This window comes from Salvelinus alpinus, chromosome 3 (genome assembly GCF_045679555.1).
Source record: "Salvelinus alpinus chromosome 3, SLU_Salpinus.1, whole genome shotgun sequence".
Lineage (NCBI taxonomy): Eukaryota > Metazoa > Chordata > Actinopteri > Salmoniformes > Salmonidae > Salvelinus > Salvelinus alpinus.
The window spans coordinates 32725034-32840278 of NC_092088.1; the positions used below are offsets into that span (position 1 = coordinate 32725034).

General features: G+C 42.4%; 2 protein-coding genes and 1 long non-coding RNA gene across 7 annotated transcripts; 2 read left to right on the forward strand and 1 right to left on the reverse strand.

Moving 5' to 3' along the window:
• Positions 1-1145: 1145 nt before the first annotated feature.
• LOC139570571 (uncharacterized) lies at positions 1146-12679 on the reverse strand. Its single transcript, XR_011674109.1, has 9 exons — positions 11521-12679; positions 10765-11217; positions 9305-10262; positions 9129-9196; positions 3505-3602; positions 2809-2905; positions 2019-2196; positions 1703-1907; positions 1146-1511 (listed from the first exon to the last, which is right to left on the reverse strand). It is a non-coding gene; the product is annotated as an uncharacterized lncRNA (long non-coding RNA).
• Positions 12680-25698: 13019 nt separating this feature from the next.
• Positions 25699-72841, forward strand: LOC139570572 (proline-rich protein 12-like). 4 transcript variants are annotated; one of them, XM_071392535.1, is made up of 16 exons: positions 25699-26559; positions 39482-39636; positions 48449-48613; positions 48949-53375; positions 53689-53919; positions 54109-54787; positions 55169-55360; positions 55403-55680; positions 55866-55982; positions 56520-56650; positions 57101-57537; positions 58295-58414; positions 63681-63778; positions 70403-70534; positions 70913-71008; positions 71496-72841. In XM_071392535.1, exons 1-16 carry the CDS (start codon positions 26483-26485, stop codon positions 71628-71630), a joined length of 7470 nt encoding a protein of 2489 aa, XP_071248636.1. In that variant the 5' UTR covers positions 25699-26482; the 3' UTR covers positions 71631-72841. The 4 variants fall into 4 exon arrangements, with proteins under 4 accessions (XP_071248636.1, XP_071248634.1, XP_071248635.1 ...); XM_071392533.1 differs by having other exon boundaries at positions 55169-55680; XM_071392534.1 differs by having other exon boundaries at positions 55169-55680; positions 57101-57525.
• A 1552-nt stretch (positions 72842-74393) lies between these two features.
• On the forward strand, positions 74394-85865 carry irf3 (interferon regulatory factor 3). 2 transcript variants are annotated; one of them, XM_071392538.1, is made up of 11 exons: positions 74394-74585; positions 75306-75478; positions 75718-75886; positions 76166-76218; positions 76321-76375; positions 76545-76619; positions 76974-77219; positions 79164-79254; positions 79380-79666; positions 82964-83088; positions 84569-85865. In XM_071392538.1, exons 2-11 carry the CDS (start codon positions 75314-75316, stop codon positions 84692-84694), a joined length of 1392 nt encoding a protein of 463 aa, XP_071248639.1. In that variant the 5' UTR covers positions 74394-74585; positions 75306-75313; the 3' UTR covers positions 84695-85865. The 2 variants fall into 2 exon arrangements, with proteins under 2 accessions (XP_071248639.1, XP_071248640.1); XM_071392539.1 differs by having other exon boundaries at positions 76548-76619.
• The last annotated feature ends 29380 nt before the right edge of the window (positions 85866-115245 follow it).

Consider the following 115245-nt stretch of genomic DNA (forward strand, 5'->3'; position numbering starts at 1 on the left):
GGTGAACAGGGAGTACAGGAGGGGACTGAGCACGCACCCTTGTGGGGCACCAGTGTTGAGGATCAGCAAAGTGGAGATGTTGTTTCCTACCTTCACTTCCTGGGGTGGCACGTCAGGAAGTTCAGGACCCAATTGCACAGGGCGGGGTTCAGACCCAGGGCCTCAAGCTTAATGATACGCTTGGAGGTTACTATGGTGTTGAATGCGGAGCTATAGTCAATGAACAGCATTCTTACATAGGTATTCCTCTTGTCCAGATGGGATAAGACAGTGTGATGGCGATTGCATCGTCTGTGGATCTATTTGGGCGAATAGTCATTTAGTACAGTTACCTTTGCTTTCTTGGGTACAGGAAGAATAGTGGACATCTTGAAGCATGTGGGGACAGTAGACTGAGATAGGGAGAGATTGAATATGTCCGTAAACACTCCAGCCAGCTGGTCTGCGCACTCTCTGAGGATGCAGCTAGGGATGCCATCTGGGCCGGCTGACTTGCGATGGTTAACATGTTTAAATGTCTTATGTTGGCCATGGAGAAGGAGAGCCCACAGTCCTTGGTAGGGGGCTGCGTCGGTGGCGCTGTATTATCCTCAGAGTGAGCGAAGATGTTTAACTTCCCAGAAGCAAGATGTCATTGTCCGCAACATGGCTGGTTTCCCCTTTGTAGTCCATGATTGTCTGAAGAACCTGCCACAAGTTTTGTGTCTGAGCCATTGAATTGAGACTCCACTTCGTCTCTGATGTTTTGCCTGTTTGATTGCCTTACGGCAGGAATAACTACACTTCTTGGATTTGGCCATATTCCCAGTCACCTTGCCATGGTTAAATGCGATGTTTGCGCTTTCAGTTTTGTGTGAATGCTGCCATTTTCATAGTCACAGTGGGTACAACATCTCCTATACACTTCCTGGTAAACTCAGTCACCGTATCAGTATATACACATCGATATTATTCTCGGAGGCTACCCGGAACATATCCCAGTCCAGGTGATCAAAACATTCTTGAAGCGTGGATTCCGATTGGTCAGACCAGCATTGAATAATCCTTAGCACGGGTACTTCCTGAAGTGGGTCTGAACCAACACTTTATTACATCAAAATAACTTCATACTATGTAATTGATTGAAACACACACTCAGTGCTTAATGCATTTATTAAGACCTTTATTTATTTTAGCAGTCCCATTGAGATCAAGGACTCTTTTGCAACTCACAATCACAAAAACCCCAATCATGGCAGCATAGAAAATACTTGAAGTAAATACAAATAAACAATAATGAAGAACCACATTCCTCAGTAAAGAGGTCCTCAACCAACAGTATGAGTTGCAGATGATGTTGCCATAGTCTAGGACCGGAAGAGAGGTGGTGAGGAGAGGAAACATGACACATTCCTTCTCCACTAGCACATCATCAGGCAAATGACATTTCCCTGGATGGGTTCAGAAGGTGAGGGGTCAACGTCAGGAGACCAGGCTGCTCCCAAGGAAGGTGGTTGGTGGCCTTCTCCCTCCTGCGGGAGAAAGCGAGACCGAGAGAAAGAGTCAGGGGTGGTGTATGATTTCAGAAAGCATAGCAGTTGTCATCTGAGCTCTCAGCAATAGGACTTCTATCTTCATCAGAGTTACATTTACATTTACATTTACATTTAAGTCATTTAGCAGACGCTCTTATCCAGAGAGACTTACAAATTGGTGCATTCACCTTATGATATCCAGTGGAACAACCACTTTACAATAGTGCATCTAACTCTTTTAAGGGGGGATATTTGTTTATGACCTACATCAGTCATAAACAAATATCCCCTTCTCCCAGAATCAGCTTGTGGTAGGTATTCCTGGTGTCGACTTGGTCTTCAGGTGGCAGAGAAGGCCATTCTTCCCTCCCTCTGAAAACTCCACTGCATTGCCTAAAAGTCACATGTAAAGCAGTACATTTACAATTACACAAAATAGTGTGGAGGGTATTTGTAAAGCAAGACAAAAAGTTCAGTCCAAAAATAGTATAAACCTCAACTTACTCTGATCTTGCAGCTTAGGGAGAGTGCCGCCACAGTTCCCGCTGCTCTTTGTAGGCTCCCCCAGTGCCTCATCTCCTGCACCAGGATCCTCCCTTTCTCCTGCAGTCTGTTCATCAACATCAGTCTGTCAAGGTTGCCTTTTGATGGCAAGATGGCTGTTGCCTGTGAGCTGTAAACCCTGAGGTATATAACAGAACAGCAATGATTGCAGCCTACGCTGAAGGTAAACATTCAATCACAATAGATACCTTCTGCAATCATTATTTTTACTGGTGCCAAGTCTCTCCCATGGCCACAGTTATCAGTATTGAGCAGCTCATCCACTGTGGGGAGCCTAAACTCTGCCTGCTGCTCGTGAGGTTGAACAATGGCAGCTGTCAAGGCTGCTTTGTCCTCAATTTCTCAGAATCTGATGCCGCCTCTTGTTGCCGTCCAAATAAAAAGGGTGATTAGATGGACTATATATTCAGATATATTACATGACTATAAGAGAGCTACTATAGAGGCACAAACAAAGAGTACAAAGCAAGCAACTCATTTCTAAAGCATTTGTCGTCATGTAGTTAACATTATACAAGGCATGCAGAGGTGTGGCTCACAAGAGGTTTATGGTCACGTAATTTCTCAGTTTAATGAAATGTTTTGCATTAGATCAATTAATAACATAGGTCATACCTACATTTGATCATAAACATGGTCTGATGTGTATGACTAATGCATTTCCTTTCACAACTCACTTTTACTGCTTGATTAATAATGTGTTTGAGGTCATACTGTTGTTGGGGCTTACCTGTCAAATGGTAGAAGTAGTGTTTCCTCTTTCACACTGAGGTAAAGCCCTTCAAGCTTCTTCTGGAGATGCCCCGTCTGACTATCCTGAAGTGTGTCTGTCAAACATGACTCCACTGTCATCAAATCAATTATGAAGTTGAGACAGAAACATTCATGTTTCTACCTGTTGGATTCTGGCTTGAAACATACTTATTCCTCTCATCATGTTAGAACGTATTGATTACTTTACATGTTAGGTGTCAATGAAGGGTGAATAGGAACTTTGGGTATGGAAAGTTACTGAGTGAGACAAGGGGAAGTGCAGAAAGTTCATATTCTTTTCAAACATGTTATTGCTGAATATTAATATTTCTAAGTAAGGAGGCAAAGGGTAGCAGTTTGGTTTCAATTCCTGATAAGGCAGGCCATTTGCTGTGGAATTAGGACAATGGGGGATGTGGAACTCAACCAAAGATAAGGTCAGCAATTGGAGAGAAGACACTGCTGGGAGGGGAGCCATAGGGGGCCCACCCCGAAAACCATCTGACTACAGTCCTATCCCATACACACTTCCACGCCCATGAGTGTCCTAGACTTAGGCAACTCCCACCTAGTCAGAAGGTATAAATATATGCTTGTGGGTAGAATAAACTTGGTTTTAGATTTCTGGTTGTCCGTTTCAGTTTTTACTCTATTTGTTCAGAACCTAACATACCATCAGGCCACTGCTGGACCTCAGCAACCCACTCCTGTAGCACAGCGGTGTTAATATTCTAGCTCTGCCCGGCTGGTCTCCTCCAGTCTTTTGACATTCTGAAAAAATACAATTCAATTAATGAACAACATAGGTGAAGGTTCTACTTTTTCAAGTGAATCACACTAAAAGATTAGACTTTAATTTATACAGTCATCTTGATGTTTTCATACATCAAGATGACTAATAAAATAAAAAGCTGAGCCAGGATTGCAGACAAAAAAAAAAAGATTGAGAAAGCAGATACAGGTAAAACATGCGATCCATGTTGGTGAACTTCATCTTATTCCAGCCCATTGCCGGTAGTGTGATAATGTTTTTCCAACAGTACGGACAGACATCTTCAATCTTCAATTCTAATAATTTACTACTGTGTGCCTAACCAAGCAACATAAAGATTGCAATTACAGTCGTAAGATAAAAAATTAATCATTAACATCACATAATATCATCAGTCAAGCCCAAAAATTAAATGTCCTTCACTGTCAGCTTCTCCCTTCAGCAGTTTTTTATTATTATTATTTTTTTATTTCACCTTTATTTAACCAGGTAGGCTAGTTGAGAACAAGTTCTCATTTGCAACTGCGACCTGGCCAAGATAAAGCATAGCAGTGTGAACAGACAACAACACAGAGTTACACATGGAGTAAACAATAAACAAGTCAATAACATGGTAGAAAAAAAGAGAATCTATATACAATGTGTGCAAAAGGCATGAGGAGGTAGGCAATAAATCGAATAATTACAATTTAGCAGATTAACACTGGAGTGATAAATCATCAGATGATCATGTGCAAGTAGAGATACTGGTGTGCAAAAGAGCAGAAAAGTAAATAAATAAAAGCAGTATGGGGGGTGAGGTAGGTAAATTGGGTGGGCTATATACCGATGGACTATGTACAGCTGCAGCGATCGGTTAGCTGCTCGGATAGCAGATGTTTAAAGTTGTTGAGGGAGATAAAAGTCTCCAACTTCAGAGATTTTTGCAATTCGTTCCAGTCGCAGGCAGCAGAGAACTGGAAGGAAAGGCGTCCAAATGAGGTTTTGGCTTTAGGGATGATCACTGAGATACACCTGCTGGAGCGTGTGCTACGGGTGGGTGTAGCCATCGTGACCAGTGAACTGAGATAAGGCGGCACTTTACCTAGCATAGCCTTGTAGATGACCTGGAGCCAGTGGGTGTGACGACGAACATGTAGCGAGGGCCAGCCGACTAGGGCATACAGGTCGCAGTGGTGGGTCGTATAAGGTGCTTTAGTAACAAAACGGATGGCACTGTGATAAACTGCATCCAGTTTGCTGAGTAGAGTATTGGAAGCAATTTTGTAGATGACATTGCCGAAGTCGAGGATCGGTAGGATAGTCAGTTTTACTAGGGTAAGTTTGGCGGCGTGAGTGAAGGAGGCTTTGTTGCGAAATAGAAAGCCGACTCTAGATTTGATTTTGGATTGGAGATGTTTGATATGAGTCTGGAAGGAGAGTTTGCAGTCTAGCCAGACACCTAGGTACTTATAGATGTCCACATATTCTAGGTCGGAACCGTCCAGGGTGGTGATGCTAGTCGGGCGTGCAGGTGCAGGCAGCGAACGGTTGAAAAGCATGCATTTGGTTTTACTAGCGTTTAAGAGCAGTTGGAGGCCACGGAAGGAGTGTTGTATGGCATTGAAGCTCGTTTGGGGGTTAGATAGCACAGTGTCCAAGGAAGGGCCAGAAGTATACAGAATGGTGTCGTCTGCGTAGAGGTGGATCAGGGAATCGCCCGCAGCAAGAGCAACATAATTGATATATACAGAGAAAAGAGTCGGCCCGAGAATTGAACCCTGTGGTACCCCCATAGAGACTGCCAGAGGACCGGACAACATGCCCTCCGATTTGACACACTGAACTCTGTCTGCAAAGTAGTTGGTGAACCAGGCAAGGCAGTCATTAGAAAAACCGAGGCTACTGAGTCTGCCGATAAGAATATGGTGATTGACAGAGTCGAAAGCCTTGGCCAGGTCGATGAAGACGGCTGCACAGTACTGTCTTTTATCGATGGCGGTTATGATATCGATTAGTACCTTGAGCGTGGCTGAGGTGCACCCGTGACTGGCTCGGAAACCGGATTGCACAGCGGAGAAGGTACGGTGGGATTCGAGATGGTCAGTGATCTGTTTGTTGACTTGGCTTTCGAAGACCTTAGATAGGCAGGGCAGGATGGATATAGGTCTGTAACAGTTTGGGTCCAGGGTGTCTCCCCCTTTGAAGAGGGGGATGACCGCGGCAGCTTTCCAATCCCTGGGGATCTCAGATGATACAAAGGAGAGGTTGAACAGGCTGGTAATAGGGGGTGCGACAATGGCGGCGGACAGTTTCAGAAATAGGGGGTCCAGATTGTCAAGCCCAGCTGATTTGTATGGGTCCAGGATTTGCAGCTCTTTCAGAACATCTGCTATCTGGATTTGGGTAAAGGAGAAGCTGGGGAGGCTTGGGCGAGTAGCAGCGGGGGGGGGCGGGGCTGTTGGCCAAGGTTGGAGTCGCCAGGAGGAAGGCATGGCCAGCCGTTGAGAAATGCTTGTTGAAGTTTTCGATTATCACGGATTTATCGGTGGTGACCGTGTTACCTAGCCTCAGTGCAGTGGGCAGCTGGGAGGAGGTGCTCTTGTTCTCCATGGACTTTACAGTATCCCAGAACTTCTTGGAGTTAGAGCTACAGGATGCAAATTTCTGCTTGAAAAAGCTGGCCTTTGCTTTCCTGACTGACTGCGTGTATTGTTTCCTGACTTCCCTGAACAGTTGCATATCGCGGGGGCTCTTCGATGCTATTGCAGTTCGCCACAGGATGTTTTTGTGCTGGTCGAGGGCAGTCAGGTCTGGAGTGAACCAAGGGCTATATCTGTTCATAGTTCTGCATTTTTTGAACGGAGCATGCTTGTCTAATATGGTGAGGAAGTAACTTTTAAAGAATGACCAGGCATCCTCAACTGACGGGATGAGGTCAATATCCTTCCAGGGTACCCGGGCCAGGTCGATTAGAAAGGCCTGCTCGCAGAAGTGTTTTAGGGAGCGTTTGACAGTGATGAGGGGTGGTCGTTTGACCGCGGACCCGTAGCGGATACAGGCAATGAGGCAGTGATCGCTGAGATCTTGATTGAAGACAGCAGAGGTGTATTTGGAGGGCAAGTTGGTCAGGATAATGTCTATTAGGGTGCCCATGTTTACGGATTTAGGGTTGTACCTGGTGGGTTCCTTGATGATTTGTGTGAGATTGAGGGCATCTAGCTTAGATTGTAGGACTGCCGGGGTGTTAAGCATATCCCAGTTTAGGTCACCTAACAGAACAAACTCTGAAGCTAGATGGGGAGCGATCAATTCACAGATGGTGTCCAGGGCACAGCTGGGAGCTGAGGGGGGTCGGTAGCAGGCGGCAACAGTGAGAGACTTATTTCTGGAGAGATTAATTTTTTTAATTAGAAGTTCGAACTGTTTGGGCATAGACCTGGAAAGTATGACAGAACTTTGCAGGCTATCTCTGCAGTAGATTGCAACTCCTCCCCCTTTGGCAGTTCTATCTTGACGGAAAGTGTTATAGTTGGGTATGGAAATCTCAGAATTTTTGGTGGCCTTCCTAAGCCAGGATTCAGACACGGCAAGGACATCAGGGTTGGCAGAGTGTGCTAAAGCGGTGAGTAAGACAAACTTAGGGAGGAGGCTTCTGATGTTGACATGCATGAGGCCAAGGCTTTTTCGATCACAGAAGTCAACAAATGAGGGTGCCTGGGGACATACAGGGCCTGGGTTTACCTTCACATCACCCGAGGAACAGAGGAGTAGTAGGATGAGGGTGCAGCTAAAGGCTATCAAAACTGGTCGCCTAGAGCGTTGGGGACAAGGAATAAAAGGAGCAGATTTATGATTCTATAGATATAGAATAGATTCTGGGCATAATGTGCAGACAGGGGTATGGTGGGGCACGGGTACAGCGGAGGCAAGCCCAGGCACTGGGTGATGATAAGAGAGGTTGTATCTCTGGACATGCTGGTCTCAATGGGTGAGGTCACCGCATGTGTGGGAGGTGGGACAAAGGAGGTATCAGAGGTACGGAGAGTGGAACTACGGGGTCCATTGCAAACCAAAACAATGATAACTAGCCTGAACAACAGTATACAAGGCATATTGATATTTGAGAGAGACATACAGTAAGGCATAAAGTGATTGCAGGTCTTGATTGGGAGAGCTAGCTAAAACAACAGGTGAGATAACAGCAGCTAGTCAGCTAACACAGCAACAGCAGGTAAAAATGGCGACGACTAGGCAGAGAGGGTCGGATTAACTACACACAGAGCCTGAGTTAAAACACAGAGCCGACAGATAAAACACAAATAAACAGAATGGAGTACCGTGAATTAATGGACAGTCCGGCAGGCATCAGCTATGTAGCCAAGTGATCATAGTGTCCAGGGGGCAGCTGTAGATGGAGCAGGGAAGCCGCCACTAAGCTAGCACGCGGCGTTTAAAGTTAGTAGCCCGGGGGGTGGTCTTCTCAGACGGAGGGGGTCTGCTCAGACGGAGGCCGGTTGAGGGCACAGCGGATGGGGTATTCGTCTGCAGACCAGACGTGGTCGTGTCGACGGAGAATCCAAGCCGGATGGCGATGGCGAAAGAGAGGTTGTGATTGTAGAATTGTGTTTGCTAACTGGTGCTAGCTTCGTGGCAGTGGCGCTAGCTGCGCTAGCTGCAAGCTAGCTGTGAGGATCAGAAGTAGTGGCTCAGGGATTACGGCAGGAATCCGGCGTTGTTGTCGAGAGACAGTCCGATGCTGGTAAATTGGTGAGTAATATCCAGGCTAATAACAGGGCTGGTGTCTGTGCAGAAGGTAAAAGCTGCTAGCAGCGGCTAAAAATGGCTAAATAGCTTGTAGCTGATTAGCTGGTTAGCTACTGGGGGTTCTTGAATGTGTTCCAAAGTTAAAAAATAATAGCGATTCCGTATCACATTGGGTGAGGTAGGTTACCGGAAGGTATAATCGAATTAAAAATGGAAAAGAGATAGATTTTTTTTTAAATTATATACAAGAAATACGAAAAATACAAACGTACACGAGAGGACTAAACAAACACGTCTACACTGCTACGCCATCTTGGATCCTAACAAGTAGTAGGACACAGCAGTAACATGTGTCCAAAAAAATCCTGCTTTGGGACAATTTATTTGGTTTCCATTCGTCAATGTTTCTGTTTTTTTCCGGGGTGATGTAGTTAGCACCACATGGAGGACCATGGACTGCTTCCTACCATTTTACCTGGCTGGCTTGGTTGCACCTGCCGGGACTATAAACCCCCCTCCGGCTTAGCGCTCAGGGTCATTGGAGTATGCACGCCTCTCCACCGTGGCAAGGTGACAGTCCAGGAGGGGCAATTAGGTTTATCTTATTCATTGAAGTGTGCTGGAGCTCAAATATAAAGGACCACTTAATAGTTAAACAAGAAGGGAATTATGTTGCAACCCTAAACCTTATTCAGCATTAGTTATGTTACCATAATACAATTACCAGTCTTGGACATGTAATTTGTCGTGACAGCAGCTCTGGATATAAAACTATTCACCTGCTCGACTTCCTCTCTGGTTGTGTTGCTGGCACCAGGCTGATTGCGGCCTCTCCATTTGTGCTATACTGCCATAATGAACAAATAGAAAAAAGTTATGTATTAATTATATTATTTAAAAAAGCATTACAATATTCTTTCTGCATAACACAAAAACAGTCAAGGAAAACAATTACCTCACAAGACCATTCATGTGCCTTAGCAGGAGAGGGTGCATTTTTAGAAGCTCCTGCAACTCGGTACGCCTGCACAACTTTGTGCAAATATGGCCAGTATTTGCATGTAACAGAGCAGCAGAAAAAGCCCACCGTGCCAGCAGAAGACAGCTTCTTCTGCAAGTACATTGCATAGGCATATATCTCGCCTCTGTACATGTTGAGGGCCTTGAGGATCACGCTGTGTCGGCAAACTGCTATCTCAAGGCCCTCCTCTACTTTGGCAGACGATTTTCCTGACGTCTTTGGCCGCTGTCCACTCTAATGTGCACACACTCCTTTGCCTGGCGTCTACAACATGAAAATCACAGTGAAGTGCAGATATTAACTTTAAAAGAAACAAGCTCTAAACTGGGTGACATTAAGCCGTGTTATAGAAACTGAGAATGATTGGTCTTTGTATGGATATGTTTGATGAAGGATGACACATCATCTTCTTTCTCCAGGAAGACATCATAGAAACCCTTCTCAACATTCACGTAGCCTAGAGAGGTGGGTTGCTGGTTTAAATCCCAAACATCTGACCATGTTGCTCCAACCTCTGTGTGTCTTAGGGATTTGGATAAAGCAAAGAGACAAATCAATGTCCCACAATTTCTCTTCATGGAAAATGACAATTAATCTTCTAAAAAGATGATCAAAGGCAATATAACAAACATATACTTCATAACAAAAAGACCAGCATGCACTTTAAGAAGGTATAATTATACCCTGAACAAAACACATAAGCTAGTACAAACCCTGAGGCTTTCCGGAAGCAGTATTGCTTGCGATTCCCATCCACTGATATAGCATGCATCTCCTGTGAGCAGGCAGGACAATGTAGGAGATCGCTTCCACAAAGCGTGTCTATTTCAAGCCGCCCGTATGTCCACTCGAGGAATGCTTTCTGGAACGTGTCGCCACATATCTTTCCACTCTAACATGCAAAACAGAGGTATAAGTAAGGGGAAATTGTCACGTTCCTGACCTTATTTCCTTTGTTCAGTCTTGTTTTGTTGGTCAGGACGTGAGCTGGGTGAGCATTCTATGTTATGTGTTTCTATGTTGGGTTTATTGTTTGGCCTAATATGGTTCTCAATCAGAGGCAGGTGTTTGTCATTGTCTCTGATTGGGAACCATATTAAGGTTGACTGTTTTCACTGTTTGTTTGTGGGTGATTGTTGCCGTGTCTGTGTTTGTTCGCCACACGGTACTGTTTTCGCTCGTTTGTTCACGTCGTTTATTGTTTTGTCAAGTGTTTTTTTGTCGTCGTTTAATAATTAAAGTATGTATTCAAACCACGCTGCGCTTTGGTCCGATCCTTGCTCCTCCTCAGACGAGGAGGATTACGACGAGCGTTACAGAAATGTTTATATTAGGGACAAATATTAACCACTAATTCATTCAAATTATCATTTGATTAGTATATACACACTTACCCTGTCAAAGTGCTTTGTTCTTCCGTCAAGCATTCCCACAAAGACTTGACGGGAGCATCCTGGGGCCAACACCTTCATGTCTTCAAAGGACTTGAAGTGGTCCACTGTGAAGATGGTCTGGTGAGTCACGGAGCCTGGCCGGTAGCCACTCTTTACAAAATTCATCCAGCCCCACTGTCCAATGTCTCAGACACCCGGTATCACGTTTCAGGAGAAGACCCAGATGCAAACAGTGTCAAAGTAACAAAAGTTTACTAGAACAGGGGGCAGGCAAAACGACAGGTCAAGGGCAGGCAGAGGTCAGTAATCCAGATCAGAGTCCATACGGTACAGAACGGCTGGCAGTCTCGGGGTCAGGGCAGGGAGAGGTCAATAATCCAGGCTGGTGTGACAAGGTACAGAATGGCAGGCAGGCTCAGGGAAGCCAGAATGGTCAAAACCGGGAAACAGGAACTAGAAAAAGACAGGACAAGGGGGAAACCGCTGGTAAGCTTGACGAACAAAACGAACTGGCAACAAACAGAGAACACAGGTATAAATACACTGGGGATAATGGGGAAGATGGGTGACACCTGGAGGGGAGTGGAGACAAGCACAAAGACAGGTGAAACAGATCAGGGTGTGCCACACAGAGCAGTTCAGAGCAGGAAGGGACAGGTTGTAGCACCCTGAGTCAGGAGTAATTATTAGGAAGTAATTAATTACATTCTTAAAAAATGTGAATAGAAGTAAAGTCCTTAAAAACTACACACTTACCATTTATTCCAATCAGGATGACCTGCTTGCCACTCGTCACTGTCAGGGCGCTGCGGGCGCAACCACACAACTGTGGCACAGCCATGGGCAAAAGACAAAGTGGACACCAAATTGTGATGCCAAAGAATCACAAATAAATGGTTCTATATATTTGGACTGTAAATACTTGTGGCGGCAGGATGCCTAGTGGTTAGAGCGTTGGGCCACTAACCAAAAGGTTGCTGGATCGAATCCTCGAGCTGACAAGGTAAAAATCTGTTGTTCTGCCCCTGAACAAGGCAATTAACCCACCGTTCCGGGGTAGGCCGTCATTGTAAATAAGAATTTGTTCTTAACTGACTTGCCTAGTTAAATATGGTTCAATCAATACTGATGCATTGAAAATTGTGCAGCATGACTAAAAAGTTGGTATTGCAGGATGTACTATCTGATTTCATTTGAAACACCAAAACAATAAACACAACGTGCTCCTGGAAGGCAAGGGACCCCTCATCATCTTAATGAGTTACGGTGGTTGGGGACAAGGGGCGATAAAACCCTTCAAACCGAGACTCCCTGTTGTGCAAAACCTTGGTGCTATGGGTGGCCAAGTCACATGTGGCACAGAGAAGATGCCTGGGCAGGCAATCTCTCTGCGCCGCACAACAGCATCCTCACTGTTGCAATACTGACACTGGCCCAACACAGTACCTTCAGCAGAGAGCATGCCTCACTATTTTCAACCCCACTTTTGTGCACACAAGGTCTGCCTTTCTGCCTAAGTCACCTTTGGGGTTACATGACAATCTGGCCCCGTGAAACTCCCCGTCAGCTCCTGTAGGTCCTGCATCACGGAGTCGTGTGGAGATAAAAAAATAATAATAATAAAAAAAACATGACAAAACTCATGAAAATAATAGTTGTATGAACATTTTTTAAGGTTGGCATGGTATTTGTTTGACATTCTAGCATACTGTAGCTGTATCTTGTGGGGATAGGTGCAGGAACACGGGTGCTGCAGGAGGATGGGTACTGGTACTGGAAACTATTACGTAAAAATTGTGTTATATTTCTTCATCAATGCAACTTAAGTATAACTGGGTGAATAGATGAGAATCCACTCTGACAGATATGTGTCATAAAATTATGATATACTGTATGTTATTATATTAGATATATAAGTCAGAAGGTTACATGCCAAATACATTTAAACTCAGTTTTGTACAATTCCTGACATTTAATCCCAGTAAACATTCCCTGTTTTAGGTCAGTTAGGATCACCACTTTGCTCAAACACACTGACCTCAATCCAATAGAAAATTTGTGGGCAGAACTGAAAAAGTGTGTTTGAGCAAGGAGGCCTACAAACCTGACTCAGTTACACCACCTCTGTCAGGAGGAATTGGCCAAAATTCACCCAACTTATTGTGGGAAGCTTGTGGAAGGCCACCCGAAACGTTTGACCCAAGTTAAACAATTTAAAGGCAATGCTACCAAATACTAATTTTGTGTATGTAAACTTCTGACCCACTGGGAATGTGATGAAAGAAATCAAATCTGAAAAAAAACATTCTCTCTACTAGTATTCTGAAATTTCACATTCTTAAAATAAAGTGGTGATCCTAACTGACCTAAGACAGGGAATTTTTACTAGGATTAAATGTCAGGAATTGTACAAAACTGAGTTTAAATGTATTTGGCTAAGGTGTATGTAAACTTCAGACTTCAACTTTATATATAATTAAAAATAACACCACCCTACTCCACTAGGCCATAAATATTTAGGGTTAAAACAATTTAGTTCTACCTCAGGCCAACAACTTGTAAGGATGGAACACCACCACTTAACACACCCTGTAACTCTTCTTGATGTCAAGTCTCGCACACCCAAATACCTCTCTGCAGCTGCCACCACAGCGTCAATTTTCTGCGTCCATCCCTGCAGTACAGTTGATAACCATTGCTCTAAATGCTAAAAATCCAATCTTACTGAAATATCCATCACTTGTTGCCCTACACCTCTGTACTGGTACAGATCTACTACTCACACCACTCCTCTCAGGATCCCTCCCCGTTGACCCATCTTCCTCTAATTTCTTCACTGTCTCAGCATATGACAACATCTGCACTACTCTGACCCTGGAAACCTCAACCTGCCTCTCTCACACGGGACATTTCTGATCCCCAGCCGCATGGGCACCCCTACAATTAACACATACCACTACTTTCCCCAATGCGACACATTTTTTGTCTCATGCCCTTCTGCACAATTCTCACACCTAGGAACCTCCCTCCTGCACACTGCTGCCACATGCCCATAAGCTTGACACCTGTAACAACTTAATGTATTCGGCACAAAAGCTTGTACAGGATAAATTATATATACTAACATCAATTTGTCAGGCAAAGACTCAACATCAAAACTCAAAAGAACAGACAATGACTCTTCTGTTTCACCACTCAAGCCACCCTGTCTGCGTCGCACCAAACGACGAGCATCACAAACACTGGGAATCTTCCCCTTCAGTTGGTCAAATTTAAATGTACTGCTACCCTAGTAATCACTCGTTTCAATGGCGCCCTTTAATTGGGAGCAAACCAATTCACATTTCTTGCCCACCATGCCTTTAGCGCGGAGCGCCTTCTCCCTCTTACCAGCAGAAACACAAACAATTATCACAAGACCACTTCTGGTTACCCTCACCGATTCCACAGCACCCAACTCTGTTTTCACACACCCTGAAACCACAAATGGATCAGCCAAAAGGCAAGGGTCCTCCAAAAACTTCACTCCTACTGTCACAGACTCATCTTCATCCTGACCCTCGGTGCAAGCCTCTGGCTCCAAGAACTTCACTACACCTCCGATACTTCGCCCTCATTCACTTCCATTTCCCCTGCTGTCTTCAGCTTACTCTGTTTACACTTTCTAACATTCTTCTTAAACAAACCGTCTCCCTTTTTCCCAACAATTTTTAACTGACTCAAGCTCACCCTCTTCCTCCCTCTCTCTCTTATACCTCCTCTGCCTCTCCTTTTCCCTCCATTCCTCCTCCGTATTCCAAGTATGCGTCTCCTTATGATAATACTGCACTTCTCCTGACATACATCTTGTTCTTGCCTTCTCAAGGGACGCCATTTAACCGGCTGTCCTGTCACAATATCCGTACAATAAGCACGAACCCCTCGGGATATAGCGCTCAACAGTATATCGAACTTATAAAGCAGCTGCTTTGTCTTGATGTTCCTCTTTATCAAAGGCTACAGCGACACTTTTCCATTTCAAACAAGTGCGCTCTTCCAACCACCACTTCTCGCTAAATGGGCTTGATACGCTTTCACTTTTTCATTGACAGTCCGTCACTCACTGCCAGACACTTTTAAATCATGAAATAAATACCTCAATAATTCACTAAAAAGTATTTCCAAGTGCTTACACGATTGATAAAATATATATTTTTAAACATAATTAATAACGGCGACAAGCTAGCTAAAAAGGCCCAATGTTCACTGGGGTTGCAACCGGCGGGAACCAAAAAGCTAACATTAGCATGCAAGATACTACCAAAGATTAATATAACTAAACCAAGTTACAGGCTGACTACACCGCTCAAGCGTTGAAAATTACATTTAGAAATCTATATTATTCAATTATTGCATCCACACTGCTCGTGCGCGCCGACGAGCATCTGCGTTGCCAAGGGCTAAAATAGAAGTCAGTTCTATTTGTGACGCAGATTGCGCTGCATGTCCTGCCTCCATCTCCTCATTAGTTTATAGAAGTAGGTACCAACGTGTCATCTCCTCATTGGTTATACCCACATGGGTTACTGAAAAAGGAACGAGGTCAGTGGCGGTAATGCACCTAATTTATGAAAGTTGCCAATCTCAATATAAAGTCAAGAGAAGAAAAAGCCTGGAAGGAGGACTGGGATATAAACATTATGTTGTTATTTTACCTGAAATGCACAAGGTCCTCTACTCCGACAATTAATCCACACATAAAAACGTTCAACCAAGTCGTTTCTAGTCATCTCTCCTCCTTCCAGGCCTTTTCATCATTTAACATATATGGTAATTGGCATCTAAACTTTCATAGTATTACCACGACAACCGGCAACAGTTTGTCTGTCAATCACCCACGTGGGTATAACCAATGAGGAGATGGCACGTGGGTACCTGCTTCTATAAACCAATGAGGAGATGGGAGAGGCAGGACTTGCAGCGCGATCTGCGTCAGAAATAGGAATGACTTCTATTTTAGCCTTTGGCAACGCAGACGCTCGTTGGCGCGCACGAGCAGTGTGGGTGCAATAATTAAATAACATAGATTTCTAAATATATTTTGCAACGAGCGGTGTGGGCAGCCTATTAGACCACAGCCTGTCGTTTCCAATGGGAACAGATGAGTCATAGTGGGCAGAACAAGCAAGCTGGGTGGGCAGAGCCAAGCACGAGCTAGCGAGATCCTATTGGTTCGTTCCTGCATACATCTTCATATTTCCGTAACGGAACGCCTTCTCTGTGAAATGAGAGCCTGCAATAACTCAATTCGACTTCGCACTCCTTCTAAACAACGCGATTAAAAAAAAACTTTGGCAAAGGCTAAAGTCTACAAAACTTAGTCCACTCTGTTCATAACAGATTATAGTTTTGGGAACAGAAAACAACTGTATTGAGATCAAATGTATCTTCGATGAGAACATTTACAGAATCATCCATCTTGTTCCATCTTCTCTCCCACTGCCCGCCAGTGGGCTTCCTCTTACTACCATATTTGGTAGTGAGAGGCAACACCAAGAGGATGCTTCATATTTATACATCCAGTGAAATATCTGTCTTGTTGTTCTATCTGTGATAATACTGTTGGCCAGAGCGAAAAATCACTTCCTGTCTGCAAGATTAACCAATATACGTAACTGATTCAAATAAAATACTTTCGAATTATGCTGTCCGAAATACAGAAAATACTAGATTATGTGTCATTTCTTGTCCAATAACGTACCTCATTCTCACTGTAAAATAGCTAGCTAGCTTCAACTAAATAAGCAGTTGTTTATTTGTACTAATAGCACAAACTCAGGGCGCATCGAGTTTAAAGAGATTCAGAATGGGCGTGGCATCAGAGGTATCTGGCGTTATTGAGTATGATTCGCCATACGTTTGTGCTATTAGTACATAAAAACATTGTCCTTATTTGTACATACTTAATGAGAGACTGGGTTGAAAATAAGGACACTTTTTTCGCTATTACTTCAAAACTACGGCAAGCAGCAGGGCATATGGTAACGTTATGAAACTGGGCTTCATGGCGGATGCAATTAACTAGTTTTTAATCAGAAAAAAGCGCTGTTAAAAATGTGATGTGTCCAGCCTACCAAGAGGGCAGATTACAAATACGGTGCTTGGCTAAGTAAGCTATCTTTCCTGCAAGCCACCTAGCTAGCTGACTTTAGTATATCTACTGAAACGTATATTGCTAACATACTGTAACAACCCTGGGTTTATAAGCGCGGAAATCGACTGCTGTTTCATTACAATACTAATGTGTTACAGTGTGGAGGGAAATCGAATAATTGTTCTGTTTGCTAACTTATCTAGCGAACTAAGTTGGCTTAACAAAAGGCCCAACTGAAGGGCGGGACTAATAACAAGATAAACAATGTAGGGCATACGGGATCTGTGAAATGTGTATAGGTGCGGAGCTTTTGTGAAATAGCACAGTTACAAGTGGAAATAAAATTGGATGGACAACAGAAATAGAGGAAGGACTAAGAACAAACAAGAGAGAACTATTATAAAGTAGACTGTGTCTGTAAAATGGGTATAAGATGTATAAATTGAAGGTAAAAGCAGAAGTGTTTATTAGTTTACTCCAATTGGGGGATCGGTGGTAGGGTTGCGGGGAATAATAATAAAGGTATATTCTTTAAAAAAGTATGTATGTCTATATAGGTATGTGTATGTATATATGTGTATATGTATGCATGCGTGTATGGATATATATATTTACCCCAAAAAATATGGGGGATTGGAAATGATGCAGACAATTACATTGGAAGCAACATTCTTTCCGCAATATTAAGCTGATCCACCCCTAAAAAAATAAATAAAAAAACTGTCGTTCAACTGTCGTTCAAACTGTGCAATAGAGTAATATATTCATTTTTTTTTGTCTTACAGATAATAAATACTGTGTGGTACCTTTCTGGAGTGGATTCCAGATACAGAAACAGAATTCCTTTGCCTGCATATGTCATTGTATCCCTGTCAGGAATTAGACATTGTTTGATTTTAAGCAGATGACTCATGAGCTGAATGGCAGTTTGATCATGACAACACTCCTCCCACAGCTTTACAAGTATTCCCTGAACATTACTACACTGACCATACTATATGTTTCTTTGTGAGTGGCATTTTAATCATGACCACCAGTTCTCTTAACTACAGTACAGATTGTTGCCCCAGATAATGTGATTTAACCAAAGATTTTTGGTATCCATTATTGGGAGTTACAGAATAGATCATGTTTGGTGTAGCGCAGAGAATTTGACCAACCTTAGCGAGGCGAGGAAAGAGGAGTCTCAACATGTCTGTCCAGTTGCAAGGGTCCGTTTTTAAATTTAGAAAATGCTCCGTTATTAAAATAAAAACAGTTTTTCCTTCATGAAGTAATTCAACAATATGTATGCCGCCATGTTGTCCATTTCAAGTCTTCTCTCATGGATCGAGACAGTTCTCTATCATCATGACATGCAGCACTTTGGGGTGGAAACCCACCTGTCTTGATCAATGAGAGAAGACTTGAAATAGACAAGATGTTAGCTAAAATCTTTGGGTGAATCACATCTGGTGTATCAATCTGTAGCTACAGTACTCTACACTTGGGTTTACACCTCAGACACACTGAACTTTACTACACTGTTCATGCTATATTTTTTGTATGTTACTTTTACCATAACATTTTTGTTGAACACCCAGTTGTCTTGAACTAGCATTAAATAGTGTAAACACTCCAGTATTTTTGATTTACAAATAAACATTATTTGGATATCTGAATGTCTAGCATCTGTTTGATGCTACAGAGCCCTGTACAGCGTATATAAATATATTCTGTGAATCGCTCAAGGCAGACACATTTAAGATTGATATACACTGCATTCAGAAAGTATTCATACCCCTTGACTTTTTCCACTTTTACGTTACAGCCTTATTCTAAAATGGATTAAACCCCCCCCCCTCCAATCTACACACTACCCAATAAAGACAAAGCAAAAACAGGTTTTAGGAAAATTTAGCAAATTTATTCAAAATAAAAACTGGAAATATTACATTTACATAAGTATTCAGACCCTTTACTCAGTACTTTGTTGAAGCACCTCTGGCAGTGATTACAGCCTTGAGTCTTCTTGGGTATGACGCTACAAGCTTGGCACACCTGTATTTGGGGAGTTTCTCCCATTCTTCTCTGCAGATCCTTTCTGCAGATCCTTTCTGAGACTAGTCAGGATCAAGGGAAAGATGAACGGAGCAAAGTAGAGAGATCCTTGATGAAAACTTGGTCCAAAGTGCTCAGGACTTCAGACTGGGGCAAAGGTTCACCTTCCAACAGGACAATGAACCTAAGCACACAGCAATGACAACGCAGGAGTGGCTTCGGGACAAGTCTCTGAATATTCTTGAGTGGCCCAGCCAGAGCCCAGACTTGAACCCGATCTAAAATCTCTGGAGAGACTTGAAAATAGCTGTGTAGCGACGCTAAGCACACAGTCTCTCCAGAGATTTTAGATCGGGTTCAAGTCTGGGCTCTGGCTGGGCCACTCAGGAACATTCAGAGACTTGTCCTGAAGCCACTCCTGCGTTGTCATGGCTGTGTGCTTAGGTTCATTGTCCTGTTGGAAGGTGAACCTTTGCCCCAGTCTGAAGTCCTGAGCACTTTGGACCAAGTTTTCATCAAGGATCTCTCTACTTTGCTCCGTTCATCTTTCCCTTGATCCTGACTAGTCTCCCAGTTCCTACCGCTGAAAAACATCCCCACAGCAAGATGCTGCCACCACCATGCTTCATCGTAGGAATGGTGCCAGGTTTCTTCCAGGTGTGACGCTTGGCATTCAGGCCAAAGACTTCAGTCTTGGCTTCATCAGACCAGAGGATCTTTTTTCTCATGGTCTGAGAGTACTTTATGTGCCTTTTGGCAAACTCAAAGCGGGCTGTCATGTGCCTTTCACTGAGGAGTGGATTCAATCAGGCCACTCTACAATAAAGGCCTGATTGGTGGAGTGCTGCAGGGATGGTTGTCCTTCTGGAAGGTTCTCCCATATCCACAGAGGAACTCTGGAAATCAGTCAGAGTGACCATCGGGTTCTTGGTCATCTCCCTGACCAAGGCCCTTCTCCCCCGATTGCTCAGTTTGGCTGGGCGGCCAGCTCCAGGAAGAGTCTTGGTGGTTCCAAACTTCTTCCATTGAAGAATGATGGCCAGTGTGTAGTTGGGGACCTTCAATGCTGCAGAATTTGTTTGGTAACCTTCCCCAGATCTTTTTTTTAGTTAACCTTTATTTAACTAGGCAAGTCAGTTAAGAACTAATTCTTATTTTAAAATGAAAGCCTGCCCCGGACAGATTTTTTTTAAATGGATTATCTACACAGGTGTACAAAGGTACAAATGCCCATTATCAGCAACCATCACTCCTGTGTTCCAATGGCACGTTGTGTTAGCTAATCCAAGTATATCATTTAAAAAGGCTAATTGATCATTAGAAAACCCTTTTGCAATTATGTTAGCACAGCTGAAAACTGTTCTGATTAAAGAAGCAATAAAACTGGTATTCTTTAGACTAGTTGAGTATCTGGAGCATCAGCATTTGTGGGTTTGATTACTGGCTCAAAATGGCCAGAAATAAATAACTTATTTTGAAACTCGTCTGTCTATTCTTGTTATGAAAAATGAAGGCTATTCCATGCGAGAAATTGCCAAGAAACTGAACTTGTTCAACGCTGTGTACTACTCCCTTCACAGAAAAGCGCAAACTGGCTCTAACCATAATAGAAAGAGGAGTGGGAGGCCCCGGTACACAACTGAGCAAGAGGACAAGTACATTAGAGTGTCTAGTTTGAGAAACAGATGCCTCTCAAGTCCTCAACAGGCAGCTTCATAAAATAGTACCCGCTAGACACCAGTCTCAACATCAGCAGTGAAGAGGGATTCTGAAAGTGCTTTGTTTCTGGCCATTTTGAGCCTGTAAATGAACCCACAAATTCTTATGCTCCAGATACTCAGCTAGTCTAAAGAAGGCCAGTTTTATTGCTTCTTTAATAAGCACAAATTTCCAGCAGTGCTAACTAAAATGATAAACTTGGATTAGCTAACACAATGTGCCATTGGAACACAGGAATGATAGTTGCTGATAATGGGCCTCTGTACGCCTATGTATATACACTGCTCAAAAAAATAAAGGGAACACTTAAACAACACAATGTAACTCCAAGTCAATCACACTTCTGTGAAATCAAACTGTCCACTTAGGAAGCAACACTGATTGACAATAAATTTCACATGCTGTTGTGCAAATGGAATAGACAACAGGTGGAAATTATAGGCAATTAGCAAGACACCCCCAATAAAGGAGTGGTTCTGCAGGTGGTGACCACAGACCACTTCTCAGTTCCTATGCTTCCTGGCTGATGTTTTGGTCACTTTTGAATGCTGGCGGTGCTTTCACTCTAGTGGTAGCATGAGACGGAGTCTACAACCCACACAAGTGGCTCAGGTAGTGCAGCTCATCCAGGATGGCACATCAATGCGAGCTGTGGCAAGAAGGTTTGCTGTGTTTGTCAGCGTAGTGTCCAGAGCATGGAGGCGCTACCAGGAGACAGGCCAGTATATCAGGAGACGTGGAGGAGGCCGTAGGAGGGCAACAACCCAGCAGCAGGACCGCTACCTCCGCCTTTGTGCAAGGAGGAGCACTGCCAGAGCCCTGCAAAATGACCTCCAGCAGGCCACAAATGTGCATGTGTCTGCTCAAACGGTCAGAAACAGACTCCATGAGGGTGGTATGAGGGCCCGACGTCCACAGGTGGGGGTTGTGCTTACAGCCCAACACCGTGCAGGACGTTTGGCATTTGCCAGAGAACACCAAGATTGGCAAATTCGCCACTGGCGCCCTGTGCTCTTCACAGATGAAAGCAGGTTCACACTGAGCACATGTGACAGACGTGACAGAGTCTGGAGACGCCGTGGAGAACGTTCTGCTGCCTGCAACATCCTCCAGCATGACCGGTTTGGCGGTGGGTCAGTCATGGTGTGGGGTGGCATTTCTTTGGGGGGCCGCACAGCCCTCCATGTGCTCGCCAGAGGTAGCCTGACTGCCATTAGGTACCGAGATGAGATCCTCAGACCATATGCTGGTGCGGTTGGCCCTGGGTTCCTCCTAATGCAAGACAATGCTAGACCTCATGTGGCTGGAGTGTGTCAGCAGTTCCTGCAAGAGGAAGGCATTGATGCTATGGACTGGCCCGCTCGTTCCCCAGACCTGAATCGAATTGAGCACATCTGGGACATCATGTCTCGCTCCATCCACCAACGCCTCGTTGCACCACAGACTGTCCAGGAGTTGGCGGATGCTTTAGTCCAGGTCTGGGAGGAGATCCCTCAGGAGACCATCCGCCACCTCATCAGGAGCATGCCCAGGCGTTGTAGGGAGTTCATACAGGCACGTGGAGGCCACACACACTACTGAGCCTCATTTTGACTTGTTTTAAGGACATTACATCAAAGTTGGATCAGCCTGTAGTGTGGTTTTCCACTTTAATTTTGAGTGTGACTCCAAATCCAGACCTCCATGGGTTGATAAATTTGATTTCCATTGATCATTTTTGTGTGATTTTGTTGTCAGCACATTCAACTATGTAAAGAAAAAAGTATTTAATAAGAATATTTCATTCATTCAGATCTAGGATGTGTTATTTTAGTGTTCCCTTTATTTTTTTGAGCAGTGTATATTCCATTAAAAATAAGCCGTTTCCAGCTACAATAGTCATTTACAACATTAACAATGTCTTTCTGATCAATTGGATGTTGTTTTAATGGTCAATTATTTTTTTTTTCTTTCAAAAACAAGGACATTTTAATGTGACCCCAAACGTTTGAATGGTAGTGTGTGTGTATATGTGTGTATGTATATATATATATATATATATATATACATATATATTTTAAATCTATCTCATGTAGGTTCTACATCAGGGCTCACCAACCCTGTTCCTGGAGAGCTACAGTCCTGTAGGTTTTCACTCCAGCTCTAATCTAGCACGTCTAGTTGTAATAATTAGCTGGTTGATAACCTGGTTCAGTTTATTTACAAAACCCTTGTTCTACATGGTCTTATGCTGAGCTACATTCTGATATTTTTTCCACTACTTGGTCTTAATCACAAGATTTTTTCACATCAGATCTTATTCAGAACTGATCTGATTGGTCAAAAGACCAATTAGTGAAAAAAAGATCAGAATTGGGCTGTCTGTGTAAACACAGCCATAGTCCTTTATCTGGCTTTGGTACACTGGCAATGGTGTTTGGCATGGTGGGCTGGGGAAGCTGAGATTCTTTGTGCTTATGGCGAATGGTCTTGTCCTATCTGATGAACAGCCAGCTGGATAAGACTTTGCCAAAAAAGTGGTGTAGGGCTTCATAACCACCAACAGTTTGGATCTCTTGCAGAAGATTTGCTGGTACTGCATGTCTCCTTGAAAGACATGGTTGTGGTGTTAGCATTTTATACTTTTTGTGGAAGGGATGTAGGGCAGCACGCCTTTGTTGGTAAAGATGTTAACCGAATGGGACAGGCTAGCGTATTGTTTCGGGACAATTTGGGACTTTGGAAGCTGCTTTTGAGAGAAAAGAAGATCAGTAAACAAAGTGAAGGGGGGGGGGGCTCAAGAAGTTGTGAAAAGTCTTAGGAGAGCAGTTCTTACAGAGTATGAATTGCTGTGAATGGGAGATTTAAGAAATGGCACTTCTCAATTGCTCTGATACACAATACATGTACTGTCTAAGCACAACCAAAACCCTCTTCCTCATCTCAAAGTACTGTCTGTAATCCTCCCCAACTCATTGACTTTGACAGATCATTCTTGTCAATAGTAGCCCTTTGCAGGGGATTTTTGTAGACATGTCTTTTGTATTTAGTTTTGAGAATTCAGAGAGAAGAATGAGGTGATTGTGTCATTACTGTTGTAGTCTTGATTTGATTGTCCATTGCTGGTTTCTGTCACACAATCTTGTTGTGCTCCATAACCACAATGTGCGTCCACTCCCTCGTGCTCGTGTACCCAAAATGCTGCCGCTTTGGGGTATTTTTCAGCAGGGCACTACTTTTAGAAATGGAAAGGGTAAAGCCAAAGCAGTGTCTGTATTCTTGGAACTTATATTTGAACATGTTGGGTGGGACAGACATTCAAAAATGAAATGTAGCTATTTATTTCCTACCTATAACATTTATTTACTATTTGGTATTAGAATGGAAGAGGGGCCCAACTCGATGGGAAATATGTCTCCCTCCAGCAGGTGGCGGTTTTTCTTTGTTTTGCCCACCAAGCAAGGAGTTTTTGTATGGAGGTCAATGAGAGTGAATTTGGTCAACAAAAACATATGGCTAATTTTCTGAGTGAGGTTTATTTGATCGATTAGAAGTTTCGTGATGCTACAGTTGTTACGAGTATGCTGATATAAGTAGGCCACGTGACATCTCGGCAACTTTGAGAAAAAACACTTTATATCAACATTGTCTCGAGATGGCTATGCATATTCATGTAATGAAGCAAGTAGCATAGCGTCACTCTCCATTGAATACCGACAGTTGATGTCAACAACCCTTATCGATATTTAAAAAAAAATATTACAATAATTAGATATATTCACTAATCAAAAGAAAGGATAGGCGGAGCTAGACAGCCCGCGGTGCCGCTTTGTGGGCAACTACTACCATTGTTAGGGCACGGTCTTTCGTATCATTGAATCAGTTGTCCTATGTCCCATGGCATTTATGAGTGTGTTTGTAAATTAATTCTGGAGTGCCCCAGTGCGCTCTGGGCGTTTGTAAATTCAGTGTTGTCAGATTGTCGTTTCGCGTTCAGCGCGCACACGCGACACTCTTGCAGAGAGTAGAGTTTATTCGAGCGTTCTGACCTCACGACGACAGTCAAGCACCCAAGCTAATTGGCTAGCTACTTTCAGATACAAAAAGGTCCAACTCACTCTGAACATTTTACTCACTCACCCTGCCTAGTAGAGCTGATTAGGCTGTTTTCATGTTATCCAGAGCGTTGGTGACTGTAACTGTGCTGTTGGCAACAATATAACTACGCTTTTTGTCAACGTTTACTGACACCAGCCATATTCAACTGGTGTTGAGCATTCGTAAATGCAGCAGTTATACTGTGGTCTGGCACACTCAGGCGAGAGTGCTCTGAAATCGGAGTAGATAGCCAGAGTGAACGCAACCTATGTGTCCCATTGTTCCAACCATAGGGTTCCAACACATTTAGAGTACCATCTGCTGGTCTCATGTCAAAATGCAGGGAAGCTGTTGTACAATATTAAAATGGTAAAAAATATTTAAATTTGATTTCCAGGGCTATCTGACATGTAGGCTATTCAATTAATTAAATACGTATCTATTTTCACAGGGGTAGTAGAGGAATTGGACATAACATTTTGCTGACAAGGTACAAATCTGTCATTCTGCCCCTGAACAAGGCAGTTAACCCACTGTTCCTAGGCTGTCATTGAAAATAAGAATTTGTAATTAACTGACTTGCCTAGTTAAATAAAGGTAAAATAAATGTGTAAGTACAACACTGATGAGGCCTGGTAAAAAATTACTTAATACATTTTAAGTTTGAGTAATAACATTATTGTTCACCTACAAAACAAAGGGTTTGAACAATATCTGCCCAACAGCCTGGATGATAGGTATCTGGATTATAGGTATCTGGATTTTTAGACTATACAAATATTAAATTGTAGAGTTTGCATGACAAGTATCAATTTTAAATCTATGAGCTTTGTTTTTTGTTTATTATGATATGTTCATTTGTAACAAACAAAACAAAAACAATATTGTTTGCTAGGCCGAAACAGAACCGGTGAATGGAGGACATAAAAAACTGATTGCGCGTGTGCTTGAGAGATGTGAGTGAGGGGAGGGAGAAAAGAGAGCGAGCCAGCCGCCTTCAAACATGGCGTCTTCATAGGAAAATAACAAAAAATATAAAAAAGAGGCCTACTTCTACCGTCTTCATTGATTTTCGGAATTTAGATTATGGTTTCCAGACCTCGCGATATCGTCGTTATCACTATTTTCTAATGTAAAAAGAGAAGGAAGCGTAGCAGGCTTTATAAATAGTAAATCCGTTTTATTTTGATGCGTCGACAGGGCTAGCTAGCATCTGCTAATGTAGCCCACAACAATTTTAGGGTGGGAAGGTATTTTGCATGCTAAAAAAAATCACGATAATATGATATCTTATCGTTTGATACATTTTGCAACAATCGTGAGATATCGATGGTAATTTTACAAATCTCGGAATTTGTTCAGTTGATCAAATAAAGGGAGTGAGATACGTCAGGAAAGGACGCGTTTGATCAAATGTTTCTCTGCAACTTATCGATGATTGACAAATACAAAAGTGTTATCATGATCATGCATAACTTCGTTGCAAATTGGCAATTGTGGAAATTATATTTGGAGAAAGTGTAGGAAAGGACAGACTGATTTGAGGTGGTTAGAGTACACCCCCAGACCCCCCCCTTTTTTCATCCAGATTTCTTCTCCCCTTCATTTCTCTTTCAATATGCTGTTTTCCATGGCCAAGGACTTGTTTATGACAAGGGGGAAATAGTCTAAAATCGATCACGGGGAAGACTGATACCCCACTTCTGTCATAATTGCTTTCGTCCTTGTCACACACCTCGTAAGTTCAAAATGGATAGAAATTACCCGGGAACAGGGTTCGGTGATTTGGGCGCAGGATGGAGTTACGAAAGATCCGCGAAAGCAAGGTAAGCAACTGATTCAGTCCATATAATGTTTACACACTAGCTAATATATTACATTCTCTTTGCTTTTTTGTAATCGATTGGGTGTTAATTTGATACATTGACGTCGATCTGTATCCTGCTTATTGGCAACATCGCGATGTTGTTACTATTATAAACAGCAGGGAATGGAACAAGCGGGGTGGCAAGCAGAACTCTTGACAATGCGATTGACAGACACGATGCGTGGTTTTAGGTATACAGACAGGGAGGGAACGGGAGTAAAATGGGATGGGTTGGAACTAGCTGCTCTTAGCAACGCAGGTGCATTTACATACACTAGCGTTGCTTTCAATTATATTGGTTTGCACAAAACAGTCCGCGGGAAGGCAGAAATGTAATACAATTCCATTTCAATTTACTGTGCCGGTGGGCAGGACATTTGGTCATTATGACGGGGAAATCTGAGAAAATATCTTTGAAAGTATTATTAAACAGACTTTCCAAACGTGGGTCTGTTGTAGGGTCACTTCCTATCTGATTACCTCATGTCAAAATAAAAGTCCTGTACGTGCGCCATGTTTACAAAAATAATAATAACTTGTGTGGGACGTTTATTTAGAATAGCTTGATACCCAATTTGTATCTGACCAGTTTTCTCCTGTGACATTGCATGATACATTTGTTTCACATAGTAAGAGAGATCCCTCAGCCTGTGAAGTATCAAACGTTTACAATGTAACCTTTTTGAGTGGCAAGTGATTACCATTAGGGAGATTACCTATAAACACACCACTTCGACACAGTTATGACCGGGAAGTGACTTTTTCGTAGCAGGTTAGGAGAATTAGGAAAGGTTAAGGTTAGCAAAAATGCTCTTCTAATCTGCTATGAAAAGTCACTTCTGGTCGTAGCTTGCGTTTAGGGAGTCACAGCACAAGGTGCCAGTGGTTGAATGTTGGCAACTCTTATGCTATGAAGAATGATAATGATAGTCAACACATTGACTCCTTAAATAACACCACAACTTTAGGTTATTGTGGTTAAGTAAATTACAATGCATTACACCCAGTCTTGCTAGTGACCAAAATACGTTACTTAAGTCTTTATTTCAATTTCTCTTATCAGTGTTTTCAACATATTGCCATCAATCCGATAGACCACATGACTGGACACGAAAAGGAAAAAGCATTAACTGAATGTTAAATGTGTTTCCTGTCAGGTATTTTAGTTGTCTGTATTGTCTACTCGTTGAATGTTTGTGAAGACTTGATTTGTGGTTGTTTGTAATGTCTTGTTAATTGGTGTTCGACCCCAGGAAGATTAGCTAGCGTTTCAGCCTTATCTAATGGGGATCCTAATAAAAATCACAAAAAAATTACAATAATCCATAGGGATCTACTATGATTTCGATTGCTAGCTAGGCTACCTAATGACATGGGCTGACCCCATTTAGTGGACGGGTCAATTGTTTGGTCGATAGGTTGTTGGTCAACATCGATTTCTTTAGTCGAGCAGTAGCAAAAAATACACCTGTACAAGACATCTGTCTGATTTGTGCCTGTCTAAGTGGATTGATCCATTGTGGAGACCTTGGGGATGGCATAGTCCATCAGTTTAAGACATGTGCTACTGAAATTGTATATGGTTATATTATGCAAGAACAATGGAGCAACACAAATACAAATATTATTTTATAACAAATGCGCTTTCTCCAGCGTTGGATAGTGGTCGCATTTCTGAAACACATCAATGCGCTGTTGAATTGGTGCCTTTTTCTAGACCATGTTGCTATGTGCAGAATAGCAAAGTTAACCAGCATGTTGGTATTTAGAACAATGTGGTGGAGGCGGCAGCAGCAGAGTTAGGCAATGAGAAAACAGCCCTTTGCTTAATTTTCTAAGAAAAGTGAGAAGAGAGGAAACCACAATTTTTAATTAGGTCTAATCAATAGCCTAACTGTTAAATGTGCCTGACTTTATAAATCATCCATATACACTACCGTTCAAAAGTTTGGGGTCACGTAGAAATGTCCTTGTTTTTTTTAAAGACAAGCAAAACATTTTGTCCATTTAAGAGAAAAGTTGATAGTCATCACGAGGGCTGTTGCGTTGACCAAATTACCGGCAGTCATGACTGCAGTAAAATTTTACATGACCGCTGAGTCATGGTAGTCTCCTCTTATGCACTCTGGACATACATTAGTAGTACCCAACTCGCCTGGTACTCAGGCCTCTTGTCTTTCTAACCAATCTGACATCAATGCAAATGCAATCAAAAATCACGTCAAACACTTATCATCAAAACAGTATGTGTTTTTAAAACTCACCTCACTGTGATTGATCAATTTAAAGAAAGAAGTTAAACAACCGGTTGCATCTGAGTGGGAAACATGGTTGTTATGGATGTTGTTTCAAAGCTTAACACAGGAAATGGACAGCACTTTCTAAGGTGATGGTTAATTCAAAACACCCATATGCATGCATATTAGAGCTGTTCTGAACAAAAAGAGTAAAAACTCAGGGACAACTAGAAAAAGCTCAAACCAAGTTTATTCACCCACTGGGTCATGCAGCTACAAATACCGTTTTACACAAGCACATATATTTATTCCCTCCTACTAGGTGCAGTCAACTCCTTACTAGAGGTCGACCGATTATGATTTATTGGGGGACCAAAAAAGCCGATACCGATTAATCAGCCAATTTTTTAAAATTTTATTATTTGTAATAATGACAATTACAACAATACTGAATGAACACTTATTTTAACTTAATATAATACATCAATAAAATCTATTTAACCTCAAATAAATAATGAAACATGTTTAATTTGGTTTAAATAATGCAAAAACAAAGTGTTGGAGAAGAAAGTAAAAGTAATTATGTGCCATGTAAGAAAGCTAACGTTTAAGTTCCTTGCTCAGAACATGAGAACATATGAAAGCCGGTGGTTCCTTTTAACATGAGTCTTCAATATTCCCAGGTAAGAAGTTTTAGGTTGTTGTTATTATAGGAATTATAGGACTATTTCTCTCTATACGATTTGTATTTCATATACCTTTGACTATTGGATGTTCTTATAGGCACTTTAGTATTGCCAGTGTAACAGTATAGCTTCCATCCCTCTCCTCGCCGCTACCTGGGCTCGAACCAGGAACACATCGACAACAGCCACCCTCGAGGCAGCGTTACCCATGCAGAACAAGGGGAACAACTACTCCAAGTCTCAGAGCAAGTGACGTTTGAAACGCTATTTGCGCGCACCCCGCTAACTAGCTAGCCATTTCACATTGGTTACACCAGCCTAATCTCGGGAGTTGATAGGCTTGAAGTCATAAACAGCGCAATGCTTGAAGCATTGCGAAGAGCTGCTGGCAAAATTCACGAAAGTGCTGTTGTAATGAATGCTTACGAGCCTGCTGATGCCTACCATCGCTCAGTCAGACTGCTCTATCAAATCATAGACTTAATTATAACATAATAACACACAGAAATACGAGCCTTAGGTCATTAATATGGGCGAATCCAGAAACTATCATCTCGAAAACAAAAGATTGATTATTTCAGTGAAATACGGAACCGTTCCGTATTTTATCTAACGGATGGCATCCATAAGTCTAAATATTCCTGTTACATTGCACAACCTTCAATGTTATGTCATAATTATGTAAAATTCTGGCAAATTAGTTCGCAAAGCCAGCCGTCCCAAACTGTTGCATATACCCTGACTCTGCGTGCAATGAACGCAAGAGAAGTGACACCATTTCACCTGGTTAATATTGCCTGCTAACCTGGATATCTTTTAGCTAAATATGCAGGTTTAAAAATATATACCTCTGTGTATTGATTTTAAGAAAGGCATTGATGTTTATGGTTAGGTACACGTTGGAGCAACGACAGTCCTTTTTCGCGAATGCGCACTGCATCGATTATATGCAACGCAGGACACGCTAGATAAACTAATATCATCAACCATAACTAGTGATTATGATTGATTGATTTGTTTTTTTAAGATAAGTTTAATGCTAGCTAGCAACTTACCTTGGCTTCTTACTGCATTTGCGTAACAGGCGGGCTCCTCGTGAGGCAGGTGGTTAGAGCGTTGGACTAGTTAACCGTAAGGTTGCAAGATTGAATCCCTGAGCTGACAAGGTAAAAATCTGTCGTTCTGCCCCTGAACAAGGCAGTTAACCCACCGTTCCTAGGCCGTCATTGAAAATAAGAATGTGTTCTTAACTGACTTGCCTAGTTAAATAAAGTTGTACAAAAAAAAATCGGCAAAATCGGCGTCCAGAATTACTGATTTCCGATTGTTATGAAAACTTGAAATCGGCCCTAATTAATCGGCCATTCCGATGAATCGGTCGACCTCTACTCCTTACACATCTAGACAGCCAATACATCTCTGTTGCTAGTCATGGACTTAATTGGTTCCTCTCACTAGCGACGTTAGTGCTGACTAGTTTCTATGGAGTGAAGCTGGCCCCTTTTCCCAACGAGGTGGATGTTTTTACTGGCCCACATTGGCAAGTGAAATAGTTGCCCTTGACAACAGTTTGCCCCGGCAACAAAACTGCCCACACAGGCTGTGAACAAGCGATTCGGTGGCATTCTCTCTTTGTGTCGCCACCATGCTCGATGCTATGTACAAGGACCGCTACTTCGATGCAGACAAGAAACAGGGTTTATGTGAAATGTTACATGCACAACTGGACAAGATGGAAACGGACACAGCGACAGTGCGCACCGAGGAAGAGGCCACGACATGAGCATGGTGGTGGCAGCATTATGCTGTTGAGATGTTTTTCAGTGGCAGGGACTGGGAGACCAGTCAGGATTAAGGGAAAGATTAACGGAGCAAAGTACAGAGAGATACTTGATAAACATCTGCTCAGGACCTCAGACTGGGGCGAAGGTTCACCTTCCAACAGGACAACGACCCTAAGCACACAGCCAAGACAACACAGGAGTGGCTTCGGGACAATACTCTGAATATCCTTGAGTGGCCCAGCTATAGCTTGGAATTGAACCCGATCAAACATCTCTTGTGAGACCTCAAAATAGCTGTGCGGTGACACTCCACATCCAACCTGACGGAGCTTGAGGATCTGCAGAGAAGAATCGGAGAAACTCCCCAAATACAGGTGTGCAAAGCTTGTAGCGTCATACCCAAGAAGACTCGAGGTTGTAATCGCTGTCAAAGGTTTTTAAACAAAGTACTGAGTAAAAGGTCTGAATACTTATGCAAGTGTGATATTTCAGTTTTATTTTTAATATATTAGCCAAAATGTTTAAAAACCTTTCCCAATGCACTGTAGGTGTTAAGATTACAGGCGATTTGGTATAAAATCTGTTCGCTCCAATGATGTTATCTGTTGAATAATTGTCTCGAAATGTTGGGATAGGAATTTACATAAAATCTTTGTGTCCACATTATTTAAGGATATGGGGCGATAGGAACTACACTCACATGGGTCTTTTTATTTGGTTTTAACAGTAATGAGATGCATGCTTGGTTCATTGATGGAGGAAGTGATTTGATTTCAAAAGATTCGTAGTAAACTGCATGCAAAATAGGAGCGAGTTGGACATCACTTTTTAAGTCAGATTGGAAGCCGTCAGGTCCAGGTGACTTTTTAGTTTGCATTGACTTAATTTTTTTATTTTTATTTCATTGACAGTTAGCTCGTTGTTCAGTACACTACATGACCAAAAGTATGTGGACACCTGCTCGTCAAACATCTCATTCAAAAATCATTGGCATGAATATTTGTGATGCACCGATATGACCTTTTTGGCCAATACCGATATCCGATATTTAACATTTTTGCGGCCTTTTAACCATTCTAGTACAGTTAAATAGTTAACACATACACATGGATGCAGCGGACTAAGGCACTGCATCTCAGTGCAAGAGGCATCACTACAGTCCCTGGTTCGAATCCAGGTTGTATGACATCCGGTCGTGATTGGGAGTCCCATAGGGCAGCGCACAATTGGCCCAGCGTCATCCAGGTTTGGCCGGGGTAGGCCGTCATTGTAAATAAGAAGAATTTGTTCTTATTAACTGACTTGCCTAATTAAATAAAGGTTACACACACTGAGCACAATGTTATTTTGTTGGCATTTACGTATGTCCCCATTACCAGTAAAACATAATCAAAACCTATTTCTTTCACTTTCTTGCTGTACTGTTTCGTAGTTAATTTGTTCAGTCGTTTCATTCTCAACCAGGATTTCTCATACTATGGAACGCCGTTTGGGTCTTTGTGTGTCTAAAAAGATACACGTCAAATAGTGTTATTTGACAAGTATCTTTTTTGATACTCAAATAAGCTTGTTGACCAATCTGGACCTAAATATGATTGCACGTCACATAATTGAACACATTAATACGTTTTTTACGTAGTTATTATACATTGATTACACAATCACTCGTATTTCATATGTCACAACGATTCATCGATACGTATGCTATGACGCTGGTCAGGTTGTCTCGCGCACCTACAGTGCTGGTCATAAAAAAAGCTAGCTAGCTCATGGATGCAAACAATGTTCTTCCCCAAAAACAGCTAAATTATATCTGTTTCACGAGCTATATAGTTAGCAAGCTAATGTGTCATCTAAAATAACCCTAATTTATAAGACAGTTCTTATTTGATTAATCGTGGTCGGAGCCATCTGTGATGCTAGCCACACTAAGGATTAGACAAAATAGAGGACTTTGCAGTTAGCCTTCAAAATAAAAGTATGTCATTGACAGTGATGCAAATTAATACAAATAGTAGAATTATGCCATAATTGAATCGATCATGCTAAACAAGGTTGGAATGTATTATATAAAATCAACAAAATACTATAATTTGTTTATTTGACAATTTGTTAATCATACTGGATGTATTATACTTATTTCACTGTACAGCCTTACCTACGGATTGTGGATCAATGACATGGGTTATCAGTCTACTCAGTGACACCCAGAGAACATTAGCGTCGTAGCTCTTATTGCGGGACTCTGAAACAACTGTAAATTGAGCCACATTTGTCAACCTATATGTATTGAACACTATTCCCGAGGAAAAACAATACTGCGTGGATGTTTTGGAGTCTGATAACTCTGAGGAGGACGTTGGGAAAAAATATATTGTGTATTGATTAGACCGATACCACATTTCCTTGATCCTCAATCCATAGGTAAAGCTGTACAGTGAAATATGAATGTCAATACACACAATAGGCTGACTGGGGAGGTGATTTCACAGTGTCAGTCCCGCGATAAGAGCAACAACTCTAATATTTGTGTAAACTCTTCACAGTTGTGTTCTGTGGGTGTCACCGAGTAGACTGATACCCCATTTCATTGCTTCACATTCTAACCTTGTTTAACATGATCTAGTCTAAATATGGCATGATTTCACCAATTGTAACCTTCTGCATCACTTTTAAAGAGGTACTTTTATTTTGAAGGCAAACCGCAAATTCCACTATTGTGCCTAATCCTTATTGTGGCTAGCTTCACAACACATAACCCGTGAAGCTAGCTGGTTGCTTATAATGTTAGCTTTGGGGAACATCGTTAAGTAGCTGGCTAGCTATTTATTTTCATGAACTGAAGTTAAATTTCAATAGGCGAACAACAAGTGGCTACCTAGCTAATACTTACTCACAAGGATTCCTAAATCATTGCTAAGAATAATGAGAATGACAGCAGTTTCTACTGGTCATTGTTTTCAGGTTCGTTGTATAGGTGCTAACTAGGTACCAAGCTAAAGCTAGCTACCCCAGAAGTTGCGGTCGAACAAATATTGCTATATTACCAATGCATTATTGTAAACACATCGTTCGTGGCCAGTGTTTGCTTGTTTGCAGACTTTTTTTGTACAGCTTTGACAGTGCTACTGATTAGTAGTGGTGGCGCTTGGCTTGCAGGTGCAAATTCAGAACACACAGCATTCTATAATAGAACTGTGTTATTTGATGTGTCAAATTATAAGCTTATTTAACGCATCAAATAGTGTTATTTGACCTGTATCTTTTTTGACACGCAAAGACCCAAACGGTGTTCCATAGTATGTCGTGAAGCTAATAGTAGTAGGGCAACATCTGAAAAATAGCGCACTTGGTAGTGTGTAGCGGTCCTCGATCAGTCGGCGAAAGCCAACATCACCCACGACAGAGAACGGTTGATTGTCAAGGGCAATGAATTCCATTATCTTGGCGTTAATGTATTTCGCCTTCTGAGTTGTCTCGCTGAAATGCTCTTACTCTTTCAAATGACTGCTCGACTTGTTGACTGCTCAATCCACACGGTAGACATTGTGGGATAGGTTAGGGATGCTGTGTTGCACGTGCAGCTCACTTTTACATGGGATCATTACGTCATGTACCTACACTACCGTTCAAAAGTTTGGGGTCAATTTGAAATTTCCTTGTTTTGTCCATTTGAAATAACATCAAATTGATCAGAAATACAGTGTAGACATTGTTAATGTTGTAAATGACTATTGAAGTTGGAGACAGCTTTTTTTTTGTAGAATATATACAGTCGTACAGAGGCCCATTATCAGCAACCATCACTCATGTGTTCCAATGGCACGTTGCGTTAGCTAATCCAAGTTTATCATTTTAAAAGGCTAATTGAAACACTTTAGAAACCCTTTTGCAATTATGTTAGCACAGCTGAAAACTGTTGTTCTGATTAAATAAGCAATTAAACTGGCCTTCTTTCGACTGGTTGAGTATCTGAAGCATCAGCATTTGTGGTTTTGATGGCAGGCTCAAAATGGCCAGAAACAAAGACATTTCTTCTGAAACTCGTCAGTTTATTCTTGTTCTGAGAAATGAAGGCTATTCCATGTGAGAAGTTGCCAAGAAACTGAAGCTCTCGTACAACACTGTGTAGTACTCCCTTCACAGAACAGCGCAAACTGTTTCTAACCAGAATAGAAAGAGGTGCACCGGGGCCTCCCACTCAACTGAGCAAGAGGACAAGGACATTGGAGTGTGTAGTTTGAGAAACAGACTCCTCACAAGTCCTCAACAGGCAGCTTCATTAAATAGTACCTGCAAAACATCAGTCTCAACATCAGCAGTGAAGAGGCGACTCCGGGATGCTGGCCTTCTAGGCAGAGTTGCAAAGAAAAAGCCATATCTCAGACTGGCCAATAAAAGAAAAGATTAAGGTGGGCAAAAGAACACAGACACTGGACAGTGGAAGATTGGAAAAAAAGTGTTATGTACAGACAAATCTAAGTTTGAGGTGTTCGGATCACAAAGAAGAACATTCGTGAGACACAGAACATATTAAAAGATGCTGGAGGAGTGCTTGACGCCATCTGTCCTGCATGGTGGAGGCAATGTAATGGTCTGGGGGTGCTTTGATGGTTGTAAAGTGGGAGATTTGTTCAGGGTAAAAGGGATCTTGAAGAAGGGAGGCTATCACTCCATTTTGCAACACCATGCCATACCCTGTGGACGGCGCTTAATTGCAGCCAATTTCTTCTTACAACAGGACAATGACCCAAATCACAGCTCCAAACTATGCAACAACTCTTTAGGGAAGAAGCAGTCAGCTGGTATTCTGTCTATAATGGAGTGGCCAGCACAGTCACCGAATCTCAACCCTATTGAGCTGTTGTGGGAGCAGCTTGACCGTATGGTAAGATGTGCCCATCAAGCCAATCCAACTTGTGGGAGGTGCTTCAGGAAGCATGGGGTGAAATCTCTTCAGATTACCTCAACAAATTGACAGCTAGAATGCCAAAGGTCTGCAGGGCTGTAATTGCTGCAAATGGACGATTCTTTGACGAAATAAAAGTTTGAAGGACACTTATTTCAGTTAAAAATCATAATTTATAACCTTGTCAACGTCTTGACTATATTTCCTATTGATTTTGCAAATTATTTCATGTATGTTTTCATGGAACCAATGACATTTTTAAGTGACCCCAAACTTTTTAACGATAGTGGGTGTCATTACGTCATGTACCTGCGTTTATATAGGTATGCACGTCAGCTTTGACATTGGTTTTGCACGTAGACATTAAACTAGACATCGGGCCGATACCGATGTTGGTATTTTTAGCTAATATCGTCCGATTCCAATATGTTCACAGATATATTGTGTATCCCTAATTAATATGGAGTTGGTCCCCCCCATTTGCTTCTATAACAGCCTCCACTATTCTTTGAAGACTTTCCACTAGATGTTGGAACATTGCTGAAGGGACTTGCTTCCATTCAGCTACAAGTGCATTAGTGAGGTCGGCCACTGATGTTAGGCGACTTAGGCCTGGCTCGCAGTCGGTGTAACAATTCATCCCAAAGGTGTTTGAAGGGGTAGATGTCAGGGCTCTGTGCAGGCCAGTCAAGATCTTCCACACCGATCCCTACCAACCATTTCTGTATAGACCTCACTTTGTGAACAGGGGCATTATCGTGCTGAAACAGGAAAGGGCCTTGTCCCAACTCTTGCCACAAAGTTGGAAGCACAACATTGTCATTGTATGATGTTGTGTTAATATTTCCCTTCACTGGAACTAAGGGGCCTAGCCCGAACCATGGAAAAACAGCGCAAGACCATTATTCCTCCTCCACCAAACTTTACAGTTGGCACTATGCATTGGGGAAGGTAAAGTTCTCCTGGCATCTGCCAAACCCAGATTCGTCAGTCAGACTGCCAGATGGTGAAGCGTGATTCATCACTCCAGAGAAGGCGTTTCCACTGCTCCAGAGTTCAATGGCGGCAAGCTATACACCACTCCAGCCGACGCTTGGCGTTGCGCATGGTGATCTTAAACTTGTGTGCAGTTGCTCGGCCATGGAAACCCATTTCATGAAGATCCCGACAAACCGTTGTGTTACGTTGCTTCCAGAGGCAGTTTTGAACTCGGTAGTGAGTGTCGCAATCAAAGAGAGACGATTTTTAGGTGCTACACGCATCAGCACTCTGTGATCCCATTCTGTGAGCTTGTGTGTGCCTACCACTTCGTGGCTGAGCCGTTGGTGCTCCAGGAATTTCCACTTCACAATAACAACACTTACAGTTGACCGGGGCAGCTCTAGCAGGGTGGAAATTTGACCAACTGACTTGTTGGAAAGGTGTCATCCTATGATTGTGCCATGTTGAAAGTCACTGATCTCTTCCGTAAAGCCATGGAGATTGCATGGCAGTGTGCTCGATTTTATACACCTGACAGCAACAGGTGTGCTGAAATAGCAAAATCCACTAATTTGAAGGGGTGTCCACATACGTTTGTTTTAATATATAGTGTACATTTTATACACCAGACTCCAATATTGCTTGTTCTAATATTTCTTAATTCCATTATTTTACTTTTAGATTTGTGTGTATTAGATATTACTGCACTGTTGGAGCTTGGAACAAGTGTTTCACCACACCTGTAATAACATCTGCTAAATATGTGTAAGGGTCCAATAAAATTTGATTTGAATGCACAGAGATACCGTGACGTGCCATTCATCACCTCATGTTTCAGCATGACAATGCACAGCCCCATGGCGCAAGGATCTGTATACAATTCCTGTAAGCTGAAAATGTCAAATTCTTCCATGGCTTGCATACTCACCCATTGAGCATGTTTGGGATGCTATGGATCGATGTGTACGATGGCGTGTTCCTGCCAATATCCATCGACTTCACATAGCCATTGAAGAGGAGTGGGCCAACATGCCACAGCCCCCAAGTCCAGAACAGACTATGGGAGGCGCACAGTACTATATAGAGCCATGACTACATGGAACTCTATTCCACATCAGGTAACTGATGCAAGCAGTAGAATCCGAATTTAAAAAGCAGGTAGAAATACACCTTATGGAACAGCGGGGTCTGGGAAGTAACACAAACATAGACACATGCATACACACACATGATAATATGCGTACTATACACACATGGATTTTGTGTTGTAGAGTATGGGCCTAAGTCACACACTTAGTGTGTTGTGAAGTCTGGAATGAATGTATTGTAATGTTTTTGAAATTGTATAACTGGCTTAATTCTGCTGGACCCCAGGAAGAGTAGCTGTTGCCTTGGCAGCAGCTAATGGGGATCCATAACAAATACAAATCAACAGCCTGATCAACTCTATGCGAAGGAGATGTGTCGCACTGCATGAGGCAAATGGTGGTAACACCAGATACCGACTGGTTTAATGATCCACGTGCCTACCTTTTTTTTTAAAGGCATCTTTGACCAACAGATGCATATCTGTATTCCCAGTCGTGAAATCCATAGATTACGGCCTAATGAATTTATTTCAACTGACTGATTTCCTTCTATGAATAGTAACACAGTAAACATTTTGAAATTGTGGCATGTTGCGTTTTTATATTTTTATATGTTTGTTCTAGTTTATAGGCTGGATGTTTTAACAAGAATGCGCCATTCTATCAATCTACTTTAATTCTTGAAATGTGCTTGTTTAGCCCACATTTTAAAATGCGGTAGTATGCATCATAATAATAATTATAACAGCCCTAGGAGGGGGTACAGGCATAAAGTAGTGTTGGTCAAATATCACAGATAGGAATTGTGAAAAAAGAAGTCTACAACAGGCTTTAAGATCTTTTTGTTGTTGTTGAAAATGCTAATTGATTATCGTGTTACTGATTTTGTGTAATCCATAGCCACATTCTTTACAATGTCAAGAATGGTGACCTAAAGTAATTATGCCATATTCCTTTTTATTAGGATGGAGATGCACTCTAAGTTGACTGATGTATCTGAATAACTTTTAATACGATTGCAAAGTTTTCTGAACAGAGTGTTGTACTTTGTCATGACAAACAATCCACTTAGTATTTACATAGTTGTTGAATACATTTGAATTTCACAGCCTCTCCCAAAGGTCACCCATTGGAACATTTTAATATGAAAATGGACTTGAACAGTTAAATGAATTACCTCTTCTCCTCCTCCCCAGTCTCGTCTATGGGAGCTCCAGATCATCACACCCTGAGTCGGAGCTTCTCCATCGACAAGCCTACGGCACTCCTCACCCTCTGCAGGGCTATGCCACCAATCACCACCCGGGCAGCTCTGGCCAAGGAGGTGCTTGGGGAGCAGGACGGAGTTTGGGTGAGAGACATGTCACACACCTTATTATTTTGTCGCCACTTGCCACAGTACAGGGCTTTCGGAATGATATATGACGGGCCATGCTTTTGGTAGTAAGGTTGCCGCCACTGACAAATGCCACGTGTGGGGGGGGGGGGAAACTGTATTTGTTTTTACCGAGTAACATATAGGGCCACATTTTATTTATAACGTCTGTTAGGCCTACGTATGATGGTGTAATGGACACTCCTTGACCTATTCAGTACAGTTATACAATTCTATAACATGGGTATAGCTGTCTTTTGTTAATGCCCGCTTTCCTGATAGAGGTGGAACTTAGGCTTACAAGTGTTTTAACGATGCATTGTTCCTACAATGTCTGAAGATGTAACATGCATTTCCCAAAACACCCCGCAGAGAGAACGTTTGCTAAGTACGTTGCTGGAGCATGTGTCGCTACTGATAGGATCGAAAGAAGGCAGCGCTGCTCTCAGATCAGCTTTTTCCATTCAAATCTTACCTTAAAGTGGCAGTGCATTTAATGAGATTTTCCTGTATTTAAAAAAATAAAAAAAATAAAAAAAAGTATTTCCACACTGAGGTCAAAATAACACTGAAATTGTGAAAACTATGATAATACCCTTTTTGTGTAAGAGCTGTTTGCAAAAATGGCTTGGAATTTCCGTCTGTTCAGGTGGGATGGAGTTTTTGGGCCGCTGCTTAACATCACACAGCGATCTGATTCTAATAGACCAATTCATTTGTTATTTGCATATCCTCCTACACTGCTGTTGGCCCCGCCCGGTCATATTGACATTCCATTCCTCAATGTTGGCAGCGTGCAGAGATAATTCCTACTTCAAAGCAATGAGCAAAAGGAAGAGAAATTGTGCAGTAGCTGGCTGCAAGGCGGCAAATGTTTCTTTGTACTGTCTCCAACCTGAAAAGTCACTTTGTCTGATTTGGCCAGAGAAGTTCAATCCATTGTTATGAGCACACTTTACATTGGACTGCATTGCAAATCAGGCTATGTACAGTGCATTGGGAAAGTATTCAGACCCCATGACTTTTTCCACATTTTGTTACGTTACAGCTGTATTCTAAAATGAATTATATATTTTTTTCTCAGCAATCTCCTCACAATACACCATAATGACAAAACAAATACAGGTTTTTAGAAAATAAATAAAATCACATTTACATAAGTATTCAGACTTGGGGCTCCCGAGTGGCGCAGTGGTTTAAGATATTGCATCTCAGTGCTAGAGGCGTCACTACAGACAACTTGGTTCGAATCCAGGCTGTATCACAACCGGCCGTGACTGGGAGTCTCATAGGGCGGCGCACAATTGGCCCAGCGTCGTCCGAGTTTGGCCCGTGTAGGCCGTCATTTTGTCCTTAACTGACTTACCTAGTTAAAAGAAAGAAGACATTTTACTCTACTTTGTTGAAGCACCTTTGGCAGTGATTACAGCCTCAAGTTTTCTTTGGCACACCTGTATTTAGGGAGTCTCCCATTCTCTGCAGATCCTTTCAAGCTGTCAGGTTGGATGGGGAGCGTCGCTGCACAGCTATTTTTAGGCCTCTCCAGAGATGTTCAACTCCGGGCTCTAGGCCACTCAAGGGCACTCCTGTGTTGTTTTGGCTGTGTGCTTAGGGTCGTTGTCCTGTTGGAAGGTGAACGTTCACCCCAGTCTTAGTTCCTGAGCGCTCCGGAGCAGGTTTTCATGAAGGATCTCTGTACTTTGCTCCGTTCATCTTTGCCTCAATCCTGCCTAGTCCCTGCCGATGAAAACCATCCACACAGCATGATGCTGCTACCACCATGCTTCACCATAGGGATGATGCCAGGTTTCCTCCAGACGCGACACTTGGCATTCAGGCCAAAGAGTTCTATCTTGGATTCATCACACCAGAGAATCTTGTTTCTCATAGTCAGAATCCTTTAGGTGCCTTTTGGCAAACTCCAAGGGGCTGTCATGTGCCTTTTACGGAGGAGTGGCTTCCGTCTGGCCACTTTCCAAATCGTGTCCAATCAATTGAATTTACCACAGGTGGACTCCAATGAAGTTGTAGCAATATCTCAAGGATGATCAATGGAAACCGGATGCACCTGAGCTCAATTTCGAGTCTCATAGCAAAGGGTCTGAATACTTATTTAAATAATGTATTTCTCTCTGCAAAAATGTCAAGCCTGTTTTCGCTTTGTCATTATGAGGTATTGAGTGTAGATTGATGAGGTGAACAATTAATTTAATACATTTTAGAATTATTCTGTAACATAATGTGGGAAAGGTCAAGGGGTCTGAATACTTTTTGATTGCACTGTACACACGTGGATTTGCCAGCAGCTTGTTCCTCCACTCCCATGCATCTTGCACCTGGCAGCGGCAGCAACCATTCAAGAAGTAAGTGTCTAGATAGTCTTCTATCTATTATTAAAAGGACATGCTATTCATGGATTGCATGTTTCGTTTTGAATGTTCTTTTGAAGACTGGTGCCTGACTGAAAGCTAACTATAGGATCACTAACCTCAGCTTTTTTTTGACAAACTTGGCTAGCTAATGTTAACATTGTCATCTCTCTAAAGTACATTTGATGACATCATAATGATGGCATAGTTGTTTCCTATTAATTATTTGACTACTTTAGCAATCTCATCCTGTTTCCAGGTCACTATAGTGTAATTTAAACGAAACAGTCATTGGCTAGCAGCAGCAAAACTGGCTAGTTAGCTAGCTATGTTTTAGCAGCAGCATCATCAATGCTAAATTGATAACTTGATGAAAAGTTAATTTACAGATGCTTTAACTTAGTTATAACTTTACTACTTACAGTACCAGTCAGAAGTTTTTGACATACCTACTCTCAGGGTTTTCAAACTTTTTTTTTTTTTTTTTTTACTGTTTTCTACATTGTAGAATAATAGTGAAGACGTCAAAACTACGAAGTAACACATTGAATCATGTAGTAACCAGAAATGTGTTAAACAAATCAAAATATATTTGAGATTCTTCCAAGTAGCCACCCTTTGCGTTGATGACAGCTTTGCACATTCTTGGCATTCTCTCAACCAGCTTCGTGAGGTAGTCGCCTGGAATGCATTTCAATTAACAGGTGTGCCTTGTTAAAAGTTAATTTGTGGAATTTCTTTCCTTAATGGGTTTGAACCAACCAGTTGTGTTGTGACAAGATAGGGATGGTATACAGACGATAGCCCTATTTGGTAAAAGACGACGTCGATATTTTGGAAAGAACAGCTCAAATACAGTTGAAGTCGGAAGTTTACATACACTTAGGTTGGAGTTATTAAAACTCGTTTTTCAACCACTCCACAAATTTCTTGTTAACAAACTATAGTTTTGGCAAGTCGGTTAGGACATCTACTTTGTGCACGACACAAGTAATGTTTCCAACAATTGTTTACAGGCAGATTATTTAACTTATAATTCACTGTATCACAATTACAGTGGGTCAGAAGTTTACATACACTAAGTTGACTGTGCCTTTAAACAGCTTGGAAAATTCCAGAAAATTATGTCATGGCTTTAGAAGCTTCTGATAGGCTAATTGACATGTCAATTGGAGGTGTACCTGTGGATGTATTTGAAGGCCTACTTTGACCTTGCTTGGCATCATGGGAAATCAAAAGAAATCAGCCAAGAGCTCAGAGAAAAAAAATGTAGCCCTTCACAAGTCTGGTTCATCCTTGGAAGTAATTTCCAAATGCCTGAAGGTACCACGTTCATCTGTACAAACAATATTACGCAAGTATAAACACCATGGGACCACGCAGCCGTCATACCACTCAGGAAGGAGACGTGTTCTGTCTCCTCGAGATGAGCGTTCTTTGGTGGGAAAAGTGCAAATCAATCCCAGAACAACAGCAAAGGACCTTGTGAAGATGCTGGAGGAAACAGGTACAAATATATCTATATCCACAGTAAAATGAGTCCTATATCAACATAACCTGAAAGGCCGCTCAGCAAGGAAGAAGCCACTGCTCCAAAACCGGCATAAAAAAGCCAGACTACGGTTTGCAACTGCACATGGGGAGGAAGATCGTACTTTTTGGAGAAATGTCGTCTGGTCTGATGAAACAAAAATAGAACTGTTTGGCCATAATGACCATCGGTTTGTTTGTAGGAAAAAGGGGGAAGCTTGCAAACCGAAGAACACCATCCCAACCGTGAAGCACGGGGGTGGCAGCATCATGTTGTGGGGGTGCTTTGCTGCAGGATGGACTGGTGCCCTTCACAAAATAGATGGCATCATGAGGTAGGAGAATTATGTGGATATATTTAAGCAACATCTCAAGACATCAGTCAGGAAGTTAAAGCTTGGTCCCAAATGGGTCTTCCAAATGGACAATGACCCCAAGCATACTTCCAAAGTTGTGGCAAAATGGCTTAAGGACAACAAAGTCAAAGTATTGGAGTGGCCATCACAAAGCCCTGACCTCAATTCTATAGAAAATCTGTGGGCAGAACTGAAAAAGTGTGTGCGAGAATGGAGGCCTACAAACCTGACTCAGTTACACCAGCTCTGTCAGGAGGAATGGGCCAAAATTCACCCAACTTATTGTGGGAAGCTTGTGGAAGGCTACCCAAAACATTTGACCCAAGTTAAACAGTTTAAAGGCAATGATACCAAATACTAATTGAGTGTATGTAAACTTCTGACCCACTGGGAATGTGATGAAAGAAATAAAAGCTGAAATAAATCATTTTCTCTACTATTATTCTGACATTTCACATTCTTAGGATCATCACTTTATTTTAATTGACCTAAGACAGAGAATTTTTACCAGGATTAAATGTCAGGAATTGTGAAAAACTGAGTTTAAATGTATATTTAAACTTCTGACTTCAACTATAATAAATGTGAAACGATAGTCAATCATTACTTTAAGACATGAAGGTCAGTCAATACGGAAAATTTCAAGAACTTTGAATGTTTCTTCAAGTGCAGACGCAAAAAACAAGAAGCGCTATGATGAAACTGGCTCTCATGACGACCGCCACAGGAAAGGAATACCCAGAGTTACCTCTGCTGCAGAGGATAAGTTCATTAGACTTACCAACCTCAGAAATTGCAGCCCAAATAAATGCTTCACAGAGTAACAGACACATCTCAACGTCAACTGTTCCGTGGAGACCGTGAATCAGGCCTTCATGGTCGATTTTCTGCAAAGAAACCACTACTAAAGGACACCAATAATTAGAGGAGACTTGCTTTTGCCAAGAAACACGAGCAATGGACATTAGACCTGTGGAAATCTGTCCTTTGGTCTGATGAGTCCAAATTTGAGATTTTTGGTTCCAACAGCTGTGTTTTTGTGAGAAGGTGATCTCCGCTTGTGTCGTTCCCACCGTGAAGCATGGTGGAGGTGCTTTGCTGGTGACACTGTCAGTGTTTTATTTAAAATTCAAGGCACACTTAACCAGCATTGCTACCACATCATTCTGTAGTGATTTGCCATCCCATCTGGTTTGCTCTTACTGGGACTATAAATTGTTTTTCAACAAGACATTGACCCAACACCTCCTGGCTGTGTAAGGGCTATTTGACAAAGAAGGAGAGTGATGGAGTGCTGCATCAGATGACCTGTCCTCCACAATCACCCGACCTCACCCCAGTTGAGATGGTGTGGGATGAGTTGGAGCGCAGAGTGAAGGAAAAGCAGCCAACAAGCTGCTTAGCATATGTGGAAGCTCCTTCAAGACTTGGAAAAGCATTCCAAGTGAAGCTGGTTGAGAGAATGCCAAGAGTGTGCAAAGCTGTCATCAAGGCAAAGGGTGGATACTTTTTTGGGGGTTACTACATGATTCCATATGTGCTTTTTCATAGTTTTGATGTCTTCACTATTATTCTACAATTGACTAAATAACAATTTCTTATTTCTCCACATTCTATAAGTCAAAAGGTGTTGTCTAAGAGGGCAGTGAATATGTAAAAGGTTTGGATTATAACCTTTTATGGATATAAAAGGGATTTGGATGTATTGCATTTCGTTCTGTTTGTCCATTTCTTTCTGCAGTCAATGCACCAAATTCACACTCAAAGTTGGCAACCTCACCATATGATGACACCATTGTCTCTCCCTCCCCCCAGGCATCCAACCATGGCATCATCCTTGATTCCACCTTCTGCTTCGACCACCACATCCGACAGCCTGTCAAAACCTAATTTATTTTTGCTGCTAAAAAACTTCTTCATGCATTCATCTCCTCCCGTCTAGACTACTGTAACTCACTACTCTCTGGCATCAACACAAGGTCCCACATAGTTCAAATCTGCCGCCCGACTTCTCACCCACACCAGGTCATGGCAGCACATCACCCCTGTCTTTTTTCAGAGATGAGTGGTTTTTATCATGCCCTATAACCAATTACTAGGAATTGTCAATGGCTAGGTACTAGGGGTGGGAATTGCTAGGGACCTCACGATATTATCATGATACGTAGGTGCCGATACGATATGTATTGCAATTCGATACTGTGGTTTTATTGCGATTCAATGTTCCGAACATATTGTTCACTAAATGTCTGCTGCAGATACACGAGCCATGAGAAAACTAGTTTTGATAAGTCATGGAAATAAAAGTGCTGAAAACAAATTGGCTCCCTATTTAAAAAGAAGATGAAGAACAAGCTATGAGGGAAAATACTGGAGTTGTTGCAGGTACAGCCAACTAGCACAAAAATAATATTGCGATATTGTCAATATGATATACAGTTGAAGTCGAAGTTTACATAAACTGAGTTTAAATGTATTTTACTAAGGTGTTTCACAATTCCTGATGTTTAATCCTAGTAAAAATTCCCTGTCTTAGGTCAGTTAGGATCACCACTTTATTTTAAGAATTTGAAATGTCAGAATAATAGTAGAGTGATTTATTTCAGCTTTTATTTCTTTCAACACATTCCCATTGGGTCAGAAGTTTACATACACTCAATTAGTATTTGGTAGCATTGCATCCACCCAATAAGTTGGGTGAATTTTGGCCCATTCCTCCTGACAGAGCTGGTGTAACGGAGTCATGTTTGTAGGCCTCCTTGCTCTCACACGCTTTATCAGTTTTGCCCACAAATTATCTATAGGATTGAGGTCAGGGCTTTGTGATGGCCACTCCCAATACCTTGACTTAGTTGTCCTTAAGCCATTTTGCCACAACTTTGGAAGTATGCTTGGAGTCATTGTCCATTTGGAAGACCTGTTTGCGACCAAGCTTTAACTTCCTGACTGATGTCTTGAGATGTTGCTTCAATATATCCACATAATTCTCCTACCTCATGATGCCATCTATTTTGTGAAGTGCACCAGTCCCTCCTGCAGCAAAGCGCCCCCACAACATGATGTTGCCACCCCCGTGCTTCACAGTTGGGATGGTGTTCTTCGGCTTGCAAGCGTCCGCCTTCTTCCTCTAAACATAACAATGGTCATTATGGCCAAACAGTTCTATTTTTGTTTCATCAGACCAGAGGACATTTCTCCAAAAACTACACCATCTCTGCAGCACTCCACCAATCAGGCCTTTTATTGTAGTGGCCAGACTTAAGCCACTCTTCAGTAAAAGGCACATGACTGCCCGCTTGGAGTTTGCCAAAAGGCACCTAAAGGACTCTGACCATGAGAAACAAGATTCTCTGGTCTGATTGAAGATTGAACACTTTGGCCTGAATGCCAAGCATCAAGTCTGGCGGAAACCTGGCACCATCCCTGCGGTGAAGCATGGTGGTGGCCGCATCGTGCTACAGGGATGTTTCAGCGGCATGGACTGGGAGACTAGTCAGGACCGAGGGAAAGATGACTGGAGCAAAGTACAGAGATCCTTCATATGAACCTGCTCCAGAGCGCTCAGGACCTCAGATTGGGGCAAAGGTTCACCTTCCAACAGAACAACGACCCTAAGCACACAGCCAAGACAACGCAGGAGTGGCTTCGGTACAAGTCTTTGAATGTCCTTGCAGAGCCCAGACTTGAATCTGATCAATCTCTGGAGAGACCTGAAAATATCTGTGTAGCGATGCTCCCCATCCAACCTGATAGAGTTTGAGAGGATCTGCAGAGAAAAAATGTGAGAAACTTCCCAAATACAGGTGTGCCAAGCTTGTAGCTACATACCCAAGAATACTTGTGGCTGTAATCATTCCCAAAGGTGCTTCAACAAAGTACTGAGTAAAGGGTCTAAATACTTATGTATATGTGATATTTCATTATTCTTTTTTTAACGAATTTAAGAAAAATACATTTTAGAATAAGGCTATAATGTAACAATGTGGAAAAAGTGAAGGAGCCCGACTACTTTCCAAATGCACTGTATTTTTGGGTAAGAAATTAGACCGTAGCCTACAATTAGCAAAATGGAACATGAAAGTGTTTTTATATGATTTTAAATATATAGGCCTATATGCCTACCATATATATATTTTTAATTATGCAGTCATCTTGTTTTTTATTTGAAGCATGTTTTTATCCTTTAACTTCATGCTCAAGTTATCAGCGGTGACAGAACATGTTGATCCTATGTTTAGCGGAGCTCTTCTTTGTATAAAGTGATGCGGAAGGGTAGTAAAAAGGCATCTAAACGACGCACTTAGCTCTTCTACGAATGGTCTGTGGCAGTCGGTAAATAATAAGCGTTTTCAACTACAACTTCAGTCACAATGGTTTTGGGGAAACAGCTCTGTGATTTAACGATGCTCCTATGACCGTGCTAATGATGAACTTAACCGTAAGATGCTTTTGAGAAAGCAGGTCCTGTTGAGTTTGCTGTCAAATAAGGACATGGTCATCACGGTTTACTCATGGTTGTATTTGTCTCATCAGGTCTCTCTGGACTATTTGACACAGGTCTGCACCACGCCAGCCCCTCTGGCCCAGACGCCTCAGTCATGAATCTGATCTCTGCTCTTGAGTCCCAGCGGGGTCCCCAGCCTCAACCCTCCGCCTCCTCCCTGCTTTCCCAGTTCCGCACTCCGTCCTGGCAGACAGGTAGGCATGTGACCAGACCTGTGTTGTTAATGTGTTGACATTCAAAACGGGGTTGCAAAAGTCAATATGACATTTCCAACGCCATACAATGTCGAATTGTTATTCCTCTCTTATGTCGGCATTGTAGCGCCTCGCCTTATTCTGAACGGTGATTACTGTCAGTGTCAGTGATTTGCATTGAGGTTATGTTGGTGTCATTTGGATATTGGATTGTCTTTTTACATTTTACAGGAGGGGAGTGGGTTACAATTGATTTAGTCATACTTGTCAGTTTTTTTTCTCAGTTGACGGGTGTTGAATAATCGTTCTCTTGTCTCTTTATCTGACCCTGACAGCGATGCACACCCCTGCCCCTTCCGAGCTCTTCATCTCCGGCTCGGGCTCCTTCCCCTCTTCCGCTGCCCTCTCGGCCTATCAGCACCCGGCCTCCTTCTCCAGCCGCTCCTTCCCCACCCTCCAGGACACTCCCACGTTCAGCCCTACCTCCAATGGACTCCTCTCCCCCCACGACTCTCTGCTGCACATCAAGGGTCCCTCCCAGTCCAGCCTGGGCTTCGACCGCCTCCTGGCCTCTCAGGGCCCCGCCGCAGCCTACCGGGGTGCCCAGGACTCCACAGGCGCCGCCTCCTCGGCCCAGGCCTCGTCGGCGCTACACATCCAGTCCCATCAGTTCAACCTGCTGTCCTCCCAGCTGCAAGACCAGTCCTCCCAGTTGTACAACGCTTCAGTGTTCTCCTCAGCCCAAGCTCAGGCTCAGGCTCAGGCCCAAGCTCAGGCCCAATCTAACTCGGTTCAGGAGAGGGCTGTGCCCCGGCAGGACAGCGTAATCAAGCACTACCAGCGGCCCACGCCGTCCCAGTCACAGCTCTCCTCCTCGGCAGCCCACTCCCTGCAGCAGTACCTCAGCTGCGGAGGAGCCGGGTACCAGCAGATAGCCCACCCCCGGCATGCCGGCCTCTCCTGCAGCCCCCTGGGTGACCAGAGTCCCTCCTCGGACCACAAGGCCTCGTCCCGAACAGAACAGGTTTATCGGCCAATCATCCAGCCCCCTTACTCGTCCTCCACCTCCTCCTCTTCAGCAGTGGGGAAGGGCGCCAAGAGCAACTCCAGCAGCGGCTACTCCTCGGCCAGCTCGGTGTCCTCCTCCCGCACCCCTCACACGCCCCCTTCTGCGTCCTCCACTTCTTCGACTTCCTCTTCTTCTTCCTCCTCTGCCTCGGGGGCCCACCCCTCCAACTCCATCCCCCCCTCCAGCTCTAGCTCGGGCCCCTCTAGACAGCAGCCTCCCACCCAGAGCGCTCCCCCAGCTCCCCAGCAGCAACAGCCCCCTCCAACCTCATCCACGTCTGCCCAGCAGCCCTTACCCAAGCACAGGCTCTCGAGCTACAGCTCACCCGCACCCATTGTGAAACCCCCCACCGCTGCCCTCACAGGCCAAACACCGCCGCAACCGCAGACCCAGTCATACTCACCCAGTCAGCCCCCTCTCTCCCACCTCCCCCAGTCCTATGGCGGCTTCAGCTCCCCTCAGGCCCAAGACCTGAGCTCATCCGGGGTAAGAAAAGGCTATGGGAGCCTGGGAGGGCAAAGCCAGTCGTACTCGGCGGATGTGGTATACGGGACTGACTCTGCTTACGGTTCCCTCCCCTCCTCTCTAGGCGGAGAGGGAAGTCCGTCAATAGGTTACGGCCCAGGCCACTCCCCCGCCCTTTTACGGTCGGGTGGGCCATCTGGGGGTGGAACTTCAGGAGGCGGTGGTAGTAGCAGCTCAGGAGGTGGGACTTCCGGCTCAGGAGGTGGAGGTGCCACGAGCAGTATGGCAAATGAGAGAGGAGGTGGCGGAGGAGGGTCTTACCATATCCCTGAGTCGATCCCCTCCCCGTCGGCCAACTCTGGGATCATCCGTCCAGGGTTGCACTCCCCCGCCCCTGCCTGCCCCACCAAGACCCCAGGAGGAACGGGCTCCAACAAATACATCTCCTCTGTCCTTTCCCCCACCTTCATGTCCTCCCCTCAGGGCTACCCTGACACCAGAGGCCCTCGGCCCCAGTCCTACCACCCCAACTCCAACAAGACCAAATCTGACCCCAGCAGCATGCTAGGTGTGGGCTCTCAGAGGTCTCAAGAGGACGTGGATGACGACTTCTTGATCCAGCACCTTTTCCAAGCCCAGGCCAGTCCAGTGCCCCAGGCGTCCCACCACCACTCCCAGCAGCAACAATCTCAACAGACGGCCCAACAGCAGGCACCTCCCCAGCCCGTCTCCTCCACCACAGATGGCGGCAAAGGGCTGTCTTCCTATGAGCTGGGAAAGAGCTCTGAGGAGAGGTGCCACCTCCAGAGCGTTATCCGCACTCACAGCGCCACCTCCAGCACAGAATCTGGCGGGGCGGTTACTGGCCTAGACAGACAGCTGGAGATGTCTCTCAAGAAACAGCAGCAACAACAACAGAGGAATGACAGACGAGGCGGTGGCAGGATTGAAGGAAGAGGAAGTGCTGAGCAAAGCCACCCCCTCCTCCACCACTCTCTGGGATCAGTGGTGCACTACGGCCGGGGCGACCCATACACCCAGCACTCCCTGGGCTCCCAACACTCCTCTCACCCGCAGCAACAGCACACTGCCTCCCATGCCCACCTTCAATCCCTCGCTCACATGGACCCGCAGAAGAAGCCACAAGAGCGCTCGGAGCTGGTGTACCCACGCAAGACCCCCGAGGTCCAGCAGCAACAGCACTCTCAGTCTCAAGCCTCAGCCTCCCTCATGGATTCCCCCACACACCAGTCCCGCCAAACGCCCCACCTGCTCCAGTCTGTGCTGTCCCACACCACCCGCAACAAGATGGAGCCCCATCAGCAGCAGCAGCAGCATTCGGTGAACCAACAACAAGCTATGATGGATGGAGCCGGAGGGCGAATGGGCCCGAATAAACACCAGACTCCTACCCAGCAGGCTTCCCAGCTTCAGCTACAACTCCAGTCCCAGGCTTTGGAGGCCGCAGTGGCGGTCACTCACTACAGCCACGGACCTCCTCAGCAGGACCAGAGCCAGTCCAAGCAACAACAGCAGAGCTCGGTGGTGTCCTCCCTGGACATGCTGGAGTGCTCGCTCTCCCAGACCTCCAGTACGGATGGAGGGGGAGTGGAGGGGAGGAGAGGAGGAGGAGGTGGTGGTGGTGGAGGTGGAGGGAGCGGAGAGTGCCGCATGCAACAAGAGCAGCAGAGGCTCTCGTCCCACCACCCTCAACACTCAGAGGTCCACTCATTACTCTCTGAGCCCGATATGGGCTTATCCGCCTCCTCGCAAGTGCACCACCTCCCCCAGCACCATCAACAACAGCAACACCCCAACTCACACCACCAGCAAAGCCACTCAGGGCACCACTCCCAAGGCCATGCTCACCCCCTGTCCAACCACTTGCCCCCTCCCTCAGCTTCCACCCACTCACAGCAACAGAAGTCCCAGTCCCACCCTTCCCAGCTCACCCTGGGACAGCAGGTACAATTGGACCAGCAACAGCGCTCTGAGCAGCACCCGTTTGACACGGTCAGCCCCGTGGAGAAAAGCGGCGGCCAGAGCCAGAATCACTTCGTCCCGCTCACCTCCATCTGCTTCCCGGACTCGCTCCTGCAAGACGAGGACCGCTCCTTCTTCCCTGGCATGGAGGACATGTTCTGCTCTGACGACTACTCCAAGTCGAGCTGCACCGGAGGAAGCGCAGGCCCAATGCAGGGGGAGATGAACAAGGAGGGACCAGGAGATGGCCATGAGGAGGCCATGAAGGCTAATTCAGGTGGAGGAAGTGGAGGGGGAAGCGGAAGAGCCAGCTACGACATGCATGGCCACCACGGCGGTGACCAGGGCTACGTGCAGTACTGCCACGGTCTCTCCGAGTCAGGCAGCAGCACCATGGACCTGGACTCCCTCAAGACCCACGAGCTGCCCTCCACCGTCAATACGGAGCAGCTGGGCCTGATCCAGTTGCAGGGCCCCGGAGGGATGGGTGTCACTGGCCAGGGGAAATTGTCCTCGAGTCCAGGCGGGGGCGCTGGCAGTACTGGTGTCAGTCCTGGAGGCCTCACCTCACCCATCTTCTGCTCATCGCGCCCCAAGAAGCTACTCAAGTCGAGCTCGTTCCATCTGCTCAAGGAGCGCCGGGACCCCAACACGCTGCCCAAGAAGAGCTACGCGCAAGAGTACGAGTTCGAGGATGACGAGGACAAGGACAACCAGCCGGCAGATATCCGCCTGAACAGCCGCCGGCTCCCCGACCTCCTCCCCGACCTGGTCTCCAGTTGCCGTAAGACAGGAGGTGGGGCTGGAGGAGGAGGCACGCTCAGCCCCCTCATGGGAGACCTTAACTTCTACCACTCGACAGGTTACCCCCCCCTCGGCCCCCCTCCCCAGCTCATGTCGCAGGACATGGTCAAGAAGAGGGGCCGTAAGCCCACCAAGCAAAAGAGAGAGGGGCCTCCCAGGCCCAGGGGTAGGCCTCGCATTCGCCCGCAGCCAGAGCAGCACACGCCCTGCGGAATGTTGACCGGTGAGATGGGAGGAGGAACCGGAGTAGGAGGGGGGAATGGAGGAGGAATGGAGGGTAAACTGGGCAGGGACCGTGGTGGTGGATGCCGGGTGAGGAGAAATGACATGTTTATGGAGATGACTAGGAAGGACCAGATGCAGCAACACCACCTTCAGCAACAACAGCATCAGCTCCACCACCAGGCTCCACAGCATCAGGAGCCCATACCACCTCTCAAGGTGAGTGATTAATCCCCAGGGGAAAATATAGATGTCATAGCAGGCCTATACTTAAAGGGACATTACACTTTCAAATCAAAGTTTGTCAAACGGTTTCAGATCTCTAAAGTAGTCTAATGTCAAGATTTAACCACTTCCCATAAATCTGGATCTACACAACTGATGACATGGGATTCGAACGCATCATGACATCTGACAGCTTTTCATTTTGGAGTGGAATGTTCCTTTAAGGTAGCGGAAATAGCGAAGTTTACTGTACTCTGTACTCTATTAGCGTTTTAACAAAACTTTTCCCGTTTTTATCCTGTCGTAGATCAAACTGCCCATCGGCTCCATGTCCTCTTCCGACGACCTGCTGAGGATAGACTCTCTGTCTGGTACAGACCCCGCTCTGTCGGACGGCTCGGTGGGCTCGGCTCCCTCCCTTGGCCTGAGTCCCGGACCCCCGTGCGGAGGGACAGACTCCAACAGGACCCAGAACAAGAGCAAGCAGAACAGCCAGATGCTGAGTGATGGAGTGGACGGAGAAGGGATGGATGGAAGGGTAAAGGACTTTTAAATTTGTTCTTCCACTGAATCAGTTTAAAATGTTTTATCCTTTGTGTTGTATGTGACAATGTTACCCTTCTCAGTTGGTAAAATGAAGAGTGGAAAGCAGTATTTCCCCTCTAATGAACCTGAATCAATTTTTTCTCTCTATTCCCGACCCCCGCTCCCTCTCTCTCGCCCTCAGGTGGATGAGAAGGATTCGGAATCCAAGGCGGGTTTCATGGCCTCCTTCATGGACTTCCTCAAGTCGGGAAAGAGACCTCAGGGCTTGGAAATGCCTGTGGGAATGGAATCAGGACATGGTGACGCCTCACCGCTCAAATGTGGAGGGCTCTGTGTCTTGTCTCCAGTGCCGCCTCCATTCGGGGAGGGTGAGGGCAACGGCGGCCTGGCCCTGGTTGGCTGCCCCAGCCCCTGCAAGCGCACCCTGGATGACGAGCTGAAGAGGAACCTGGAGACGCTGCCCTCATTCTCCTCTGACGAGGAGGATTCGGTGGGCAAGAACCAGGACCTGCAGAAGAGCATCTCCTCAGCCATCTCGGCTCTCTACGATACACCGCAGCTGGCCTTCCAGCCGCACCCTCCTCCTCCCCCACCCCAGTCCCAACCCCAACCCAGGCAGGCCCAGCACACATCGACCCCTCTGCAGCCCCCCACCCTCAGCCCCCAGACCCCCTCACACACCCCTCACACCCAGCTCCAGGCGGCCGAGCCGGCTGTGCTACTTCGAGAGGACCGGGAGATGGAGGAGAATGATGAGGAGGAGGAGAGGAAGATGGGAGGAGGGGGTAATGAGAGTGAAGTGAAGGTTATGGAAGAGGAGGCGCCAGAGTTTGAAACACTTGGTGCACCCAAATTAGAAGGTAAGGGAATACCGGACCGATACAGATCATATTGATGATATTTTGTCGTCGATGATTGCCAATACCAGTATGGCAAAAGGAGGGAAAAAAACATGTCCTTGCGAGATTGAAAATGAAAACTTTGTCATATTTTAGCCTGTGGCTGTGCTGTTGCTGTAAAATTCTGTCCTTGAATCGATTTCCTATTGCACACAAAGTAAAGAACTGAGTAATAGAAACGATAGTCCCATTGTTATGATGATAGTTCTAAAAGTTTGAACTGAATGATATTAAAGGCCCACAACTGTGATCTTTACAGCTGTTTTGGTTAATTTAAATGATACCTTATATACCTATTGATTCTTGAAGGAAATTACATTAGCACTTCTCTCCATTTTCCAGCTTCCCTCCCAGAGTCCCAGGAGGCACCAGTCACACCCCCACCTCCCTCCGCCTCCCCCGCTCAATCCTTCTCTCCCTCTCCCCCGCCTTCCCCCTTACCTCCCCTCTCTCTCCCTTCATCACCCCTGCCACCACAAGAAGCAGCACAACAGCAGAAGTCCCAACCTCTGAGCCCCCTCCCTCCTTTCAATTCCTCCCCTCTTCATCCTGCTCCCGCAACCCTCCCTCTCTATCCCTCCCCTCTTCATCCTGCTTCTGCCACTCTCCCTCTCTCCTCCCCGCTTCCTCAGTCATCCCCGGCCACGGATTTCCCCAAGTACTCACCGGAGCCCCGCGCATCCCCGGAAGAAGCCCCTGCCTCTCAGGTCACCTCACTGCACGTGGCTCAAAAGCAGGAGGATGCCGCCATCGCCGGAGAGAGCGAGGAGGACGAGAGCGAGAGCGGAGGTGAAGGCATTTTCCGAGAGAGGGACGAGTTTGTGGTGCGTGTGGAAGACATTGCAACTATGAAGGTATTTGTGTGTTTGCGTGTATGTGTGAGTAAAAAATACATCACTGTTCAACAGTCGCTACGTTTGATGGTTTGTCAAAATAGTCCATCTGTTCCGTTAAGTGTGTGAGAGTATGTGTGTGTTCATATATGGTAGGTGTGTGTTCAGGATGTGATGTATTGACTCCCTCACCCTTCAAACCCTAGCTGGCCCTGAAGACCGGTCGAGAGCCTCCCCCCATCTGGAGGGTGCAGAAAGCCCTGCTGCAGAAGTTCAGCCCTGAGATCAAGGACGGAGAGAGGCAGTTCTGTGCCACCAGCAACGTGAGTCAGTCCGTCTGTCCACCAAACACATGACTGTCACTGCTCAATGTCAACACAGAATGCATGTTTCTGTCTATCAACAGGGCATGCAACGGAAACATTTTGTAAAATTAAATTAAAATTCTCTACCTGATTCAGTATATTTTCCTCCATTTAGTGCCTAATGAACACGACCCTGATGTCTATGTGTGGTTGTTTGTTGCGTTACAGGTCGTCTTAGTTCTCAGAAGAGTGCTTATATCATATTAATGTGATTCCTGAGATCTAAAATGCCCAAACTGTTTCTAGATCAGCACTCGTACTATTTTGCCTTTTTAGATTCTAACAAATGGACAGTGTGGTCCTGGTTCTAGATCAACACTCCTACTCGGAGACACTTTATGACTGCGGAACCTGATAAACTGTGCAGCACAACTGCAATAAAGATGACCTGGAACAGGCCCATTTGATTTGTGTGGATCCCAAGATAGGTACTTATTGAACAGCTACTCATCCGGTATCCAAATAAACAAAATGGCTACTCTTTCTCTTCCTCAGTATCTGGGCTATTTTGGAGATGCCAAGAGGCGGTACCAGCGCCTGTATGTCAAGTTCCTGGAGAACGTTAACAAGAAGGACTACGTGAGAGTGTGCTCTCGACGACCCTGGCACAGACCATCTGGACTGAGGTACCCATTAGGGGATTTATTCAATTCTAATCTAGACATGTTCAGTGTTTTTTATGCCTTCACTTCTCAAAGTTTTTCTTCCACAATTGAACAATTTATAAGACAGTACTGTCCGAAAGATATGCTTGGAAGGTTTATTACTTGCGCCGCTCAAATATACATTTCGGAGAGTGCGGTCCTGTTGAATGTCCATGGACAATGTTTAAGAGGAAAATACTAGCCTAAAGAGCTAACATGGTGTTTGCACTTTGATCTAGCCTTCCAGTGTGTTCCAGAAAATCTGAAGTAGCCAGCATACTGAAAAATGTAGCCAGCTAGAGGGTGCGAGGGCATAACCCCCCACAAAATGAGGGTTAGTAGTCAGCTATTTTGCTGGCAGAGGGCGCTTATGGAACTGGCCATCTGAAATATTGTTTCCTTCTCTTTATTCAAATCTCCACTCTTCAACAGGCGACAGGCCCTCCCCAAAATAGCGTCCCCGCCTCCCACCACCCTGACCCCGCCTCGAGCCGAGAGGGAGCAGCGAGTGGCACCGCCGCGTGAGCTAGTGCAGCGCGAACCGAGGGAGAGAACAAGGGCAAAGATCGAACAGCGAGAAAAGGCGACCGCAGTGTTGAAAGAGAAGCAGAGGGAGAAAGAGAAGAGGGTGCAGCCATCTCAGGAGAAGCCTGAGAAACGGGCCGCCGCGGTGGCAACGATGGAACGAGGGAAGGGGAAAGAGGAGAAGAAAGGAGGAGTGGAGAAAGAGAAGATGGAGTGCCCTCCCAAGTCGAAGCCAGCCAAGGTCAAGGCAGAGCCTCCTCTGAAAAAGAGGAAGAAGTGGCTGAAGGAGGTCCCCTCGTCATCTGATTCAGACTCGTCCGAGGAGGCAGCCAGTGAGGATGAGAGTGAGAAGCCATTTTGTGCCTATAGGGCCAGTTTCCCAGACACGGATTAAGCCAAGTCCAGGACTAAAAAGCATTCTCAATGGAGATTCTCATTTGAAATAGCTTTTTAGTCCAAGACTAGACATAAACTGTGTCCGTGAAAGTAGCCCATAATGTTTTTGATACTTTGTGAACCCATTTTGTACCGATTTCTTGATAGCTACACCATACATACTATATAGTGCACTACTTTTGACCAGAGCCGCGTGGGCCCTGGTAAAAAGTAGTGCACTATAAAGGGAATAGGGTGCCAGTTGGAATGTAGCCCATATCTGTTTAGCCTATAAGTATGTGTTTGTGCATTCAAACTGGGTGGAGGGATTATGAGATGGTCGGGGGAATAATAGGTGTCTGTCTGCCCTCAATGAATGGAATAGAATGACTCAGGAGGGGAGACAAAAAGAAAATCTGTCAGGAATATATTTGGCAATTAGGTAGAGATGCTGTGTGTAGTGTTGTCACGATAGGAACACACAATGCAGACTACACTATTTTTGTACTTTTTTATTTTGTACTGTATGTTACATATTGTGTGCTATAGCTTGGAAATGCATTTTTTTTCTTTTCTTTGAGTTACAACATAAGATGACATTATACCCGTCTTCCTCAGTTTCCATACCATAATACGCCTGAGTATTTTGATACAGCTGTTGTGCCAACCCTATGTTTGTGTGTGTGTTGTCTAAACCCTGTATGTGTGTGTGTGTAACCTGTGCAGTGCCAGTGCAAGGCGGGGTGAACAACCGGGCGATGCGCGAGATGTTTAGGAGCTATGTGGAGATGCTGGTCAGCACGGCCCTGGACCCCGACATGATCCAAGCCCTGGAGGATACAGACGGTGAGAGCCCAGAACACACACACACACATGACCCTGGACCTCGACATGATCCAAACCCTGGAGGCCAGACATTGAGAGCAGAACACAGTCAATTTCAAGGAATATAACTTTTTTTTTTTTTTGGATTTCGGAATAAATTAAAATGTGGCACTGACTCACCCATGGATTGATGATTTACCATTGTCTCAATGAAGAGTTCGGCGTTCAACAAGCTTGTGCGACATGCACGTACAGATACAATTCTGCTAGAGTTAGCGGCAGGTGGACAAGAAATATCCACCTCGTAGTACGGATGAAACCTGAGCTGTAATGTACACATAACTGAAGCTGGCTAGCTTTAGAAAACCCTGAGTAGATCTAGCTTCCTTCGTAGTACTGCCCCTTCCCATTTAAGCCATTGAAGTTCAAGGCCGACCACAGTACTACAGGCATTGTTTGCAGAAAACAGGATCCAATTCGTAGTCAATCTTCGTGTAAATAAAATAAAAAATTCGAAGATGGTTTTTGTACCAAAAATTGCTTCTAATACACAAGATGTACAGTATGTCCTTGAACTGATTTATTTAAAAATGCCACACAGAAGAAGTTAGTAATAGTTGCTAATGGAAGCCTGCAGTACCCCAGTCAGCCTTCAACGTGAGTTACTCAATGAGAAGGGGCAGCACTGAGCTAGCCTGCAACGTCACTTCCTGGAGTAGCTCAAACTGCGCATGTTATGTCTCCATGAGATGCCATCTTAACCGACTTCATTTGACTTCAATGCACTATTGAGTCTTCAAATAGGAATGAATGGTGTCACGTGATCGATGGGTTTGTCCATTCATATACTGAACAAAAATATAAATGCAACAACTTCAACGATTTTACTGAGTTACAGTTCATATAAGGATGTCAGTTAATTTAAATGAATAAAATAGTTATCTATGGATTTCACATGACTGGGCAGGGGCGCAGCCATGAGTGAGCCTGGGAGGGCATAGGCCCACCAACTGGGGAGCCAGTTGGCCTTTATTACAGACAGAAATACTCCACAGTTTCATCAGTATTCCGGGTGGCTGGTCTTAAATGATCCTGCAGTTGAAGAACCCGGATGTGGAGGTCCTGGACTGGCGTGGTTAGACGTGGTCTGTGTTTGTGAGGCCGGTTGGACGTACTGCAAAAATTGTCTAAAACGGCTTATGGTAGAGAAATGCAATTCTCTGGCAACAACTCTGGTGGACATTCCTGCAGTTAGAATGCCAATTGCACACTCCCTCAACTTGAGACATCTGTGGCATTGTGCAGTTTTGTCACACAACACATTTTAGAGTGGCCTTTTATTGTCCCCAGCACAAGGTGCACCTGTGTAATGATCATGTTGTTTACTCAGCTTCTTAATATGCCACACCTGTCAGGTGGATGGATTATCTTGGCAAAGGAGAAATGCTCACTAAAAGGGATGTAAACAAATTTGTGCACAAAATTTGAGAGAAATAACCTTTTTTTGCACATGGACATTTCTGGGATGTTTTATTTCAGCTCATGAAACATGAGATCAACATTTTACTTATTTTTGTTCAATGTGTGTGTGTATATATGTAGTCATTGCAAGAGATGGCCCTTCTTTTGTTGACCAATAAGAAGGCTGCACCATTAGAATACAATTTTGTGTGGGCCCAATAAGCATTTTGGAGAAACATTGTTTCACAGTACTATCGTTCCACTATTACCGTAGACATATGAAGGACGTTTTCTGAAATTACAATGCAAAAATATTACTTAGCTCCTTTAATCAAATGTTATTTTGTGTTAAATAGTAGTATTCAAACGCATATCACAGTACACATTTAGTAATGTTAGGATGCAGGATTGAAACTTCACAAGCAGTAAAACCTTTCTATGACTTAATGAGTTTTTATTTTTTGGATAGGAGTGGGGGAAAATGGCTTGTGCACACCAAAGACGACGTTAATGATATGATTTAATAAAAGAAAGACAGCACTTCTAATAGCCTAGTTCCCACCATAGCCAGCTGTATTTGCAGGATAACCTTTCAATTTGATTTTGGCAAAAATTCAAATGTGGCATGGATTACTATTTCAGCGTTTTCGCAATGAAGACTTTGGCGTTCGACTATCCACGTTCAACACGAATGCGCAGTTACAAGCTGGCTCGAGTTAATGGCATGATAAAATTCCACCTTCGTAACATGGATGAAGCCTGAGCTAGAATTTTGAAGCTAACTGAAGCTGGCTAGGTTTAGAAAATGATGAAAAGATCTAACTAACGTCGTGGTATACCCCTCTGGACCCGACATGACACAATACACACACGTACTTGGCCCTGGAGGACACTGACAGTGAGAGCAGAACTCACTCACTCACACGGCCCTGGACCCCGACATGATCCAAACCCTGGAGGACACAGAAGTTGAGTGCAGAACACACTCATTCACAAACACACACTACCAATATTTTGTAAGAACAGCTGTATCTAACATACAATGCACAACAATTGGCCTGGGTCATATTCATTAGGCAGCAAATGGAAGAAATTGGACTGAAACAGGGTGGGACTCTTTAGAAGTTGTTCAATAGGAAATGCTGATTTGCGTTTTCTGTTACAAAACATTTAACTTTTTCCATGATGTGTCCTAATGAACAGGGCCTTGTTTGGGAGTATGAAAAGTTACAGAATGTCCAGATAGACATATATTGTGTAGAACAGATATGATTATCTATCATGATGTAAATGTAATGATAAAATTGGGAATCATGTCTGATCTATTCATAACATTCAGAATGTTTCACCTCACTGAATTATACCCCAGTAGCATCTAGGGAGTTGGAGTTTGTCTTTCTGCATCCCTTAGGGACGAATCCTAACTTACCCGCCATTCTTTGGGAGGAATCCTAACTTTGCTATGCACCTTGGGGCAGAGAAATGTTCGCAAATCTGAAGGAATGGACATGCAGTTGAAGTCGGAAGTTTACATACACTTTAGCCAAATACATTTAAACTCAGTTTTTCACAATTCCTGACATTTAATCTTAGTAACAATTCCCTGTCTTAGGTCAGTTAGGATCACCACTTTATTGTAAGAATTCGAAATGTCAGAATAATAGTTGAGAGAATGATTTATTTCAGCTTTTATTTATTTAATCACATTCCCAGTGGGTCAGAAGTTTACATACACTCAATTAGTATTTGGTAGCATTGCCTTTTAAATTGTTTAACTTGGATCAAATGTTTCGGGTAGCCTTCCACAAGCTTCCCACAATAAGTTGGGTGAATTTTGGCCCATTCCTCCTGACAGAGCTGGTGTAACTGAGTCAGGTTTGTAGACCTCCTTGCTCACACACGCTTTTTCAGTTCTGCCCACAGATTTTCTATAGGACTGAGGTCAGGGCTTTGTGATGGCCACTCCAATACCTTGACTTTGTTGTCCTTAAGCCATTTCTTCACAACTTTGGAAGTATGCTTGGGGTCATTGTCCATTTGGAAGACCCATTTGCGACCAAGCTTTAACTTCCTGACTGATGTCTTGAGATGTTGTTTCAATATATCCACATAATTCTCCTACCTTATGATGCCATCTATTTTGTGAAGTGCACCAGTCCCTCCTGCAGCAAAGCACCCCCACAATATGAGGCTGCCGCCACCCCCGTCACAGTTGGGATGGTGTTCTTCGGCTTGCAAGCCTACCCCTTTTTCCTCCAAACATAACAATGGTCATTATGGCCAAACAGTTCTATTTTTTTTTTTCATCGGACCACAGGACATTTCTCCAAAAAGTACGATCTTTGTCCCCATGAGCGGTTGCAAAGCTTAGTCGGGCTTTTTTATGGCGGTTTTGGAGCAGTGGCTTCTTCCTTGCTGAGCGGCCATTCAGGTTGTCGATATAGGACTCGTTTTACTGTGGATATAGATACTTTTGTACATGTTTCCTCCAGCATCTTCACAAGTTCCTTTCCTGTTGTTCTGGGCTTGATTTGCACTTTTCGCACCAAAGTACTCTCTCTCTCGAGGAGACAGAACACGTCTCCTTCCTGAGCGGTGTGACGGCTGTGTGGTCCTATGGTGTTTATACTTGCGTACTATTGTTTGTACAGATGAACATGGTACCTTCAGGCATTTGGAAATTGCTCCCAAGGAAGAACCAGACTTGTGGAGGTCTACAATTTTTTTTCTGATGTCTTGGCTGATTTCTTTTGATTTTCCCATGATGTCAAGCAAAGAGGAACTGAGTTTGAAGGTAGGCCTTGAAATACATCCACAGGTACACCTCCAATTGACTCAAATTATGTCAATTAGCCTATCAGAAGCTTCTAAAGCCATGACATAATTTTCTGGAATTTTCCAAGCTGTTTAAAGGCACAGTCAACTTAGTGTATCTAAACTTCTGATCCACTGAAATTGTGATACAATGACAAATAATCTGTCTGTAAAAAATTGTTGGTAACATTACTTGTGTCATGCACAAAGTAGATGTCCTAACCGACTTGCCAAAACTATAGTTTGTTAACAAGAAATTTGTGGAGTGGTTGAAAAATGGGTTTTAATGACTCCAACTTAAGTGTATGTAAACTTCTGACTTCAAATATAGGTCTTGCAATATGCCAATGATTTGTGAGAAAGTACAAGTTGCCTCATGCGTATCCCAAGTTGAGGACTTGGCCCTAAATCATTCTGATTAGGAGTTAGATGTATTTGATAGAAAGGGACACTGTTGCATGATTTACACAATCGGTCCAGGCCGCGCTGGACTTGGTTGGCCTGGTTACGCATTCACCTTAATTGCTGGAACAAGGTTATTAGAAAGTGTCTGATTCAGCAGTTGCTTTGTGCTCATTTGAGAAAAGCAACTAGTGTGGTCATGTCAGCTGTAATATGTCAGTAAAGAGTTTTGTAAGGGCCCAACGCTTAACGTTAAATTGAACGGAAACTGTACTGTTCTGAGTGACCAGTTGAAGAAAGTTGTGATTATGGTGGCTGAGAGATCAATTGTTTTGAGATTTCAAATGTTCAACCCCCTATTGATCAGGCTACACCACGCCACACACACCATACAAGAGCAAACATACCTTGAGGAATGTTGAAGAGCAGTCAGTGTACAATGTTGTAGGAAAGTGTGTCGTTCAGAACAAACCATTGCGCATTGTATTAAAATATTTCATCAACTGAATATGCCCCTGGTTAGCCTCCCCAAGGTTTGGAATGATTGACAGCTATGTGAAACATATCCATTTAATAATGTTTTGCTCTCCATCTCCATTGGTTCCCTCAGATGAGCTGTACCTCCCCGGGATGAGGAAGATTGACGGCATCATTGTGGAACAGAAGAGGAGGCTGATGAAGAGAGTTAACATGGGTACTCAGCACCAGGTAACCTTCTCTGAATATACTCTGTATGTGTATATACAGTACCAGTCAAAAGTTTGGACACACTTACTCATTTCAAGGTTTTTCTTTATTTGTACTGTTTGTCTACATTGTAGAATAATATTGAAGACATCAAAACTATGAAATATCACATATGGAATCATGTAACCAAAAATAAAGTGTTAAACAAATCAAAATATATTTGATATTCTTCAAAGTAGCCACCCTTTGCCTTGACAACAGCTTTGTACACTCTTGGCATTCTCTCAACCAGCTACACCTGGAATGCTTTTCCAACATTCTTGAAGGAGTTCCTACATATGCTGAGCACTTGTTGGCTGCTTTTTCTTCACTCTGCGGTCCAACTCATCCCAAACCATCTCAATTGGAGTGAGGTCAGGTGATTGTGGATGCCAGGTCATCTGATGTAGCACTCCATCACTCTCCTTGTTGGTCAAATAGCCCTAACACAGCCTGGAGGTGTGTTGGGTCATTGTGCTGTTGAAAAACAAATTATAGTCCCACTAAGCACAAACCAGATGGGTTGGCGTGTCGCTGCAGAATGCTGGGGTAGCCATGCTGGTTAAGTGTGCCTTGAATCTAAATAAATCACAGACTAAGCACCATCACACCACCTCCTCCATGCTTCACGGTGGGAACCACACACGCAGAGATAATCCGTTCACCTACTCCGCATCTCACAAAGACAAGTCGGTTGGAACCAAAAATATAACATTTGGACTCATCAGACCAAAAGGCAGATTTCCACCAGTCTTATGACCATTGCTTGTGTTTCTTGGTCCAAGCAAGTCTCTTCTTATTATTGGTGTCCTTTAGTAGTGGTTTCTTTGCAGAAATTTCACCATGAAGGCCTGATTCATGCAGTCTCCTCTGAACAGTTGATGTTGAGATGTGTGTGAAGTCTGTGGAGCATTTATTTGGGCTGCAATTTCTGAGGCTGGTAACTCGAATGAACTTCTCCTCTGCAGCAGAGGTAACTCTGGGTCTTCCTATCCTGTGGCGGTCCTCATGGGAGCCAATTTCATCATAGCACTTGGTTTTTCCGACTGCACTTGAAGAAACTTTAAAAGTTCTTAAAATTTTCCAGATTGACTGACCTTCATGTCTTAAAGTAATGATGGACTATCGTTTCTCTTTGCTTATTTCAGCTGTTCTTGCCATAATATGGACTTAGACCTATTTGATAAAAGACCATCTTCTCTATTAGAGGTCGACCGATTAATCAGCATGGCCGACTTTGTTAGGGCCGATTTTCAAGTTTTCATAACAATCGGTAATCGGCATTTTTGGACGCCAATTACATTGCATTCCACGAGGAAACTGCGTGGCAGGCTGACCACCTGTTACGCGAGTGCAGCAAGGAGCCAAGGTAAGTTGCTAGCTAGCATTAAACTTATCTTATAAAAAACAATCAATCTTCACATTATCACTAGTTAACTACACATGGTTGATGATGTTACTAGGTTAACAAGCTTGTCCTGCGTTGCATATAATCAATGCGGTGCCTGTTAATTTATCATCGAATCACAGCCTACTTCGCCAAACGGGTGATGATTTAACAAAAGCACAATCGTTGCACGAATGTACCTAACCATAAACATCAATGCCTTTCTTAAAATCAATACACAAGTATATACTTTTTTAAACCTGCATATTTAGTTAAGAAATTCATGTTAGCAGGCAATATTAACTAGGGAAATTGTGTCACTTGTCTTGCGTTCATTGCACGCAGAGTCAGGGTATATGCAACAGTTTGGGCCGCCTGGCTCGTTGCGAACTAATTTGCCAGAATTTTACATAATTATGACCTAACATTGAAGGTTGTGCAATGTAACAGCAATATTTAGACTTATGGTTGCCACCCGTTCGATAAAATACGGAACGGTTCCGTATTTCACTGAAAGCATAAACGTTTTGTTTTCGAAATGATAGTTTCCGGATTTGACCATATTAATGACCAAAGGCTCGTATTTCTGTGTTAATTATAATATAATAAAGTCTATGATTTGATAGAGCAGTCTGACTGAGCGGTGGTAGGCAGCTGCAGGCTCGTAAGAATTCAATCAAACTTTACTGCATTAGCCAGCAGCTTTTAGCAATGCTTCAAGCACAGCGTTGTTAATGACTTCAAGCCTATCAACTCCTGAGATAAGATAAGGCTGGCAATACTAAAGTGCCTATAAGAACATCCAATAGTCAAAGGTATATGAAATACAAATGGTATCGACACGTCATGATTCCTATAATAACTACAACCTAAAACTTCTTAACTGGGAATATTGAAGAACTGGGAATATTGAACCACCAGCTTTCATATGTTCTGAGCAAGGAACTTAAATGTTAGCTTTCTTACATTGCACATATTGCACTTTTACTTTCTTCTCCAACACTGTGTTTTTGCATTATTTAAACCAAGTTGAGCATGTTTCATTATTTGTTTGAGACTAAATAGATTTTATTTATTTATTATATTAAGTTAAAATAAGGGTATATTCAGTATTGTTGTAATTGTCATTATTGCAAATATATACCGTTGAAGTTGGAAGTTTACATACATCTTCGCCAAATACATTTAAACTCAGTTTTTCACAATTCCTGACATTTAATCAGAGTAAAAATTCCCTGTCTTAGGACAGTTAGGATCACCACTTTATTTTAAGAATGTGAAATGTCAGAATAATAGTAGAGAATTATTTATTTCAGCTTTTATTTCTTTCATCACATTCCCAGTGAGTCAGAAGTTTACATACAGTCAATTAGTATTTGGTAGCATTGCCTTTATATTGTTTAACTTAGGTCAAAACGTTTCGGGTAGCTTCCCACAATAAGTTGGGTGAATTTTGGCCCATTGCACCTGACAGAGCTGGTGTAACTGAGTCAGGTTTGTAGGCCTCCTTGCTCGCACATGCTTTTTCAGTTCTGCCCACAAATTTTCTATAGGATTGAGGTCAGGGCTTTGTGATGGCCACTCCAATTCCTTGACTTTGTTGTCCTTAAGCCATTTCTTCACAACTTTGGAAGTATGCTTGGGGTCATTGTCCATTTGGAAGACCCATTTGCGACCAAGCTTTAACTTCCTGACTGATGTCTTGAGATGTTGCTTCAATATATCTACATAATTTTCCTACCTCATGATGCCATCTATTTTGTGAAGTGCACCAGTCCCTCCTGCAGCAAAGCACCCCCACAACATGAGGCTTCACGGTTGGGATGGTGTTCTTTGGCTTGCAAGCCTCCCCTTTTTCCTAAAAACATAACGATGGTCATTATGGCCAAACAGTTCTATTTTTGTTTCATCAGACCAGAGGACATTTCTCCAAAAAGTGCGATCTTTGTCCCCATGTGCAGTTGCAAACCGTAGTTTGGCTATTTTATGGCGGTTTTGGAGCAGTGGCTTCTTCCTTGCCGAGCGGCCTTTCAGGTTATGTCGATATAGGACTCGTTTTACTGTGGATATAGATACTTTGTGAAAATGGAGGAAACGGGTACAAGGTCCTTTGCTGTTGTTCTGGGATTGATTAGCACTTTTCCCACCAAGTACGTTCATCTCTAGGAGACCGAACTCGTCTCCTTCCTGACCGGTATGACGGCTGCTTGGTCCCATGGTGTTTTTACTTGCGTACTATTGTCTGTACAGATGAACGTTTGGAAATTGCTCCCAAGTACGAACCAGACTTGTGGAGGTCTACAATTTTTTTCTGAGGTCTTGGCTGATTTCTTTTGATTTTCCCATGATGTCAAGCAAAGAGGCACTGAGTTTGAAGGTAGGCCTTCAAATACATCCACAGGTACACCTCCAATTGACATGTCAATTAGCCTATCAGAAGCTTCTAAAGCCATGACATAATTTTCTGGAATTTTCCAAGCTGTTTAAACGCACAGTCAACTTAGTGTATGTAAACTTTTGACCCACTGGAATTGTGATACAGTGAATTATAATTGAAATAATCTGTCTGTAAACAATTGTTGGAAACATTACTTGTGTCATGCACAAAGTACATGTCCTAACCGACTTCCCAAAACTATAGTTTGTTAACAGGAAATTTGTGGAGTGGTTGAAAAAATGAGTTTTAATGACTCAAACCTAAGTGTATGTGAACTTCCGATTTCAACTTTTAAAATCGGCTGATTTTTATATCGGTCTCGGCTTTTTTTGGTCCTCCAATAAATGGTATCGGCGTTGAAAAATCATAATCGGTCGACCTCTATTCTGTATACCACAACTTATTGGCTCAAACGCATTTAGAAGGAAAGAAATTCCACAAATGAACTTTTGACTAGGCACACCTATTTATTGAAATGCATTCCAGGTTACCTCATGAAGCTGGTTGAGAGAATGCCAAGTGTGTAAAGCTGTCATCCAGGCAAAGGGTGGCTACTTTGAAGAATCTCAAATATAAAATACATTTTGATTTGTTTAACAATTTTTTGGTTACATGACTTCATATGTGTTATTTCATAGTTTTGATGTCTTCACTATTATTCTACAATGTAGAAATTAGTGAAAATAAAGAAAAACCCTGGAATGAGTTGGTTTCCAAACGTTTGACTGGTACTGTGTATATACAGTGCATTCGGAAAGTATTCAGACCCCTTGACTATTTCCACATTTGGTTACGTTACAGCCTTCTTCTAAAATGTATTTAATCGTTTTTTCCCCCTAATCAATCTACACACAATACCCCATAATGACAAAGCATGAACAGGTTACTCTATTTTTTATATATGTTTTTAATTTATAAAGAATAAACAGGAATCACATTTACATAAGTATTCAGACCCTTTACCCATTACTTTGTTGAAGAACCTTTGGCAGCGATTACAGCCTCGAGTCTTTTTGGGTATGACAGTACAAGCTTGGCACACCTGTATTTGGGTAGTTTCTCCCATTCTTCTCTACAGATCCTCGCAATCTCTGTCAGGTTGGATGGGGAGCGTCTCTGCACACCTATTTTCAGGTCTCTCCAGAGATGTTCGATCGGGTTCAAGTCCTGACTCTGGCTGGGCCACTCAAGTACATTCAGGGACTTGTCCCGACGAAGCCACTTCTGTGTTTTTTTTGTGTGTGTGTGCTTAAGGTTGTTGTCCTGTTGGAAGCTAAACCTTTGCCCCAGTCTGAAATCCTGAGCTCTCTGGAGCAGGTTTTTGTCAAGGATCTATCTGAACTTTGCTTCCCTCTATCCTGACTACTCCCAGTCCCTGCCGCTGAAAGACGCCAGGTCAGCGGAGTCGATCACCACCTTCCGGAGACACCTGAAACCCCACCTCTTTGGGGAGTACCTAGGATAGGATGGAGTGATCCTTCTAACCCCCCCCCCTTAGAGTTAGATGCACTGTTGTAGAGTGGTTGTTCCGCTGGACATCATAAGGTGAATGCACCAACTTGTAAGTCGCTCTGGATAAGAGCGTCTGCTAAATGACTTAAATGTAAATGTAAATGAAAGACATTGGGCTGTCGTGCATTTTTCTGAGCAGTGGTTTCCGTCTGGCCGCTCTACCAAGGCCTGATTGGTTGAGTTGCTGCAGAGATGGTTGTCCTTCTGGAAGGTTCTCCCATCTCCACATAGGAACTCTGTCAGAGTGACCATTGGGTTCTTGGTCACCTCCCTGACCAAGGCCCTTCTCCCCCGATTGCTCAGTTTGGCCAGGTTGCCAGCTTTAGGAAGAGTCTTGATGGTTCCGAACCTCTTCCATTTTAGAATGATGGAGGCTACTGTGTTCTTGAGACCTTCAATGCTGCAGAAATGTTTTGGTACCCTTCCCCAGATCTGTGCCTCTACACAATCCTGTCTCGGAGCTCTATGGTTCTCTTCGACCTCATGGCTTGGTTTTTGCTCTGACATGCACTCTCAACTATGGGACCTTTATATAGACCTGTGTGTGCCTTTCCAAATAATGTCCAATCAATTTAATTTACCACAGGTGGACTCCAATCAAGTTGTAGAAACATCTCAAGGTTGATCAATGGAAACAGGATGCACCTGAGCTCAATAGCTGAATACTTATGTAAATAACGTATTTCTGTTTTGGATTTTCTTTATAAATTTGAAAACATTTGTAAAACCTGTCCTTTTTGAGGGTGAAAAACCCAGCAGCGTTGCAGTTCTTGACCCACCTTTATACCGGGTGTGCCTGGCATCTACTACCATACCCCGTTCAAAGGCACTTAAATCGTTTTGCTTGCCCATTCACCCTCTGAATGGCACACATACACAATCAATGTCTCGATTGTCTCAATGCTTAAACATTATTCTTGAACCTGTCTCCTCCCTTTCATCAACACTGATTTTAAAGTAGATTCATTAAGTGACATCTATAAGGCATCATAGCTTTCACCTGGTCAGTCTGTCATGGCAAGAGCATGTGTTCCTAATGTATTCTTCACTCTGTATGTGTCTCTGTCCATCTGTTTTATGTATTTGTTTGCAGGATTCTCATGAATTTACATTTTATTTATTATTTGTTTTATAGAATATTATGTTTCTATTTAACCTCCAAAGACAAATGATACAAGGATTGGGCACCTAAAAGTTCTAGCCTTTCAATATTCAAGATCTACTGTTCTTTCATTCTGTCCTGCCAATTTCTCTCTCTCCACCCGTTTAGGAGGCCCTGCACACGTACCCTCAGATGGCGGGGGACCCCCTGGACTCAGGAGCTGTGAGGGTGCGGTTCAGTGGGGAGGGCTACAACCGCAAGACTCTCAACAGAGTCAAGAAGAGCCTACCCAAACCACAGGTGTGTGTGTGTGTTTGTTGGTAATTCTCTGTGTGTGTGTGTGTGGGGGGGGGGGGGGGGGGGGATTGGTTGTCCATCTCTTATAAGTTGATAAAGTGTGTGTGTTGTGTGTGTATTCCCATGTCGTGCTGTTGAACCTTGATTAGGTGTGTGTTTTTTTTTCATATATTGTTTTTATACTATTAGTTGAACCTCTCTGTCTTCCGCCAGGACCTTAAACTGTCAACAGAGTCATGGTTGTCCATCTCTTATAAGTTGATAAAGTGTGTGTGTTGTGTGTGTATTCCCATGTCGTGCTGTTGAACCTTGATTAGGTGTGTGTTTTTTTTTCATATATTGTTTTTATACTATTAGTTGAACCTCTCTGTCTTCCGCCAGGACCTTAAACTGTCAACAGAGTCATGTCGGATCTACAGCCTCTATCACTCCCTGCATCATTATAAATATCATACTTTCTTACATTGTAAGAAAGAGGTAAGGACATCCGACCTGTATTTTATATTATTGTAATAGATATTTAAATATGTTGCGATATTTAAATAGTATCAAGAACAGTTCTTTATTTTTTTTTTCAATTTACCCAGCAGAAATATTAGTCCATGTTTAATTCCCGTACCATTGCTTAAAGACACAACCTTATATTTTTCAAATAAACACACGAGTCGTAATATATAGTGTTCTATATGTCCCATGCTGACATAGTCAACTAAATTAAATTCATACTTCATTGCCAATCAACAGTGGTTGATAGGAATTCTAAATATTTTGTTTTATATTAATATTGTTTCCCCATCATACATCAAATATTGTTTGTTCCTTGGGTAGATACACCATAGCCTAGACATGAACTTCTATTTTTCAAATAGACATACTATTACCATAGTCAAAACATATATTGTGCTTATATTTTTTTCCCTGGCAGACATCATATATTGTGTTTATATTCTGTCTTCCCTGGCAGACCAATACTATAGAGCAGGCAGCTGAGGACCCTGGGCAGGAGGAGGTGGTGCAGCAGTGTATGGCCAACCATGGCTGGCTGGACACACTCTTCAACTCCTTCATCGAGCTGCTCACACTCAGCACCAAGGCCTGAGAGACAGACCAAGGGGAAAGAATACAGAAAGAAAGGGGGCAAGCCAAATAACATAAGGCACAGAAACTAGGGCCCCAGAAACAGAGGTTGGTGAACGAGTGGAGACGAGGGAATAGAGTTGTATAGAGGCCCCATCCCACCTGGAGTCGTGTGGGTCTGAGGGACAACTTGAAAGGCCACTCTAGGAACAAGAGGGTTGGTAGGTGTGACCTTGGAGAGTGACCTCTCCTTAGTTGCTCAATTACTAAAATATAGAGTTACTTGACCTTGAGAATGGATGATGACCCCACAGGTGCTGGGGTCGTTCCTGATGGGCCAAGAGAGGAGACTGACCAATCAGGAGACAAAGACCGACGTTAAGGTCACAGAGGATAGACAAGGCAGATGGATGAGGTATTGCACCAAGTCACGGAGGATTGTCATACTGACATTGTAAAACTGTGTCAGTCCCAAACAGTTCAGAGAGAATCTATTACTGTTTTGTTTTTACATAAATTATCTTTTAAAGACTCTAACGGCTTTTAACGAGTGGACGTTGGCGAGAATGCTTTTTAAAACATTGTGTTAGAGGAGTGCAGTGAGCGGTGTGACTATATGGGAACGGATGCAACATAAAGGTGTTAATTCTCGCTCGCTCTATGCGACAGTAGTCGGCAGTACCGGCGCGCTATGTGGTAGTATATAAACACATTTGTATTATTTATGAGGTTTTTAATATAAACTCTCACAAGCGCTGGGATGCCGCCTTAGCATTTTAAGTAACATTTTTCACAGGTTATACATAAAATCGTGCACCCACATATCCGAGCTGTCTTCCTTTTTTTTCTATACAAAAGATTTGAGGACGAGACAAAAAACATGTTATCAACTATGTCTGTAAAAGGGGAGAATGGGAGAGTATATTTGAAATGTAGACATTGTAGTGCTTTAGTTCATTCATCATAATCATGCAGGTTAAAAATGAAAGAAACTAATAACCGTATCCAGTTCCCTTACACACGAGTGGTTATAAATAAGTAATATTTAAAAAGGAAATTTTCATTTTTATCAGTTTGATGTTTGGTCATATTACTATGTTTCCAAGAAAAAGTCAATCAAATTTTCCTTCGAAATAAAGTCTTTGTAAATATTGTACAGTTCTTGACACATTGTTTTCTTCTGTACATTATTAACCCTGTATTTGAAAAATGAATAAAAACGGCAAAGAACAATTTGTTGTTGAAATCAATGTATATGAAATGCAACAACTCCTCCGCTACGCTGATCCTCAACACTGGAGCATAACAAGGGTGCCTGCTCAGCCCCCTCCTGTACTCCTTGTTCGCCCATGGCTGCGTGTCCACGCATGTCTCAAATTCAATCATCAAGATTGCAGACGAAAACAGTGGTAGGCCTGTTTACCAACATCGATGAGACAGCCTACAGGGAGGAGGTGAAGGCCTTGGCAGAGTGGTGCCAGGAAATTAACCTCTCCATCTCCGTCAACAAAATGAAGGAGCTGATTGTGGACTTCAGCAGAGAGCAGGTGAAAAGGTTTAAGTTCCTTCGGCGTGCACGTCACTGACAACCTGAAATAGTCCATACACACAGACAGTGTGGTGAAGAAGTTGTAACAACAGCTCCTCTTCAACCTCGGGAGGCCTGTTCACCGCACTACCATCTAGAACACAGGTGTCAAACTCATTCCACGGAGGGCAGAGTGTCTGCGGGTTTTCGCTCCCTTGTACTTGATTGATTGAATTAAGTTCACTGATTTAGTAAGGGAACTCCTTACCTGGTTGTCTAGGTCTTAATTGAAAGTAAAATACAAAAACCAGCAGACATTAAGCCCTGATCTAGAAGGCAGAGATAGTACAGGTGCATCAAAGCTGGGACCGAGAGACTGAAAAACAGCTTCTATGCTCTAACACTCAGACATCAGTTACAAATGAAGCATGTGTTGAGTGAGTCCACCAGATCAGAGGCAGTAGGGATGACCAGGGATGTTCTCTTGATAAGTGTGTGAATTAGACAGTTTTACTGTCCTGCTAAGCATTCCAAATGTAACGAGTACTTTTGGGTGTCAGGGAAAATGTATGGAGTAAAAAGTACATGATTGTCTTTAGAAATGTAGTGAAGTAAAAGTTGTCAAAAATATAGTGAAGTACAGATACCCCCAAAAAATAATTAAGTGAAAATACTTGAAAGTACTACTTGAAAATACTTTACACCACTGTAAATAGTCACCAATAGCCAGCCTACGCCCAGTACCCTGCCCTGAACTTAGTCACTGTTACTAGCCAGTTACAACCTGGTACTCTACCCTTCACCTTTAGAGACTGCTGACTAATGTACTGCACATAGTCATTGAGCACTGGTCACTTTAATGTTTACATACTGTTGTTTTACCCACTTCACATGTATATTACTGTATTCTAGTCGTGGCTCATCCTGTACAACTACTGCTGTACACACCTTTTTAAATTCCTATACTGTCCATATACTCTATATACACACGCCATCATATATATTTATATTCCCGGAATCATTGCTCGTTCAGGTATTTGCTTAATTTCTGAATTATTTGGGGGAATTTGTGTGTATTGTTCTTGATTACTGCACCTACGATAACATCTGCAAAATATGTTTAGGCGACCAATAAAATGTGATTTGATTTTGAAATAGTGTAACTATGCCACCTAGTGGTATTGGATAGATCACAAAAAGGAAGTTACCTCAGAGCTGTTTGTGACGTATAAACTGGAAAACGAAACTGAAGACACTGGATTTCCCAAGAAATTATTCGCTTGATAGGACATACAGATACCTCGGTTTGAATTTGATGGCAGTTTCTGTAGTCACGGTCGACACACTTCAGTTTTTTTGCATAATATATCTAAGGATAATTACCAGACTGAGCTTTACTTTAATCCAGACAATACTGATTCGTGAACGTCGGCACACTCCGAAGACCAGGTAAAATAACCTTTAAATGTGCAATTCTTTGCTAGCACTGTTGCGTTACTCAATCTAATGCAAATGTCAATTACCTGTGTGTGTGGTAAAGTGACAAATTAATAAAATCGAAGTCTGTTATTACACCTCGCTACAATCTCTGGGAATGATTTATTGCGGTCCTGAACTAGCAAAGAGTAGCTAGGATTACCCATAACATGCACAATGAATACATTTATGATACAGATACAGTGGAGTTGCATTTCTTTAAAATCCATAATCTATCATGAGACTCAGCCTAAACCAGAATCCTAGCAGTTTTAAAATACATAGATAGATCCATAGATGTGTAATTTGTGTTGCATTGCTCAATTTATTTTTACACAAAGTATACTCAACCCCTGTTTTATAATTTCCCATGTTTATGTATCGTCTAATCTGAATGCTAGGCTATATTTTGATTATCTCAGATTTTAAAACGCGTGCATTTTTGTAATATGATGACCCCTATGACTGTTACTTTAACTTTTATTCATTCTATCGCTTCTATCATTTGCAGTCTGTGAATGTACATGCATGTCTGGTTTATTCATATATTTTTTAAAGGGAGTAGTAAAAAATAAATAACTTTTGTAAATCTGTGATTTACAGAAAGATACTGACCACAATTTATTTAATACATATTGTTCCCAGTGGACACAGGCTGTCACAAATTAACAAATCCTCTTCTTTAACTCTTAGATAAAAAAATGTCTCAATCCAAACCGCTCCTCATCCCATGGCTGCGCGAACAGATAAATAGTGGCCAGTATCCAGGGGTTACCTGGACCAATCAGGAGAGAACAGAGTTCTGCATCCCTTGGAAACACGCTTTGAGGCAGGATTCCTGCAGCGATGATGTACTTATTTTCAAGGTAAAGTTAATATCTCGCTCCTCACTTACAAAAATAAATAATAACAGTGTTACTCACCATTTACTGCTCCCCAAAACTTAAAGCAAAGTTCCTCCCAAAAACTATATTTTGGTACAGTATTTGTTTCATTAGTCCATTGTTTATAGTCCCAGAATGTGTTGCATGTCAGCAATCAAGTTTTCAAGATAAATAACTTTCAAAAATACAGAAGGTATGATACAGCCCCCACTTCTCCTTAGGCGTGGGCTGAGGTTAGCAATGGTAGGGTTCAAGGCGACCCCTCCATTTGGAAGAGAAACTTCCGTTCTGCCCTCCGAGCCAAGGGGTTCAAAATGCTCCTTGACAACAAAAATGATGCAGCCAACCCCAACAAACTGTTCCAGTGGCCAGATGAGGCATCCACGGGAGGTAAAGCACCAACCAAAAAATACAAAGGAAAACAACAATTCAATGCTTGATTCATTATTAAAACAATGACATATGGGTGTGACATAGGAGTGAAATATGAGTCAAATAGAACACGTTCTCTTTAATATACAGCAAATGGCCAAGAGGTAAACATTTACTGAAAGTTGCAACAATATTACATATCTAAATGGAGACGTAAGTTAGTAGCAGAACTTCAGTTCTGAAACAACATGAAATGACACTCAATCATTTTGTTTTCAAACTTGTCCATCTCTAAAGGATCTCAGCACCCAGAACATGATCTGTATCAAGATCCCAGTCCATTACAAGAAGTGAGTGTGCTTATAAGAATTCTCACTTGTGAATGGAATGCAGTACCTGTACTGTAAAATCTTTTTTAAACACTTCTTTTTCCCCCAACTCTGCTCTTTTAGAGTCTACCATGTTTTAATGACCTTTACCTTGCAGCAGAAGAAACTGTACACACAGGTAATGCAGATAAAAGTTTAACATGACAATTTAACGACAAGCTTTCAGGAAGTGGATGATGTTTAATGCAATCTAAAAGTAGGGTAAATTTACATTTGTGAAATGCACTATGTCTCTTTTGTTATCTCATGTTATGTCTTCACTCATCTTTCCCACAACTACTCGCCAGCAGAGGGGATCTCAACCACTTTCAACCAGGATATACTTCAGGAATGTCTGCAAGGGTTGAACATTGAACAAACAGGTGGGAGCCAACCATTCCAATGTGGCACTCTAGACTAGGGGTCTCCAACAGGTCAATCGCGAGCTACCAGTAGTTATGAAAAATATATTTCACAGCGGTTGCGATGGTACAATGATTCTATACACTATACTTGATTGTTTTGTCACCTAAACTGAAATTAGGTGAACTATTAGAATTTTATCAACCAGGAAATAACGGAGTGATTTCAGCATAGTGCATCTTTTAAGCCTTTTTCTGGACTAGGAAGCACTAGGACTAGGCTTAATCTGTGTCCGGGAAACCAGCCCATAATGATTACCATGATATAGGCTATTATCCAAGTCTTTCTCTTCACTCTTCCAACCTCTTCTGCAGAGGCTATTCAGGTTTATGAACTCCCCGTCGAGGAACGGCAATATCCAATGGAGGGCGCGATTGGAGGGCATGATTTGCTAGGGCAACGGCAGTATCCGGTTGTAATGGAGGATGCTTCGGGAGGAGCCGTGTTGCCCCCGCAACCGGTGTATCCAATGGATGGAGCCGTTGATGGTGCCCATGAACAGCAGGTGGTGGAGCAGTTCACAAATGAATTGTCCAGAACCATGGTGGGCGAAAATTTTAGTAAGTTCTGAATATTATTGGATTACTAGTTGTGGGTGTTAGAATTGAAGTTAATGCCAATTGGCTTCTCTTCACACAGTAGTTGGTGTCAATACAGTCTATCTTAGAAAAACATATCATTATACACTGCTCAAAAAAATAAAGGGAACACTTAAACAACACAATGTAACTCCAAGTCAATCACACTTCTGTGAAATCAAACTGTCCACTTAGGAAGCAACACTGATTGACAATAAATTTCACATGCTGTTGTGCAAATGGAATAGACAAAAGGTGGAAATTATAGGCAATTAGCTAGACACCCCCAATAAAGGAGTGGTTCTGCAGGTGTTGACCACAGACCACTTCTCAGTTCCTATGCTTCCTGGCTGATGTTTTGGTCACTTTTGAATGCTGGCGGTGCTTTCACTCTAGTGGTAGCATGAGACGGAGTCTACAACCCACACAAGTGGCTCAGGTAGTGCAGCTCATCCAGGATGGCACATCAATGCGAGCTGTGGCAAGAAGGTTTGCTGTGTCTGTCAGCGTAGTGTCCAGAGCATGGAGGCGCTACCAGGAGACAGGCCAGTACATCAGGAGACGTGGAGGAGGCCGTAGGAGGGCAACAACCCAGCAGCAGGACCGCTACCTCCGCCTTTGTGCAAGGAGGAGCAGGAGGAGCACTGCCAGAGCCCTGCAAAATGACCTCCAGTAGGCCACAAATGTGCATGTGTCTGCTCAAACGGTCAGAAACAGACTCCATGAGGGTGGTATGAGGGCCCGACGTCCACAGGTGGGGGTTGTGCTTACAGCCCAACACCGTGCAGGACGTTTGGCATTTGCCAGAGAACACCAAGATTGGCAAATTCGCCACTGGCGCCCTGTGCTCTTCACAGATGAAAGCAGATTCACACGCACATGTGACAGACGTGACAGAGTCTGGAGACGCCGTGGAGAACGTTCTGCTGCCTGCAACATCCAGCATGACCGGTTTGGCGGTGGGTCAGTCATGGTGTGGGGTGGCATTTCTTTGGGGGGCCGCACAGCCCTCCATGTGCTCGCCAGAGGTAGCCTGACTGCCATTAGGTACCGAGATGAGATCCTCAGACCCCTTGTGAGACCATATGCTGGTGCGGTTGGCCCAGGGTTCCTCCTAATGCAAGACAATGCTAGACCTCATGTGGCTGGAGTGTGTCAGCAGTTCCTGCAAGAGGAAGGCATTGATGCTATGGACTGGCCCGCCCGTTCCCCAGACCTGAATCCAATTGGGACATCATGTCTCGCTCCATCCACCAACGCCACATTGCACCACAGACTGTCCAGGAGTTGGCGGATGCTTCCGCCACCTCATCAGGAGCATGCCCAGGCATGCCCAGGCGTTGTAGGGAGGTCATACAGGCACGTGGAGGCCACACACACTACTGAGCCTCATTTTGACTTGTTCTAATGACATTACATCAAAGTTGGATCAACCTGTAGTGTGGTTTTCCACTTTAATTTTGAGTGTGACTCCAAATCCAGACCTCTATGGGTTGATACATTTGATTTCCATTGATCATTTTTGTGTGATTTTGTTGTCAGCACATTCAACTATGTAAAGAAAAAAGTATTTAATAAGAATATTTCATTCATTCAGATCTAGGATGTGTTATTTTAGTGTTCCCTTTATTTTTTTGAGCAGTGTACATTGTACAGTGGGCGTGCCAATGTTAATAGTTTAAATGCTTATAGGGCTGTGTTCTACATGAACAAGTTGAACATCCTTCTTCCCTCCATTTCAAAATGTTTTTTTCTACTGAAACAACCCTGTTTTGTTATGGGAGTGCCACTCCCGTGGGGTTACCCATAATTTCAATGCTGTATCTAGACAGTATATGGTCATGCACAGAACACTATCTTTCCCCAGGTTTAGTTGTTCCTCCTCTCATCTTGACAACAATCTATTATTTTCCTTTCTTCCCCTAGAGACCCACTTCAGGGTTTCTGTGTACTACCGGGGAGTGAAGATGCTTGAGCAGCTGGTTGAGAACGAGGCAGGGTTCAGATTAGTCTACAGGTAAAATGGCATATAGCACAGCTCGGCTACATGTTTGTAATTTTTGTTGTTGTCTATTGTGTGTTTGGTTATGAACCCAGGACGATTAGCCCTGATGGACTAATAGGTAGCTCTCTCTCTACTAGACCTGAACTTACACAACCGCTTCTGGACCCAGACTCTGGCCTGAATCTGGTCTCTCTGCCCAGTCCACCACCTGTCCGGGACGAAACTCAGGCCAAACTGACCCAAGAAATCCTGTCTCTCCTGGGAGAGGGCCTGGAGGTGGGTGCCTCCGGGTCCATTATCTACGGACTCCGTAAGGGTGGAATTAAGGCCTTCTGGAGCCTTGACAAGTTTGACAAGAGCAGGAGGCCCCAGGCAGTGTCCAAATGCCCGGAACCACTATATCAGGCCAAGGACTTCTATGGAGGTGAAAGAGGAAAATATATACTGAGACTGATAAACATTTTTAGAAAGGAGGCATGATAAAAATGTAAAAAAATCCTTTCAGAGAAACTTCTTAAAGGGGAGGTTCAGTATTTACTAAATGTAAAATGGTTCCTCAACCTTAAAGTAGTCTATGGGCCAGGAGAAAGTGTAGTCCGTCTTTCGGCTTCACCCACTACAAAGTTCAGCTAACTTTAGCCACCGCTAGCTAAAGATCAATGGGAGTGATAGGAACGACCTTGCAGTTTTTTAAACGGATTGGCTGCATGACCAGATTATCTGGACACCTCTTCCAGATAGCTAAACAGCCGTCCGTACCTTCTGCGCATATGCTACTTCCCACACACTTTTTCTACGTAGCTCCCCTGCTCCCTCCGCTGCTGCTTCCGGCGCTCTTCCTGTTCTCATCCAGTTCTTTTGTTTGCTGTAACTATAAACGACATGATCGACATGTTGTAAAAACTCAACAGCGCACGCCACTGGGCAAAATATGTGCTTTGTTCGAAACAAAACACAGATAGGCAACAGTTTAACACCATCTGCTAAAAAAAAATAGGTAACGAAACAACACTACGTAATTCAAGAAGATCTAAATGCATATTCCCATGAATCTGAATGACATTATATGGTTGCCATGCAGATGCTGCATGGAGATTTCACTGATAAAATTTAAATAATTATCGCTCACGATTGACAATGAGAAAAGGGAAAGGGGAGCAGTGACTATGTAGTTTTTGTTTGCCTAAAGTAACATGCGCAGAACGGGATACGGTTGTTTAGCTCTGGAAAAGTCACCCCCCCCTCCCCCGGGCGGGAACCATTTCACAGTTACCGCTATACATCGATCTTATGATAGCTGAAGTTTTTAGTGAAGAAAACCCAACCACGAATTAAGTCCAAATCACACGGGTAGTGTTTCGTTTTATTTTTTTATGCGCATGAATGAGTGTGTTTCCGCTGGAAATAGAATGGATGGGAGTGAATAAAAGAAAACAAATGGCTGTGAGCATCAACTGCATCACGAGCTGAATTGTGTTTCGGAATTATATATCACATTGTCAATGTCATTCCTTGTCGGTATCACTGTTGCTGACAGACGATTTGATTGATACATTTCAAAGTGCATGGTTATTGAGTGCCTTGGTTCAAATTAATCAAATCTGGTCTAGAGTTTGTGTGGGTCAATTGTAGAAAGGGAATTCAAAGAATTGTTCCTACTTCCCTACTTGGCTACAGTTGAAGTCAGAAGTTTACATACACTTAGGTTGGAGTCATTAAAACTCGTTTTTCAACCACTCCACAAATTTCTTGTTAGCAAACTATAGTTGTGGCAAGTCAGTTAAGACATCTACTTTGTGCATGACACAAATAATTTTTCCAACAATTGTTTACAGACAGATTATTTCACTTATAATTCACTGTATCACAATTCCAGTGGGTCAGAAGTTTACATACACTAAGTTGACTGTACCTTTAAACAGCTTGGAAAATTCCAGAAAATGATGGCTTTAGAAACTTCTGATAGGCTAATTGACATAATTTGTGTCAATTGGAGGTGTACCTGTGGATGTATTTCAAGTACTACCTTCAAACTCAGTGCCTCTTTGCTTGACATTATCGGAAAATCAAAAGAAATCAACCTATATCGACATAACCTGAAAGGCCGCTCAGCAAGGAAGAAGCCACTGCTCCAAATCCGCCATAAAAAAAGCCAGACTACGGTTTGCAACTGCACATGGGGACAAATATTGTACTTTTTGGAGAAATGTCCTTTGGTCTGATGAAACAAAAATAGAACTGTTTGGCCATAAGGACCATCGTTATGTTTGGAGGAAAAAGGGGGACGCTTGCAAGCTGAAGAACACCATCCCAACCGTGAAGCACAGGGGTGGCAGCATCATGTTGTGGGGGTGCTTTGCTGCAGGAGGGACTGGTGCACTTCACAAAATAGATGGCATCATGAGGTAGGAAAATTATGTGGATATATTGAAGCAACATCTCAAGACATCAGTCAGGAAGTTAAAGCTTGGTCGCAAATGGGTCTTCCAAATGGACAATGACCCCAAGCATACTTCCAAAGTTGTGGCAAAATGGCTTAAGGACAACAAAGTCAAAGTATTGGAGTGGCCATCACAAAGCCCTGACCTCAATCCCATAGAACATTTTTGGGAAGAACTGAAAAAGCATGTGCGAACAAGGAGGCCTACAAACCTGACTCAGTTACACCAGCTCTGTCAGGAGGAATGGGCTAGAATTCACCCAACTTATTGTGAGAAGCTTGTGGAAGGCTACCCAAAACGTTTGACCCAAGTTAAACAATGTAATGGCAATGCTACCGAACACTAATTGAGTGTATGTAAACTTAATTGAGTTTATGTAAACTTCTGACCCACTGGGAATGTGATGAAAGAAATAAAAGCTGAAAGAAATCATTCTCTACTATTATTCTGACATTTCACATTCTTTAAATAGAGTGGTAGGCCTAACTGACCTAAGACAGGGAATTTTTACTCTGATTAACTGTCAGGAATTGTGAAAATACTGAGTTAAAATGTATTTGTCTAAGGTGAATGTAAACTTCCGACTTCAACGTTCTGTAGGCTATGGTTTAGGCCTATCTGACAAATAGGCTACCGATTTGAAAACAATGCAGCAGCCTACCTATGTTAATTTTGATCATAGGGATGTAGCCCAGGCTACGGCTGTAAAACTTGAGGAATGCGGTAGCTCCGAGTTTCAAGAGAGTACAACATTTTCGAATGACTTTTCATGACAACGCAGGTGTACACAATGCTGTGTATGTGAATTAATGCTTGTGATTCTCTCACTTGAAAATTCATGCCATCGACAGACGTCCCCTGTGTGATTTTGGCTTTACAGATTCTCCTGGCCCATAGACAACTTTCAGGGTTGGAAAAAAAAAAACTTTAATTAACTAGGCAAGTCAGTTAAGAACAAAATATTATTTACAATGACGGCCTAACCCGAACAACTCTGTGCCAATTGTGCACCGCCCTATGGGATTCCCAATCACGGCCAGTTGTGATACAGCCTGTAATCGACCAAGGGTCTGTAGTGACGCCTCTAGCAATGAGATGCAGTGCCTTAGACCGCTGCGTCACTCGGGAGCCCTGTTAGGAACATCTAACAATAAGTTGTAAAATACTGAACTGCCCCTTTTTTATAGGTTTGAGAGAGAGTGATTCAGTCTTTCAGGTGGATGTGTAGTTCTCTGGCACTGACCTTCGAATCCCTTCACCCTCTTCCCTTCTTTCTCCAGGGCTGTTGAAGTTCATGCACAATCATGGAGGAGAATGTCCCCCCTTTTCTCTATTCTTCTGTCTGGGCGAGAAGTGGCCAGACCCGGACAACAGACCCTGGGAGAAGAAACTGGTCATGGTCGAGGTGAGACACACACACAGTCATAGACAGGTCTCGTGAACTTGGCATAATTTTGTTTAATAATACATAATTTCTGTTATCTTGCCTTCCTCCTCCGCTCGAGGTCCACCTATGCTTGTTAGTAACCTACGATGTGAACTATTAGCGGTTGTGACAAGCGGAGCGGTTTCTGTTTTCTTCCTCCGAAATCGGCTCTACGGTTGGGGCTATTTTATGACCCCATTCCTGAACGTTGAAACTCTCAGGAAATATATGTCTGCTATTTCCCTATACAACGTTTCCAAGCCATGCAGGACACTTGAAGGGACTGACAAAACCGCAATCGAAAACAATGCACATCTTTTTTTCGACACAATTATAATTTTTTATTTTATTGAATATCCAAAACATACAATATACTTGCAGTGAAGCCGCTCAACAACTACACCACACCAGTCATCCAACAGACTCCCATTCAGAGCGACACACAAAAGCATCCAGGGTAAACGCCCTGCTCAAAGGCACGTCGACAGATCTCCCACAAGGCCAAAAACGGGGACCCGAACCCTCCAAGATCCCCCCCACAGTTCCCCAAGAGCTGTCCCTCAACCATCCGAGATCCCTCCCACAGTCTCGACCCCCCCCAAATGTTTTTAATTTAAAAATGTAAAGAATTCCACCCCCCCCAAGAACCCACCAACAACCAAGAAAAATTTACTAAAGAGGAAAAAGACAAAGGACTACAGAAAATAACAATGCAAAAAACAAAGGAGATCAAGGACAACTAAAATCATAACAGCAAGGCCAATTGTGTATGTTTGAGTGCATGTCTGGCACTATTTACATGTGTGTGTGTATCCGTGTATGTGTGCATTTGAATGAGAGTGTGTGTATATGCATGTGTACAAACACCTGCACGGCATCAGCCTCAGGCAAACCGGCATTAGCTGTAAAAACACTGCGCCTCAGTGTCATTCAAACTTACTTTTGATTATGTTTTATTTTGACTATTTTTACGCTGTTAGGTTCTAATTATTGTAGTAAGAACTCAACAGACACTGTGAAGCTTAAACCAAGTTTATTCTTCCCAGAGGATCGAAGAGCTGAATTGACAAAGACATGATTCCAGTCTCCTCCTTATTGCTAAACATTGCATCATTATTGCTAGGCAAGGAGCTAAGTGATATGGACCTTAAACGGTTCCTCCCCTTATCAGTACTGCCACGTGACCGTTTTCCCTGCACCCATCCCCTCCCAAGCTTAAGTACGGCACCTCTCATGTCTCTATTATAACTAATGATTAATAATATAACTAATGATGATTAATAGTTAAAGCTCAGAAATCCAAACCCATCAACGTGCTACACGTTTCAGCACTCAGCGGTCCCGTACTGTGAGTCCGCCCCTGCACACACTCCTTTAGGTGTTTGGAAGTGAGATTCTGTTTTGTTTTCTCTGCATTTATTTTTTTATTTTTTTTACTCATACGCTTTCTCTCTATCAGGTGGTGTTAACCGCTCTGGAGCTACTGAAGTCAATGGCGGTGGAAGGTGGTGCCTCCTCTCTGCAGTCTGTGGAACTGCAGCTGTCCTTGCAGGAGTCCCTGCAGGAGATGATGGACTTGTGCTAAAGAGGGACTGATCCACCTACTGTATAAGGGTTCGCTGTGGAAAATGTACAAATTCTGAGTATCCCTTCTATCATAATGTTTACTATTTTGTATGACCATATTTGATCAACTGTTCAGTACCAAAACAACAGTATGTGAGGGGGAATGGGTTAAATAAGCATTTACGTTTAATGTCTAATAGGGAACCTCACTATGTTTAGTTTTTTTCAATGATACTGTAATCAACGAGGCATGCGGGGTTTTAAATTGCAACTATTTTGGTCACGTATGCTCCTTAATATTTTGCTGTGCGACCTGGATTTTTTATTTGGGAGCACCAGTGTGCCTAGAAAAATAATCACGCAGATAATTGTTGTAATGATTAGACTTCACTGTACCATTGTTTCCTATTGCCTTAGAGAGAGACTGGCCCAATGCTCCTACGCCAGGCTACCTGCAATTGTTTTGTTTTGTTGATTGCACACGTAGACTATAGAAACTCCGCTAACCAAACAACAGTCTATGTATTGCAGTAGGTGCATGTCGCTACACTCAAAATTTACATTTCTTTGATTTTTCCTGACCTCAAAAGTGCCCTCATGACGTGGTTTAATTTGGGACAAAATGGAATTAGGCAAAAAAAAATGCCCAAACTATATAGAAACCTACTCATGTAATTTCAATGACAGGTATTTGTATCAATTTTAGCTTTTTTTTTATAATAAACAAATGTGTTTACAGGGTTACCTATTAGTTTCTAGGGCACGACATGTGCTTCAGAAGTAGTTTGAATTCGTGTAGGCTATATCCACTTTTCTGGTGCTCTTAAATGTTATGCTGTGCTCCTAACTTTTTCAAGTTGCGAGCACCAGTTCAGGATTATTAATTGAGGAAAAACATCAAATCAAGCACAGTTATTATCTATCTAAACTAGAGATGTAATGCATAGGCATGGCATCTAGTTCACTTAAGTCTTAATAAATTACTGTGATATGGTACAATGGATTTCACAACTTTATTTAAAGGTCTACTGGCCAATAGTATGTATGTATGTATGAGATTGAATGCATCACTCATCATAACTATCTCATCTCGTTTTCAAAAACCCACTCTTTCATAAGACAAGACTTAACTGTATGCTGCGATGAGACTAATTCAAACTACAATAAATAAAAATACCTTTTAAAATGTGTTTTTAAATCTAATTCACTTTCTTCACTCTGTATTGTCATTGTAGCTGACCAAAAATACAATTTATGGAATATTGATATGTTTACACACAGCTTCCCTTCAGCGTTCACTCCCTGGCTGGATAATGTTGTCCTCGTGGACCAATGAGAAGAAACCATGATCGAGAACAGTTTTCAAAAGCAGTAGTGCTGACAGTAGGCACTTGTAGATTTGAGAGGATTGGTAAAGCATTATGATAAAAGGCTGTGTTGAGAAGTCGCCATATTGCTTCCACCTATCCAATCCTCTCAGGTCTATAAGCGTGGTAGGGAGTAGAGTCAAGGGATCGATTTTGGGATTCAGAAAGTTTGTCCAAGAAAAATGTTGCTGCTGAAATGAAGGTGCTGGGTAGGGTATAGACCTGTGTAATGGTGTACTATAGTGCCTTCAGAAAGTATTCACACCCCTTGACTTTTTTTCACAATTTGTTGTTAGAAAGTGGCATTATAAAGTATGTCATTTTTTTTGTCAACGATCTACACAAAATATTCTGTCAAAGTGCAAGAAAATTCAAACATAAATAAAAAGGAAAATAAAACACTATCTTGATTTAGATAAGTATTCTACCCCCTGAGTCAATACATGAATCACTCTGGCAGCGATTACAGCTGTGAGTCTTTCTGTGTAAGTTTCTTCAAACTTTTGAACACCTAGATTGTTCAATATTTAGTTGTTGATCGTTGCTAGACAGCCATTTTCATGTCTTGCCATATATTTTCAAGACGAATTTAAGTCAACTGTAGCCAGGCCACTCATGAACATTCAATGTTGTCTTGGTAAGGAACTGCAGTGTATATTTGGCCTTGTGTTTTAGGACAAAAAATGTGTTTCTTTGCAAATGATTTGCAGTATTACTTTAGTGCCTTATTGCAAACGGGATGCATTTTTTTTGAATATTTTTATTTACAGGCTTCCTTTTCACTCTGTCAATTAGGTTTGTATTGTGGAGTAACTACAATGTTGTTGATCCATCTTCAGTTTTCTCTTATCACAGCCATTAACCCTCTAGAGATGCTACTCTTACGCTGTTTAAACTAGAAAGGCCATTCAAACATTAAAACGTGTGAACTGATCTGGATTAGATTGATTGCATACAATACTTTGCTTGCATACAACATTTTTGATACAATTTATACTTTTTAAAGTATTCAAAAGTATGAATACTTTCTGAAGGGATGTAAACACTATTATTGCAAGCAGTGATTGCATGCAACTTATTATGTGACTTATTAGGCACTCCTGAACTTATTTAGGCTTGCCATAACAAAAGGGTTGAATACTTATTGAGTCAAGACATTTCAGGGTTTCATTTTAAATTAATTTGTAAACATTTCTAAAAACATCATTCCACTTTGACATTATTGGGTACTGTGTGTAGATCAGTGACACAAAATCTCAATAATAAATGTTCAATTCAGGCTGTAACACAACAACATGTGGAAAAAGTCAACGGGTGTGAATACTTTCTGAAGGCAATGTCTATACATCTCTATACTGTATCCAGTGAACCGTATATCTCTATGGGCCCACTCCTATTCTGTTCAGAATGCTTTGCTTATATGTGGAGCCAAGGGATGGTATTGGCCAGGTGATGAGTGGTGCATGGTTTCCTCCAGACGTGACGCTTGGCATCCAGGCCAAAGAGTTCAATCTTTCATCATTCCAGAAAATCTTGTTTTTCATGGTCTGAGAGATAGGTGCCTTTTGGCAAACTCCAATTGGGCTGTCGTGCCTTTTACTGAGGAGTGGCTTCCGCCTGGTCACTCTACCATAAAGGCCTGATTGATGGAGTGCTGCAGAGATGGTTGTCCTTCTGGAACAGGCCTGGGCAATTATTTTCCATGGAGGGCCACATTAGAATATATTTTTGCCATCGCTGGCCAGAATCATATTACAGGATTATACATCATATGTATGACTGTTGACAGATATATCTACCGTAAATCACGTCCCGATATGCTACTTATTGAACTTTTTTAACATGCACAGAAAAAAATACATACATGTTCTCCTTTTGGTAGGTAATTTCATTATTAAACATGCAATGAACTACACGAAGGGAAATGTACACTGCATTCAGCACCATGGACAGAACTCTTGTTAACGGATACGCACAAAAACACAAGAGAGAGAGAGAGCTCAACATTACATTTAAACTACTCAATCAGTGTGAAGACTGAAGTCTCAGATAGGCATTGACTAGAGCAGTGAAGTCAGGTATAGTTTCTGACGTCGCTATGCGCAGGATTGCTGAGAGTCAGTAAGAGATGATCTATGCCTTTACTTGTTATATTTCATCACTGAAAATGTCTGTTCACATGCATAAATTGACCCAAACCGTACAAACATCTTCTGAGCATGACTCCTAATCTCTGGAAAGTTTTGTTCATCGAGAGATGCATAGAACCTCGTCGGTGACATTGTTTTGAATAGTTCTCCAATCACTGCATCAGACTGGAAGATTGATCATCTCAAATTATAGTACAGTGGGAGCGTTATCCAAATTGAAGGTGAAAGGAGAGGAAACCAACAGCATGTCATTTTCCAACACTGACGAAGGCTGTGAGGCCGATACGTAAAGCTTATTAAAGATTAGTGATACTATCAAGAGCAATGTGCGGGTTCATTCTTGTTTCTCATATTTTCTAACACTTTGAAATCCATAAAACGACGAGAAAACGAACCGTTCAAAGCACGCAGCAAATTTTATCAAATCAAATGTTATTTGTCACGTTCTGAATACAACAACCTTAGAGTGAAATGCTTACTTACAAGCCCTTAACCAACAATGCAGTTATTAAGAAAAATACCAAAATAAGAAATAAAAGTAACAAATAATTAAAGAGCAGCAGTAAGATAACAATAGCGAAGTTACATACAGGGGGTAACGGTACAGAGTTAATGTGTCGAGGTAATTGAGGTAATATGTACATGTAGGTAGAGTTATTAAAGTGACTATGCATAGATAATAACAGAGTAGCAGCAGCATAAAAGAGGGGGTGGTGAGGGGGCAATGGAAATGCAAATCATTTGATTAGATGTTCAGGAGTCTTATGGCTTGGGGGTAGAAGCTGTTTAGAAGCCTCTTGGACCTAGACTTGGCATTACGGTACCGTTTGCTGTGCGGTACCAGAGAGAACAGTCTATGACTAGGGGCCTGGAGTCAGAGCCTTCCTCTGACACCGCCTGGTATATAGGTCCTGGATGGCAGGAAGCTTGGCCCCGGTGATGTACTGGGCCGTTCGCACTACCCTCTGTAGTGCCTTGCGGTCGGAGGCTGAGCAGTTGCCATACCAGGCAGTGATGCAACCCGTCAGGATGGTCTCTGGTGCAACTGTAGAACCTTTTGAGGATCTGAGGACCCATGCCAAATATTTTCAGTCTCCAGCGATGTATACTTCTCCCGCTGGTCATCTGATAGGGAACAGACTAGTAGTATCGGAAGGTGGGTGAGATTGTTTGTTTTTTGTTGGCTTCTCAATTTTCCCTTGAATGCTTTGACAAGGCTGTTAATCTGATGTGCAAATAGGCCCTTCCCTTGTAGTTTGGAATTCAGTTCATTCATGAGGGCCATGATGTCCATGGTGAAAGCAAAATCAGCCAACCATTCTTTATCTTGTAGTTGAGGGAAATATACATATTTTCCTTTCATTTGCAAAAACTCAGCAATCTCTGACTTCAGGTCCCACACCCTTTTAAGCACCTTCCCCAAACTCAGCCATCTCACATTTGTGTGGTAGGGGAGATCTGTATGACCCGACTGTCTCCTCCAACAGTGAGACAAACTGCCTGTGGTTTAAAGATTTCGCTCTTATGAAGTTTACCAGTTCAGTGACTGTATCCACAACATGGCTCCTTTTCAGAACACATTTACAGAGCACCTCTTGATGAATAATACAATGCAGGAAAATCATTTTCTGATCTGGGTTCAGCCCAGCTACTTGATCTTTTATCCTTTTCAAAAGGCCAACGTTTTTTCCTGTCAAGTTTGGGCACCCATCAGTGGTCACACTGGATAACTTTTCAAAACTCACTCCCAGGTTTGCCACACACTTATGAACCTCCTCTAATAAATCTTTCCCTGTGGTTGTGCTCTTCATTGACTGCACTGAAGCAAGTTCCTCTGTAATTTCAAAGTCTGGTGTTATGCCTCGTAAGAATATCAACAACTGCGCCGTGTCATGTGCATCACTGCTCTCATCCAGGGCCAAGGAGAAATAGGTGAAATTCTTTACCTTGTCTTTCAACTGTTGTTCCGTATTCTCTGCGATGTCCCCAACACGCCGTGTCACTGTTCGTCTTGACAGGGAAACATTTTCAAACAGATCTTTCTTGTCGGGGCAAAGTATTGCTGAAGAATCAGTTAAACATTCTTTAATGAATTCGCCCTCAGTGAATGGCTTGCTATGTTTAGCAATTTTGTGGGACAGTACATAGCTAGCTCTTAAAATTCCGTAATTTGCTGAATGCAGTTTTGTGAAAAGTCCTTGCTGCGTTTGCAACTGAGAAAAAACTATTTTGATGCACTTGCCCTCTTCTCAGAAGACATATTCCTATATTTTTCTGCAAGTGTCTGGAAGTGTCGGGACACAGCGATGCTCTCTTTGCACACTAAGCACACAGCTATCCCTGATACCTCAATAAAGAAATATTTTGATGTTCACTCATGCTGGAACACCCTACATTCGTTGTCTACTTTTCTTTGAAAAACTTATTTTGCGCAATTTCTAGCTAGCTACTATTTGAGAAATAGTGTCAGCCTGTCAGTCATTGTCTGTCCTCGTGCAGTTGTTATTTATACGTCCCTTCAAAATAAATGTCGCTCAAGCGGTGGGAGTTAAATCATTACACAAAGGCAAGTATTCATTTGGCTTTTATCTTGAATAACAAACACGTTTTTCAAAATTTTATTGCGAATTCTTTATGTGATCTGAGCATGATTCCGCGGGCCATATTGAATCAGGACGCGGGCCGCATACTGCCTCCGGGCCAGCCTTTGCCCAGGCCTGTTCTGGAAGGTTCTCCATCTCAACAGAGGAACTCTGGAGCTCTGTCAGAGTGACCATCGGGTTCTTGGTTACCTCCCTGACCAAGGCCCTTCTCCCCGTATTGCTCTGTTTGGCCGGGTGGCCAGCTCTAGGAAGAGTCTTGATGGTTCAAAACTTCTTCCATTTAAGAATGATGGAGGCCACTGTGTTCTTGGGGACCTGTGCCTCGACACAATCCTGTCTCAGAGCTCTACGGACAATTCCTTTGACCTCATGGCTTGGTTTCTGCCCTGACATGCACATTCAACTGTGGGACCTTATTTAGACAGTTGTGTGCCTTTCCAAATCATGTCCAATCAATTCAATTTACCACAGGTGGACTCCAATCAAGTTGTAGAAACATCTCATGCATGATCTATGGAAACAGGATGCACCTGAGCAAAATTTTGAGTCTCATAGCAAAGGGTCTGAATACTTATGTAAATAACGTATTTCTGTTTTTTATTTTTATAAATGTGCAATAATTTCTAAAAACCTGTTTTCATTTTGTCATTATGGGGTATTGTGTGTAAATTGATTAAATCAATTTTAGAATAGCATAACAAAATGTGGAAAAAGTCAAGGGGTCTGAATACTTTCCGAATGCACTGTATATCCTCCAAACATTGTATTTCGAGGGCATTATCATTTTAATACAACATGTTACCAACATATTGAAATAATGATTTGCATATTTTCATAAATGTTATTTTCATTCATTTATTTATATTATTTCATCCTTCCACAAGATATTCTCCCGACACAAATCTAGCGTTGCTACCCAAGCCGGCTGGTCTTTCGTTCTATCGGACTTGTGAGGCATCTGTTTCTCAAACTACACACTCTAATGTACTTGTCCTCTTGCTCAGTTGTGCACCGGGGCCTCCCACTCCTCTTTCTATTCTGGTTAGAGCCAGTTTGCGCTGTTCTGTGAAGGGAGTACTAGACAGCGTTGTACGAGATCTTCAGTTTCTTGGCAATTTCTCACATGAAATATCCTTCATTTCTCAGAACAAGAATAGACTGAGTTTCAGAAGAAAGGTCTTTGTTTCTGGCCATTTTGAGCCTGTTATCAAACCCACAAATGCTGATGCTCCAGATACTCAACTAGTCTAAAGAAGGCCCGTTTTATTGCTTCTTTAACCAGAACAACATTTTTCAGCTGTGCTAACATAATTGCAAAAAGATTTTCTAATGATCAATTAGCCTTTTAAAATGATACATTTGGATTAGCTAACACAACGTGCCATTGGAACACAGGAGTGATGGTTGCTTATAATGGGCCTCTGTTTATGGAATATCTACATAGGTGAACAATCAGCCGTTTCCAGCTACAATAGTCATTTACAACATTAACATTGTCTACACTGTATTTCTGATCAATTTGATGTTATTTTAATGGACAGAAAATGTGCTTTTCTTACAAAAACAAGGACATTTCTAAGTGACCCCAAACTTTTGAACGGTAGTGTATGTTTTGTGTAAGATATGGGCAATACAGTGACTAAAAATCTAATGGGCAATACAGTGACTAAAAATCTACTGCAAAGTTGTTAACCATCATGTTCACATATATTCCATCCGATTTCATATCTACCCCAGCTGAGATGGGATGTAAGAGGGGGTCTATTAGTTGACCTCCACAGCATCCAGCAAACTCTGCTGCTGAGCCGGAGAGAGCTTATCAGCATTGTGTCGTTGGGGCTGTTGTCCTGTTCCCATTTTCCCTTAGACGGACCCTGCTTCTCCTGGACACGTTTTCTTTTCCGGCAGTCTTGTTGCCAGTGACCAGAAATCCTGCAATAATGACATACACCAGGTTTCTCTTCTGCTGAACGAATAATTTTGTTGGTTTCACTCGGAACCTGCAGAACTCTGATAACAGACGGTTTATTATGTTGATTGATGTCTCTGTCCAATCGTGACAGCCTGTCGATGATGTCCCCGTAGTTTTGTCTCTCCCAGTCAGTAGTTGCGGAAACAAAAGTTTTCCGCAAATCATCGTGTATGGATTGCATCAACTGATGGGTGATTGCCCCATTTTTGGAGGAATTGAGTGCATCTTCATCTCCAATGTCGGGTAACCCACTGCGTTTAACCACCTCTGCTCTAAACCTTTCTTCAAATTCAACAAACTGTTATTTTGATTTTTGGACACATTTGGTTCTCTCCCCCCAATTGGTGGTTGCATTGGCCAGACCCTTAAGGAAAACATGTATGGCTCTCCATCCATAGGCCACATCTTGCTCTTCACCACCCACAGCTCTATAAACCTTACGCAATGTTCACGATTGTTCAAAACAAAGGCTAATAACTGTCACCCGTCATAAGGATGTAGATTGTAGAGTTTCTTATAACGCTTCAAATGGTCCCATGACTTCATACGTACGTCTCGTGGATGCTTCAAAGCCTTTGACCATTCATCCAACTGTTTCGGAGATACTGATTTATGTGTGATTGCTGTCACTCGAGGTTTGTCTTTGCTACCTTTTACAGCCTGTGTTCTGGTTGTCCTAAGACATCGTTCGCCACTGCTGTCAGAATCTGTTGACTCAAAGCCAGGCAATGCTGACCAGATGCTTGAAACCCGATCTGCCTTGCGCAATTCAGCCTGAGGGTAGATTGAGGGAACAAAGGGTCCACAGGTGGGCGCCATGTCTGTTTTTACGACCCTCGCCTGTAATTGTTGAATTTCTTCTTTTAAGGTTTTTATCTGTTCACCAAGAGCCCTCAAACTCTTTACCTCTCTTTATTATCTCTCGCCTATACTTATCTACTTTGAAAGGGGTTCACATCCGGAGGAGCTGTTCCGCCCTTCTCCAGAGTGGTTCTCTCACTTAAAAATGGCATTACATTAACTTCAAAAGTTGTACAATATGTTTCTATATTTATTTAACCCAAATATTTATACATATACTGTATATATTTCTAGATATACATATATGTATATATATATATATTTCTAGATATACATACATATATATATATATATGTATATCTAGAAATATATATATATGTATATATATATGTATGTATATCTAGAAATATATATATATGTATATACACTGCTCAAAAAAATAAAGGGAACACTAAAATAACACATCCTAGATCTGAATGAATGAAATATTCTTATTAAATACTTTTTTCTTTACATAGTTGAATGTGCTGACAACAAAATCACACAAAAATGATCAATGGAAATCAAATTTATCAACCCATAGAGGTCTGGATTTGGAGTCACACTCAAAATTAAAGTGGAAAACCACACTACAGGCTGATCCAACTTTGATGTAATGTCCTTAAAACAAGTCAAAATGAGGCTCAGTAGTGTGTGTGGCCTCCACGTGCCTGTATGACCTCCCTACAACGCCTGGGCATGCTCCTGATGAGGTGGCGGATGGTCTCCTGAGAGATCTCCTCCCAGACCTGGACTAAAGCATCCGCCAACTCCTGGACAGTCTGTGGTGTAACGTGGCGTTGGTGGATGGAGCGAGACATGATGTCCCAGATGTGCTCAATTGGATTCAGGTCTGGGGAACGTCCATAGCATCAATGCCTTCCTCTTGCAGGAACTGCTGACACACTCCAGCCACATGAGGTCTAGCATTGTCTTGCATTAGGAGGAACCCAGGGCCAACCGCACCAGCATATGGTCTCACAAGGGGTCTGAGGATCTCATCTCGGTACCTAATGGCAGTCAGGCTACCTCTGGCGAGCACATGGAGGGCTGTGCGGCCCCCCAAAGAAATGCCACCCCACACCATGACTGACCCACCGCCAAACCGGTCATGCTGGAGGATGTTGCAGGCAGCAGAACGTTCTCCACGGCGTCTCCAGACTCTGTCACGTCTGTCACGTGCTCAGTGTGAACCTGCTTTCATCTGTGAAGAGCACAGGGCGCCAGTGGCGAATTTGCCAATCTTGGTGTTCTCTGGCAAATGCCAAACGTCCTGCACGGTGTTGGGCTGTAAGCACAACCCCCACCTGTGGACGTCGGGCCCTCATACCACCCTCATGGAGTCTGTTTCTGACCGTTTGAGCAGACATATGCACATTTGTGGCCTGCTGGAGGTCATTTTGCAGGGCTCTGGCAGTGCTCCTCCTGCTCCTCCTTGCACAAAGGCGGAGGTAGCGGTCCTGCTGCTGGGTTGTTGCCCTCCTACGGCCTCCTCCACGTCTCCTGATGTACTGGCCTGTCTCCTGGTAGCGCCTCCATGCTCTGGACACTACGCTGACAGACACAGCAAACCTTCTTGCCACAGCTCGCATTGATGTGCCATCCTGGATGAGCTGCACTACCTGAGCCACTTGTGTGGGTTGTAGACTCCGTCTCATGCTACCACTAGAGTGAAAGCAACGCCAGCATTCAAAAGTGACCAAAACATCAGCCAGGAAGCATAGGAACTGAGAAGTGGTCTGTGGTCACCACCTGCAGAACCACTCCTTTATTGGGGGTGTCTTGCTAATTGCCTATAATTTCCACCTGTTGTCTATTCCATTTGCACAACAGCATGTGAAATTTATTGTCAATCAGTGTTGCTTCCTAAGTGGACAGTTTGATTTCACAGAAGTGTGATTGACTTGGAGTTACATTGTGTTGTTTAAGTGTTCCCTTTATTTTTTTGAGCAGTGTATATACATAAATATTTATATATACATACATATATATATATATATATATATATATATATATATATATACAGTTGAAGTCAGAAATGTACATACACCTAAGCCAAATACATTTAAACTCAGTTTTTCACAATTCCTGACATTCAATCCTATTAAAAATTCCCTGTCTTAGGTCAGTTAGGATCAACACTTTATTTTAAGAATGTGAAATGTCAGAATAATAGTAGAGAGAATTATTTATTTCAGCTTTTATTTCTTTCATCACATTTCCAGTGGGTCAGAAGTTTACATACACTCAATTAGTATTTGGTAGCATCGCCTTCAAATTGTTTAACTTGGGTCAAACATTTCGGGTAGCCTTCCACAAGCTTTCCACAATAAGTTGGGTGAATTTTGGCCCATTCCTCCTGACAGAGCTGGTGTAACTGAGTCAGGTTTGTAGGCCTCCTTGCTCGTACATGCACCGAGCTTCCAATGGCTGGAGCCAATCAACACGGTAAATGAAAAAGGCCCAAATAAAACGCATGTGAAAAGATGCGGTCAAAGTAAAGCTTTGCTGTTTTTTCTCTGTTGCTTTTTGTTGTTGTTTTTTTGTTACAACAACCAGGTCTTCCTAACATTTGCCATAACTAGTATAGCTTACATCCTGAACGTATATGGGCTACCAAATATGCACCTGGGCACACATGGGAGGGGTGGGACCACATGCACTTCTAAGTAATTGAGCCGAGAACATAATTTCTATATTGTAATTAAAATCATTGACCCTTGAGAGAACACATGACCAAAGCAAGGCATGACCCATATAGAATTAAAACAACATTATTCTTAATACGAAATATAATCTAAACCAAAGACATGAAAACTGTGTCCAACATTGTATTTAGCTATGTATAAAACTTTCATATTGGCAGTAAGGTCATTGAGAATAACAATAGACAAAAGTTATTAAGGGTAGTTTAGGGATAAATATATTTAAGGTTCATGAATGTCAAAGATTTGTTCAAAGTATGGATTTTGAAAGAGGGGGATTAGAACCACAAAGTAATAGTGGTAAGAAAGATCATAAAGGTCATTTCAGATGTTTTATTTAATTATTTATTTCACCTTTATTTAACCAGGTAGGCCAGATGAGAACAAGTTCTCATTTACAACTGCGACATGGCCAAGATAAAGCAAAGCAGTGCGACAAAAACAACAACACAGAGTTACACATAAACAAATGTACAGTCAATAACACAATAGTGTGCAAATGTAGAAGAGTAGGGAGGTAAGGCATAAAATAGGCCATAGAGGTGAATAATTACAATTTAGCATTAATACTGGAGTGATAGATGTGCAGATGATGATGTGCAAGTAGAGATACTGGGGTGAAAAAGAGCAAGAGGGTAATAATATGGGGATGAGGTGATTGGCTGTGTACAGGTACAGTGATCGGTAAGCTGCTCTGACAGCAGGTGTTTAAAGTTAGAGAGAGAGATAGAAGTCTCCAGCTTCAGTGATTTTTGCAATTCGTTCCAGTCATTGGTAGCAGAGAACTGGAAGGAAAGGAGGCCAAAGGAAGTTTTGGATTTGGGGATGACCAGTGAAATATACCTGCTGGAGCGCGTGCTACGGGTGGGTGTTGCTATGGTGACCAGTGAGCTGAGATAAGGCGGGGCTTTACCTAGCAAAGACTTATAGATGACCTGGAGCCAGTGGATTTGGCGACGAATATGTAGTGAGGGCCAGCCAACAAGAGCATACAGGTCGCAGTGGTGGGTAGTATATGGGGCTTTGGTGACAAAACGGATGACAATGTGATAGAATACATTCAGTTTGCTGAGTAGAGTGTTGGAGGCTATTTTGTAAATGACATCGCCGAAGTCAAAGATCGGTAGGATAGTCAGTTTTACAAGGGTATATTTGGCAGCATGAGTGAAGGAGGCTTTGTTGCGACATAGGAAGCCGATTCTAGATTTAATTTAGGATTGGAGATGCTTAATGTGAGTCTGGAAGGAGAGTTTACAGTCTAACCAGACACCTAGGTATTTGCAGGTGTCCACATATTCTAAGTCAGAACGTCCAAAGTAGTGCGGGCAGCAATCGGTTGAAGAGCATGCATTTAGTTTTACTTGCATTTAAAAGCAGTTGGAGGCCACGGAAAGAGTGTTGTATGTCATTAAAGCTTGTTTGGAGGTTTGTTAGCACACTGTCCAATGAAGGGCCAGATGTATACAGAATGGTGTCGTCTGCGTAGAGGTGGATCAGAGAATCACCAGCAGCAAGAGCGACATCATTGATATATACAGAGAAAAGAGTCAGCCTGAGAATTGAACCCTGTGGCACACCCATAGAGACTGCCAGAGGTCCGGACAACAGGCCCTCCGATTTGACACACTGAACACTTTCTGAGAAGTAGTTGGTGAACCAGGCGAGGCAGTCATTTGAGAAGCCAAGGCTATTGAGTCTGCCGATAAGAATGCGGTGATTGACAGAGTCGAAAGCCTTGGCCAGGTCGATAAAGACGGCTGCACAGTACTGTCTTTTATCGATGGCGGTTATGATATCTTTTAGGACCTTGAGCGTGGCTGAGGTGCACCCATGACCAGCTCGGAAACCAGATTGCATAGTAGAGAAGGTACGGTGGGATTCGAAATGGTCGGTGATCTGTTTGTTAACTTGGCTTTCGAAGATTTTAGCAAGATGGATATAGGTCTATAACAGTTTGGGTCTAGAGTGTCTCCCCCTTTGAAGAGGGGGATGAACGCTGCAGCTTTCCAATCTTTGGGGATCTCAGACGATACGAAAGAGAGGTTGAACAGGCTAGTAATAGGGGTTGCAACAATTTCGGCGGATAATTTTAGAAAGAGAGGGTCCAGATTGTCTAGCCCAGCTGATTTGTAGGGATCCAGATTTTCCTGCTCTTTCAGAACATCAGCTGTTTGTATTTGGGTGAAGGAGAAGCGAGGGGGAGGCTTGGGCAAATTGCTGCAGGGGGTGCTGAGATGTTGGCCGGGGTAGAGGTAGCCAGGTGGAAAGCATGGCCAGCCGTAGAAAAATGCTTATTGAAACTATCGGTTACAATAGATTTATCGGTAGTGACAGTGTTTCCTATCCTCAGTGTAGTGGGCAGCTGGGAGGAGGTGCTCTTATTCTCCATGGACTTTACAGTGTCCCAAAACTTCTTGGAATTAATGCTACAGGATGCAAATTTCTGTTTGAAAAAGCTGGCCTTAGCTTTCCTAACTGACCGAGTATATTGATTCCTGACTTTCCTGAAAAGTTGCATGTCGCGTGGGCTATTCGATGCTAATGCAGAACACCAGAGGATGTTTTTGTGCTGGTCAAGGGAAGTCAAGTCTGGGGTGAAACATGGGCTATATCTGTTCTTAGTTCTACATTTTTTGAATGGGGCATGCTTATTTAAGATGGTGAGGAAAGCACTTTTGAAGAGCAACCAGGCGTCCTCTACTGACGGGATGAGGTCAATATCCTTCCAGGATACCCGGGCCAGGTCGATTAGAAAGGCCTGCTCGCTGAAGTGTTTCGGGAACGTTTGACAGTGATGAGGGGTGGTCGTTTGACCGCGGATCCATTACGCACGCAGGCAATAAGGCAGTGATCGCTGAGATCCTGGTTGAAGACAACAGAGGTGTATTTAGAGGGCAAGTTGGTCAGGATGATATCTATGAGGGTGCCTATGGTTACGGATTTAGGGTTGTACCTGGTAGGTTCCTTGATAATTTGTGTGAGATTGAGGGCATCTAGTTTAGATTGTAGGATGGCCGGGGTGGTAAGTTTAGGTCACCTAACAGTACGAACTCTGAAGATAGATGGGGGGCAATCAATTCACATATGGTGTCCAGTGCACAGCTGGGGGCTGCAGGGGGTCTATAACAAGCAGCAACAGTGAGAGACTTGTTTCTGGAAAGGTGGATTTTTAAAAGTAGAATTGAATTGTTTGGGCACAGACCTGGGTAGTATGACAGAACTCTGCAGGCTATCTCTGCAGTAGATTGCAACTCCGCCCCCTTTGGCAGTTCTATCTTGTCGGAACATTTTATAGCCTTAATTAGAATTCCAGGTAAGTTCACTGTTATTGGTTAACTTTGTTTGCAAATTAAAACTGTTGAGCAACATTACAGCTAGCTAGCATTGTAGTGTTGGCGTACTGTTACTGCACGATTTGCTTAGTCAGATGCTAATGTGAGCATCTAGCTAGAGCTAATTAGCTAGCTAGCTACAGTAATATTAAGTTATACCACTGTTAGTGGTTTATGGACAGTATGTACGCCGGGTGGATCGGTGCATCGCCTGTTTTACATTTTCAACAGAGCAGTATTAGCTATTATCAGTAGCTAGCAGACTTTACTGACTACTGCCAGCAGGTTAGTCAGTGCAACATGTGTTTTACTCTGAAAAGTGAGCTGTTAGCAGACAGTTAGCGGCAGTTGGTCTGTGCTACATGTGTGTTTCACTCAAGTTTAGCGCTATTAGACCGTTTTTAGCTGCAGTTTGGTCGGTGCGATACGTGCATTTTACTCTGAACAGAACTGATGGACAGTTTTAGCGCAGTTTGGTCGGTGCTACACCTGCGTTTTACTCTGAACTTTAGAGCTTGACAATTTTTAGCTGCTGTTTGGTCGGTAAGACACGTGCGTTTTACTCTGAAAAGAGAGCTGTTAGCAGACAGTTAGTGGCAGTTGGTCTGTGCTACATGTGTGTTTCACTCAAGTTTAGAGCTATTAGACAGTTTTTAGCTGCAGTTTGGTCGGTGCGACACATGCATTTTACTCTAAACTTTAGAGTTAGACAATTCTTAGTTGCTGGTTGGTCGATAACACACGTGCGTTTTACTCTGAAAAGAGAGCTGTTAGTAGACAGTATTTAGCGGCAGGCAGGTCGATGCAACACTTGTTTTACTCTAAACAGAGCACTGCTCTCTTGTAATATGTGAATACTTGTGTTAATGCGATTTAAATTAACTTTTTCTTGTCATCAAGGATGCAGGCTGTACACGTGAAATTGTCAGAAGTACATTTGTTATGAGGGGCAACTGACCTCCAAATCCTTTTTGGATTGTGGTGAGTGAAAAGTTTCAAATTTCACACAATATCCTATGGAACAACATACTTATACTAACACACTTTAAATATACTTACTTTATATTTACTGTCAAATTGATTGCAGATTTCCTTGCTGATAATGAATACAAAGCAAACTTGCGCCTCCCCAAATCACAGATCAGTCAAAGATTGGTTTATGTTTGGGAGTTGTCTAATTATGCTCATCTGTAGCTGTGCTCATTGTCTTTGCCGGTCATTAACTTCTTGTGGCTGCAGGGGCAGTATTGAGTAGCTTGGATGAAAGGTGCACAGAGGTGCCCAGAGTAAACGGCCTGCTCCTCAGTCATAGTTGCTAATATATGCATATTATTATTAGTATTGGATAGAAAACACTCTGAAGTTTCTAAAACTGTTTGAATTATGTCTGTGAGTATAACAGAACTCATATGGCAGGCAAAAACCAGAGAAAAAATCCAAACAGGAAGTGGAAATTCTGAGGCTGGTCGGTTTTCAACCAAGATCCCATTGAAACCACAGCGAGATATGAATAAGTTTGCACTTCCTACGGCTTCCACTAGATGTCAACAGTCTGTAGAACTTTGTCTGATGCCTCTACTGTGAAGGGGGGCCGAATGAGAGGGGAATTAGTCAGGTCTGCCATGACCTGACCATTCTTTGACCATGCGCGTTCACATGAGAGGGAGCTCTGTTCCATCGCTCATCTGAAGTCAATGTAATTATCCGGTTGAAACGTTAATCAAGATTTATGTTGACAACATTTAAAAGATTGATTCAATAAATCGTTTGACATGTTTCTACTGACTGTTACTGAACTTTTGGACATTTCGTCAGCTTTTAGGGAACGCGCTTCGTGACTTTGGAATTGTTTACCAAACGCGCTAACAAAAGTAGCTAATTGGACATAAATAACGGACATTATCGAACAAATCAAGCATTTATTGTGGACCTGGGATTCCTGGGAGTGCATTCTGATGAAGATCATCAAAGGTAAGGGAATATTCATCATGTAATTTCTGGTTTCTGTTGACTCCAACATGGCGGCTAATTTGACTATTGTTCTGAGCGCCGTCTCAGATTATTGCATGGTTTGCTTTTTCCGTAAAGTTTTTTTGAAATCTGACACAGCGGTTGCATTATTAAGGAGAGGTGTATCTATAATTCCATGTGTATAACTTGTATTATCGTCTACATTTATGATGAGTATTTCTGTTGAATCGATGTGGCTATGCAAAATCACTGGATGTTTTTGGAACTAGTGAACGTAACATGCCAATGTAAACTCAGATTTTTTTATATAAATATTAACTTTATTAAACAAAACATACATGTATTGTGTAACATGAAGTCCTATGAGTGTCATCTGATGAAGATCATCAAAGGTTAGTGATTAATTTTATCTCTATTTGTGCTTTTTGTGACTCCTATCTTTGGCTGGGAAAATGACTGTGTTTGTCTGTGATTTGGCGGTGACCTAACATAATCGTTTGTGGTGCTTTCGCTGAAAATCCTATTTGTAATCGGACACTTTGGTGGAATTAACAACACGATTACCTTTAAAATGGTATAAGACACATGTATGTTTGAGGAATTTTAATTATGAGATTTCTGTTTGAATTTGGCACCCTGCACTTTCACTGGCTGTTGTCATATCGATCCCGTTGCCGGGATTGCAGCCCTAAGAAGTTTTAATGGTTTAAAAAAATAAGTGATACTAACATTTGTATGCCGCTACAATCTCAGTGTTGATAGCTATCTGTGGTGTATTGCTATAATACTCAGACTGCTGTTATAATAATTCAGTACGTGGCAGTAGTAGACAGGTTGTAGACTGCATATAATTGGAATTGAGGTGGAAAGGAGCACTAAGTCAGTTTTGGGGTTACAATGTTCACATAAAGATGACCTCTTGATTTTTGTCTTCTGTTCTGGTTTTTTTCAAAAAAATACGCAACATATTTAATCAATAAGGTTGTGCAATCTTATTTTGTCTTCACAGTTGCCAATAAATTTGACATTCCAACCTTGGACTTAAAAGTCTATGATAAATCGAAGACTGAAGTTGATGAGGAGGTGTTTGAGTTTCTTCTTAAGAAACAAGACCTTGGTGTGCTGGAGATTTGTTTACCCCAAGTCACAAATCCTGATGGTGAGTTGCTTATTAGCTTAGAGCTTCACATTCATTCATACAGTCCTGGCTAGCCTAACACATGTTCTGAATATGTGAGACAAGCAGATATATCTGCTGATTTCTTTTCTCATTTTGATATTTTAAAATGATATTTGTTTCTGTGCTCACCTCTCCCACCCCTTTTAGAACAGTAGTGGGCCTAATCAATTCAAAATGTTATATTTTTGCATTCCGCTTGTCATTAACAAAATTCCTCTAATCATGACAATGGATGTTTCCACCTAAATGTGTTATAATTACAGTGTTAATCACACCAGTTAAATGTTAACATAATTGCTAGATTCGTCGAGCTCCTCTGCAAGCAGCTCCTTATCAAAATACAGTAGAGACAATGAGGGGGACTCCAATGACACCGTTATATTGCAGCCAAGTCCTGCTACAAGAAAGACAGCTGAGGATAATTGTCTATCTCATGTAAGTACTGCACATTTCCAGTTTAAACAAATGCCAAACTTGAAGATTGAGTGATAAAGGACATCAATGAAAGTTTTGAAAGGGTGATCATGGTGTGTTTTATTATACTAGCTATTTCATTGCTGTTTTAAAAGTGTTAGTGTGTTCCTTTTTTTAAATTACTCCAAATTAAATGATTGAAGACATTCTGAAGAACAAACCTGGAGGAGAGAGGATCAGGAATGAGTATGCTCAGACAAAAAGCCTAACAGATAGCAGAAGACGTGATATGGTCAAGATATTGGTTGCACAAATGACAAGTGAACATGGGTATATGTCATATACTCATTACATACCTTACCACCTAACACAATTTTTAGCAGAAGTTGTGATTTACATATCAATACTTTTGTTTGGATCTCAAACAGTAAAGTGTGTGTGTCTAGGACAAGTCCTTCAAGGCATGTTAAAGAAGACTACGCAAAGGGCATCATTGCCTTGTTCCCATACCTGGCCGATCCTAGGAGCAAGTTTGGTTATGTACATTAAAACGAAGTCTAACCTTTTTAACTCTCTGGGACTCTTACACCTTACAATTTTTCCAGAATGTCAATATTTAAATTGTTGTTTTACTGTTGGGTGATGTTTTTATTCAAACTATAGATCTGTTAGCATGTCTGTACGCCCACCATCTCTGCCATCTATCCTCAACTATGGTGGTATAAAAGCCCAGTTAACTTTTGCACTGCGAGGGTCAGACCTGTTGAATGAGCAAATCTTCATCTATGGGCGCATCTGTAGTTTTCAGGATAAAAATGAATATGAAGATATTTTAACCTGCTCACTCAAACCGAATTATACTTTACTTTAGGAGCATTATTACAATGCAGAAGATGGGAGTGGATATCTAGCATGGAGACTGAAATCAGAGGGGCGACAGAAGACCAATTGATTGTAGTTAGTCTCATTCATGACACATGACCAGAGAATAATTGTATGTGAACAATTGTATAAGCAAGTGTTTCTTAGTCTCTTTAACTCTTTTAGTATTTCTTAGTATTAATTATGTTTCTGAGTCAAATAAATCCTACTTTTCATCTGGTGACATAACTGCATGGTATGGTCATCCTTGCAGAGTTTCCGAGCCTTGTTTTTTATATCTTATGACACAATATTGTATACTTGTATAGAGCAGACAAACCCAGTAATCTGTAAAACTTTCACCGTGTTACAGGTGGTCCAAAAGCTGATAGACCCCTTCAAGAGAGGAAAACTGTCCAACAACAGAAAGCCTGTGTTGTGAGGCCATTGCACTGATGAAGCATACAGCTGATGAAGTAATTGTAAAGGAGAAGATGAAGCAGACGTTCGCCTATCGCCAAAAGAGGGTTCATGACCCAGTGAAGTCCTCTGAAATATTCACAGCGTTTCCAAGATTCCAAGACGTAGCAGGAATGGTATGTGGATCTTCAACTGCCTTGCCTTGAACCTGTCAGGACAATTGTTTTCTGTTCTACAACAGTCTGATTAGGGCTGTGATATATTACATGACGATAATGCCACACCATAATGTTTACTGTTCTGTCTTGACTTATTCCATCTTGTCTGCAGATTGAGCAATATTTTAGTCTGATGTGTGGTGATGGAACCTCTGCAAAGTTCCTGGAGAAGTGGCCTACTCTCTACAAGCAGAAAGTCATTGACCAAAGCCGGGGCCTCACATAGACAGGCGACCTGCAAGACCTGGTTCAAAATGCTGAATCCACAACAGAAGTGGAAAATGGTATGCTGGAATAAAATGATTATACTAATGGAAGGGAGCATTGTTTCTGAAAGCAAAAGGGAATGATGTAACTTTCAGTGAAAATTTGTACTTTCAGGATGGGACAGTGACATGTCCTCCACTTTGGTCCTTGTCCACCTTCTGCCACCGTCACCTCATGGCCGCAAGAGACCAGGAAAAATCTCAGCCAGACACGCCAGTGACCACATTGTGAAGTTTATCAAGGTGAGGTTACAGTTGACTGTTCTGTCCCCGTTCCTAATCCTAATAACTACTTTTAAGATGATGGACAAATCATGGTAAGATCATGTGTAGCTGTAATTTACATTTTCACAAACTGTTTGCGAACCGTGATTCATTTTAATAGCACACTAATGAAGTTCTTGTGGCACAGACTGGGACCAGCATCCAGGGGCATCTGGAGAGCGTCATGGAAAGCCTTCATCCCTATCTGCTTGCTATTTGGACCCAGAGGACTGGGATTCACAAGTACTTCATTGTGATTGACAAACATGCAATACCTTGTAAGTCACCAGACCCTATTGCCTATTTTGATGAGCTTTTCAAAGCTCATTTTGTCTTTGGTACATCATACAACCAGGATCTGGTTAATGTGTACAACTTCTTGGAAACCAGAATTTGTGAAATTGATGTTGATACCACTAAGGTTAATCCTAGGGTTGCAGAGTTGAGGGCTCGGATCCTGCATTGAGTTACTAAAAGTTTTGAAGTTGCAAAGGGTTAAAACGCAGCATAGGAAATAACCTTTTTCTTTTCACACAAACGTTTTCATATCATTCATCTAAAATGTTGTGTTTTGCTTGCAAAAGCCCCCAGGCAAATGCTAATTCCTTGACAAAACACTTGAAGTTGGTCCACAGACTTTGTCCAGGAAAGACACTTCGTCTTAAATGCGGTCAGGCTGGTTGTTCACAAGTTTATGGCACTTTTTCTGGGTTCAGAAAGCATCTTAAAAAGCACATGAACCTTGTTCTGATCATGAAGGCCCCTCTACAGCTGAATGTGTAGCAGTCATTTTGATGACTTGCCATCAACTAGTTCCCCTTCTGACTCAGTCCTTGTCAATAAGAGTCTTGTAGACAGCTGCACTGCAACCATAGCTGAACTTAAAGTGGCAGGTGTAGGTGAAACAACCATTACCTCTGGTAATTTCCATGGAAGAGATAGTTGATGATATTCATAATCAAGCTAAAGAATCTGTGAAGAAGTGTCTGTCTATACAGGAGCCTATTAAAAGTGACATTGAGTGTAAAATTTACCAGTGTTTTGAAAAAAATTAAAATCCTTTTGGTATATTAAATTCTGAAACTAAGAGAAAGCAGTATTTTACAGAAAAGTGGGGAAGGGTAGACCCAGTGAATACGTTCTTGGTACAAGATTTGATACACAACGCAATCGGACTACTGGATGCTATGATCAAATTGTTGTTACTGATAAATTTGTTTACATCCCAATTTTGAAAACAAGCTAATATAAAGGAGATGATGCAGACCTGATTCCAGTTCAAGAAAACTAATAACTTATGTGATGGAGATCTGTTCAAGAGCCATGCTCTATTTTCAAAACAGAAGCATGCAATTCAGATACAGCTTTTCTATGATTTTGAAACTGAAAATCCTCTTGGATCAAAACGGGGAACACATAAATTAGGAGCAATCTATTTCACCTTACAGAATTTTTCTCCAAAGTTCAACTAATTTCTGCTTAATATTCATTTGGTTGCTTTATTTCATGCCCAAGACGTTAAAACATATGGCTTTTCTAAAATACTTGATCCAATTGTGCAGGATATTAAAGTACTTGAGAGGGATGGAATTATGGTCCCCTTGTATGATCAACCAGTGTATGGAACTATTGTCCAAGTTACAGGTGACAACCTTGGTCTTCACTGTTTATTTGGTTTTGTTGAATTGTTCAGTGTCAGATATTGTTGCCGCTTTTGCCTTGCTGAGAAAGAGGACTTTCAGACTGAATTTGATGAAGAAAAAAAGAGACAAATCCCAGTCTTCCCTATGTGATGGGTGTTAAACATTCTTGCAATCTAAACTCATTGCAGTACTTCAATACATGTGCAAACTTGTCTGATGATATCTTGGAGGGAGTGGCACAATATGAAATTAAACTGCTAGTACTGTACTTGATAGACAAGTACACAACATGAAATGAAATAGACAGGAGAATAAAGAGCTGTAACTATGGTTACATGGAGCAAAACAACAAGCCTCCTGCTTTGAAGTTAGGAAAGGACTCTAATGACTTGGGGTTAAATGCTATCCAGTCCTGGTGTTTACTTCGCAATCTACCACTTATCTTTGGAGATTTAGTTTGTCCAAATGATCTACACTGTTATTTACTGTTGCTGTTGCTTCAGATAGTAAACATTGTATTTCTCCACTGATATCAAAGGGTATAATTTTTTTTTTTTACAACACTTAATCGCAGAACACCACAGGTTATTCAAGCAATTGTTTCCAAAAAAGAGGCTGCTACCGAAGCATCATTTTATGGTGCATTACCCCACATGTATGCTTAAAATTGGACCAGTTTTGCATAGATGGTGCATGCGCTATGAAGCAAAGCATAATTTCTTTTAAAAAACAACTAGCTTAAAAAATAAATAGCTTAAAGAATGTAACTAAAACATTGGCAAAAAAACACAAGTCAAATAGCATACAGTTGGCAGACATTTGACATTTGACAGAGTCATGATCTGTCCAGGTATAATGTTATCTTTAAATGTGGTGGACTGGGGCTGTAAGATGGCTGAGACTCTTCAGGTACCAATTGACACCACGGTTTTAAATGTTAAATGGGCCAAACACCATGGAAATATGTATTATTTAGTTGTTTGTCTTAAAGTCCATTGTGAGATGCCAGTTTTTCAGAAAATCCACAATGTTGTTACTTTTGCCCTACAAACAATATGTCTTGATGAGCATTTTAATGCATATAGAGTTGGGTGTACAACAGAGGGACCTTATGTAGTTGATGTTAAAGAGCTTTTCTGTCACAAAGCATTTGATATACAGATGTCTTACAGTTGTGATGATTCAAGTTTGTTTATTGTCCCAAACTGTTTCCTGTGACTCTAAAAACTGCACAGTAAGCTCTTTAAAACCAAGATGTATTGCAATATTGGCTTTTTTATTTACATTTAATAAAGTGGGGACAGATTCCAAAATGTAATTTTACAGAGGCCACAATAATTTTTTTTGTGTTTTTGATATGTGAGATGCCAGTTTCACAATATCCTCCATGTCATTGTTAGATGTATTGATTTGCAATATTGAGCTTTTTTATGTACATGTATTAAAGTGAACAGTGGCCAACATTTCATTTCAGTCCACACTTGTAGTTTAATGTATGTACTGCAAATGTCTTACATTTAAGAATAAAGTGCTTTGTTAAATACTGACTTCTGATTTATTGACGTTGTACAAATGCTACTCTTGACTGATAATATTCAATTCTATATTGAGTGAATTGGCAGTAGAGTTGTTTCCATGTTACTCTAGATAGAGTAAATTACAGTTTGTAGAGTTAAATATAAACACTGAATAGAGTAGAAATAACTCTGAAAATTGAACTCTGCAACAAGAGTAATTTGTACTCTATTTAGACTGGGACCAAATGTTATCTTTTGTAGAGTATAATTGTATTATGTTTGAGTAAAATGTATTCAGATAAATTTACTGTATGGAGGGGGTGGAGACAATCACAAAGACATGTGAAAAAGATCAGGGTGTGACAGAATAGGCTAATGAGCCAGTCGGAAGAAACAGAGCTTACATGTAAAAGTCACGAGTCAGTGTGTTGTTATGACAGTCCCATAGGGGAGAGGAGACAGACAGAAGCATAGGCAGGCTGGCTGAGACAGTGTAATATGGTAAAGCGGACAGACAGGAGGACAGACTTTACAAGAAGAGGCAGGCTCTGTGATATGGGACCTCCACCAGAAATAGAGGGAGAGTGGTATTAGCTCCCTGTCAAACTGATGCTGACGCAGTGTCAGTGTGCATCGGCTGTGAACTAGCCTGTGGTAGCTTCCAGAAGGTTAAATAACATTGGTCTGTGTGACTGCCAGTCTCCAAGGCTACAGACTACAGGCATGTATAGGCTTGGCAGATAAGAACTAATTTCTCTCTTACTTCATTATGACTTTTCAACAGCAATTTTAAAAGTCAGTTTTATTGTATTCAAAACAATACAGTTAGTTGGTCTTTTATTATTTAACTAGGCAGGTCAGTTAACAACAAATTCGCATTTACAAAGACGGCCTATGACAGCCTACCGTCATACTGTTTTTGTTTTATTTCACTGGCATACTGTGTTCGATCTTGTCTAGCCATCTTGTCTCAAGAGGACCACAATGGAAATAAGTCTCAGACTTTATTGTGTGTTATCCTCGATGATTTTATTCATGTGTATGTATGGCTTTTTCAAGTTTTATGTGTGCTTGTTTTTTAAATTGGTCGAATTAATAAACTAAAGAGTAGATCAACTGCCTTGTTCAGGGGCAGAACAATAGATTTTTACCCTGTCAGCTCGGGAATTCGATCCAGCAACCTTTTGGTTACTGGCCCAACGCTCTAACCACTAATCACCTGCCGCCCCATTTACAAGTTAATGGCGAGCTAATTACAGAACATTACTTACGATTGTGAGCGTGACAAAATAAAAGCTGGGCCTTCGACTGGAGAATTTTAGAACTTGTGCACTGTCTCATCGCTGTCTCAGTCAGGTAATCATGACAACGAACGCAGTGACAGGGTAAAGTTGATTTAAAAAAAAAAATATCTGTTTGCCACAAGGAAACCAACAGTGGCAGCGACGGTCTACAGAAAATCCACCGGAGTATAAATGAAAATGGCGTTTTGACCTGCAACACTTGTCACATTCTAATTGTCTACAGACGTGTCGATAGACAAAGTATAAACCAGCCTTAACCAGTAGAATATGCTTTTCAGTAGTGAGCTATTGACAATGGTCCAGATGTACAAAGTAGTAACTTGTGAGAACAATGCATATTTGTCATCAATGTACACTTTCCAATCACTACAGAATAATTTATTGCATCAATTTGAAGTTTATCTTTTGTAATCAAGAACAATACATGAAACAGACAAAAGAGCACACATTTTCAACTGGAAACTTGATGCTGCTCTGTAGCCGCCATGTTGGGTGCAATACCTTTCCACTTAAAAAAAAGAAAACTTTGAAACTGGGCAAAGGTTATTGGATATGACATTCAGAGATGTCCTCGTTTTCTAAGAAGATTAATAAGAAGTACAATTTAAAAACGTAATTATTGATCATCAGTTTTTGACAAAATCAGAAAATAAGTGCATTGAACCTGCATCTCATTGATGGCCCTGCAACTTTGACATCACTGACTAAATACTGTCCATGTAAAGGTAATGAGAATAATCCTTGTCAGGGACAATTTTGTAGATCCATTTACTCCTTTGTAGTTGTTTAAAAGTACAGTCATGTACAAATACATGGTCGGACAGTAGGCTTCAGAGACTTTAAGTATGTGTGACTTGTGTACTATCTTTCCAGTTGTACACGGTTTAAAATGGAATGGTGTAAGGAAAATGGTGGAAAATTCCTTGAGATATTCTTGCGACAATCCAACACTTTTCAAATGCATGATGGGGAGTGAACATACATACTGCATATATTATAGTGTGTTGTGTATTTGTATGCTGACTTCATTAAATACATTTCCATGTAAATGGACAATAAAGGATATTGCATTGTATATAAAACAATTTACCCTCCTAAACTGCTAACCTTTCTCTCTGATTTTGGAAAATCCCTCAATAGGTAAGTCCCCTGTCTCACCACAGACGCTACAATCAGTGGAATAATATCAAAGCAAATTATTAATATGTCTCATCAAAGTATTAGCTGTAGTCTCTTATTTGCTGTAAACTGACATGGAATTTAGGAGATTAATTTCACGTACTATCCACATATACGCTGATGTACATGACAGTGGAGGCTCAGATGAGGAAGGGGATTTTCATAAAAATAGTGAAACAAAAACAGTTATCCTTTTTAGATTAAACTATACTAAATATATTCACGTCACCAAATAATTTATTAAAACACACTGTTTTGCAATGAAGGTCTACATTAGCCTAAACAGCATTCTGTAGGGTAGCACCTTGGTGTAGCCGGAGGACAGCTAGTTTCCGTCCTTCTCTGGGTACATTGACTTCAATACAAAACCTAGGACGATAGTGGTTCTCACCCCCTTCCATAGACTTACACAGTAATTATGACAACTTCCGGAGGAAGTCCTCCAACCTATCACAGCTCTTGCAGCATGAACTGATATGTTGTCCACTCAATCAAATGATCAGAGAATAGATCTAGTACTAAAAGCATAAGCTACAGCTAGTTAGCTAGCACTGCAGTGCATAAAATGTGGTGAGTAGTTGACTCAAAGTACATTTGAAAACTTTTGGAAAGAGGATGTATTTTGATCTGAGGAGCAAGAGCATCTCACAATTACAACTTCAAAATCTTTGCAATCACAACCAAGGGTACCACACCACTAATTTACAACGACACAGTATTGAATACTGAGACAGAGGTTGCTTTCTGATTCTCTACCCTTCTCCTGAGCTGTACACTCATAAACTCCACCTTATGAATTAAAAAGGAATGGAGTGGTGTAAGGAAAATGGTGGAAAATTCCTTGAGATATTCTTGCGACAATCCAACACTTTTCAAATGCATGACGGGGAGTGAACATGTGCAAACTTCTGGGTGAAGGGTAGAGAATCAGGACACGCATACATTTCATGTTCTGGTCACATAATACCTTGCTCCGGTTTCTTCTGATACCTCCTTCTTTTGGCCAACATAGTTACCGCTCTGCCATTCTCCCTCCTAGGTAACATAATGACAAAAGAAGATACAGTACATCACTTGCCGACTCAGTGTTATGAAGTTGCCATGAGCAGCACTGCAGATATTGTGATGATCCTGATGCAAGACTTTGCACTTACACAGTCACACAAAGTATCTGCGCATGTGCACCGGTTCGCTTCTTGCAGCTAAAACATGGCAGTGAAGAGACCAAAACTGCAGAGAAGTTAAGCTTCGCACTTCAACGCTTTTAGTTGTTACAGAAATTGACCCACTTCTGGTGTTTACTTTTTACAGTACCAGTCAAACGTTTGGACATACAGCATAGTTGAAAGATAATCAGTTGAAGTCTGAAGTTTACATACACTTAGGTTGGAGTCATTAAAACTTGTTTTTCAACCACTCCACAAATGTCTTGTGAACAAATTATAGTTTCGGGCAAGTCGGTTAGGACATCTTCTTTGAGCATGACACAAGTCATTTTCCCAACAATTGTTCACACAGATTATTTCTCTTAATCACAATTCCAGTGGGTCAGAAGTTTACATACATTAAGTTGACTGTGCCTTTAAACAGCTTGGAAAATTCCAGAAAATGATGTCATGGCTTTAAAAGCTTCTGATAGGCCAATTGACATAATTTGAGTCAATTGGAGGTGTACCTCTGGATGTATTTCAAGGCCAAACTTCAAACTCAGTGCCTCTTTGCTTGACATCATGGGAAAAAAAATTAAAAATCAGCCAAGACCTCACAAAAAAAGTGTAGACCTCCACAAGTCTGGTTCATCCTTGGGAGCAATTTCTAAATGCCTGAAGGTACCACGTTCATATGTACAAACAATAGTACGCAAGTATAAACACCATGGGACCACGCAGCCATCATACCGCTCAGGAAGGAGACGCGTTCTGTTTCCTTGAGATGAACGTACTTTGGTGCGAAAAGTGCAAATCCATCCCAGAACAACAGCAAAGGACCGCTCAGTAAGGAAGAAGCCACTGCGACGAAACCGCCATAAAAAAGCCCGACTACGGTTTGCAACTGCACATGGGGACAAAGATCGTACTTTTTGGAGAAATGTCCTCTGATCTGATGGAAAAAAAAATAGAACAATTTGGCCATAATGACCATTGTTATGTTTGGAGGAAAAAGGGGGAGGCTTGCAAGCCGAAGAACACCATCCCAACTGTGAAGCACAGGGGTGGCAGCATCATGTTGTAGGGGTGCTTTGCTGCAGGGACTGGTGCCCTTCACAAAATAGATGGCATCATGAGGATGGAAAATCATGTGGATATATTGAAGCAACATCTCTAGGCATCAGTCAGGAAGTTTAAGCTTGGTCGCAAATGGGTCTTCCAAATGGATAATGACTCCAAGCATACTTCCAAAGTTGTGGCAAAATGGCTTAAGGACAACAAAGTCAAGGTATTGGAGTGGTCATCACAAAGCTCTGACCTCAATCCTATAGAAAATGTGTGGGCAGAACTGAAAAAGCATGTGCGAGCATGGGGGCCTACAAACCTGACTCAGTTACACCAGCTCTGTCAGGAGGAATGGGCCAAAATTCACCCAACGTATTGTGGGAAGCTTGTGGAAGGCTACCCAAAACATTTGACCCAAGTTAAACAATTTAAAGGCAATGTTACCAAATACTAATTGAGTGTATGTTAACTTCTGACCCACTGGGAATGTGATGAAAGAAATAAAAGCTGAAATAAATCATTCCCTCTACTATTATTCTGACATTTCACATTCTTAAAATAAAGTGGTGATCCTAACTGACCTAAGACAGTGTCACGGCCGTCGAAAGAACTGGACCAAAGCGCAGCGTGGTGAGCATACATATTCCTTTTATTTTAGAAAATGACGCCAATAAAACAACAAACGAAGAAAACAACCGTGAAGCTTACAGGGCTATAGTGCCACTAACAGCGATAACTACCCACACTGAAAGGAGGGAAAAAGGGCTACCTAAGTATGATTCCCAATCAGAGACAACGATAGACAGCTGTCCCTGATTGAGAACCATACCCGGCCAAAACATAGAAATAAAGAAACATAGAAAACAAAACATAGAATTCCCACCCCACATCATATTATTCATAGAAATAAATGTGATAAAAATAGGGTTTTGTAAATCCTGGTGGATTTTAGTATAATATTGAAGTAAAAGACAGTGTTATTTATTACATTCTGAAAATTGTTTAGTTATTCATAATATAACTTCAAAACAGCATTCAGTGGAACAGAAGAAAATGTGCAGCACAATAAACAGTGCAATTAGCTAACACAAATACAATATTACCATTAGAAGCAAACACACACAGCAAGCTACCGGATATCATTAATTAAAAAAACATTTATTTGTACTGCAGTTTTACTGCATTTTAACAGTAATGCGTTTTTGTAAGGGTATCCTGTATTATTGTGCATGTTTATATTTAATGCTGGTGAATGTGCACTTCTCAATTGGGTGAACTGCAACTATGTAAAACACTGCCATAGCCTGTAGTAAAAGCACAAGCATTTATAGCATCAGCGATTTTCTAAATTAGGGACCATCTCTGATAGCTATAGGACTGCAGAGACTGTCACAAATGTTTGCTTTTAATGACCTAGCAAATTCCATGATTTGGGGATGAAGTATATCACACATTTTTAAATTGTATTGTTGGTCTTTCAACACCTGCCGAATAAAAACCTAAAATGGCCTTACTCCTGAAAAAGTTAATCGGGCCGGATAAACTGAAGTGTACTCAGCCAGGGTACTATTAGCCTGAGCCATGCTGAGTCTCCCGAGTCTCGGATTAGGCCTGAGTTCAGTGTGTTGACTGGGTACAGTATGCCACGAGACCCTAACATGCTTTGGTGCGCTCTGCCAGCTGTTTGCCAAATGTGCTATACTGAATCATTCAAACCTTGCTTAAAAAGAACATTACTCCAACTGTAATAATTGTAATGGTTCTAGTGTCTTGTATGCAGTGGGTGCATGGCCCACAAACACTATGCCCATGCTTATATAGATTGATGTGAGTAGCATTTAGATATAACTGGTTAGTAGTTCAATCAGATTTCAACCAAAAAACAGATATCAACCAAAATAAGACATTTAAAAAAAAAACACGTCTTAATCTGGTTGCGATCTGGTTATAAGGCGTCCTGACCAGATTTCAACCAGTAAAATTCATCTTTATCACATCGTATGCCCACTGGCCTACTCCTGTCTAGAAAAAAATCCCTCCAAATAGGCTACTAAAGCCTGATTTGGCCACAGAGGATCATTAGCTTATTTAACAAATTGCATTGCCTACAAGCCGGAAGGAAAGGCAGCACACACAATTTGTGCAGCGCTA

What these genes read in the sequence shown, in the direction of transcription:
- LOC139570572 (XM_071392533.1), top strand. Translation starts at nt 26,483, where the DNA reads ATGGATAGAAATTACCCGGGAACAGGGTTCGGTGATTTGGGCGCAGGA. An exon ending in ACATGGGTACTCAGCACCAG is followed by an intron (nt 63,779 to 70,402) that starts GTAACCTTCTCT and finishes CCACCCGTTTAG; the next exon opens with GAGGCCCTGCACACGTACCC. An exon ending in AGAGCCTACCCAAACCACAG is followed by an intron (nt 70,535 to 70,912) that starts GTGTGTGTGTGT and finishes GTCTTCCGCCAG; the next exon opens with GACCTTAAACTGTCAACAGA.
- irf3 (XM_071392538.1), top strand. Translation starts at nt 75,314, where the DNA reads ATGTCTCAATCCAAACCGCTCCTCATCCCATGGCTGCGCGAACAGATA. An exon ending in AGATGAGGCATCCACGGGAG is followed by an intron (nt 75,887 to 76,165) that starts GTAAAGCACCAA and finishes CCATCTCTAAAG; the next exon opens with GATCTCAGCACCCAGAACAT. An exon ending in GGGTTCAGATTAGTCTACAG is followed by an intron (nt 79,255 to 79,379) that starts GTAAAATGGCAT and finishes TCTCTCTACTAG; the next exon opens with ACCTGAACTTACACAACCGC.